The 121,896-nt window shown below is 39.2% G+C and overlaps 2 protein-coding genes, 1 long non-coding RNA gene and 47 other non-coding genes across 52 annotated transcripts in view; 46 read left to right on the top strand and 4 right to left on the bottom strand.

Annotated features, from left to right (window-relative positions):
* The first annotated feature begins 7,005 nt into the window (after positions 1-7,005).
* trnal-uaa lies at positions 7,006-7,088 on the top strand. Its single transcript has one exon. It is a non-coding gene; the product is annotated as a tRNA-Leu (tRNA).
* A 1,021-nt stretch (positions 7,089-8,109) lies between these two features.
* On the top strand, positions 8,110-8,192 carry trnal-uaa. Its single transcript has one exon. It is a non-coding gene; the product is annotated as a tRNA-Leu (tRNA).
* A 369-nt stretch (positions 8,193-8,561) lies between these two features.
* On the top strand, positions 8,562-8,644 carry trnal-uaa. Its single transcript has one exon. It is a non-coding gene; the product is annotated as a tRNA-Leu (tRNA).
* Positions 8,645-11,288: 2,644 nt separating this feature from the next.
* Positions 11,289-11,371, top strand: trnal-uaa. Its single transcript has one exon. It is a non-coding gene; the product is annotated as a tRNA-Leu (tRNA).
* Positions 11,372-11,740: 369 nt separating this feature from the next.
* Positions 11,741-11,822, top strand: trnal-uaa. Its single transcript has one exon. It is a non-coding gene; the product is annotated as a tRNA-Leu (tRNA).
* A 1,401-nt stretch (positions 11,823-13,223) lies between these two features.
* On the top strand, positions 13,224-13,306 carry trnal-uaa. The gene has a single exon. It is a non-coding gene; the product is annotated as a tRNA-Leu (tRNA).
* Positions 13,307-14,324: 1,018 nt separating this feature from the next.
* On the top strand, positions 14,325-14,407 carry trnal-uaa. Its single transcript has one exon. It is a non-coding gene; the product is annotated as a tRNA-Leu (tRNA).
* Positions 14,408-14,776: 369 nt separating this feature from the next.
* Positions 14,777-14,859, top strand: trnal-uaa. The gene has a single exon. It is a non-coding gene; the product is annotated as a tRNA-Leu (tRNA).
* A 1,018-nt stretch (positions 14,860-15,877) lies between these two features.
* trnal-uaa lies at positions 15,878-15,960 on the top strand. Its single transcript has one exon. It is a non-coding gene; the product is annotated as a tRNA-Leu (tRNA).
* A 284-nt stretch (positions 15,961-16,244) lies between these two features.
* Positions 16,245-16,327, top strand: trnal-uaa. The gene has a single exon. It is a non-coding gene; the product is annotated as a tRNA-Leu (tRNA).
* A 1,019-nt stretch (positions 16,328-17,346) lies between these two features.
* Positions 17,347-17,429, top strand: trnal-uaa. Its single transcript has one exon. It is a non-coding gene; the product is annotated as a tRNA-Leu (tRNA).
* Positions 17,430-17,790: 361 nt separating this feature from the next.
* On the top strand, positions 17,791-17,873 carry trnal-uaa. The gene has a single exon. It is a non-coding gene; the product is annotated as a tRNA-Leu (tRNA).
* Positions 17,874-18,892: 1,019 nt separating this feature from the next.
* trnal-uaa lies at positions 18,893-18,975 on the top strand. The gene has a single exon. It is a non-coding gene; the product is annotated as a tRNA-Leu (tRNA).
* Positions 18,976-19,344: 369 nt separating this feature from the next.
* On the top strand, positions 19,345-19,427 carry trnal-uaa. The gene has a single exon. It is a non-coding gene; the product is annotated as a tRNA-Leu (tRNA).
* A 1,018-nt stretch (positions 19,428-20,445) lies between these two features.
* Positions 20,446-20,528, top strand: trnal-uaa. The gene has a single exon. It is a non-coding gene; the product is annotated as a tRNA-Leu (tRNA).
* A 1,019-nt stretch (positions 20,529-21,547) lies between these two features.
* On the top strand, positions 21,548-21,630 carry trnal-uaa. Its single transcript has one exon. It is a non-coding gene; the product is annotated as a tRNA-Leu (tRNA).
* A 361-nt stretch (positions 21,631-21,991) lies between these two features.
* On the top strand, positions 21,992-22,074 carry trnal-uaa. The gene has a single exon. It is a non-coding gene; the product is annotated as a tRNA-Leu (tRNA).
* A 1,020-nt stretch (positions 22,075-23,094) lies between these two features.
* On the top strand, positions 23,095-23,177 carry trnal-uaa. Its single transcript has one exon. It is a non-coding gene; the product is annotated as a tRNA-Leu (tRNA).
* Positions 23,178-23,467: 290 nt separating this feature from the next.
* Positions 23,468-23,550, top strand: trnal-uaa. Its single transcript has one exon. It is a non-coding gene; the product is annotated as a tRNA-Leu (tRNA).
* A 290-nt stretch (positions 23,551-23,840) lies between these two features.
* On the top strand, positions 23,841-23,923 carry trnal-uaa. Its single transcript has one exon. It is a non-coding gene; the product is annotated as a tRNA-Leu (tRNA).
* A 1,017-nt stretch (positions 23,924-24,940) lies between these two features.
* Positions 24,941-25,023, top strand: trnal-uaa. Its single transcript has one exon. It is a non-coding gene; the product is annotated as a tRNA-Leu (tRNA).
* Positions 25,024-26,041: 1,018 nt separating this feature from the next.
* trnal-uaa lies at positions 26,042-26,124 on the top strand. The gene has a single exon. It is a non-coding gene; the product is annotated as a tRNA-Leu (tRNA).
* Positions 26,125-26,485: 361 nt separating this feature from the next.
* On the top strand, positions 26,486-26,568 carry trnal-uaa. Its single transcript has one exon. It is a non-coding gene; the product is annotated as a tRNA-Leu (tRNA).
* A 1,293-nt stretch (positions 26,569-27,861) lies between these two features.
* On the top strand, positions 27,862-27,944 carry trnal-uaa. Its single transcript has one exon. It is a non-coding gene; the product is annotated as a tRNA-Leu (tRNA).
* Positions 27,945-28,235: 291 nt separating this feature from the next.
* trnal-uaa lies at positions 28,236-28,318 on the top strand. The gene has a single exon. It is a non-coding gene; the product is annotated as a tRNA-Leu (tRNA).
* Positions 28,319-29,337: 1,019 nt separating this feature from the next.
* Positions 29,338-29,421, top strand: trnal-uaa. Its single transcript has one exon. It is a non-coding gene; the product is annotated as a tRNA-Leu (tRNA).
* A 367-nt stretch (positions 29,422-29,788) lies between these two features.
* trnal-uaa lies at positions 29,789-29,871 on the top strand. The gene has a single exon. It is a non-coding gene; the product is annotated as a tRNA-Leu (tRNA).
* Positions 29,872-30,888: 1,017 nt separating this feature from the next.
* trnal-uaa lies at positions 30,889-30,971 on the top strand. Its single transcript has one exon. It is a non-coding gene; the product is annotated as a tRNA-Leu (tRNA).
* A 1,018-nt stretch (positions 30,972-31,989) lies between these two features.
* Positions 31,990-32,072, top strand: trnal-uaa. The gene has a single exon. It is a non-coding gene; the product is annotated as a tRNA-Leu (tRNA).
* A 368-nt stretch (positions 32,073-32,440) lies between these two features.
* trnal-uaa lies at positions 32,441-32,523 on the top strand. Its single transcript has one exon. It is a non-coding gene; the product is annotated as a tRNA-Leu (tRNA).
* Positions 32,524-33,833: 1,310 nt separating this feature from the next.
* On the top strand, positions 33,834-33,916 carry trnal-uaa. Its single transcript has one exon. It is a non-coding gene; the product is annotated as a tRNA-Leu (tRNA).
* Positions 33,917-34,285: 369 nt separating this feature from the next.
* On the top strand, positions 34,286-34,368 carry trnal-uaa. Its single transcript has one exon. It is a non-coding gene; the product is annotated as a tRNA-Leu (tRNA).
* Positions 34,369-35,385: 1,017 nt separating this feature from the next.
* On the top strand, positions 35,386-35,468 carry trnal-uaa. The gene has a single exon. It is a non-coding gene; the product is annotated as a tRNA-Leu (tRNA).
* Positions 35,469-36,486: 1,018 nt separating this feature from the next.
* Positions 36,487-36,569, top strand: trnal-uaa. Its single transcript has one exon. It is a non-coding gene; the product is annotated as a tRNA-Leu (tRNA).
* A 371-nt stretch (positions 36,570-36,940) lies between these two features.
* Positions 36,941-37,023, top strand: trnal-uaa. Its single transcript has one exon. It is a non-coding gene; the product is annotated as a tRNA-Leu (tRNA).
* A 1,018-nt stretch (positions 37,024-38,041) lies between these two features.
* Positions 38,042-38,124, top strand: trnal-uaa. Its single transcript has one exon. It is a non-coding gene; the product is annotated as a tRNA-Leu (tRNA).
* Positions 38,125-39,147: 1,023 nt separating this feature from the next.
* On the top strand, positions 39,148-39,230 carry trnal-uaa. The gene has a single exon. It is a non-coding gene; the product is annotated as a tRNA-Leu (tRNA).
* A 1,024-nt stretch (positions 39,231-40,254) lies between these two features.
* On the top strand, positions 40,255-40,337 carry trnal-uaa. The gene has a single exon. It is a non-coding gene; the product is annotated as a tRNA-Leu (tRNA).
* A 9-nt stretch (positions 40,338-40,346) lies between these two features.
* On the bottom strand, positions 40,347-43,114 carry LOC121393528. The gene is made up of 2 exons (XR_005961137.1): positions 43,082-43,114; positions 40,347-40,434 (listed from the first exon to the last, which is right to left on the bottom strand). It is a non-coding gene; the product is annotated as an uncharacterized LOC121393528 (long non-coding RNA).
* trnal-uaa lies at positions 40,700-40,782 on the top strand. Its single transcript has one exon. It is a non-coding gene; the product is annotated as a tRNA-Leu (tRNA).
* On the top strand, positions 41,801-41,883 carry trnal-uaa. The gene has a single exon. It is a non-coding gene; the product is annotated as a tRNA-Leu (tRNA).
* trnal-uaa lies at positions 42,902-42,984 on the top strand. The gene has a single exon. It is a non-coding gene; the product is annotated as a tRNA-Leu (tRNA).
* Positions 43,115-44,001: 887 nt separating the features above from the next.
* On the top strand, positions 44,002-44,084 carry trnal-uaa. The gene has a single exon. It is a non-coding gene; the product is annotated as a tRNA-Leu (tRNA).
* A 369-nt stretch (positions 44,085-44,453) lies between these two features.
* Positions 44,454-44,536, top strand: trnal-uaa. The gene has a single exon. It is a non-coding gene; the product is annotated as a tRNA-Leu (tRNA).
* Positions 44,537-45,555: 1,019 nt separating this feature from the next.
* Positions 45,556-45,638, top strand: trnal-uaa. The gene has a single exon. It is a non-coding gene; the product is annotated as a tRNA-Leu (tRNA).
* A 1,021-nt stretch (positions 45,639-46,659) lies between these two features.
* Positions 46,660-46,742, top strand: trnal-uaa. The gene has a single exon. It is a non-coding gene; the product is annotated as a tRNA-Leu (tRNA).
* Positions 46,743-47,110: 368 nt separating this feature from the next.
* Positions 47,111-47,193, top strand: trnal-uaa. Its single transcript has one exon. It is a non-coding gene; the product is annotated as a tRNA-Leu (tRNA).
* Positions 47,194-51,016: 3,823 nt separating this feature from the next.
* Positions 51,017-51,099, bottom strand: trnal-uaa. The gene has a single exon. It is a non-coding gene; the product is annotated as a tRNA-Leu (tRNA).
* Positions 51,100-63,696: 12,597 nt separating this feature from the next.
* Positions 63,697-80,320, bottom strand: stx11.L (syntaxin 11 L homeolog). Of its 3 annotated transcripts, none has more exons than XM_018262998.2 (2): positions 80,076-80,320; positions 63,697-65,405 (listed from the first exon to the last, which is right to left on the bottom strand). In XM_018262998.2, the coding sequence occupies exon 2, from the start codon at positions 65,398-65,400 to the stop codon at positions 64,543-64,545; it is 858 nt and encodes a 285-aa protein (XP_018118487.1). In that variant the 5' UTR covers positions 65,401-65,405; positions 80,076-80,320; the 3' UTR covers positions 63,697-64,542. The 3 variants fall into 3 exon arrangements, with proteins under 3 accessions (XP_018118487.1, XP_018118488.1, XP_018118489.1); XM_018262999.2 differs by lacking the exon at positions 80,076-80,320 and adding an exon at positions 79,243-79,538; XM_018263000.2 differs by lacking the exon at positions 80,076-80,320 and adding an exon at positions 78,752-78,843.
* Positions 80,321-120,875: 40,555 nt separating this feature from the next.
* LOC108716675 (uncharacterized protein C1orf198) overlaps positions 120,876-121,896 on the bottom strand; it is a 17,476-nt gene continuing 16,455 nt past the window's right edge. The window contains exon 3 of the mRNA XM_018262995.2: positions 120,876-121,191. Within this exon, the coding sequence (XP_018118484.1) occupies positions 121,135-121,191 (57 nt within the window). The 3' untranslated portion in view covers positions 120,876-121,134. The remainder of the gene's footprint in view (positions 121,192-121,896) is intronic.

Here is a 121,896-nt window from a genome sequence, read left to right as displayed (position 1 = left end):
AGTTAGCATGTCCCCTGATTCTCAGTCGCATGCATGCTCATAATGTTAAAGCTAGGGCATTAGGAGTCTGTGTGTGCCCAAAATGGCTGCCTGCACTAAGACACTGAAACATAGTGGTGGCTTCACGTTTGGTCAAGCACACAAATAACGTTGTGTTAGATGAAAACTTAAAACATATGCCGACATGCCATCTTGTTTAATAATTGGACACAGACTAAAAGGTCACAACAAATAGATAATTACAGTGAATTACTTGGACCACTATCAGCAAACCAGCAAATGCTCTTCTCAAACTTTCAGCCCTGGAACATGGTATGCAGTAGCATGAACCTTCTAGGTAATAGTATTATGTCTTCAAGGAGGTTAATAGCTATTTAACTGCTGGATGTTTTTGTCAGAACCTGTAATCAGTTCACATTGCCCCTGAATCATTTGTACTTGACTGACTTAATGGCATTTTCTTTATGAACCCAAACCCCCCTCCGTCCTGGGCGTGAGCATGTACAGAGGAATCATCCCAAGCCCTAGGCATGCCCATTGTGTCTTGCATTTTTAAGACTATGCAATGGTGTGTGGGTCACATGACTAGTATGTATGTCACCTCTGGCCTTCAGTTGAGTTGCTTTTGTTTTTGTTAAGCCAATAGGGAAAAAAGTGTAATATTTTCGCTTGATTTCTAAGTGCTACTCACTTGATTTCCAACATATATCATTGTGGTCGACATTAGTGTTGCCATCATGTCTGGAAAAAAATAGTAGACTTTAAAAATTTTTATCTTTTTCCCTATTTATAACAATGGAATCAAGCATTATTTCTACTCTCTAGACCAGTAGCAACCCTAGTGGCCAGAAATGGTATGCCCATGTTTCTAAGGGAAGTGATGTTTGGCACAATCTTCTCATAAAAGAGTACAATTTGTTCAGTACTTCCTCAAATACAAGCACAATGAGAGTTTAAGTGTATATAGATTGCAGCAAACCTGGAGTGCTGCAATCTATATACACTTGAATTAGAGGTATGTGGAGGTGAACATAGGTTTGTTGCGTGCACCCTGATGAGTTAATGACTTGGAGTGTATTGAAGTGTGCTGGATAACGACTGTGAAAGTGCACAATGAGAGTTTCCAATTTCATTGTAAATTGTATATCAATGACAATAATAGCAATAATACAGTATCCAGCAGAAGGTTTGCTCAATAAAAATGTCTAACACCGTGGTTCTGTCTCAGGCTCTGACTCTCTCTGCTTGCCTTCAGGGCTTCTATGGAAAGAGCCATCACTTCACAACAGAACTGCTTTCAGATGGGCTATTCAGTGTAACTAAAGGACCCACGACTTGGACTTGGATTTCTAATATTGAGTGCTGTTCTCATACCCATCACTTGTAGTGCAGCAGTGACTGAAGTTTATCAGAGCACAAGTTACATAACTGAGGGCAACTGAGAAACTAAAAACATATCTAGCCTCATTTCAGATTTCAAACTTTAACATTAAAAAAAATCTGTTTCCTCTTTTGAAAAATAGATTTCAATGCATGATTTAGCTTTTTTGTAAGAAAAAACTTTTTTGTAAACAACAAGTTATCCTATGACAGAATCCCTTTAAGATCCAGTGAGCAAATGTCCACATGGCAACTGTATTAAATTCCTGCAGGTAATACTGTCAAATCAATAAAAACACAAGTAAATGTGAACAATTTCTCAAACAACTACCTTGCAACATGCTAGAATTACACACAGTGGCCCTTGAAATGTATTACACTGCATTGCCCCCTGTATCTCCTCTCTGTGTATAAATGCACCTATGACTTCCCTTCTGGTCAAGCACACAAAAAACTCTATTAAATGAAAACTTAAAACATCTGCCAAAATGCCATCTTTTTTTATAGTTGGACACAGAATAAAAGGTCACAACAAATAGACAATTACAGTTAAATACTTATTAAACCAGCAAATGCTCTCCTCAATCTGTCATTCCTAGAACATGGTATACAATAGCATGAACATTCTAGGTAATAGTATTATGTCTTCATAGGCAGGGGGCTTCAATGAGGAGTTAATAGCTGTGCTACTTACTCAATTTTCGACATATATTATTGTGGTAGTCACCCCCAATCTGGGTGCTCATATGTTGACTTAAAGGGATTCTGTCATGATTTTTATCATGTATTTTTTACACTTCAAATAATTCACTCTACAATATACAATTTAATTCCTTAATCAGCAAGTGTATTATTAGTTGTATTATTGGTGTGTGGGCAGCCATCTCAGATAATTTTGCCTGGTCATGTGCTTTCGGAAAGAGCCAGCACTTTTGGATAGAACTGCTTGGTAGGCTGTCGTTTCTCCTACTCAGTGTAATGCCTCAATGCCTGATGAGTGACTGGCAGTGTTAGAGGAGAGCCACCAGCTGGTGGGAAAGGATAGGGTGCCTTTGCCTTCCTGAGCCGCAACCCCTCCACCCCCCCCCACAGGACCAGGTCGGTCAGGCCAGTGTCCTGCTTGTCCAGTTCGACCCCAGCCTTGGCTATATATACCGATAGACTTTGCTTCATTGTTTCTGAATATATTATACATTTCCATTGTCCAAAGTTTATAAACCTTTTATTAGTATCACAGCAGACTGCATAGTCCACGAAGACTGCAAAGAAATAAAAAAAAAAAAGCCAGGATGGCCGAGTCGTTAAGGCGTTAAGGTGCAGGTTAACAGAGTCAACACATCCTATGTCACATATGTATGTATGTATGTATGTATTACTTTATTTGTAAAGTGCTGTTAAGGAGCCACAGCGCTGTTGCATGCTTGAAATGAAAAAGCTAGGGAGTTGCATATGTGTGTGACCATAAAATCAGGGTTTGCACCATAGAATCGTATCGCTGGAGTCAGTGGCTTAAATAGACCCCTAAGGGCCTTGGTACGTAAATTTACAACTGGGCCCCCCTATGCGACACCGTATACCCCCCGTGCATTGGACTGGAACACAGTCTCCCATAGACTCCATTATAATCAAATAATTCAACTTTCTAAAAATTATTTCCTTTTTCTGTGTAATAATAAAACAGTACTTTGTACTTGATCCCAACTAAGATACAATTAATCCTTATTGGAAGTAAATCCAGCCTATTGGATTTATTTAATGTTTATGTGATTTTCTAGTAGACTTAAGGTATGAAAATCTAAATTACGGAAAGATCCATTATCTGGAAACCCCCAGGTCCTGAGTATTCTGGATGACAGGTCCCATACCTGTACTCAAAGGATATAAGCACAGAAGTTTGATACATTTTTTACTGTGTTAATGACAAGGGTTAATCAGTGCAGATTCATAGCTAGTAAAAAAAACAGTCCAAGTCATTACCAGCACTTGGCTCTTCTGCTGCTCTGTTCCTAACCCCCCCCCCTTGCTCTCCCCAATGCAGCCTGGACATAGGAAGTTCAAAAAGCTCTGCGATCAGATCAGAGAGCTGCCAGAGAGGGGGGGGGGTAGGGCAGGGCCTGCCAAAACCAGGATGAAAATTGGTGCTGCAACCAGAGGAGTGCGCAGTGGAGAACCAGACGGCACAAGCCGCTGCACTCATGGTAGTTCCGCCACTGGGTGTATGGAAGGTTTGTGTCAGGCAGCTGGGAAATGAGAGAGCTGCTATGGGTGGTATACCTCCTGTGCCTCCTCATTTGTCTTCTTGTCCAGAAAATATGATTGGCAAAAGTACAAATGACTTACAACATAGTTTACTATTCAAAGTGCAGGGATGTCCAAACAACGTACCTGGCCAAAAAAAATGGTGTAATATAAGGGAACTGTGTTTAAGCAAACTCAATGTATTTAACTGTCCACTGTATTAGTTCCATTCACCTCTCCCCAACTTGACTTCCAGTCCTCTGCTCTCTGGTTAGCAATCACTGACCTGGTCCGGGGGCATACACGCTTATAAAATGTTCTTTGCTTCAGTCCAGGATTTAAAATTGCCACCACAAGCGCGCCCCGTTGTAGACGTTATGCGCAGCATGACGCCGATGACGTCAGGCGCCGCGCACCGCCACAGGAGCATTCTGTGGAGAACCCGGCAACACAACTTTATCTCTCTGTTGGGTTGCGGGCCCCATCGGGGGTGCAGGGGCACGCAACCCTGGTGCCGCTGCACCATTTGCACCCCTGGTAGTTCTGCCACTGACTGGAGTAAAGTGTGGAGATGCAACCAAACATGGTAAAAAACTTGAAAAACTTTATTAATCCATTTGAAAACACCAAAATATAAAGCAGGCAGGATGAGACCGGTTTAACGCGTTTCGTGACCTACAAGTCACTTCATCAGACCAAAATGACTGCCTGTTCTAAAAGCTCTTTCCTAATTCAGGGGATTAATAAAGGAAAAACTTTATTAATCCATTTGAAAGCACCAAAATACAAAGCAGGCAGGGTGAGACTGTCTTAACGGGTTTTGTGACCTACAAGTCACTTTATCAGACCAAAATGACTGCCTGCTCTAAAAGCTCTTTCCTGGTTCAGGGGTCATACCCCTAAGGAAGGGGGTCTTGAACTGATATAATATTGCTTTAACCAACCAGTGAGCGTTTCCTATGGGGAAAAGCATTTTAATGTGTGACTGGTTACATGGCAGTATTAGAGGAGAACCTCCAACTGGTGGGATTAGAAATTATATATGAAGGTAGTAGTGATGTGCGGGTCTGGCTATTCCCGACTCACCCATCAACCGCACTCCCACAACCCATGCCCACTCACGCCCGACTTCTGGGTTTCTTTTATAGACCTGTGCCTCCCTGCCAATAACATCACAAAAGCCAGCAAGATCCAATGGACAAATATCTTCGTGGGTTCGAACCCCACTTCTGGCAAGTGTTTTAAGCTTGCGCAAATAGCATTTGCAAAGCAATAAAAAAACATTAGAAAAAGTGAACAGTCCTCATAAAATGCAACATTTAAACATCTACCTAGTAACATGCTAGACTTTCACACTGTTACACCTTGGCTTCTGAAATGTATAACACAAATTATTCCTAACAGAGTGGCTCTGGCTATATGTAATGCTATGTATAGCATTTCTTGGCTTCACTGTTTCTAATATACTGTAAATTTCTGTTGAAATAATTTATGAAAAACTGATTCAATAGCATTCCAAACCTGACTTACAATGACAAGGTGTTGGACTTAAAGTCCATTGAACAAATGTTTGTGTGGGTTTAAACTTACATTGTTGGCATTGATTTGTCACTGGGTAGTATTATACAACCTTCTGTCAATCCACAATGCTATGGGGAGAGACTGGATACCTGATAACCAGGTATTATTCATTATTGGTAGAAACTTCCAGTAGCAACAGATTCATTGGGTAGCCATACTTGCTCAGACATATATATACTCCTTGTCTGGTATTTTAGAAAGGCTGCAAAAGGCTCAATCCTGGGGAGGTACAACTTTGGAGAACATTACAAGAAAAGCAGTTAAGTGAATTAAAAAATAGCCTGAAGTATAAATGATTAACATTTGGTTTTATTAAACCATGAATGCTTCTGTAGATATGGTTAACTTGTAAAAATAAAAATATTTTATTATTTAAGGTGGTCTCCATTATACACATTTTTTTGCCACAGCCTTACTATTCTTATGCCATACTGCCATATTTATAAATAAAGTAAGTATAAAGTCAAAGTAATTGCCTGTTCATGTGGGTACAGACCCCACTCCTGAAATGTGTTTTAAAATGTGTTTTCAAAAATAGCATTGCCAAATAAATCTTCATGAAGTGTAACATTAAAATATCTTGTTGGAAACATGCTTGAATATTGGCTTTTGAAATGTATTACACTATCTCTTGTCTGTGTATAAGGGCATGCTCATAATGAGAAATCTTGGGTATTATGCACTAGGAATTCTCTCCTGGTGCAAGTGAGAATACCACTTATAAGGGAGGGGTGTCTTGACCTGAAATACTATTGCTTCTGCCAACCAGTGAGGGTTGCCAGTGGAGGAATCCATTTCATTGTGATAGGTGCCATTTAACCCCAAGTTGGTTTTGAATGCCATGTGGCTTGATGAGTGACTGGTTAGTTGGCAATGTTAGAGGAGAGTCCCCAACTGGGTTGATAGGAAATGATATATGCAGGTGGCCCAAACTGAGAAAACTAATGACAATAACACAGTATCTAACAGAACATTAACCCAATAAATATTCCTAATACAGAGACTCTGCTTCAGGCATTGGCTCTCAGCTTGCCTTCTGGGCTTCTCTGGCAGGTACTCCACCTCCAAAACTAAACTGCGTGCTCCTATAATCCAATAGACAAATGAACGTGTGGGTTCAAGCCCCTCTTCTATTTAGTATCCACAAACAGCATGGTCAAATCAATTAAAACAACTATGAAACTATGCTAGAGTTGTGGCTCTTGAAATGTGTTGCACTTATCTCCTGTCTGTGTATAAAGGCACCTACTTCACTGCGAGAGGTGCATAGAGTCAACACATTCTGGGGGTTATATATCAACACTCAGCAAATTTGCCTGTGGGTAGTTACCCATGGCAACCAATCAAATTGTTGCACTGATTGTTCTTCCTAAAGCTGCCTGATAAAAACCAAGCACTGATTGCTTACTATGGGTATTCAGCAGGACTTTTACTCAATAAATATTCATAATACATTGGCTTTGCTTCTCTCTCTCTCTCTCTCTCTCTCTCTCTCTCTCTTTCTCTCTCTCTCTCTCTCTCTCCCTCCCAGTTACGAAAACAAATGTATACAACATAATTTTTTCCTCAATTTATATTCCGAACACAGTGGCTCTGCTATAGGCAGCAGCCCTCTCTCTGCTTTCCTATGGGGCTTTTCTGGCATAAACACCACCTACACAATCAATCTGGGTGCTCCTATTCTGCATTGCCTATATATATTAATATCCTTTGCTTCACTATTTCTACTATTTCATTTGTTTAAAATGTATGAACCTACTGTTAGTATCAAAGCTGAGGAAATAGCATTACACACCAGCAAAACCAGCCAGGATGGCCGCGTGTTTAAGGCGTTGGACTTAAGATCCAATGGACAAATGTCCGTGTGGGTTCGAACCCCACTTCTGGCAGGAGTTTTAAACTCCCACTAAAAGCATAGTCAAATCAATATAAAAAAGAAGTCAATTTAGAATTCAAGCATCTACCTTGCAACATTCAAACAACTACCTTTGCAAAGTGCCAAAAACTCCAAACGGTTAAATGACAGTGGCCTGGCCGGTAAAAATGCTGTTTGATCCCAATGTTATTAAAGGGATACTGTCGTCGTAAAACATTTGTTTTTTTCAAAACGCATCAGTTAATAGTGCTGCTCCAGCAGAATTCTGCACTGAAATCCATTTCTCAAAAGAGCAAACAGATTTGTTAATATTCAATTTTGAAATCTGACATGGGGCTAGATATTTTGTCAATTTCCCAGCTGCCCCTGGTCATGTGACTTGTGCCTGCACTTTAGGAGAGAAATGTTTTCTGGCAGGCTGCTGTTTTTCTTTCTCAATGTAACTGAATGTGTCTCAGTGAGACATGGGTTTTTATTATTGAGTGATGTTCTTAGATCTACCAGGCAGCTGTTATCTTGTGTTAGGGAGCTGTTATCTGGTTACCTTCCCATTGTTCTTTTCTTTGGCTGCTGGGAGGGGGGGAAAGGGAGGGGGTGATATCACTTCAACTTGCAGTACAGCAGTAAAGAGTGATTGAAGTTTATCAGAGCACAAGTCACATGACTTGGGGCAGCTGGGAAATTGACAATATGTCTAGCCCCAAGTCAGATTTCAAAATTGAATATAAAAAAATCTGTTTGCTCTTTTGAGAAATGGATTTTAGCACAGAATTCTGCTGGAGCAGCACTATTAACCGATTCATTTTGAAAAAAATGTTTTTTTTCAATGACAGTATCCCTTTAATAGGGAAAAAACATAAATATATAGGAAGGCCAGTATTTTCATCCAGAAAAGGTGGCAACCCTATCTGCCTTGCCTATATATAAATTCTTTTCCTTTGCTTCACTATTTCTACTATTTCATTTGTTTAAAATGTATGAACCTACTGTTAGTATCAAAGCTGAAGGAATAGCATTATATAACAGCAAAACAAGCCAGGATGGCCGAGTGGTTAAGGCGTTGGACTTAAGATCCAATGGACAAATGTCCGCCTGTGTTCGAACCCCACTTCTGGCAGGAGTTTTAAACTCCCACTAAAAGCATAGTCAAATCAATATAAAAAAGAAGTCAATTTAGAATTCAAGCATCTACCTTGCAACATTCAAACAACTACCTTTGCAAAGTGCCAAAAACTCCAAATGGTTAAATGACAGTGGCCTGGCCGGTAAAAATTGTGGTTAATCCGGATGTTATTAATAAGGAAAAAAACATAAATATATAGGAAGGCCGGTATTTTTTTCCAGAAAAGGTGGCAACCCTATCTGCCTTGCCTATATAAATTAATATCCTTTTCTTCACTATTTCTACTCTTTCATTTGTTTAAAATGTATGAACCTACTGTTAGTATCAAAGCTGAAGGAATAGCATTATATAACAGCAAAACAAGCCAGGATGGCTGAGTGGTTAAGGCGTTGGACTTAAGATCCAATGGACAAATGTCCGCGTGGGTTCGAACCCCACTTCTGGCAGGAGTTTTAAACTCCCACTAAAAGCATAGTCAAATCAATATAAAAAAGAAGTCAATTTAGAATTCAAGCATCTACCTTGCAACATTCAAACAACTACCTTTGCAAAGTGCCAAAAACTCCAAACGGTTAAATGACAGTGGCCTGGCTGGTAAAAATGCTGGTTGATCCCAATGTTATTAAAGGGATACTGTCATCGTAAAACATATTTTTTTCAAAACGCATCAGTTAATAGTGCTGCTCCAGCAGAATTCTGCACTGAAATCCATTTCTCAAAAGAGCAAACAGATTTGTTTATATTCAATTTTTTTTTTTTTAAACTTGTTTTTATTAAGATTTTTTAAAGTTAAAGAGAAGGAAAAATCCTTCCTTACATCAAGCGTCTGAGAATGAGCAGAAATATCTAGATTCAAGTAGACAGGTCAGGTTTATTTACCTTAAATATAACGTCAAAAAGGCAAACTTATCTCCTTTTAACTCAATAAATCTTACCTGGCTCAACAATAAAACGTTTTCTCCGGGCTTAAACAGCCTGGTTTTCAGAGCTTGGCAAACAGAGGGCTTACAGAATATTAAGGACGTGCTTACCCATTCCAAAACAGTCCTACCCATTTCGGCCCTGCTTCAAAAGTACCCATTTCTGCAGATGCATCAATACTCATTGCTCCAGCTCTTACATTTCGTCACACGACGATGGGCCGAACTAACGGACAAAGATAAGAACAACCCACTTGACTCATTATGGCCAAAACATGATACTCAGATCCACTGTTCATATTTACAAACAAATTAGAACGACTGTCGATCCGGATAATACCACTATGGCCTTTACGAAATGGAAACTTATCATCCCACAGGCTGAAAATGTGGATATTCTTCGGCATCACACACGAATGATGAAAATTTTGCCTGCTAGTACATACCAGGAAATGTCCCTGCAATTGCTACACCATGCTTACCTCACACCTCTAAAAAGATTTCATATAGGCACAACGCACTCAGATAGCTGCCTGAAGTGCGAAGCGCCCAGAGCCGATATGATACATTGTCTATGGTCATGCCCTCTTATACAACAGTTCTGGAAGGAAATCGCCAGTTATTGGGAAAACCTATCAGGGAAATCAATTACCGTTAGCGCCACATGGGCTATATTTAGCAAATTGCAATCCACCCCACACATCTCCAAGCCGGAGAAAGCCTTAGCGGAGAGGCTGGCGGCAGCAGCCAGGAAGGCAATCTTACATACCTGGCTATCCCGACTTCCTCCGCCTCTATCTTTGGTGCGCCAGAAACTGCATCACATATTCCATTTAGACTGGATTGAAACCCTAACGAATAAGGAGAAAAACACAGAATGGTTTTTTGACACTTGGTTGACTTACATTAACACCCTCACTCCACCTACAAAACTACTCACTATCCAAACTTTTCAAACTACCACATGGTATGAACGGGAGCTGCTGCTGGGGACCGATCTTGTCTGTGAGGCGAACCAACTGCTAAGACCCGTGGGACATCCGCAACAACCAGCTGTTTTGGGACCCCCCAGGAGTCATCATCTTAACCAACTATTTACTACCGCCCTATTTTGATCATAAACCTTAATGCTCTATCTTATCGTCTACAGGTAACAACACCGTGAGTAACTTTCAATATCTACAATTAGTGGTATACCTGTCCATTTCCCCCTTTCCTGATCACTTGACTAGATTTTAGATTATTATTGTCTATCTTGCTTTATTACATTCGACTCTGTACTTGACTGTTTACCTTATTTTATTTTCCTTTCTGTTCTTTTTTTTTTTTCTTATATGCATATTGAAAAACAAATAAAAACATTTGTGAAAAAAAAAAAATATATAACGTCAAAAGCCTATTAGTACGGTGACTCCTGGGGGGTGAAATTGTGGACAGTCTTTTATATTCAATTTTGAAATCTGACATTGGGCTAGACATTTTGTCAATTTCCCAGCTGCCCCTGGTCATGTGACTTGTGCCTGCACTTTAGGAGAGAAATGTTTTCTGGCGGGCTGCTGTTTTTCCTTCTCAATGTAACTGAATGTGTCTCAGTGAGACATGGGTTTTTACTATTGAGTGTTGTTCTTAGATCTACCAGGCAGCTGATATCTTGTGTTAGGGAGCTGTTATCTGGTTACCTTCCCATTGTTCTTTTCTTTGGCTGCTGGGAGGGGGGGAAAGGGAGGGGGTGATATCACTTCCACTTGCAGTACAGCAGTAAATAGTGATTGAAGTTTATCAGAGCACAAGTCACATGACTTGGGGCAGCTGGGAAATTGAAAATATATCTAGCCCCATGTCAGATTTCAAAATTGAATATAAAAAAATCTGTTTGCTCTTTTGAGAAATGGATTTCAGCACAGAATTCTGCTGGAGCAGCACTATTAACCGATTCATTTTGAAAAAAAATGTTTTTTCCAATGACAGTATCCCTTTAATAGGGAAAAAAACATAAATATATAGGAAGGCCAGTATTTTCATCCAGAAAAGGTGGCAACCCTATCTGCCTTGCCTATGTATAAATTATTTTCCTTTGCTTCACTATTTCTACTATTTCATTTGTTTAAAATGTATGAACCTACTGTTAGTATCAAAGCGGAAGGAATAGCATTACACACTAGCAAAAGCAGCCAGGATGGCCGAGTGGTTAAGGCGTTGGACTTAAGATCCAATGGACAAATGTCCGCGTGGGTTCGAACCCCACTTCTTGCAGGACTTTTAAACTCCCACTAAAAGCATAGTCAAATCAATATAAAAAAGAAGTAAATTTAGAATTCAAGCATCTACCTTGCAACATTCAAACAACTACCTTTGCAAAATGCCAAAAACTCCAAATGGTTAAATGACAGTGGCCTGGCCGGTAAAAATTCTGGTTAATCCGGATGTTATTAATAGGGAAAAAAACATAAATATATAGGAAGGCTGGTATTTTTTTCCAGAAAAGGTGGCAACCCTATCTGCCTTGCCTATATAAATTAATATCCTTTTCTTCACTATTTCTACACTTTCATTTGTTTAAAATGTATGAACCTACTGTTAGTATCAAAGCTGAAGGAATAGCATTATATAATAGCAAAACAAGCCAGGATGGCCGAGTGGTTAAGGAGTTGGACTTAAGATCCAATGGACAAATGTCTGCGTGGGTTCGACCCCACTTCTGGCAGGAGTTTTAAACTCCCACTAAAAGCATAGTCACCTCAATATAAAAAAGAATTCAATTTAGAATTCAAGCATCTACCTTGCAACATTCAAACAACTACTTTTGCAAAGTGTCAAAACTCCAAACGGTTAAATGACAGTGGCCTGGCTGGTAAAAATGCTGTTTGATCCCAATGTTATTAAAGGTATACTGTCATCGTAAAACATTTGTTTTTTTCAAAACGCATCAGTTAATAGTGCTGCTCCAGCAGAATTCTGCACTGAAATCCATTTCTCAAAAGAGCAAACAGATTTGTTAATATTCAATTTTGAAATCTGACATGGGGCTAGGCATTTTGTCAATTTCCCAGCTGCCCCTGGTCATGTGACTTGTGCCTGCACTTTAGGAGAGAAATGTTTTCTGGCAGGCTGCTGTTTTTCTTTCTCAATGTAACTGAATGTGTCTCAGTGAGACATGGGTTTTTATTATTGAGTGATGTTCTTAGATCTACCAGGCAGCTGTTATCTTGTGTTAAAAAAAATGAAAATACTGGCCTTCCTATATATTTATGTTTTTTCCCTATTAAAGTTATACTGTCATTGGAAAAAAAAATTTTTTTCAAAATGAATCGGTTAATAGTGCTGCTCCAGCAGAATTCTGCACTGAAATCCATTTCTCAAAAGAGCAAACAGATTTGTTAATATTCAATTTTGAAATCTGACATGGGGCTAGACATTTTGTCAATTTCCCAGCTGCCCCTGGTCATGTGACTTGTGCCTGCACTTTAGGAGAGAGATGTTTTCTGGCAGGCTGCTGTTTTTCTTTCTCAATGTAACTGAATGTGTCTCAGTGAGACATGGGTTTTTATTATTGAGTGATGTTCTTAGATCTACCAGGCAGCAGTTATCTTGTGTTAGGGAGCTGTTATCTGGTTACCTTCCCATTGTTCTTTTCTTTGGCTGCTGGGAGGGGGGAAAGGGAGGGGGTGATATCACTTCAACTTGCAGTACAGCAGTATAGAGTGATTGAAGTTTATCAGAGCACAAGTCACATGACTTGGGGCAGCTGGGAAATTGACAATATGTCTAGCCCCAAGTCAGATTTCAAAATTGAATATAAAAAAATCTGTTTGCTCTTTTGAGAAATGGATTTCAGCACAGAATTCTGCTGGAGCAGCACTATTAACCGATTCATTTTGAAAAAAATGTTTTTTTCCAATGACAGTATCCCTTTAATAGGGAAAAAACATAAATATATAGGAAGGCCAGTATTTTCATCCAGAAAAGGTGGCAACCCTATCTGCCTTGCCTATATATAAATTCTTTTCCTTTGCTTCACTATTTCTACTATTTCATTTGTTTAAAATGTATGAACCTACTGTTAGTATCAAAGCTGAAGGAATAGCATTATACACCAACAAAACCAGCCAGGATGGCCGAGTGGTTAAGGCGTTGGACTTAAGATCCAATGGACAAATGTCCGCGTGGGTTCAAACCCCACTTCTGGCAGGAGTTTTAAACTCCCACTAAAAGCATAGTCAAATCAATATAAAAAAGAAGTCAATTTAGAATTCAAGCATCTACCTTGCAACATTCAAACAACTACCTTTGCAAAGTGCCAAAAACTCCAAACGGTTAAATGACAGTGGCCTGGCTGGTAAAAATGCTGTTCGATCCCAATGTTATTAAAGGGATACTGTCATCGTAAAACATGTTTTTTTCAAAACGCATCAGTTAATAGTGCTGCTCCAGCAGAATTCTGCACTGAAATCCATTTCTCAAAAGAGCAAACAGATTTGTTAATATTCAATTTTGAAATCTGACATGGGGCTAGACATTTTGTCAATTTCCCAGCTGCCCCTGGTCATGTGACTTGTGCCTGCACTTTAGGAGAGAAATGTTTTCTGGCAGGCTGCTGTTTTTCTTTCTCAATGTAACTGAATGTGTCTCAGTGAGACATGGGTTTTTATTATTGAGTGATGTTCTTAGATCTACCAGGCAGCTGTTATCTTGTGTTAGGGAGCTGTTATCTGGTTACCTTCCCATTGTTCTTTTCTTTGGCTGCTGGGAGGGGGGGAATGGGAGGGGGTGATATCACTTCAACTTGCAGTACAGCAGTAAAGAGTGATTGAAGTTTATCAGAGCACAAGTCACATGACTTGGGGCAGCTGGGAAATTGACAATATGTCTAGCCCCAAGTCAGATTTCAAAATTGAATATAAAAAAATCTGTTTGCTCTTTTGAGAAATGGATTTCAGCACAGAATTCTGCTGGAGCAGCACTATTAACCGATTCATTTTGAAAAAAATGTTTTTTTCCAATGACAGTATCCCTTTAATAGGGAAAAACATAAATATATAGGAAGGCCAGTATTTTCATCCAGAAAAGGTGGCAACCCTATCTGCCTTGCCTATATATAAATTCTTTTCCTTTGCTTCACTATTTCTACTATTTCATTTGTTTAAAATGTATGAACCTACTGTTAGTATCAAAGCTGAAGGAATAGCATTATACACCAGCAAAACCAGCCAGGATGGCCAAGTGGTTAAGGCGTTGGACTTAAGATCCAATGGACAAATATCCGCGTGGGTTTGAACCCCACTTCTGGCAGGAGTTTTAAACTCCCACTAAAAGCATAGTCAAATCAATATAAAAAAGAAGTCAATTTAGAATTCAAGCATCTACCTTGCAACATTCAAACAACTACCTTTGCAAAGTGCCAAAAACTCCAAATGGTTTAATGACAGTGGCCTGGCCGGTAAAAATTGTGGTTAATCCGGATGTTATTAATAGGGAAAAAAACATAAATATATAGGAAGGCCGGTATTTGTTTCCAGAAAAGGTGGCAACCCTATCTGCCTTGCCTATATAAATTAATATCCTTTTCTTCACTATTTCTACTCTTTCATTTGTTTAAAATGTATGAACCTACTGTTAGTATCAAAGCTGAAGGAATAGCATTATATAACAACAAAACAAGCCAGGATGGCCGAGTGGTTAAGGCGTTGGACTTAAGATCCAATGGACAAATGTCCGCGTGGGTTCGAACCCCACTTCTGGCAGGAGTTTTAAACTCCCACTAAAAGCATAGTCAAATCAATATAAAAAAGAAGTCAATTTAGAATTCAAGCATCTACCTTGCAACATTCAAACAACTACCTTTGCAAAGTGCAAAAAACTCCAAACGGTTAAATGACAGTGGCCTGGCTGGTAAAAATGCTGTTTGATCCCAATGTTATTAAAGGGATACTGTCATCGTAAAACATGTTTTTTTCAAAACGCCTCAGTTAATAGTGCTGCTCCAGCAGAATTCTGCACTGAAATCCATTTCTCAAAAGAGCAAACAGATTTGTTAATATTCAATTTTGAAATCTGACATGGGGCTAGACATTTTGTCAATTTCCCAGCTGCCCCTGGTCATGTGACTTGTGCCTGCACTTTAGGAGAGAAATGTTTTCTGGCAGGCTGCTGTTTTTCTTTCTCAATGTAACTGAATGTGTCTCAGTGAGACATGGGTTTTTATTATTGAGTGATGTTCTTAGATCTACCAGGCAGCTGTTATCTTGTGTTAGGGAGCTGTTATCTGGTTACCTTCCCATTGTTCTTTTCTTTGGCTGCTGGGAGGGGGGAAAGGGAGGGGGTGATATCACTTCAACTTGCAGTACAGCAGTAAAGAGTGATTGAAGTTTATCAGAGCACAAGTCACATGACTTGGGGCAGCTGGGAAATTGACAATATGTCTAGCCCCAAGTCAGATTTCAAAATTGAATATAAAAAAATCTGTTTGCTCTTTTGAGAAATGGATTTCAGCACAGAATTCTGCTGGAGCAGCACTATTAACCGATTCATTTTGAAAAAAATGTTTTTTTCCAATGACAGTATCCCTTTAATAGGGAAAAAACATAAATATATAGGAAGGCCAGTATTTTCATCCAGAAAAGGTGGCAACCCTATCTGCCTTGCCTATATATAAATTCTTTTCCTTTGCTTCACTATTTCTACTATTTCATTTGTTTAAAATGTATGAACCTACTGTTAGTATCAAAGCTGAAGGAATAGCATTATACACCAGCAAAACCAGCCAGGATGGCCGAGTGGTTAAGGCGTTGGACTTAAGATCCAATGGACAAATGTCCGCGTGGGTTCGAACCCCACTTCTGGCAGGAAATGGATTTCAGCACAGAATTCTGCTGGAGCAGCACTATTAACCGATTCATTTTGAAAAAATTTTTTTTTCCAATGACAGTATCCCTTTAATAGGGAAAAAACATAAATATATAGGAAGGCCAGTATTTTCATCCAGAAAAGGTGGCAACCTTATCTGCCTTGCCTATATATAAATTATTTTCCTTTGCTTCACTATTTCTACTATTTCATTTGTTTAAAATGTATGAACCTACTGTTAGTATCAAAGCTGAAGGAATAGCATTATACACCAACAAAACCAGCCAGGATGGCCGAGTGGTTAAGGCGTTGGTCTTAAGATCCAATGGACAAATGTCCGCGTGGGTTCGAACCCCACTTCTGGCAGGAGATTTAAACTCCCACTAAAAGCATAGTCAAATCAATATAAAAAAGAAGTCAATTTAGAATTCAAGCATCTACCTTGCAACATTCAAACAACTACCTTTGCAAAGTGCCAAAAACTCCAAACGGTTAAATGACATTTGCCTGGCTGGTAAAAATGCTGTTTGATCCCAATGTTATTAAAGGGATACTGTCATCGTAAAACATGTTTTTTTCAAAACGCATCAGTTAATAGTGCTGCTCCAGCAGAATTCTGCACTGAAATCCATTTCTCAAAAGAGCAAACAGATTTGTTAATATTCAATTTTGAAATCTGACATGGGGCTAGACATTTTGTCAATTTCCCAGCTGCCCCTGGTCATGTGACTTCTGCCTGCACTTTAGGAGAGAAATGTTTTCTGGCAGGCTGCTGTTTTTCTTTCTCAATGTAACTGAATGTGTCTCAGTGAGACATGGGTTTTTATTATTGAGTGATGTTCTTAGATCTACCAGGCAGCTGTTATCTTGTGTTAGGGAGCTGTTATCTGGTTACCTTCCCATTGTTCTTTTCTTTGGCTGCTGGGAGGGGGGAAAGGGAGGGGGTGATATCACTTCAACTTGCAGTACAGCAGTAAAGAGTGATTGAAGTTTATCAGAGCACAAGTCACATGACTTGGGGCAGCTGGGAAATTGACAATATGTCTAGCCCCAAGTCAGATTTCAAAATTGAATATAAAAAAATCTGTTTGCTCTTTTGAGAAATGGATTTCAGCACAGAATTCTGCTGGAGCAGCACTATTAACCGATTCATTTTGAAAAAAAATGTTTTTTTCCAATGACAGTATCCCTTTAATAGGGAAAAAACATAAATATATAGGAAGGCCAGTATTTTCATCCAGAAAAGGTGGCAACCCTATCTGCCTTGCCTATATATAAATTATTTTCCTTTGCTTCACTATTTCTACTATTTCATTTGTTTAAAATGTATGAACCTACTGTTAGTATCAAAGCTGAAGGAATAGCATTATACACCAGCAAAACCAGCCAGGATGGCCGAGTGGTTAAGGCGTTGGACTTAAGATCCAATGGACAAATGTCCGCGTGGGTTCGATCCCCACTTCTGGCAGGAGTTTTAAACTCCCACTAAAAGCATAGTCAAATCAATATAAAAAAGAAGTCAATTTAGAATTCAAGCATCTACCTTGCAACATTCAAACAACTACCTTTGCAAAGTGCCAAAAACTCCAAATGGTTTAATGACAGTGGCCTGGCCGGTAAAAATTGTGGTTAATCCGGATGTTATTAATAGGGAAAAAAACATAAATATATAGGAAGGCCGGTATTTGTTTCCAGAAAAGGTGGCAACCCTATCTGCCTTGAATATATAAATTAATATCCTTTATTTCTACTCTTTCATTTGTTTAAAATGTATGAACCTACTGTTAGTATCAAAGCTGAAGGAATAGCATTATATAACAGCAAAACAAGCCAGGATGGCCGAGTGGTTAAGGCGTTGGACTTAAGATCCAATGGACAAATGTCCGCGTGGGTTCGAACCCCACTTCTGGCAGGAGTTTTAAACTCCCACTAAAAGCATAGTCAAATCAATATAAAAAAGAAGTCAATTTAGAATTCAAGCATCTACCTTGCAACATTCAAACAACTACCTTTGCAAAGTGCCAAAAACTCCAAACGGTTAAATGACAGTGGCCTGGCTGGTAAAAATGCTGTTTGATCCCAATGTTATTAAAGGGATACTGTCATCGTAAAACATGTTTTTTTCAAAACGCATCAGTTAATAGTGCTGCTCCAGCAGAATTCTGCACTGAAATCCATTTCTCAAAAGAGCAAACAGATTTGTTAATATTCAATTTTGAAATCTGACATGGGGCTAGACATTTTGTCAATTTCCCAGCTGCCCCTGGTCATGTGACTTGTGCCTGCACTTTAGGAGAGAAATGTTTTCTGGCAGGCTGCTGTTTTTCTTTCTCAATGTAACTGAATGTGTCTCAGTGAGACATGGGTTTTTATTATTGAGTGATGTTCTTAGATCTACCAGGCAGCTGTTATCTTGTGTTAGGGAGCTGTTATCTGGTTACCTTCCCATTGTTCTTTTCTTTGGCTGCTGGGAGGGGGGAAAGGGAGGGGGTGATATCACTTCAACTTGCAGTACAGCAGTAAAGAGTGATTGAAGTTTATCAGAGCACAAGTCACATGACTTGGGGCAGCTGGGAAATTGACAATATGTCTAGCCCCAAGTCAGATTTCAAAATTGAATATAAAAAAATCTGTTTGCTCTTTTGAGAAATGGATTTCAGCACAGAATTCTGCTGGAGCAGCACTATTAACCGATTCATTTTGAAAAAAAATGTTTTTTTCCAATGACAGTATCCCTTTAATAGGGAAAAAACATAAATATATAGGAAGGCCAGTATTTTCATCCAGAAAAGGTGGCAACCCTATCTGCCTTGCCTATATATAAATTCTTTTCCTTTGCTTCACTATTTCTACTATTTCATTTGTTTAAAATGTATGAACCTACTGTTAGTATCAAAGCTGAAGGAATAGCATTACACACCAGCAAAACCAGCCAGGATGGCCGAGTGGTTAAGGCATTGGACTTAAGATCCAATGGACAAATGTCCGCGTGGGTTCGAACCCCACTTCTGGCAGGAGTTTTAAACTCCCACTAAAAGCATAGTCAAATCAATATAAAAAAGAAGTCAATTTAGAATTCAAGCATCTACCTTGCAACATTCAAACAACTACCTTTGCAAAGTGCCAAAAACTCCAAATGGTTAAATGACAGTGGCCTGGCCGGTAAAAATTGTGGTTAATCCGGATGTTATTAATAGGGAAAAAAACATAAATATATAGGAAGGCCGGTATTTGTTTCCAGAAAAGGTGGCAACCCTATCTGCCTTGCCTATATAAATTAATATCCTTTTCTTCACTATTTCTACTCTTTCATTTGTTTAAAATGTATGAACCTACTGTTAGTATCAAAGCTGAAGGAATAGCATTATATAACAGCAAAATAAGCCAGGATGGCCGAGTGGTTAAGGTGTTGGACTTAAGATCCAATGGACAAATGTCCGCGTGGGTTCGAACCCCACTTCTGGCAGGAGTTTTAAACTCCCACTAAAAGCATAGTCAAATCAATATAAAAAAGAAGCCAATTTAGAATTCAAGCAACTACCTTGCAACATTCAAACAACTACCTTTGCAAAGTGCCAAAAACTCCAAACGGTTAAATGACAGTGGCCTGGCTGGTAAAAATGCTGTTTGATCCCAATGTTATTAAAGGGATACTGTCATCGTCAAACATGTTTTTTTCAAAACGCCTCAGTTAATAGTGCTGCTCCAGCAGAATTCTGCACTGAAATCCATTTCTCAAAAGAGCAAACAGATTTGTTAATATTCAATTTTGAAATCTGACATGGGGCTAGACATTTTGTCAATTTCCCAGCTGCCCCTGGTCATGTGACTTGTGCCTGCATTTTAGGAGAGAAATGTTTTCTGGCAGGCTGCTGTTTTTCTTTCTCAATGTAACTGAATGTGTCTCAGTGAGACATGGGTTTTTATTATTGAGTGATGTTCTTAGATCTACCAGGCAGCAGTTATCTTGTGTTAGGGAGCTGTTATCTGGTTACCTTCCCATTGTTCTTTTCTTTGGCTGCTGGGAGGGGGGAAAGGGAGGGGGTGATATCACTTCAACTTGCAGTACAGCAGTAAAGAGTGATTGAAGTTTATCAGAGCACAAGTCACATGACTTGGGGCAGCTGGGAAATTGACAATATGTCTAGCCCCAAGTCAGATTTCAAAATTGAATATAAAAAAATCTGTTTGCTCTTTTGAGAAATGGATTTCAGCACAGAATTCTGCTGGAGCAGCACTATTAACCGATTCATTTTGAAAAAAATTATTTTTTCCAATGACAGTATCCCTTTAATAGGGAAAAAACATAAATATATAGGAAGGCCAGTATTTTCATCCAGAAAAGGTGGCAACCCTATCTGCCTTGCCTATATATAAATTCTTTTCCTTTGCTTCACTATTTCTACTATTTCATTTGTTTAAAATGTATGAACCTACTGTTAGTATCAAAGCTGAAGGAATAGCATTATACACCAACAAAACCAGCCAGGATGGCCGAGTGGTTAAGGCGTTGGACTTAAGATCCAATGGACAAATGTCCGCGTGGGTTCGAACCCCACTTCTGGCAGGAGTTTTAAACTCCCACTAAAAGCATAGTCAAATCAATATAAAAAAGAAGTCAATTTAGAATTCAAGCATCTACCTTGCAACATTCAAACAACTACCTTTGCAAAGTGCCAAAAACTCCAAACGGTTAAATGACATTTGCCTGGCTGGTAAAAATGCTGTTTGATCCCAATGTTATTAAAGGGATACTGTCATCGTAAAACATGTTTTTTTCAAAACGCATCAGTTAATAGTGCTGCTCCAGCAGAATTCTGCACTGAAATCCATTTCTCAAAAGAGCAAACAGATTTGTTAATATTCAATTTTGAAATCTGACATGGGGCTAGACATTTTGTCAATTTCCCAGCTGCCCCTGGTCATGTGACTTCTGCCTGCACTTTAGGAGAGAAATGTTTTCTGGCAGGCTGCTGTTTTTCTTTCTCAATGTAACTGAATGTGTCTCAGTGAGACATGGGTTTTTATTATTGAGTGATGTTCTTAGATCTACCAGGCAGCTGTTATCTTGTGTTAGGGAGCTGTTATCTGGTTACCTTCCCATTGTTCTTTTCTTTGGCTGCTGGGAGGGGGGAAAGGGAGGGGGTGATATCACTTCAACTTGCAGTACAGCAGTAAAGAGTGATTGAAGTTTATCAGAGCACAAGTCACATGACTTGGGGCAGCTGGGAAATTGACAATATGTCTAGCCCCAAGTCAGATTTCAAAATTGAATATAAAAAAATCTGTTTGCTCTTTTGAGAAATGGATTTCAGCACAGAATTCTGCTGGAGCAGCACTATTAACCGATTCATTTTGAAAAAAAATGTTTTTTTCCAATGACAGTATCCCTTTAATAGGGAAAAAACATAAATATATAGGAAGGCCAGTATTTTCATCCAGAAAAGGTGGCAACCCTATCTGCCTTGCCTATATATAAATTATTTTCCTTTGCTTCACTATTTCTACTATTTCATTTGTTTAAAATGTATGAACCTACTGTTAGTATCAAAGCTGAAGGAATAGCATTATACACCAGCAAAACCAGCCAGGATGGCCGAGTGGTTAAGGCGTTGGACTTAAGATCCAATGGACAAATGTCCGCGTGGGTTCGATCCCCACTTCTGGCAGGAGTTTTAAACTCCCACTAAAAGCATAGTCAAATCAATATAAAAAAGAAGTCAATTTAGAATTCAAGCATCTACCTTGCAACATTCAAACAACTACCTTTGCAAAGTGCCAAAAACTCCAAATGGTTTAATGACAGTGGCCTGGCCGGTAAAAATTGTGGTTAATCCGGATGTTATTAATAGGGAAAAAAACATAAATATATAGGAAGGCCGGTATTTGTTTCCAGAAAAGGTGGCAACCCTATCTGCCTTGAATATATAAATTAATATCCTTTATTTCTACTCTTTCATTTGTTTAAAATGTATGAACCTACTGTTAGTATCAAAGCTGAAGGAATAGCATTATATAACAGCAAAACAAGCCAGGATGGCCGAGTGGTTAAGGCGTTGGACTTAAGATCCAATGGACAAATGTCCGCGTGGGTTCGAACCCCACTTCTGGCAGGAGTTTTAAACTCCCACTAAAAGCATAGTCAAATCAATATAAAAAAGAAGTCAATTTAGAATTCAAGCATCTACCTTGCAACATTCAAACAACTACCTTTGCAAAGTGCCAAAAACTCCAAACGGTTAAATGACAGTGGCCTGGCTGGTAAAAATGCTGTTTGATCCCAATGTTATTAAAGGGATACTGTCATCGTAAAACATGTTTTTTTCAAAACGCATCAGTTAATAGTGCTGCTCCAGCAGAATTCTGCACTGAAATCCATTTCTCAAAAGAGCAAACAGATTTGTTAATATTCAATTTTGAAATCTGACATGGGGCTAGACATTTTGTCAATTTCCCAGCTGCCCCTGGTCATGTGACTTGTGCCTGCACTTTAGGAGAGAAATGTTTTCTGGCAGGCTGCTGTTTTTCTTTCTCAATGTAACTGAATGTGTCTCAGTGAGACATGGGTTTTTATTATTGAGTGATGTTCTTAGATCTACCAGGCAGCTGTTATCTTGTGTTAGGGAGCTGTTATCTGGTTACCTTCCCATTGTTCTTTTCTTTGGCTGCTGGGAGGGGGGGAAAGGGAGGGGGTGATATCACTTCAACTTGCAGTACAGCAGTAAAGAGTGATTGAAGTTTATCAGAGCACAAGTCACATGACTTGGGGCAGCTGGGAAATTGACAATATGTCTAGCCCCAAGTCAGATTTCAAAATTGAATATAAAAAAATCTGTTTGCTCTTTTGAGAAATGGATTTCAGCACAGAATTCTGCTGGAGCAGCACTATTAACCGATTCATTTTGAAAAAAAATGTTTTTTTCCAATGACAGTATCCCTTTAATAGGGAAAAAACATAAATATATAGGAAGGCCAGTATTTTCATCCAGAAAAGGTGGCAACCCTATCTGCCTTGCCTATATATAAATTATTTTCCTTTGCTTCACTATTTCTACTATTTCATTTGTTTAAAATGTATGAACCTACTGTTAGTATCAAAGCTGAAGGAATAGCATTACACACCAGCAAAACCAGCCAGGATGGCCGAGTGGTTAAGGCATTGGACTTAAGATCCAATGGACAAATGTCCGCGTGGGTTCGAACCCCACTTCTGGCAGGAGTTTTAAACTCCCACTAAAAGCATAGTCAAATGGTTTAATGACAGTGGCCTGGCCGGTAAAAATTGTGGTTAATCCGGATGTTATTAATAGGGAAAAAAACATAAATATATAGGAAGGCCGGTATTTGTTTCCAGAAAAGGTGGCAACCCTATCTGCCTTGCCTATATAAATTAATATAAATTAATATCCTTTTCTTCACTATTTCTACTCTTTCATTTGTTTAAAATGTATGAACCTACTGTTAGTATCAAAGCTGAAGGAATAGCATTATATAATAGCAAAACAAGCCAGGATGGCCGAGTGGTTAAGGCGTTGGACTTAAGATCCAATGGACAAATGTCCGCGTGGGTTCGAACCCCACTTCTGGCAGGAGTTTTAAACTCCCACTAAAAGCATAGTCAAATGGTTTATTGACAGTGGCCTGGCCGGTAAAAATTGTGGTTAATCCGGATGTTATTAATAGGGAAAAAAACATAAATATATAGGAAGGCCGGTATTTGTTTCCAGAAAAGGTGGCAACCCTATCTGCCTTGCCTATATAAATTAATATAAATTAATATCCTTTTCTTCACTATTTCTACTCTTTCATTTGTTTAAAATGTATGAACCTACTGTTAGTATCAAAGCTGAAGGAATAGCATTATATAATAGCAAAACAAGCCAGGATGGCCGAGTGGTTAAGGCGTTGGACTTAAGATCCAATGGACAAATGTCCGCGTGGGTTCGAACCCCACTTCTGGCAGGGGTTTTAAACTCCCACTAAAAGCATAGTCAAATCAATATAAAAAAGAAGCCAATTTAGAATTCAAGCAACTACCTTGCAACATTCAAACAACTACCTTTGCAAAGTGCCAAAAACTCCAAACGGTTAAATGACAGTGGCCTGGCTGGTAAAAATGCTGTTTGATCCCAATGTTATTAAAGGGATACTGTCATCGTCAAACATGTTTTTTTCAAAACGCCTCAGTTAATAGTGCTGCTCCAGCAGAATTCTGCACTGAAATCCATTTCTCAAAAGAGCAAACAGATTTGTTAATATTCAATTTTGAAATCTGACATGGGGCTAGACATTTTGTCAATTTCCCAGCTGCCCCTGGTCATGTGACTTGTGCCTGCATTTTAGGAGAGAAATGTTTTCTGGCAGGCTGCTGTTTTTCTTTCTCAATGTAACTGAATGTGTCTCAGTGAGACATGGGTTTTTATTATTGAGTGATGTTCTTAGATCTACCAGGCAGCAGTTATCTTGTGTTAGGGAGCTGTTATCTGGTTACCTTCCCATTGTTCTTTTCTTTGGCTGCTGGGAGGGGGGAAAGGGAGGGGGTGATATCACTTCAACTTGCAGTACAGCAGTAAAGAGTGATTGAAGTTTATCAGAGCACAAGTCACATGACTTGGGGCAGCTGGGAAATTGACAATATGTCTAGCCCCAAGTCAGATTTCAAAATTGAATATAAAAAATCTGTTTGCTCTTTTGAGAAATGGATTTCAGCACAGAATTCTGCTGGAGCAGCACTATTAACCGATTCATTTTGAAAAAAATTATTTTTTCCAATGACAGTATCCCTTTAATAGGGAAAAAACATAAATATATAGGAAGGCCAGTATTTTCATCCAGAAAAGGTGGCAACCCTATCTGCCTTGCCTATATATAAATTCTTTTCCTTTGCTTCACTATTTCTACTATTTCATTTGTTTAAAATGTATGAACCTACTGTTAGTATCAAAGCTGAAGGAATAGCATTATACACCAACAAAACCAGCCAGGATGGCCGAGTGGTTAAGGCGTTGGACTTAAGATCCAATGGACAAATGTCCGCGTGGGTTCGAACCCCACTTCTGGCAGGAGTTTTAAACTCCCACTAAAAGCATAGTCAAATCAATATAAAAAAGAAGTCAATTTAGAATTCAAGCATCTACCTTGCAACATTCAAACAACTACCTTTGCAAAGTGCCAAAAACTCCAAACGGTTAAATGACATTTGCCTGGCTGGTAAAAATGCTGTTTGATCCCAATGTTATTAAAGGGATACTGTCATCGTAAAACATGTTTTTTTCAAAACGCATCAGTTAATAGTGCTGCTCCAGCAGAATTCTGCACTGAAATCCATTTCTCAAAAGAGCAAACAGATTTGTTAATATTCAATTTTGAAATCTGACATGGGGCTAGACATTTTGTCAATTTCCCAGCTGCCCCTGGTCATGTGACTTCTGCCTGCACTTTAGGAGAGAAATGTTTTCTGGCAGGCTGCTGTTTTTCTTTCTCAATGTAACTGAATGTGTCTCAGTGAGACATGGGTTTTTATTATTGAGTGATGTTCTTAGATCTACCAGGCAGCTGTTATCTTGTGTTAGGGAGCTGTTATCTGGTTACCTTCCCATTGTTCTTTTCTTTGGCTGCTGGGAGGGGGGAAAGGGAGGGGGTGATATCACTTCAACTTGCAGTACAGCAGTAAAGAGTGATTGAAGTTTATCAGAGCACAAGTCACATGACTTGGGGCAGCTGGGAAATTGACAATATGTCTAGCCCCAAGTCAGATTTCAAAATTGAATATAAAAAAATCTGTTTGCTCTTTTGAGAAATGGATTTCAGCACAGAATTCTGCTGGAGCAGCACTATTAACCGATTCATTTTGAAAAAAATGTTTTTTTCCAATGACAGTATCCCTTTAATAGGGAAAAAACATAAATATATAGGAAGGCCAGTATTTTCATCCAGAAAAGGTGGCAACCCTATCTGCCTTGCCTATATATAAATTATTTTCCTTTGCTTCACTATTTCTACTATTTCATTTGTTTAAAATGTATGAACCTACTGTTAGTATCAAAGCTGAAGGAATAGCATTATACACCAGCAAAACCAGCCAGGATGGCCGAGTGGTTAAGGCGTTGGACTTAAGATCCAATGGACAAATGTCCGCGTGGGTTCGATCCCCACTTCTGGCAGGAGTTTTAAACTCCCACTAAAAGCATAGTCAAATCAATATAAAAAAGAAGTCAATTTAGAATTCAAGCATCTACCTTGCAACATTCAAACAACTACCTTTGCAAAGTGCCAAAAACTCCAAATGGTTTAATGACAGTGGCCTGGCCGGTAAAAATTGTGGTTAATCCGGATGTTATTAATAGGGAAAAAAACATAAATATATAGGAAGGCCGGTATTTGTTTCCAGAAAAGGTGGCAACCCTATCTGCCTTGAATATATAAATTAATATCCTTTATTTCTACTCTTTCATTTGTTTAAAATGTATGAACCTACTGTTAGTATCAAAGCTGAAGGAATAGCATTATATAACAGCAAAACAAGCCAGGATGGCCGAGTGGTTAAGGCGTTGGACTTAAGATCCAATGGACAAATGTCCGCGTGGGTTCGAACCCCACTTCTGGCAGGAGTTTTAAACTCCCACTAAAAGCATAGTCAAATCAATATAAAAAAGAAGTCAATTTAGAATTCAAGCATCTACCTTGCAACATTCAAACAACTACCTTTGCAAAGTGCCAAAAACTCCAAACGGTTAAATGACAGTGGCCTGGCTGGTAAAAATGCTGTTTGATCCCAATGTTATTAAAGGGATACTGTCATCGTAAAACATGTTTTTTTCAAAACGCATCAGTTAATAGTGCTGCTCCAGCAGAATTCTGCACTGAAATCCATTTCTCAAAAGAGCAAACAGATTTGTTAATATTCAATTTTGAAATCTGACATGGGGCTAGACATTTTGTCAATTTCCCAGCTGCCCCTGGTCATGTGACTTGTGCCTGCACTTTAGGAGAGAAATGTTTTCTGGCAGGCTGCTGTTTTTCTTTCTCAATGTAACTGAATGTGTCTCAGTGAGACATGGGTTTTTATTATTGAGTGATGTTCTTAGATCTACCAGGCAGCTGTTATCTTGTGTTAGGGAGCTGTTATCTGGTTACCTTCCCATTGTTCTTTTCTTTGGCTGCTGGGAGGGGGGGAAAGGGAGGGGGTGATATCACTTCAACTTGCAGTACAGCAGTAAAGAGTGATTGAAGTTTATCAGAGCACAAGTCACATGACTTGGGGCAGCTGGGAATTTGACAATATGTCTAGCCCCAAGTCAGATTTCAAAATTGAATATAAAAAAATCTGTTTGCTCTTTTGAGAAATGGATTTCAGCACAGAATTCTGCTGGAGCAGTTATCTTGTGTTAGGGAGCTGTTATCTGGTTACCTTCCCATTGTTCTTTTCTTTGGCTGCTGGGAGGGGGGAAAGGGAGGGGGTGATATCACTTCAACTTGCAGTACAAGCAGTAAAGAGTGATTGAAGTTTATCAGAGCACAAGTCACATGACTTGGGGCAGCTGGGAAATTTGACAATATGTCTAGCCCCAAGTCAGATTTCAAAATTGAATATAAAAAAATCTGTTTGCTCTTTTGAGAAATGGATTTCAGCACAGAATTCTGCTGGATGCAGCACTATTAACCGATTCATTTTGAAAAAAATGTTTTTTCCAATGACAGTATCCCTTTAATAGGGAAAAACATAAATATATAGGAAGGCCAGTATTTTCATCCAGAAAAGGTGGCAACCCTATCTGCCTTGCCTATATATAAATTCTTTTCCTTTGCTTCACTATTTCTACTATTTCATTTGTTTAAAATGTATGAACCTACTGTTAGTATCAAAGCTGAAGGAATAGCATTACACACCAGCAAAACCAGCCAGGATGGCCGAGTGGTTAAGGCATTGGACTTAAGATCCAATGGACAAATGTCCGCGTGGGTTCGAACCCCACTTCTGGCAGGAGTTTTAAACTCCCACTAAAAGCATAGTCAAATGGTTTAATGACAGTGGCCCTGGCCGGTAAAAATTGTGGTTAATTCCGGATGTTATTAATAGGGAAAAAAACATAAATATATAGGAAGGCCGGTATTTGTTTCCAGAAAAGGTGGCAACCCTATCTGCCTTGCCTATATAAATTAATATAAATTAATATCCTTTTCTTCACTATTTCTACTCTTTCATTTGTTTAAAATGTATGAACCTACTGTTAGTATCAAGCTGAAGGAATAGCATTATATAATAGCAAAACAAGCCAGGATGGCCGAGTGGTTAAGGCGTTGGACTTAAGATCCAATGGACAAATGTCCGCGTGGGTTCGAACCCCACTTCTGGCAGGAGTTTTAAACTCCCACTAAAAGCATAGTCAAATCAATATAAAAAAGAAGTCAATTTAGAATTCAAGCATCTACCTTGCAACATTCAAACAACTACCTTTGCAAAGTGCCAAAAACTCCAAACGGTTAAATGACAGTGGCCTGGCTGGTAAAAATGCTGTTTGATCCCAATGTTATTAAAGGGATACTGTCATCGTAAAACATGTTTTTTTCAAAACGCATCAGTTAATAGTGCTGCTCCAGCAGAATTCTGCACTGAAATCCATTTCTCAAAAGAGCAAACAGATTTGTTAATATTCAATTTTGAAATCTGACATGGGGCTAGACATTTTGTCAATTTCCCAGCTGCCCCTGGTCATGTGACTTGTGCCTGCACTTTAGGAGAGAAATGTTTTCTGGCAGGCTGCTGTTTTTCTTTCTCAATGTAACTGAATGTGTCTCAGTGAGACATGGGTTTTTATTATTGAGTGATGTTCTTAGATCTACCAGGCAGCTGTTATCTTGTGTTAGGGAGCTGTTATCTGGTTACCTTCCCATTGTTCTTTTCTTTGGCTGCTGGGAGGGGGGAAAGGGAGGGGGTGATATCACTTCAACTTGCAGTACAGCAGTAAAGAGTGATTGAAGTTTATCAGAGCACAAGTCACATGACTTGGGGCAGCTGGGAAATTGACAATATGTCTAGCCCCAAGTCAGATTTCAAAATTGAATATAAAAAAATCTGTTTGCTCTTTTGAGAAATGGATTTCAGCACAGAATTCTGCTGGAGCAGCACTATTAACCGATTCATTTTGAAAAAAATGTTTTTTTCCAATGACAGTATCCCTTTAATAGGGAAAAAACATAAATATATAGGAAGGCCAGTATTTTCATCCAGAAAAGGTGGCAACCCTATCTGCCTTGCCTATATATAAATTCTTTTCCTTTGCTTCACTATTTCTACTATTTCATTTGTTTAAAATGTATGAACCCTACTGTTAGTATCAAAGCTGAAGGAATAGCATTACACACCAGCAAAACCAGCCAGGATGGCCGAGTGGTTAAGGCGTTGGACTTAAGATCCAATGGACAAATGTCCGCGTGGGTTCGAAACCCCACTTCTGGCAGGAGTTTTAAACTCCCACTAAAGCATAGTCAAATCAATATAAAAAAGAAGTCAATTTAGAATTCAAGCATCTACCTTGCAACATTCAAACAACTACCTTTGCAAAGTGCCAAAAACTCCAAATGGTTAAATGACAGTGGCCTGGCCGGTAAAATTGTGGTTAATCCGGATGTTATTAATAGGGAAAAAAACATAAATATATAGGAAGGCCGGTATTTGTTTCCAGAAAAGGTGGCAACCCTATCTGCCTTGCCTATATAAATTAATATCCTTTTCTTCACTATTTCTACTCTTTCATTTGTTTAAAATGTATGAACCTACTGTTAGTATCAAAGCTGAAGGAATAGCATTATATAACAGCAAAACAAGCCAGGATGGCCGAGTGGTTAAGGCGTTGGACTTAAGATCCAATGGACAAATGTCCGCGTGGGTTCGAACCCCACTTCTGGCAGGAGTTTTAAACTCCCACTAAAAGCATAGTCAAATCAATATAAAAAAGAAGTCAATTTAGAATTCAAGCATCTACCTTGCAACATTCAAACAACTACCTTTGCAAAGTGCCAAAAACTCCAAACGGTTAAATGACAGTGGCCTGGCTGGTAAAAATGCTGTTTGATCCCAATGTTATTAAAGGGATACTGTCATCGTAAAACATGTTTTTTTCAAAACGCATCAGTTAATAGTGCTGCTCCAGCAGAATTCTGCACTGAAATCCATTTCTCAAAAGAGCAAACAGATTTGTTAATATTCAATTTTGAAATCTGACATGGGGCTAGACATTTTGTCAATTTCCCAGCTGCCCCTGGTCATGTGACTTGTGCCTGCACTTTAGGAGAGAAATGTTTTCTGGCAGGCTGCTGTTTTTCTTTCTCAATGTAACTGAATGTGTCTCAGTGAGACATGGGTTTTTATTATTGAGTGATGTTCTTAGATCTACCAGGCAGCTGTTATCTTGTGTTAGGGAGCTGTTATCTGGTTACCTTCCCATTGTTCTTTTCTTTGGCTGCTGGGAGGGGGGAAAGGGAGGGGGTGATATCACTTCAACTTGCAGTACAGCAGTAAAGAGTGATTGAAGTTTATCAGAGCACAAGTCACATGACTTGGGGCAGCTGGGAAATTGACAATATGTCTAGCCCCAAGTCAGATTTCAAAATTGAATATAAAAAAATCTGTTTGCTCTTTTGAGAAATGGATTTCAGCACAGAATTCTGCTGGAGCAGCACTATTAACCGATTCATTTTGAAAAAAATGTTTTTTTCCAATGACAGTATCCCTTTAATAGGGAAAAAACATAAATATATAGGAAGGCCAGTATTTTCATCCAGAAAAGGTGGCAACCCTATCTGCCTTGCCTATATATAAATTCTTTTCCTTTGCTTCACTATTTCTACTATTTCATTTGTTTAAAATGTATGAACCTACTGTTAGTATCAAAGCTGAAGGAATAGCATTATACACAACAAAACCAGCCAGGATGGCCGAGTGGTTAAGGCGTTGGACTTAAGATCCAATGGACAAATGTCCGCGTGGGTTCGAACCCCACTTCTGGCAGGAGTTTTAAACTCCCACTAAAAGCATAGTCAAATCAATATAAAAAGAAGTCAATTTAGAATTCAAGCATCTACCTTGCAACATTCAAACAACTACCTTTGCAAAGTGCCAAAAACTCCAAACGGTTAAATGACAGTGGCCTGGCTAGTAAAAATGCTGTTTGATCCCAATGTTATTAAAGGGATACTGTCATCGTAAAACATGTTTTTTTCAAAACGCATCAGTTAATAGTGCTGCTCCAGCAGAATTCTGCACTGAAATCCATTTCTCAAAAGAGCAAACAGATTTGTTAATATTCAATTTTGAAATCTGACATGGGGCTAGACATTTTGTCAATTTCCCAGCTGCCCCTGGTCATGTGACTTGTGCCTGCACTTTAGGAGAGAAATGTTTTCTGGCAGGCTGCTGTTTTTCTTTCTCAATGTAACTGAATGTGTCTCAGTGAGACATGGGTTTTTATTATTGAGTGATGTTCTTAGATCTACCAGGCAGCTGTTATCTTGTGTTAGGGAGCTGTTATCTGGTTACCTTCCCATTGTTCTTTTCTTTGGCTGCTGGGAGGGGGGGAAAGGGAGGGGGTGATATCACTTCAACTTGCAGTACAGCAGTAAAGAGTGATTGAAGTTTATCAGAGCACAAGTCACATGACTTGGGGCAGCTGGGAAATTGACAATATGTCTAGCCCCAAGTCAGATTTCAAAATTGAATATAAAAAAATCTGTTTGCTCTTTTGAGAAATGGATTTCAGCACAGAATTCTGCTGGAGCAGCACTATTAACCGATTCATTTTGAAAAAAATGTTTTTTTCCAATGACAGTATCCCTTTAATAGGGAAAAAACATAAATATATAGGAAGGCCAGTATTTTCATCCAGAAAAGGTGGCAACCCTATCTGCCTTGCCTATATATAAATTCTATTCCTTTGCTTCACTATTTCTACTATTTCATTTGTTTAAAATGTATGAACCTACTGTTAGTATCAAAGCTGAAGGAATAGCATTACACACCAGCAAGACCAGCCAGGATGGCCGAGTGGTTAAGGCGTTGGACTTAAGATCCAATGGACAAATGTCCGCGTGGGTTCGAACCCCACTTCTGGCAGGAGTTTTAAACTCCCACTAAAAGCATAGTCAAATCAATATAAAAAAGAAGTCAATTTAGAATTCAAGCATCTACCTTGCAACATTCAAACAACTACCTTTGCAAAGTGCCAAAAACTCCAAATGGTTAAATGACAGTGGCCTGGCCGGTAAAAATTGTGGTTAATCCGGATGTTATTAATAGGGAAAAAAACATAAATATATAGGAAGGCCGGTATTTGTTTCCAGAAAAGGTGGCAACCCTATCTGCCTTGCCTATATAAATTAATATCCTTTTCTTCACTATTTCTACTCTTTCATTTGTTTAAAATGTATGAACCTACTGTTAGTATCAAAGCTGAAGGAATAGCATTATATACAGCAAAACAAGCCAGGATGGCCGAGTGGTTAAGGCGTTGGACTTAAGATCCAATGGACAAATGTCCGCGTGGGTTCGAACCCCACTTCTGGCAGGAGTTTTAAACTCCCACTAAAAGCATAGTCAAATCAATATAAAAAAGAAGTCAATTTAGAATTCAAGCATCTACCTTGCAACATTCAAACAACTACCTTTGCAAAGTGCCAAAAACTCCAAACGGTTAAATGACAGTGGCCTGGCTGGTAAAAATGCTGTTTGATCCCAATGTTATTAAAGGGATACTGTCATCGTAAAACATGTTTTTTTCAAAACGCATCAGTTAATAGTGCTGCTCCAGCAGAATTCTGCACTGAAATCCATTTCTCAAAAGAGCAAACAGATTTGTTAATATTCAATTTTGAAATCTGACATGGGGCTAGACATTTTGTCAATTTCCCAGCTGCCCCTGGTCATGTGACTTGTGCCTGCACTTTAGGAGAGAAATGTTTTCTGGCAGGCTGCTGTTTTTCTTTCTCAATGTAACTGAATGTGTCTCAGTGAGACATGGGTTTTTATTATTGAGTGATGTTCTTAGATCTACCAGGCAGCTGTTATCTTGTGTTAGGGAGCTGTTATCTGGTTACCTTCCCATTGTTCTTTTCTTTGGCTGCTGGGAGGGGGGGAAAGGGAGGGGGTGATATCACTTCAACTTGCAGTACAGCAGTAAAGAGTGATTGAAGTTTATCAGAGCACAAGTCACATGACTTGGGGCAGCTGGAAATTGACAATATGTCGAAATGTTTTCTGGCAGGCTGCTGTTTTTCTTTCTCAATGTAACTGAATGTGTCTTCAGTGAGACATGGGTTTATTATTGAGTGATGTCTTAGATCTACCAGGCAGCTGTTATTCTTGTGTTAGGGAGCTGTTATCTGGTTACCTTCCCATTGTTCTTTTCTTTGGCTGCTGGGAGGGGGGAAAGGGAGGGGTGATATCACTTCAACTTGCAGTACAGTAGTAAAGAGTGATTGAAGTTTATCAGAGCACAAGTCACATGACTTGGGGCAGCTGGGAAATTGACAATATGTCTAGCCCCAAGTCAGATTTCAAAATTGAATATAAAAAAATCTGTTTGCTCTTTTGAGAAATGGATTTCAGCACAGAATTCTGCTGGAGCAGCACTATTAACCGATTCATTTTGAAAAAAATGTTTTTTTCCAATGACAGTATCCCTTTAATAGGGAAAAAACATAAATATATAGGAAGGCCAGTATTTTCATCCAGAAAAGGTGGCAACCCTATCTGCCTTGCCTATATATAAATTCTTTTCCTTTGCTTCACTATTTCTACTATTTCATTTGTTTAAAATGTATGAACCTACTGTTAGTATCAAAGCTGAAGGAATAGCATTACACACCAGCAAGACCAGCCAGGATGGCCGAGTGGTTAAGGCGTTGGACTTAAGATCCAATGGACAAATGTCCGCCTGGGTTCAAACCCCACTTCTGGCAGGAGTTTTAAACTCCCACTAAAAGCATAGTCAAATCAATATAAAAAAGAAGTCAATTTAGAATTCAAGCATCTACCTTGCAACATTCAAACAACTACCTTTGCAAAGTGCCAAAAACTCCAAATGGTTAAATGACAGTGGCCTGGCCGGTAAAAATTGTGGTTAATCCGGATGTTATTAATAGGGAAAAAAACATAAATATATAGGAAGGCCGGTATTTGTTTCCAGAAAAGGTGGCAACCCTATCTGCCTTGCCTATATAAATTAATATCCTTTTCTTCACTATTTCTACTCTTTCATTTGTTTAAAATGTATGAACCTACTGTTAGTATCAAAGCTGAAGGAATAGCATTATATAACAGCAAAACAAGCCAGGATGGCCGAGTGGTTAAGGTGTTGGACTTAAGATCCAATGGACAAATGTCCGCGTGGGTTCGAACCCCACTTCTGGCAGGAGTTTTAAACTCCCACTAAAAGCATAGTCAAATCAATATAAAAAAGAAGTCAATTTAGAATTCAAGCATCTACCTTGCAACATTCAAACAACTACCTTTGCAAAGTGCCAAAAACTCCAAACGGTTAAATGACAGTGGCCTGGCTGGTAAAAATGCTGTTTGATCCCAATGTTATTAAAGGGATACTGTCATCGTAAAACATGTTTTTTTCAAAACGCATCAGTTAATAGTGCTGCTCCAGCAGAATTCTGCACTGAAATCCATTTCTCAAAAGAGCAAACAGATTTGTTAATATTCAATTTTGAAATCTGACATGGGGCTAGACATTTTGTCAATTTCCCAGCTGCCCCTGGTCATGTGACTTGTGCCTGCACTTTAGGAGAGAAATGTTTTCTGGCAGGCTGCTGTTTTTCTTTCTCAATGTAACTGAATGTGTCTCAGTGAGACATGGGTTTTTATTATTGAGTGATGTTCTTAGATCTACCAGGCAGCTGTTATCTTGTGTTAGGGAGCTGTTATCTGGTTACCTTCCCATTGTTCTTTTCTTTGGCTGCTGGGAGGGGGAAAAGGGAGGGGGTGATATCACTTCAACTTGCAGTACAGCAGTAAAGAGTGATTGAAGTTTATCAGAGCACAAGTCACATGACTTGGGGCAGCTGGGAAATTGACAATATGTCTAGCCCCAAGTCAGATTTCAAAATTGAATATAAAAAATCTGTTTGCTCTTTTGAGAAATGGATTTCAGCACAGAATTCTGCTGGAGCAGCACTATTAACCGATTCATTTTGAAAAAAATGTTTTTTTCCAATGACAGTATCCCTTTAATAGGGAAAAAACATAAATATATAGGAAGGCCAGTATTTTCATCCAGAAAAGGTGGCAACCCTATCTGCCTTGCCTATATATAAATTCTTTTCCTTTGCTTCACTATTTCTACTATTTCATTTGTTTAAAATGTATGAACCTACTGTTAGTATCAAAGCTGAAGGAATAGCATTATACCACAACAAAACCAGCCAGGATGGCCGAGTGGTTAAGGCGTTGGACTTAAGATCCAATGGACAAATGTCCGCGTGGGTTCGAACCCCACTGCTGGCAGGAGTTTTAAACTCCCACTAAAAGCATAGTCAAATCAATATAAAAAAGAAGTCAATTTAGAATTCAAGCATCTACCTTGCAACATTCAAACAACTACCTTTGCAAAGTGCCAAAAACTCCAAACGGTTAAATGACAGTGGCCTGGCTAGTAAAAATGCTGTTTGATCCCAATGTTATTAAAGGGATACTGTCATCGTAAAACATGTTTTTTTCAAAACGCATCAGTTAATAGTGCTGCTCCAGCAGAATTCTGCACTGCAATCCATTTCTCAAAAGAGCAAACAGATTTGTTAATATTCAATTTTGAAATCTGACATGGGGCTAGACATTTTGTCAATTTCCCAGCTGCCCCTGGTCATGTGACTTGTGCCTGCACTTTAGGAGAGAAATGTTTTCTGGCAGGCTGCTGTTTTTCTTTCTCAATGTAACTGAATGTGTCTCAGTGAGACATGGGTTTTTATTATTGAGTGATGTTCTTAGATCTACCAGGCAGCTGTTATCTTGTGTTAGGGAGCTGTTATCTGGTTACCTTCCCATTGTTCTTTTCTTTGGCTGCTGGGAGGGGGGAAAGGGAGGGGGTGATATCACTTCAACTTGCAGTACAGCAGTAAAGAGTGATTGAAGTTTATCAGAGCACAAGTCACATGACTTGGGGCAGCTGGGAAATTGACAATATGTCTAGCCCCAAGTCAGATTTCAAAATTGAATATAAAAAAATCTGTTTGCTCTTTTGAGAAATGGATTTCAGCACAGAATTCTGCTGGAGCAGCACTATTAACCGATTCATTTTGAAAAAAATGGTTTTTTCCAATGACAGTATCCCTTTAATAGGGAAAAAACATAAATATATAGGAAGGCCAGTATTTTCATCCAGAAAAGGTGGCAACCCTATCTGCCTTGCCTATATATAAATTCTTTTCCTTTGCTTCACTATTTCTACTATTTCATTTGTTTAAAATGTATGAACCTACTGTTAGTATCAAAGCTGAAGGAATAGCATTGCACACCAACAAAACCAGCCAGGATGGCCGAGTGGTTAAGGCGTCGGACTTAAGATCCAATGGACAAGTGTCCGCGTGGGTTCGAACCCCACTTCTGGCAGGAGTTTTAAACTCCCACTAAAAGCATAGTCAAATCAATATAAAAAAGAAGTCAATTTAGAATTCAAGCATCTACCTTGCAACATTCAAACAACTACCTTTGCAAAGTGCCAAAAACTCCAAATGGTTAAATGACAGTGGCCTGGCCGGTAAAAATTGTGGTTAATCCGGATGTTATTAATAGGGAAAAAAACATAAATATATAGGAAGGCCGGTATTTGTTTCCAGAAAAGGTGGCAACCCTATCTGCCTTGCCTATATATAAATTAATATCCTTTTCTTCACTATTTCTACTCTTTCATTTGTTTAAAATGTATGAACCTACTGTTAGTATCAAAGCTGAAGGAATAGCATTATATAACAGCAAAACAAGCCAGGATGGCCGAGTGGTTAAGGCGTTGGACTTAAGATCCAATGGACAAATGTCCGCGTGGGTTCGAACCCCACTGCTGGCAGGAGTTTTAAACTCCCACTAAAAGCATAGTCAAATCAATATAAAAAAGAAGTCAATTTAGAATTCAAGCATCTACCTTGCAACATTCAAACAACTACCTTTGCAAAGTGCCAAAAACTCCAAACGGTTAAATGACAGTGGCCTGGCTGGTAAAAATGCTGTTTGATCCCAATGTTATTAAAGGGATACTGTCATCGTAAAACATGTTTTTTTCAAAACGCATCAGTTAATAGTGCTGCTCCAGCAGAATTCTGCACTGAAATCCATTTCTCAAAAGAGCAAACAGATTTGTTAATATTTAATTTTGAAATCTGACATGGGGCTAGACATTTTGTCAATTTCCCAGCTGCCCCTGGTCATGTGACTTGTGCCTGCACTTTAGGAGAGAAATGTTTTCTGACAGGCTGCTGTTTTTCTTTCTCAATGTAACTGAATGTGTCTCAGTGAGACATGGGTTTTTATTATTGAGTGATGTTCTTAGATCTACCAGGCAGCTGTTATCTTGTGTTAGGGAGCTGTTATCTGGTTACCTTCCCATTGTTCTTTTCTTTGGCTGCTGGGAGGGGGAAAAGGGAGGGGGTGATATCACTTCAACTTGCAGTACAGCAGTAAAGAGTGATTGAAGTTTATCAGAGCACAAGTCACATGACTTGGGGCAGCTGGGAAATTGACAATATGTCTAGCCCCAAGTCAGATTTCAAAATTGAATATAAAAAAATCTGTTTGCTCTTTTGAGAAATGGATTTGAGCACAGAATTCTGCTGGAGCAGCACTATTAACCGATTCATTTTGAAAAAAATGTTTTTTTCCAATGACAGTATCCCTTTAATAGGGAAAAAACATAAATATATAGGAAGGCCAGTATTTTCATCCAGAAAAGGTGGCAACCCTATCTGCCTTGCCTATATATAAATTCTTTTCCTTTGCTTCACTATTTCTACTATTTCATTTGTTTAAAATGTATGAACCTACTGTTAGTATCAAAGCTGAAGGAATAGCATTATACCCCAACAAAACCAGCCAGGATGGCCGAGTGGTTAAGGCGTTGGACTTAAGATCCAATGGACAAATGTCTGCGTGGGTTCGAACCCCACTTCTGGCAGGAGTTTTAAACTCCCACTAAAAGCATAGTCAAATCAATATAAAAAAGAAGTCAATTTTGAATTCAAGCATCTACAGTACCTTGCAACATTCAAACAACTACCTTTGCAAAGTGCCAAAAACTCCAAACGGTTAAATGACATTGGCCTGGCTGGTAAAAATGCTGTTTGATCCCAATGTTATTAAAGGGATACTGTCATCGTAAAACATGTTTTTTTCAAAACGCATCAGTTAATAGTGCTGCTCCAGCAGAATTCTGCACTGAAATCCATTTCTCAAAAGAGCAAACAGATTTGTTAATATTCAATTTTGAAATCTGACATGGGGCTAGACATTTTGTCAATTTCCCAGCTGCCCCTGGTCATGTGACTTCTGCCAGCACTTTAGGAGAGAAATGTTTTCTGGCAGGCTGCTGTTTTTCTTTCTCAATGTAACTGAATGTGTCTCAGTGAGACATGGGTTTTTATTATTGAGTGATGTTCTTAGATCTACCAGGCAGCTGTTATCTTGTGTTAGGGAGCTGTTATCTGGTTACCTTCCCATTGTTCTTTTCTTTGGCTGCTGGGAGGGGGGGAAAGGGAGGGGGTGATATCACTTCAACTTGCAGTACAGCAGTAAAGAGTGATTGAAGTTTATCAGAGCACAAGTCACATGACTTGGGGCAGCTGGGAAATTGACAATATGTCTAGCCCCAAGTCAGATTTCAAAATTGAATATAAAAAAATCTGTTTGCTCTTTTGAGAAATGGATTTCAGCACAGAATTCTGCTGGAGCAGCACTATTAACCGATTCATTTTGAAAAAAATGTTTTTTTCCAATGACAGTATCCCTTTAATAGGGAAAAAACATAAATATATAGGAAGGCCAGTATTTTCATCCAGAAAAGGTGGCAACCCTATCTGCCTTGCCTATATATAAATTCTTTCCTTTGCTTCACTATTTCTACTATTTCATTTGTTTAAAATGTATGAACCTACTGTTAGTATCAAAGCTGAAGGAATAGCATTATACCCCAACAAAACCAGCCAGGATGGCCGAGTGGTTAAGGCGTTGGACTTAAGATCCAATGGACAAATGTCTGCGTGGGTTCGAACCCCACTTCTGGCAGGAGTTTTAAACTCCCACTAAAAGCATAGTCAAATCAATATAAAAAAGAAGTCAATTTTGAATTCAAGCATCTACAGTACCTTGCAACATTCAAACAACTACCTTTGCAAAGTGCCAAAAACTCCAAACGGTTAAATGACATTGGCCTGGCTGGTAAAAATGCTGTTTGATCCCAATGTTATTAAAGGGATACTGTCATCGTAAAACATGTTTTTTTCAAAACGCATCAGTTAATAGTGCTGCTCCAGCAGAATTCTGCACTGAAATCCATTTCTCAAAAGAGCAAACAGATTTGTTAATATTCAATTTTGAAATCTGACATGGGGCTAGACATTTTGTCAATTTCCCAGCTGCCCCTGGTCATGTGACTTCTGCCAGCACTTTAGGAGAGAAATGTTTTCTGGCAGGCTGCTGTTTTTCTTTCTCAATGTAACTGAATGTGTCTCAGTGAGACATGGGTTTTTATTATTGAGTGATGTTCTTAGATCTACCAGGCAGCTGTTATCTTGTGTTAGGGAGCTGTTATCTGGTTACCTTCCCATTGTTCTTTTCTTTGGCTGCTGGGAGGGGGGGAAAGGGAGGGGGTGATATCACTTCAACTTGCAGTACAGCAGTAAAGAGTGATTGAAGTTTATCAGAGCACAAGTCACATGACTTGGGGCAGCTGGGAAATTGACAATATGTCTAGCCCCAAGTCAGATTTCAAAATTGAATATAAAAAAATCTGTTTGCTCTTTTGAGAAATGGATTTCAGCACAGAATTCTGCTGGAGCAGCACTATTAACCGATTCATTTTGAAAAAAATGTTTTTTTCCAATGACAGTATCCCTTTAATAGGGAAAAAACATAAATATATAGGAAGGCCAGTATTTTCATCCAGAAAAGGTGGCAACCCTATCTGCCTTGCCTATATATAAATTCTTTTCCTTTGCTTCACTATTTCTACTATTTCATTTGTTTAAAATGTATGAACCTACTGTTAGTATCAAAGCTGAAGGAATAGCATTACACATCAGCAAAACCAGCCAGGATGGCCGAGTGGTTAAGGCGTCGGACTTAAGATCCAATGGGCAAGTGTCCGCGTGGGTTCGAACCCCACTTCTGGCAGGAGTTCTAAACTCCCACTAAAAGCATAGTCAAATCAATATAAAAAAGAAGTCAATTTAGAATTCAAGCATCTACCTTGCAACATTCAAACAACTACCTTTGCCAAAAACTCCAAATGGTTAAATGACAGTGGCCTGGCCGGTAAAAATTGTGGTTAATCCGGATGTTATTAATAGGGAAAAAAACATAAATATATAGGAAGGCCGGTATTTGTTTCCAGAAAAGGTGGCAACCCTATCGGCCTTGCCTATATAAATTAATATCCTTTTCTTCACTATTTCTACTCTTTCATTTGTTTAAAATGTATGAACCTACTGTTAGTATCAAAGCTGAAGGAATAGCATTATATAACAGCAAAACAAGCCAGGATGGCCGAGTGGTTAAGGCGTTGGACTTAAGATCCAATGGACAAATGTCCGCGTGGGTTCGAACCCCACTTCTGGCAGGAGTTTTAAACTCCCACTAAAAGCATAGTCAAATCAATATAAAAAAGAAGTCAATTTAGAATTCAAGCATCTACCTTGCAACATTCAAACAACTACATTTGCAAAGTGCCAAAAACTCCAAACGGTTAAATGACATTGGCCTGGCTGGTAAAAATGCTGTTTGATCCCAATGTTATTAAAGGGATACTGTCATCGTAAAACATGTTTTTTTCAAAACGCATCAGTTAATAGTGCTGCTCCAGCAGAATTCTGCACTGAAATCCATTTCTCAAAAGAGCAAACAGATTTGTTAATATTCAATTTTGAAATCTGACATGGGGCTAGACATTTTGTCAATTTCCCAGCTGCCCCTGGTCATGTGACTTCTGCCTGCACTTTAGGAGAGAAATGTTTTCTGGCAGGCTGCTGTTTTTCTTTCTCAATGTAACTGAATGTGTCTCAGTGAGACATGGGTTTTTATTATTGAGTGATGTTCTTAGATCTACCAAGCAGCTGTTATCTTGTGTTAGGGAGCTGTTATCTGGTTACCTTCCCATTGTTCTTTTCTTTGGCTGCTGGGAGGGGGGAAAGGGAGGGGGTGATATCACTTCAACTTGCAGTACAGCAATAAAGAGTGATTGAAGTTTATCAGAGCACAAGTCACATGACTTGGGGCAGCTGGGAAATTGACAATATGTCTAGCCCCAAGTCAGATTTCAAAATTGAATATAAAAAAATCTGTTTGCTCTTTTGAGAAATGGATTTCAGCACAGAATTCTGCTGGAGCAGCACTATTAACCGATTCATTTTGAAAAAAATGTTTTTTTCCAATGACAGTATCCCTTTAATAGGGAAAAAACATAAATATATAGGAAGGCCAGTATTTTCATCCAGAAAAGGTGGCAACCCTATCTGCCTTGCCTATATATAAATTCTTTTCCTTTGCTTCACTATTTCTACTATTTCATTTGTTTAAAATGTATGAACCTACTGTTAGTATCAAAGCTGAAGGAATAGCATTATACCCCAACAAAACCAGCCAGGATAGCCGAGTGGTTAAGGCGTTGGACTTAAGATCCAACGGACAAATGTCCGCGTGGGTTCGAACCCCACTTCTGGCAGGAGTTTTAAACTCCCACTAAAAGCATAGTCAAATCAATATAAAAAAGAAGTCAATTTAGAATTCAAGCATCTACCTTGCAACATTCAAACAACTACATTTGCAAAGTGCCAAAAACTCCAAACGGTTAAATGACATTGGCCTGGCTGGTAAAAATGCTGTTTGATCCCAATGTTATTAAAGGGATACTGTCATCATAAAACATGTTTTTTTCAAAACGCATCAGTTAATAGTGCTGCTCCAGCAGAATTCTGCACTGAAATCCATTTCTCAAAAGAGCAAACAGATTTGTTAATATTCAATTTTGAAATCTGACATGGGGCTAGACATTTTGTCAATTTCCCAGCTGCCCCTGGTCATGTGACTTCTGCCTGCACTTTAGGAGAGAAATGTTTTCTGGCAGGCTGCTGTTTTTCTTTCTCAATGTAACTGAATGTGTCTCAGTGAGACATGGGTTTTTATTATTGAGTGATGTTCTTAGATCTACCAAGCAGCTGTTATCTTGTGTTAGGGAGCTGTTATCTGGTTACCTTCCCATTGTTCTTTTCTTTGGCTGCTGGGAGGGGGGAAAGGGAGGGGGTGATATCACTTCAACTTGCAGTACAGCAGTAAAGAGTGATTGAAGTTTATCAGAGCACAAGTCACATGACTTGGGGCAGCTGGGAAATTGACAATATGTCTAGCCCCAAGTCAGATTTCAAAATTGAATATAAAAAAATCTGTTTGCTCTTTTGAGAAATGGATTTCAGCACAGAATTCTGCTGGAGCAGCACTATTAACCGATTCATTTTGAAAAAAATGGTTTTTTCCAATGACAGTATCCCTTTAATAGGGAAAAAACATAAATATATAGGAAGGCCAGTATTTTCATCCAGAAAAGGTGGCAAACCTATCTGCCTTGCCTATATATAAATTCTTTTCCTTTGCTTCACTATTTCTACTATTTCATTTGTTTAAAATGTATGAACCTACTATTAGTATCAAAGCTGAAGGAATAGCATTATACCCCAACAAAACCAGCCAGGATGGCCGAGTGGTTAAGGCGTTGGACTTAAGATCCAATGGACAAATGTCTGCGTTGGTTCGAACCCCACTGCTGGCAGGAGTTTTAAACTCCCACTAAAAGCATAGTCAAATCAATATAAAAAAGAAGTCAATTTAGAATTCAAGCATCTACCTTGCAACATTCAAACAACTACCTTTGCAAAGTGCCAAAAACTCCAAACGGTTAAATGACAGTGGCCTGGCTGGTAAAAATGCTGTTTGATCCTAATGTTATTAAAGGGATACTGTCATCGTAAAACATGTTTTTTTCAAAATGCATCAGTTAATAGTGCTGCTCCAGCAGAATTCTGCACTGAAATCCATTTCTCAAAAGAGCAAACAGATTTGTTAATATTCAATTTTGAAATCTGACATGGGGCTAGACATTTTGTCAATTTCCCAGCTGCCCCTGGTCATGTGACTTGTGCCTGCACTTTAGGAGAGAAATGTTTTCTGACAGGGTGCTGTTTTTCTTTCTCAATGTAACTGAATGTGTCTCAGTGAGACATGGGTTTTTATTATTGAGTGATGTTCTTATATCTACCAGGCAGCTGTTATCTTGTGTTAGGGAGCTGTTATCTGGTTACCTTCCCATTGTTCTTTTCTTTGGCTGCTGGGAGGGGGGAAAGGGAGGGGGTGATATCACTTCAACTTGCAGTACAGCAGTAAAGAGTGATTGAAGTTTATCAGAGCACAAGTCACATGACTTGGGGCTGCTGGGAAATTGACAATATGTCTAGCCCCAAGTCAGATTTCAAAATTGAATATAAAAAAATCTGTTTGCTCTTTTGAGAAATGGATTTCAGCACAGAATTCTGCTGGAGCAGCACTATTAACCGATTCATTTTGAAAAAAATGTTTTTTTCCAATGACAGTATCCCTTTAATAGGGAAAAACATAAATATATAGGAAGGCCAGTATTTTCATCCAGAAAAGGTGGCAACCCTATCTGCCTTGCCTATATATAAATTCTTTTCCTTTGCTTCACTATTTCTACTATTTCATTTGTTTAAAATGTATGAACCTACTGTTAGTATCAAAGCTGAAGGAATAGCATTACACAACAGCAAAACCAGCCAGGATGGCCGAGTGGTTATGGCGTCGGACTTAAGATCCAATGGACAAGTGTCCGCGTGGGTTCGAACCCCACTTCTGGCAGGAGTTTTAAACTCCCACTAAAAGCATAGTCAAATCAATATAAAAAAGAAGTCAATTTAGAATTCAAGCATCTACCTTGCAACATTCAAACAACTACCTTTGCAAAGTGCCAAAAACTCCAAATGGTTAAATGACAGTGGCCTGGCCGGTAAAAATTGTGGTTAATCTGGATGTTATTAATAGGGAAAAAAACATAAATATATAGGAAGGCCGGTATTTGTTTCCAGAAAAGGTGGCAACCCTATCTGCCTTGCCTATATAAATTAATATCCTTTTCTTCACTATTTCTACTCTTTCATTTGTTTAAAATGTATGAACCTACTGTTAGTATCAAAGCTGAAGGAATAGCATTATATAACAGCAAAACAAGCCAGGATGGCCGAGTGGTTAAGGCGTTGGACTTAAGATCCAATGGACAAATGTCCGCGTGGGTTCGAACCCCACTTCTGGCAGGAGTTTTAAACTCCCACTAAAAGCATAGTCAAATCAATATTAAAAAGAAGTCAATTTTGAATTCAAGCATCTACCTTGCAACATTCAAACAACTACCTTTGCAAAGTGCCAAAAACTCCAAACGGTTAAATGACAGTGGCCTGGCTGGTAAAAATGCTGTTTGAGCCCAATGTTATTAAAGGGATACTGTCATCGTAAAACATGTTTTTTTCAAAACGCATCAGTTAATAGTGCTGCTCCAGCAGAATTCTGCACTGAAATCCATTTCTCAAAAGAGCAAACAGATTTGTTAATATTCAATTTTGAAATCTGACATGGGGCTAGACATTTTGTCAATTTCCCAGCTGCCCCTGGTCATGTGACTTCTGCCTGCACTTTAGGAGAGAAATGTTTTCTGGCAGGCTGCTGTTTTTCCTTCTCAATGTAACTGAATGTGTCTCAGTGAGACATGGGTTTTTACTATTGAGTGTTGTTCTTAGATCTACCAGGCAGCTGTTATCTTGTGTTAGGGAGCTGTTATCTGGTTACCTTCCCATTGTTCTTTTCTTTGGCTGCCTGGGGGGGGAAGGGAGGGAAGTGATATCACTTCAACTTGCAGTACAGCAGTAAAGAGTGATTGAAGTTTATCAGAGCACAAGTCACATGACTTGGGGCAGCTGGGAAATTGACAATATGTCTAGCCCCATGTCAGATTTCAAAATTGAATATAAAAAAATCTGCTTGCTCTTTTGAGAAATGGATTTCAGCACAGAATTCTGCTGGAGCAGCACTATTAACCGATTCATTTTGAAAAAAACATGTTTTTTCCCATGACAGTATCCCTTTAATAGGGAAAAAAACATAAATATATAGGAAGGCCAGTATTTTCATCCAGAAAAGGTGGCAACCCTATCTGCCTTTCCTATATATAAATTCTTTTCCTTTGCTTCACTATTTTTACTATTTCATTTGTTTAAAATGTATGAACCTACTGTTAGAATCAAAGCTGAATGAATAGCATTATACACCAGCAAAAGCAGCCAGGATGACCGAGTGGTTAAGGCGTTGGACTTAAGATCCAATGGACAAATGTCCGCGTGGGTTCGAACCCCACTTCTGGCAGGAGTTTTAAACTCCCACTAAAAGCATAGTCAAATCAATATAAAAAAGAATTCAATTTAGAATTCAAGCATCTACCTTGCAACATTCAAACAACTACCTTTGCAAAGTGCCAAAAACTCCAAACGGTTAAATGACAGTGGCCTGGCTGGTAAAAATGCTGGTTGATCCCAATGTTATTAAAGGCATACTGTCATCGTAAAACATTTGTTTTTTTCAAAACGCATCAGTTAATAGTGCTGCTCCAGCAGAATTCTGCACTGAAATCCATTTCTCAAAAGAGCAAACAGATTTGTTAATATTCAATTTTGAAATCTGACATGGGGCTAGACATTTTGTCAATTTCCCAGCTGCCCCTGGTCATGTGACTTGTGCCTGCACTTTAGGAGAGAAATGTTTTCTGGCAGGCTGCTGTTTTTCCTTCTCAATGTAACTGAATGTGTCTCAGTGAGACATGGGTTTTTACTATTGAGTGTTGTTCTTAGATCTACCAGGCAGCTGTTATCTTGTGTTAGGGAGCTGTTATCTGGTTACCTTCCCATTGTTCTTTTCTTTGGCTGCTGGGAGGGGGGGAAAGGGAGGGGGTGATATCACTTCAACTTGCAGTACAGCAGTAAAGTGTGATTGAAGTTTATCAGAGCACAAGTCACATGACTTGGGGCAGCTGGGAAATTGACAATATGTCTAGCCCCATGTCAGATTTCAAAATTGAATATACAAAAATCTGTTTGCTCTTTTGAGAAATGGATTTCAGCACAGAATTCTGCTGGAGCAGCACCATTAACCGATTCATTTTGAAAAAAATGTTTTTTTCCAATGACAGTATCCCTTTAATAGGGAAAAAACATAAATATATAGGAAGGCCAGTATTTTCATCCAGAAAAGGTGGCAACCCTATCTGCCTTGCCTATATATAAATTCTTTTCCTTTGCTTCACTATTTCTACTATTTCATTTGTTTAAAATGTATGAACCTACTGTTAGTATCAAAGCTGAAGGAATAGCATTACACAGAAGCAAAACCAGCCAGGATGGCCGAGTGGTTAAGGCGTTGGACTTAAGATCCAATGGACAAATGTCCGCGTGGGTTCGAACCCCACTTCTGGCAGGAGTTTTAAACTCCCACTATAAGCATAGTCAAATCAATATAAAAATTAGTCAATTTAGAATTCGAGCATCTACCTTGCAATATTCAAACAACTACCTTTGCAAACTGCCAAAAACTTCAAATGGTTAAATGACAGTGGCCTGGCCGGTAAACATTCTGGTTAATCCGGATGTTATTAATAGGGAAAAAAACATAAATATATAGGAAGGCTGGTATTTTTTTCCAGAAAAGGTGGCAACCCTATCTGCCTTGCCTATATAAATTAATATCCTTTTCTTCACTATTTCTTTTCTTTCATTTGTTTAAAATGTATGAACCTACTGTTAGTATCAAAGCTGAAGGAATAGCATTATATAACAGCAAAACAAGCCAGGATGGCCGAGTGGTTAAGGCGTTGGACATAAGATCCAATGGACAAATGTCTGCGTGGGTTCGAACCCCACTTCTGGCAGGAGTTTTAAACTCCCACTAAAAGCATAGTCAAATCAATATAAAAAAGAAGTAACTACCTTTGCAAAGTGCCAAAAACTCCAAACGGTTAAATGACAGTGGCCTGGCTGGTAAAAATGCTGGTTGATCCCAATGTTATTAAAGGTATACTGTCATCGTAAAACATTTGTTTTTTTCAAAACGCATCAGTTAATAGTGCTGCTCCAGCAGAATTCTGCACTGAAATCCATTTCTCAAAAGAGCAAACATATTTGTTAATATTCAATTTTGAAATCTGACATGGGGCTAGACATTTTGTCAATTTCCCAGCTGCTCCTGGTCATGTGACTTGTGCCTGCACTTTAGGAGAGAAATGTTTTCTGACAGGCTGCTGTTTTTCCTTCTCAATGTAACTGAATGTGTCTCAGTGAGTCATGGGTTTTTACTATTGAGTGTTATTCTTAGATCTACCAGGCAGCTGTTATCTTGTGTTAGGGAGCTGTTATCTGGTTATCTTCCCATTGTTCTTTTCTTTGGCTGCTGGGGGGGAAAGGGAGGGGGGTGATATCACTTCAACTTGCAGTACAGCAGTAAAGAGTGATTGAAGTTTATCAGAGCACAAGTCACATGACTTGGGGCAGCTGGGAAATTGACAATATGTCTAGCCCCATGTCAGATTTCAAAATTGAATATAAAAAAATCTGCTCTTTTGAGAAATGGATTTCAGCACAGAATTCTGCTGGAGCAGCACTATTAACCGATTCATTTTGAAAAAACATGTTTTTTCCCATGACAGTATCCCTTTAATAGGGAAAAAAACATAAATATATAGGAAGGCCAGTATTTTCATCCAGAAAAGGTGGCAACCCTATCTGCCTTGCCTATATAAATTAATATCATTTTCTTCACTATTTCTACTCTTTCATTTGTTTAAAATGTATGAACCTACTGTTAGTATCAAAGCTGAAGGAATAGCATTAAATAACAGCAAAACAAGCCAGGATGGCCGAGTGGTTAAGGCGTTGGAATTAAGAACCAATGGACAAATGTCTGCGTTGGTACAAACCCCATTTCTTCCAGGGGTTACAAATTTCCACTAAAAGCATTGTCAAATCAATACAAAGAGGGAAAAGAAATAAGTATTCAAACATCTACCTTTGGAGCATGGCAAATAATCCAGAATGGGCAGCTGTTTAAAGAGTTGGTGTTAAGACCCAATTGACAAGTGTCTGCATGGGATCAAACCCAGCTTCTGTTGAGTGTTTTAAACTCACACAAATATCAATTGGAGATCAATAAAAAAAAACACCAGAAAAATTGAACAATAATTGTGAAGTGTAGTTAGTAAATGACAATGATACAGTATTTAACAGAACTTTTACTCAATCAATATTCCTAATACATTGGCTTTGCTTCAGTCTCTTTCTCTCTCTCTATCTATATATTAATATCCTTTGCTTCACTATTTCTACTATTTCATTTGTTTAAAATGTATGAACCTACTGTTAGTATCAAAGCTGAATGAATAGGATTATAAACCATCAAAACCAGGCAGGATGGCTGTGTTGTTAAGGCTTTGGACTTAAGATCCAATGTCCGCATGCGTTCAAACCCCACTTCTGGCAAGTGTTTTAAGCTTGCGCAAATAGCAATGTCAAATCAATAAAAAAACATAAGAAAAACTGAACAGTCCTCATAAAATGCAACATTTAAACATCTACCTGGTAGCATGCTAGACTTTCACACTGTAGCACCATGGCTCTTGAAATGTATAACACTAAATATTCCTAATATAACACTAAATATTCCTAAATATAACACTAAATATTATACACAGTGGCTCTGGTTATACATAATGCTATAAATAGCATTTTTCTTGACTTCACTGTTTCGAAAAATTGTGAATTTCTGTTGAAAAAATGTATGAATAACTGATTCAATAGCATATTAAACCTGACAACAATACCAAGGTGTTGGACTTGAAATCCAAAGAACAAATGTTTGTGTGGGTTTAAACTTTACCACTTGCATTGATTTGTCACTGGTTAGTATTATACAACCTTCTGTCCATCCACAATGCTATGGGGAGAGACTGGATTCCTGATAACCTCAGAGTGACATTGATTATTGGTATAAAGTCCCAGTAGCAACAGATAGGCAATACATTAGGGTAGCCATACTTGCTCAGACTTATATATACTCCTTGTCTGATATTTTAGAAAGGCTGCAAAAGGCTCATTATTTGGAAAAAATTACAGCAAAAGCAGTTAAGCGAATTACAAAATAGCCTTAAATATAAATTATTAACACTTGCTTTTATTAAACCATTAAAGCTTCTGTAGATATGATTAACTTTTAAAATAAAAATATTTTATTATTTAAAGTGGTCTCCATTATACACAGTTTTGTGGCCGCAGCCTTACCATTTTTCTGCCATACTGCCATATTTATAAAGGTGCTTTTTACTTTTTGTTTTTCTACTTTAGTCCTGGCATAACCCACTGGCATCAAGAAGAAAAATGTAGGCAAGAATGAATTTCTAATATGAAAGGTATCACCCATGCACAGGGTTGCCATGGGTGGGGGGGACATGCCAGGGGTTCCTTGTTAATTGCCATATATACAGAAGCTCTGAAATGCAGGTCACTGATCAGTGGAGTTTGTGCCTAGAATGGTGGGGTTTGCATGTGTTTTGTTGCATATGGATATGACCAGTAGATTGGGGGTTAGATGGCATAGAAATAGCATGTGTGGGCTTCAAGGTGGTGCTCCCAGGCCTCTTCCTTCATAAGCATTTACAATAGTTAAAAGTACAATTAAAAGTTGGAGAAAGTACATAAAATGTCTACTAGTGGAGCTGACCTTTGTCGACACCCCCCAACAACACTGCCCTGCTCCCCATCTTCATAAACCCGACCCCTTTCCCAGGTTTAACCACTGGCAAAGATCGCAGCCCTTTTATCACATCAAGAAACTCATATGCCTGGGGGTGCATTTGCCCTTGTCCATATTTCAAGGTGACAGTTGAATTGTCTCCTGACTACAGTGTGCAAATGTCATAAATAAAGATAAAGCAGGGACTAATGTGAATTATGAACACTCTGCAAAGCCACCAAATACGTATAATAATAAAGAAAATAATATATATATATATAAAAATGTGAATATCATTCCTAATTTAAATCTCTCTTGTATGCTCTAGGGCTAGGCGTTGCCAGGGGTATGAATAGGGGGTACTCTTTAATTCCAGCCCTGTACAGTCACTTTATGTATCTTAAAGGAACAGTAACACCAAAAAAATGTAAGTGTTTTAAAGTAATGAAAATATCATGTAGTGTTGCCCTGCACTGGTAAAACTGATCTGTTTGCTTCAGGAACACTGCAATAGTTCATATAAACAAGCTGCTATGGAGCAATGGTGCAAATTGAAAAACAGCTATATGGCACAGGTTAACTAATGGATAACAGATAACACCATTAGACAGACAGAGCTTATTTGCTATATGCTGTGTAACCTGAGCCTTTTCTCCTTTGAATGGCTGCCCCCGTTGCTACACAGCAGCTTATTTATTTAAACAATAGTAGTGTTTCTGAAGCAAGCACAAGTTTTACCAGTGCAGGGCAACAATGCATTATATTTTTAATTCCTGTAAAACACTTTTATTTTTTGACGTTACTGTTCCTTTAAGTCCTTGTTTCCTACTCATCAATGTATATACAACCCTTTCTGAGATTATGCTGCACAATAACATAGTTTTGTGACACTTTTACCATAATTTCTTATTATTACGTAAGCAATAAAAACACTGAAATGATTTTAAATTATTTAGGAGAAAAAAAAATTCTACCAGGAGTGGGGTTCGAACCCACGCGGACATATGTCCATTGGATCTTAAGTCCAACGCCTTAACCACTCGGCCATCCTGGTGAATATGCTCAAGCATGTGAAATTATTCTTATAAGGGAATATACTTCACACTCTTTTCTGTTTATTTTGCAGCATTTCAGTGATATTTTGCTTGCCGCTTTGTGACTGAAAGGTCCCTGACAATTATTTTACAAATAAAGAACTGCCGTGACCCATAAACCGTGCCATTTTTTTCACTACTATTACAAATTCCATTTGCCCAATAACATTTATAACAAACCGCATCAGCTGTGTATGAAAAAATACACTCATTTATCTAATTACTTAACAAAACAGGCATTTTCAGAATAGAAAGGGGCGTGTCTATTAACAGAACTCGTCATCGCAAGGTTCATTTAGGCCCGCCCACGTTCGATGGCTTCACTCTATCAGTTTCGTCGTTTCTGCGCTCAACAAGGAAGTCCTCGTTCTTACTGACGTCACAGACAGAGTTCCACTTGACTGCATCGGGGGAGGGGTGGGGCGAAGTTTGTCTTGGGAAAAGTGAGTCAGCAGCGCGTTCGTTTTTAAAGTGTGTGGGGAGGGAGTATTTTGCAACACCGTTCTTGAGGATTATTATTGTATTTTCAGCTTGTCCTCACAGACGGAATTCTGATTGGCTGCATGGGGTAGGCGGGGCGTATGGTTTTGTTATCGTTCCTTAATAAACAAAGTGCAGGGTTGCCACGTTGGCAGTTTTCAGACAAATCGGGCTACTAATTTAAAGCCCAGGTGGAGTTTGAAAGTACAAACTTGCCAACATAAGGATGTGGGCTACTTTTTGAGCTTAGTTTTTCTTTGCCCTAATGTGCCGTTTCTGTGTCTCCCGATGCATGTTGGGTTATGTGGTTTTTGTTTAACAATTTACTGACTGCCAAGTTTAATGGAAGACTACAATACCCAGCATTCATTTGGACTGACTTGTGTCGGAGTCGGGAGTTACCAGATTCTAGGCTCTGTACCCGTCACTCCTAAACGTTCTCGTATTTTTCAGTGACTTTACTCAATTTTAGACCATTTTGGGGCAAAAATCTAATGTCTACAAAAATGTCTAGAGGTTGACCTGTTTTACCAATATTTATTGAAATTGTAAATGTATTAGGGCTTTATGAGCCCCTATACCTCCTGGGCCCCCCTCTGTAGTTATGCTCCTGGTGATGGGAGAATCTCTGCCATTTTGCTTCATGGCGTATTTTCATATATATTCTTTATTTTTTAGATTTTTTTTTCACTGCACATATTTTGCTATTTTTGGGCTACTTTTCAAGTGCCTCTTGGCTAGTTTTGGGCTGGTTTTCTAGCTGACCTTGGCTGGTTTTGAAAATTGGACCTGGCAACCCCGCAAAGTGTCGTAATAAATTCAGCGATACACCAGGGGTTCCCAAGTAAATCCCGCATCTATCAGGCCAATATGGGATCCGCTCACCATTCCCGTTTCATGGCCCGGGTGCTTTCCGCCCCAGACCTATTCAGTGTCGGACTGGCCCGGCGGGAAACCGGGAAAAAACCCGGTGGGCCCCGACCCTCATGGGCCCCCGCCGGGCCAGAACCCTTCTCTAGATATTTCCAATCGCGGAAAAAAAATGTTTTTCCGGCGATGCGCAGCACTGCCAGCGCATGCACGCCGAACGGCGCTGTTGCGCATGCGTGCCGAACGGCGCTATTGCGCATACGCGCCAAGCGGCGGTGTTGCTGGGCCGACACATTTTAGTAGGGGTGCAGGGGGCCGGAGGGGGGCCCCTGGACAGCAGTCCCGGTGGGCCCCTGGACAGCAGTCCCGGTGGGCCCCGGGCCCCCCAGTCCGACCCTGGACCTATTGCTTATACTCTGGAGCAGTTAAATCTCCCCAAAACTGCAGAGTGCATAAATCATCTGTTAAGAATCTTACCCAGTTGAGTAAGACGCCCTGAGTCCATCACTAAGTAGACTCAGGAGGTCTCTGAGCAAGTGCAGTGACACGAAACTCATCAGACCTCGTACGCTGCTTTTACCGGTGTATCAAGATGAATCAATAAAGTAACTTTTTTTACTTATGATTTGGAATAAGCGATTCTTTTGAGAAGACCCTGGAGTGTGCCGCTGTAATGATCGGCATGAACCCCACAAAGTGTGTTTAAATATGAAAATAAAACCTATATTATCACCGGTAGTGGTTCCCGAGGAGTGCAGTTGGGGTGATGCTGCTGAAGTGGATGTAGCATGGGGACCTGTAAATGGCGGTCTTGTATCTGTATGTGCAGGTTATGTCATGTTTGTTCGCTGTTGCTGCCTGTAAACATCTGCATGTTCAATCTGGTGCTTGTGTAGCGGGTGGGCCACGTGGTCTGTCTATGATCACTGTCTGCTTTATGGTGCAGTTTTTCTCTTGGATATTAAAAGTGTTGTTCACTTTTTCTAGTATGATGTAGAGAGTGATATTCTGAGACAATTTGCAATTGGTTTTCGTTGTTTATTATTTGTGGTTTTTGAGTTTATCTTTTTATTCAGCAGCTCTTCAGTTTCAATTCTTCAGTGTAATTTCAGCAATCTGGTTGCTAGGGTCCACGTAACCCTTGCAACCATGCACTGATTTGAATATGAGACTTGAATATGAATAGGAGAGGGCCTGAATATAAACATAAGTAATAAAAAGTAGCAATAAAAATACATTTGTAGCCTCACAGAGCATTTGTTTTTTTAAATGGGGTCAGTGACCCCCATTTGAAAGCTGGAAAAAGTCAGAAGAAAAAGGCAAATCATTAAAAAAAAAAAAACTATAAAAAAAAAAATTAGACCAACGGAATTAGAATTAGCAGTTCTATAACATATCAAAAGTTAGATAATAGTAAGCAGTTTGGCCTAGTCTGCCACTCTGTGCTGGGGTTGAATGGCCACCCTAAATATGTGTTCATAAATTAGCTAGGTATGAACATACAAAGACTAAGAAGACTACAGGGCTTTGTGGAGAGGGGCCTGAGTAAGTCAATACCTTTGTGCCTCTTCAATAATTCAAAATGGAGTCCACATACACCTTTATTTAACCCGTCCGAAAAGTATATTGCCTCCTGTCTTGACAATTGGAAGGAGCATTCCTTCACGTTCCAATAGCCGAGCAACAGCAGCATTTTCTGCTCTTTGGAACAGGCATTTCTAGTTTCAAGCTCTTTTCTGTGACCATTTTAAAGGACCAGTAATGTCTAAATGTGAAAAAAGTGTATCTTGGCATCAAATTTATATTTTTAAGAGCTTTTTAAACTGTAGTTTTGTAGAGCGCTATGAATTACATTTGACCCCTGTTTATCTTCCAGTGTAAGAACTAATCCCATTGCTTTCTACACCACATGTACTAAATTTAGGCTAATGCCACATGGTGCTTGTTCTCAGCCTGTGTATAACTGCAGACCAAGAATCTACTGATACGCTGGCCTCTGCTTGCTCCTGTGGCTATATTGGCCTTGATACAGACAAAGGGGTATATTTATCAGAGTAAAGGTAGAGTTCACCAGTCCATTGCAGTGAAATTCCACCACTCCATTCTTTTCTTTGTTTTTTTTTTTAAAAGAGTATTTATCAATGGGTGAAAGTAAAAGTTCATCCTTTGATAAATACGCCTTTCAAAACCCATAGAAATGAATGGAGCGTGGCAGAATTTCACTCTAGTGGACTGTGGTGATCTCTAACTTCACTCTTTGATAAATATACCCCAAAGAGCGGATTGTGGCGAGGAAACAAGAAGTTGCATTTTGTGCCAAAATCAACTCCGTGTACTGATGTAGTGCTTCTGAGTGCAGACACTAGACCAAGTAGAGGCCAGTTGATCTGCAGCTGAGAATCAGCCCTCCTTGTAGCAGTGGCCTTTGAAATCAACCTCACATTTTTTTACCAATAGGACACTCTACCAGCCTCCGTAAATATATGAAGGATTTTGTTTTTACTACAGCAAGGCAATGACATAAAATAGGGGGCAGTACAGTACTCCACAAATAAACTGCCAAACACCATTTAAAAATGGCATCCAAATGATACAATCCCTGCCCTGAAAGCACCATCCACATCTTGCTTCTCATTTGCACTCAGTTTGATGTATCACCCATTGCAGCAGATACAACTCTCAAGTACTCGTCTCCAGTGATGCTGCTATTGGGGGGTAAGATTCTCCATATGGGTAGAATACTTGGTAATTTGTGTCTGAAATTTCTCTTTGTGGTTGTTAAAGGGGTTGTTCACCTTGCAGACGCTTTTTTTTTTTTTTTCAGTTGTTTGTCGATTTCTCACATGGAATTGCTTTCCTTTTTTTTTTCTTTTTACAAAGTTGGAAGTTTAAAGTGTAGTGTTACTGTCTCTTGTGTTTCAGGCAGCTCAGTAATTCAGGTGCAGATTCTGAACTATTACAATTTGTTACATTAGCTGATACATTTCTCGGCAGCATCTGTGGGATATTAGCAATTATTAGTGATGGACAAATTTGTCCCGTTACGCTTCACCATGAACTTCGCAAATTTCCTGAGAAACTGTCGAAAAATTAGTGAAACAACGATTTTGACGCACAATTTTGCTGGCATCAAAATGGGCACCGGCATCGAAACGGGGGCGTCAATTGTTCACAAATTCACGCCTGGCGAATAAATTCGCCCATCACTAGCAAATATTGTATCAATTCTAACAGCTGCATTTAATGGATCAACTATAATATTGAACTGTTGCTTTAGAAACACACAAGAAGGTAAAAAATTAAGCTTTAGACTTCAATAGTAGAAAGTACCGGTAATTCAATAATTGAAAAGTAATTCAATAATGGAAAGTAATTGAAAAAAGTCTTTATTTCTGGTTAACAAGTAAACTGAAATGTGTTGGAAAGTGAACAACCCCTTTGATGATTAGTGGTTCAAGTAGGGTTAAAACCAATTTAAAACACCATTTTTTCTGTATATTATCTTGAATTACCATTTGAATAGTCAAACCTCATTTTATGGATGTTTTTTTACAGTCCATCATGTTCTAATGCATTTCAGTGTGAGATTTTCCCAGATTTTACATTTATTTTGTTTAATTACAATGTGCTAAGTACACAATCCCTTCTGGCTTCATGTCTGTATGTGTAACCCTTTCTTGGCACACTCCCTAAGGGTAAGTGCACAAGGGGAGATTAGTCGCCCCAGTGACAAATCGCCTCTTCTTGGGGGCGACAATCTCCCCAAACTGCCTTCTCCTACCTTCCCGCTGGCTATAATGAAAAATCGCCAGCGGTATGGCGACTTCGGAAAACGAAGTGCCGCGAGTGCCATACCATATGCTGGTGATTTTTCATCATAGCTGACGGGAAAGTAGGGGAAGGCAGTTTGGGGAGATTGTCGCCCCGAAGAAGAGGCGATTTGTCACTGGGAGACTAGTCTCCACATGTGCCCTTATCCTAACAATAGTATCCCCCTCACTAAGGGCAAATGGCACACCAGGAGATTAATTGCTAACGATGAATCTCTGCTTCTGAGGGCGACTAATCTCCTGTAATCTCCAGGAAAAGCTTTCCCATAGGCAATAATGTGAATTGCTGGTGGTAAAACCCATGTGTCGCTTCAGTCTCCCAAAATGTTGCTACAAGAGAAAACTTAAAGCGATTTTGGGAGACTGAAGCGACAAATGGGTTTTACCACCAGCGATTCACATTATTGCCTATGAGAAAGCTTTAACTGGAGATTAGTCCGCTGCAGAAGCAGAGATTTAGCGCTAACGATGCCATTGCCCTAAAGCTTAGTGCGCTTACAGCCAGAAATCTGACAAACCTTGAACATGTGCTAAATTTAAAGGGATACTGTCATGGGGAAAAAATGTTTTTTTCAAAATGCATCAATTAATAGTGTTTCTTCACCAGACTTCTGCACTGAAATCCATTTTCAAAAGAGTAAACTGAATTTTCTTTATATTTAATATTAAAATCTGATATGGGGCTAGATATATTGCCAGTTTCTCAGCTGCCCCCGTCATGTGACATGTGCTCTGATAAACTTCAGTCACTCTTTACTTCTGTACTGCATGTTGGAGTGATATCACCCCTCCCCCCAAAAGCAGCCTGACAGAACAATGGGAAGGTAACCAGATAGCAGCTCCCTAACACAAGATAACAGCTGCCTGGTAGATCTAAGAACAGCCCTCAATAGTAAAATCCAGGTCCCACTGCAACACATTCAGTTACATTGAGTAGGAGTAGCCAGAAAGCAGTTCCATCCTAAAGTGCTGGCTCTTTCTGAAAGCACATGACCAGACAAAATGACCTGAGATGGCACCTACACACCAATATTACAACTAAAAAAATGCACTTGCTGGTTAAAGGAATTGTTCAGTATAAAAATAAAAACTGGGTAAATAGATAGGCTGTGCAAAATAAAAAATGTTTCTAATATAGTTAGTTAGCCAAAAATGTAATGTATAAAGACTGGAGTGATTTGATATATAACAAGTCAGTCACAACTCTACTTCCTGCTTTTCAGCTCTCTTGGTTTACACTGACTGGTTACCCTAGCTACCAGGCAGTAACCAATCAGAGACTTGAGGGGGGGCCACATGGGTCATATCTGTTGCTTTTGAATCTGAGCTGAACGCTGAGGGTCAATTACAAACTCACTGAACAGAAATGTACCATGTGGCCCCCCTTCAAGTCGCTGACTTACTCAGAGTTATAGAGCTGAAAAGCAGGACGTTGGATTCTGGCTGTTTTATTAGACATCCAGTCACTCCAGCCTTTATACATAACATTTTTGGCTAACTAAGTATATTAGAAACATTTTTTATTTTGCGCAGCCTATCTATTTACCCAGTTTTTATTTTCACACTGAACTATTCCTTTAAGGAATGGAATTTTATATTGAAGAATGAATTATTTGCAGTGTAAACAGTGTAATTTAGAAAAAAAAATGACAGAATCCCTTTAAAGGAACACTATACCCCTCAAACAATGTAGGTCTCTATAAATAGATATTGCATAAAACAGCTCATATGTAAAATCCTGCTTCATGTAAATAAACCATTTTCATAATAATATACTTTTTTAGTACTATGTGCCATTGGGTAATCATAAATAGAAAATTGCCATTGTAAAAAAGGAGGGCCACCCCCTGGGATCGAAGGATTCATGGTGCACACAAACAAACCATACATGTTAGGTCACATGAGCCAATTAACAGACAGAGTTCTTTCTTTTGCTTCCACACTTTTTCCAGTATTTCTGGTCAGGTGATCTCTGAGGCAGCACACAGACCAACGCAAAGTGGTGGCTCAAGGCAAGAGATATAAAAGGGCAATATTTACTTAAATATATATTCCAGTTTGAAAAGATTCTTTAATATGCCACTTAATTTGATAGTTTATCTGTTGCTCAAGTATTTATTTTAGGGGTGTAGTTTTCCTTTAAGAGACTGGGAAACTGAAGGATCTGGAGGTCCCACTGGGCAATAAAATACACAGATTTGCAGCAAAAATAATCTTTATATTTAGAGAAAAAAATGCAAATGGCTTCTAATATAAATAGCACTCCTACAATGGGGGCACGTGGGGCTGTATCTGACACACTAGAAGATAAAATTCATAAAGGCCGATCCTGTAGTTTTAGCCTTCAAACCAGGCTTTTCTTTCTCCCCTTATTCCCAGATGGACCCTCAGGTTCTCAGCAGTCTTCAGACGGTAGTCCCTGCCTGTAACAAGCAGAGGAAGCTAAGGCACAGTTGCTGGTTGACCTGAAATGAATGAAGACAGGACAGGAGGAAGATTTTCCAGATCCTACATAGTCCTGTAGGCGTTCACTCTATTATACACAATAAGAAACATGCCTAGTGCAATCATATGGGTAACATACAAGAACAATAAAGAGATGAACTCTGGCACTTCATAGTGCAATGAAAAATTCAACATTTAAACACTCTTCAACAGGGAGGAAAAAAAGACCACTTGGTCCCTCTAGTGCGCCTAGTCATTTTTATTTGTGTGTGTATTTTTGTCTGAAACTATAAATCTGTGCTATTTATATACCATCTGTTCTATGGAAATATAAGGCTTCTGTACTAGAAAGAAACTATGCAAATGCAGAAACAGAAGAAAATAGAATAGATATATGACACAAAAACACTTTCAACTGCCTTTTATATGAGTGGGTTCTCCAGATTCTTTGCATACTCTAAAAACATGCATTACGTTTAATTGGATTTTGAAATTTGCCCATTTTGTGTGTGTGTGTGCATATGTCATATGGGTCTTAGATTGTAAGTTCTACTGGGGCAAGACTAATGTGAACAATGTACAATCTCTGTAAAGCACTGCACTTTATAAATAATAATAGGTGCTTTGGTGATTGGAGCTATTGCACATCAATAACGTTCTAATTTATGCATATTTATATATTTTTTTATGTAGAGGTAAAGTCCGTGTACTCAAATATGCTTTAAAGATACCCAAAACTGTCACTAAATGGGATAATAGAGAATAAAATGATGAAGAAAAAGGCCTCGTGCTGTTTCTTGTATAACTGGTTTGGTTTTAACAGCTTTGTAACAGTGTTGCACCTGCAACAAGTTAGCACAGGAAGCCAGAACAGAAAAGAAGCTATCTTCAACAGAAGTTTTTTATAAGAAAAAGGAAGATGCATAAAAAAATATAAAGATAACATTAAAAGTACATGAAAGAATGAAACACCTACCACCTCTCTCTAAAGCCTACAAACCTTCTGCAAGCTCTCCATTAGGTGCTGAATTAAAACTCCCAGTATCCATCAGCAGAAACTGAGGAGCAGGCATATACATTAATATTTGCTTACTAAATTGTAAAGAAAACAGCAAAATAGATGCACACTTGAAAACATACAAAAGCCAGAAGGTTTCCAGAATTTTATTTGGACACACAAAACATACAAAATATAATAAATAGTACAGTAAGTACAATCCACTGCCTGACCCTGTAATGGAAAGCGTTGATGTGTATTGATTTGCATGTTCGCAAATAAGGGTTAACGTTATTAATCATTTAGGGAAATTTACCACCTCCGTGTGTGAAGCACAGTTTGTTCTCTTAAATTCTCACAATGCGTGTTTTGAAAGGATGGGTCAGACTCATTGGATACATATATAATAAAAGTAAAAATAAAACGTCATAGAAAAGATGAAAGAACACAAAAAAAAATGGTTGCTGGGTCACAATGGCTTTGCATAAGGCACAGTGTCTGACGGGCCCAGATGTCAGTGGGCCCTCTAGCTTCTAACCATTTAGCATATATCTTGGTCATTACCTATTTCTTTATGAGGATTTATAATGGAGGAATATAGAAAATAGATATAAGATAGATAGAATATAAGAAGACTATAAGTAGATATAAGAAGACTATAAGTAGATATAAGAAGACTATAAGTAGATATAAGAAGACTATAGTAAGTAGATATAAAAGACTAGGAGAATAAAGAGGTTAAGGAGAGGAGGAATAATAGTTTGGAAAGTGGGCCCCATAGTGTTCTGTAGTAGTTGTTTTCTGGTGGGCCACTGGCATCCCAGTCCAACACTGATAAGGCAGTTATATTAATGGCAACTTAAGCAAGCCTATATTTGTCCATAATAGCGCAGTACGAATTCCCAAGCCTATGCCATAAAAGCACTGATTCCCAGCCAGTGGCTTTGAGCAACATGTTGCTCACCAACCACACTGGATGTTGCTCCCAGTGGCCTCAAAGCAGTTGCTTATTTTTGAATTCCAGACTTTGGGCTGCCAGTCTACATAGGGGCTACCAAATAACGAATTGCAGTACTTAGTTTGAACCACACAGGAACCTTTCTCATGATATTGTTGCTCCCCAACTCTTTTTACATCTGAATGTACAGTAGGTAAAAAAAAAAGTTGGAGACCCCATGCCATGAAAGATCTAGCAATCCATCTCTCCAGCACATACATTTTTTGACTGTTGTGTCTGACCATTCCCTCCTCTTACTCTCATCATGTGCATTTTCAGTTAAGCTAATGGCACAAATTTGGGGGTATTTATGGCCTGCCACGCGTTTTCTGGGATTAAAATGAGCTGCCATATCTTCTCAGATCTTGGGTAAAAATTGATTGACTGCATTTGCATGCAATTTGACAGCAATATGTGGGGGAGATTTAGGGCCTTTTGATGCTGTGATTCTAGGTCCATACTTATAAGAGTGTGCAAACCTCTTAAGGTGTAGAATATGGCTATAGATACATGATTGCACAATAGATTTATGGGATATGTTATTGTCAAACAATTCTGGCTTTGGCTGGCCTTCGTAGATAAATTAGAAGAATACCCTAGTAGTATAATAATGTAGTATATTTAGAATAGTTAGATTAACCAGGGACATGGACTCTTTCCCTTGGGAATTTTGGAGATTACAAATTATACATGTTGAAACCTTCTTAGTTGGTAATAGTATGAAAATTGTGAATGTGGAACAGCTAGTATTCATGGCACAGCCACAGCATGGCGTCTTCCTGTAGGCAAAATTAACTGTTCAAGAAAACAAGTCTGACCTATATGTCCATGCTTTGAATTTTTCAACGTACAAATGGAAAATGAGACTGGCTGAATTTAGACCTGCAATGTAAATAAAAGTGTGTGTGTGTGTATTAGTGGAATGTAGGCAGCATGCCTGTATTTATATATCACAAAAGGATTGCCTGTGCACCTCTGTTAAATAAACTCTACAGCAACTTCTCTAAATAAACTTTGCTTATACACATGGTCATTCCTTACTTGTTGATGCATGCAGTGTGGCATTTTATGCTTAGGAACGTATGATTGCAAACATTAAGGGGTTATTTGTTAAAGGTCGAGTTGTGTTTTCTTGAAGTCTTTCAAGGGTAGTTGCACTAAAAAATTCAAATTTTTTGAGATTTATTATGCCCCAAAGCTGCTTAAGACCCGAATCCAAAAATACTCCAGCTAAAAGCAGTCGAGGTCATGTAGAAGTCAGTGGCAGAGGTCCCGTTAATCATTTGAAGATGTTTTTTGCCTTCATGATTTCATGTGTTTTACTGATTTCAATAAATTAGAGGTATTCAATTCTTTTTTAGCCTATAAACTCGATAAATTTGAGGTATTTAATTTTTTTCCCTGATTGCATTCAATTGAGTTCTTTCTTTTTGGGGTTTTTTTTTTATAAATAAACTAACATTCGAGGTAGAAAAAACCTCACAAACGCAACCTTTGATAAATAACCCCCTAAGTAGCACAAGTAATATAAAAAACAAATAAAGGCCCAAAGCCACACATGAGGGGACAGCTGACTGCAAGAAGTAATATGGTGTTATGGACGGATCCACTTAACTACTGTATGTGAGCTACATACCTTCCCTTGTTTAACTCCATATAAACATTTATTCACTTTTGATGAAGAATCTCTTAAAATGTTTTGCTCTTTTCAGTAGGCAGCTGGGATATAGTGATAAAGTGCTAGAGCATCTGCTTTACTTTCTTTTAACAATGACAAAAAAATAGTGACTACCAATAAATCTGGCTAGGAAAAAAAAAATAGTGAGGACACTGGTGAGGATGCTTGAATACAGAAGGGGCAAAACGCTGGTGCATTCAGCAAACCCAACATATACATCAAGTGGCTCCATTGTCCCCAAAGTAGATCAAATATGCTTTAACCTCACAGCAACATATTGGAAACATCTGATTGGATTAATTTATATATAAGATTCTCAGCTGACATTCTCCCATGCGCCTCTTCAGTAGTGACAAAATCATACAAGTGCTAATCTGATCTGATAATATGATTTGGGTAGTTTGAAGTACATATTTACATATTTACTTAGTCACTAACCCAAAAATGTCTACTATTTTACCTATAACAGTTTCAGTATAGGTGTGGGATCTGTTATCCGGGAACCCGTTATCCATAAATCTCAGAATTACGGGAAGTCTGTTTCTCATAGATGCCATTTTATCCAAATTATTTCCTTTCCTCTATAATAATAAAGCAATACCTTGTACTTGGTCCAAACAAAGATATAACTGATCCTTTTTGGAAGCAAAACCAGCTTATTGGGTTTATATAATGTTTACATGATTTTCTAGTAGACTTAAGGTTTGAAGATCCAAATTATGGAAATATCTGTTATCCGGAAAACCGCAGGTCTTGAGCATTCTGGATAACAGGTCCCATACCTGCATAAGGTTTCGTTCCAAACACATTTTATTAAGTTAATGGTAAAATTTCTTATCATACAAAGGAGAAAGATTTCTGTAGGAGAGAAGAAATAGTAGAGGGTACAGTGGGGGTGCAAATTGAAAAATTTTTGGAACAATTTTGCCTCAATACTTCTGTGAATGGACAACTGTATTCGTATTTATACCGAAGTTTAATGCATGAAATAGAAATATTGTTATAAATTTGGAAGATGCCTCACACAGAAGAACTGTGAAATTTCAAAAAACGGTCCGCACACACCAATGTTGCAGTCGGGGATTGTGCCCCTTTTATTAATGCCACCAACAATCAACGTTTCGGGGGGAACACAGCCTCCCTTCTTCAGGAGGCTGTGTTCCCCCCGAAACGTTGATTGTTGGTGGCATTAATAAAAGGGGCACAATCCCCGACTGCAACATTGGTGTGTGCGGACCGTTTTTTGAAATTGCACAGCTGTAAGGAGACCGGGCTTGGTCAACGGAGGACCAGCACCACCACGCAGAAAAGTGGAAGGAGGTGTGCGGTAATACAACATTTCATCACACAGAAGAACTACATTTGACAAAATAAAATATACACAGTGTAATATTAAGTGATACACTAAAGACTGCCTATCTAAAACGATCATTAAATTTGGGTTGGGGGGACTCAGTTTCCCTTACAGTAAGTACTTGCTTAGGCTTTCTGCAATTCAAAAGCAAACTGAAATATAATAAAGCAATTTTACCCAATGACATCTTGTACATCTTGTATCTGATGTCTAAGGCTCTGACTTATCACCACAGTATTATATATTTATATAAGCATTATTCTTGAGCATACTATCATAAACAATAATACTGACTAAACAAAAAAAAAAAAAAAGTGCTCTGGTTGTATGAGTTGTCTCGACCCATAAATTACATAGACAGCAGTAGCTCTGCATGTGGTTTACAAAGTGGCGACTCTTCAGAAAACTCAAGAGGATTTACTGCAATAATTAATTTTATAATAGTCAAGGTCCAAGGCAAGAGGATTTTACACAGATAAATTATATTTATGAGCTGGTTTCATCGAATTATTATTGTGTTTCTTAATTAGTTAAAATAATTGGATGCATTTGATAATAATACTTAATGTTTCTTTCTGACAAGCTCCTTCTCTTTTATAAGGGTATGACTCTCAGTGCCGTGGGAGACCTTAAAAACCGAGACTGAAAAAAAAACATGCCCGGTGGTCCCTGTTTGTTAATCTAATTTCATAACAACAACTTTTTTTTCTCAAAAGGAGAAGTCTACTAAAACATATTTACTTGACAAAGAATCAGTTGCAGCAAGGAAAGCAGCAACAAAACATCTTACGGCAAGGGTGCTTTCTCTTATATTCAACAGCTTGTTTAACTTGAACTTTCGCTTCTCCCACGTAATCTTTCACTTTTTCCATGTTAAGCTCGACAACGTTTAAGGTCTCTGCTTGTTCTTCCACCAACAGCGCCATCTGCAAAAAAAGGTCGTGAACCTCCCTAATACGAGTTTCTAGCTTCAGGAGCTCCTTATGGCGTGTTTCGATCTCATTCAAGGCTGAACGGGCAACTTTAACATCAGATAGCAGGTTTTCAGAGAAGACGTCCCATTTTCCTTGCTCAATCATTTCATCTATCTGATTTCCAGACACATCTTTGCCCATTATCTCTAGCTGACGCTGGATGCGGATCTTGCAGTTATCCCTCTGGACCATCTCAGCCTCATTGTACTCAACCATGGCTTTCTGAAACTCACGTGTTAGGGTCATGTACTGAGATTGTGATACACGTGCCATGACTGAACTTTCCCCATATTTGCTTTCTGCGTCCTCGCTGAAATTTTTGAGGCTTTGGAGTTTTCTGTGTATGCCTTCAGCTCTTGTCTTAATGTCTTTAGCAATGCTGTTGGAATCTCTTTTGATGCTGCTGAGGCGACGCATGGAAGTGAGAAAGCGAGTGGTTTGCTTTCCCAAGCGTTTTATATCAACTTTCATTAAGTGGTTTTCAGTCCGGATGAGTTGTATATCTTGGTACAGGCTTTCCAATGCATGGTCAGTCTCAAATACACCAAAGCCTTGCAATTCATTCTCTTCTTCACTCTGGACATACTGGGTGTGGAGCTTTGAGTATTCCAGCAGTTCATTAAGGCGGTCCTTCATGGTTGCTATAAAAATAGACAAACAAAAGTCAGACGAGGAAAAAATAAAATCTGTTTTCACATTTGCTGATTAATGACCACACCTGAAAAATAAATAAAACAGAAAGCATTGAGAAGCCCAAGTCTATTTGATGGTTAGTCCAAGATGAAGTTGAGCTAAACCTCAGGTGGACTGAATATTTAGAAATATCAGAGCAAGGCTATGCTGTTATGTGAGGGATATTTTTATTTTCTGCATTCAAAATAAACACCATCTATGGAATAAACCATTTTATTTGAGATCTGCTTCCAAATAGAATACAATATGGGACCTCACAGTAAAACTCTCTCTCCATACTGCCTCAACTGAATTTGCATCTGTACTGTATTGTTGGTGTAAGAGAGAATAATTTAGTCCTACTTTTGGGTAGCTTTATAAAAAAATAAACGCATATTCTTGATGTCATCAGTTACAGTTCATATTTGTTTTAAGCCAGGGATCCCCAACCTTTTTTTACCCGTGAGCCACATTCAAATGTCAAAAATATGGGGAGCAACACAAGCATAAAGAAAGTTTCTGGGGGTGCCAGTTATGGGATGTGATGGACTATTTTTAGCCTCTATGTGGACTGGAAGTGTACAGGATGCTCTGTTTGGCAGTACACCTGGATTTTATGCAACCAAAACTTGCCCCAAACCAGGAATTGAAAAATATGCACCTGCTTTGAGGCCACTAGAAGCAACATCAATTGGGTTGGTGAGCAACATCTTGCTCATGACCTGGGGTGACTGTTTAAGCTATCATAAATGCCCAGCACAGCACCATAGCGCTATGAAGAATAAAAAGACACAAACTATTGCTTCTTTAATAATACTTTTGTGAAGGAAAAAGCACTGCGGAACTACAGCCCACGTTTTACAAGAGATACCTGGGATTGATATTGAGATACACGATTAGGCTTCCTCTTGATATGCCATTGACTATATATGTGCATTTCTAAGCACCTGTTTTGGCACTTCATATAAATATTTATGAAAGCAGCTACATGAATTGTAGCCTGTGTGTGGTTGTGGTTTCCCAACCGGGACCACTCTCTATGCAGGTCCTCCTAGGATTTTGCGGTCGCTGCAGTTGGGCCACTGAATAGAGGGAAATGGACTATGGTTTTGAGTTAAGCTGTATACATTGAAAAGTAGATTATAATGTATCCACTCACCTTTGCATTATGTGACCTGTGGGTTTTAATGGTCACATGACTCCTTGGTTACTTCTAAAAGCTTTAGAAATTACAGTGGGGGGTTCATTACCCACTACACATTACAATACAAAGTCATTCGTAGGGCTAGTTTATACAGGTAACATTGTTACAATGCTATAGCACGCCTCTGTTGTGATATCTGCATGGGTGGCTGAGTCAGTGCAATAGGCCTGTAGGGACTGGTTTGTATGCCATTAACAGCTCTTTAGCAAAAAGAGAAGAAAATATGTTGCTCTAAACCTCTTTATCCAGATTATCCCATGTGGTACTGCTGAGCAAGTACTTATCACTCTACTTGATTATCATGTGCAATGCCAAGTTTCAGGAAATCTCCTGAGATGTGTGCGAGCTAAAATATTTTTATGAGCATTAGTAGCCCGTGAGTGTAATTGAGCATGCTCATGAAAAATTCTCCCAGCTTCACTCTGCCGTAGTCTGGTGCAACGTAAAGTAATAGTCACAAGTTCCTTCCTCATTCTTCTGAATACAAGCACTAAATACTAAAATCTTAAAATGAAAATAGTTATACTTGGAAAAATGCAAATTTTACTTACCAAGTTCAAGGTACTGATTTTTTATTTTAGAGGATAAAAATGTGAGTTAGTTGATTAAAATAGACCTTATGAGAGATTGCCTTCCTGTAGTTCAGCGGTATTTGGTAGTGATGTATGGGTCAGGATTTCACCGACCCACATCTGCCCTCCCTCAGCCCCGAGCCTGACTTCCGGGTTTCTTTTATAGACCCCCGCTGAACCACCCCGCGGATGACGTCACAATCAGGCCCAGATTTGTGGTGAGGCCACATAGGCCCGGGCCTAGAGCGGCACATTTTTTTGGGCGGCATGCCGTCTAGCCGCTCTATGGGGAGCACTGGGGACGCGCTGCTAGTGACAGGGAAATCTATAGTGACATAGTACAAGAAACTGTTACAGGTCACTTCTCATTATAGAATAGAATTGTTTACAGAATTACACATGGCCTAATTATCACCCAATATTACCTTATTAATACTTGTACATTTCCCATTAAGCCAAGTAATTAAAATGTTTGAGTGGAGTATACATAGAATATATTTATGGATATTTTCTAGATGAAAGCTACTTTAAATCTGTTTTCTGTAAAACATTGTTATAAACAAAATTTTATTATAAACAATAATAATAATTACATGTCACAGCCAAAATGAATTGGTAGTAGCAAATGCACCTATTTACTTTCAGCTTAGTGTGTTGCAATGGTATGTCAAGTACAGACATGAAGAAGGGCGTGCCATAATTATGAAGGAGCATTCTAGATATTCTAGATATACTCTTGTGTGTACTTGAGACTGGTTTTTGTTTTTAGGTGAAACAAATTGTAATGCAATTGCTTTTTTGTCAAGGCGCAGTTACAACTAAGAGCTTGCTGCAGTTACAAGATCATAAAAGAGTTTAATTAATGGAAGAATTCTTCCCATCTATGAAAACACTGAAGTAATAAGGGACAGAACAATGCAACCCTGCAGGCAGAGAATTAAGCGAACATTGCTACAGTACTTTCATTTCTTTAAAAAGCCTTAAAATTACTAAGAATTTTAAAGAAATTTTTATCTTACGAAACACATCTGATATTTACTTTAAATAAAATCGTTGTTCCACTTTTCCCACCCATCTGGTTTCTCAAAAGCTCACCAGAAATTCCCTTTAGAAACAATCTAACTGCTTGTGTTTCTGGTCAATGCAATACTTCTGTGCTGTACACAATCTTTTTGGTTGTTCCACGACTTCCCCTTATACAGAAGATGTATTAGTTACAGATTGACTGTATAGCCATAGAGTATTAGGAGTACATGATATCCTGAATGCTTGGGATGCTTATTATCCTAAATGCTTGGGATCTAAGATTTTCCAGAAAGGGTCAGACCAAGCTGACCGGGTGCCCTAGGCAACCTGGTTGCCTAACCCCGCCCCCTGCGCCTGTGCACCACAGCATAGGGGTGGGCAACGAAGGGGAAACGTAAGGGCAGGGGAGGGAGGGACCAAGGGGCGAGTGACAGGGGGTAGGTGTGAGCTGCAGCGGGGAGCGAATCCAGATTAGGGGAAGCAGAAGAATCTTGACCAGGCACCTGCCCAGCACCCCCACAGCGTTGCACCCTAGGCTGGTGCCTCTTCTGCCTACCCTTAGTTCTGGCCCTGTTTCCAGATAAGTGATCCTTCTGTAATTTGGATGACCATACATTATGGGGGTTATTTATCAAGCTCCGAATAGCCGAACCTCAAATAATTTGTAGTTTTCGGAGCAAAAAAAAAAAAAACGTGCGATTTTTTCGAGATTTATTAAAGTCCGATGGTCTAAAAACTAAGAATCTGAAACCCCTGCATCTAAAAGCTCTCGAGGTCCTGTATAAGTCAATGGGGAAGGTTCCAGTGTCTGTGCTGATGTCCGTACCGATTTCGTGGTTTCTGCGAAAAAAACATTTTTCTTTTGCAGAAAACTACGAACAATTCAGAGTTTTCGGGGAAAGCTCAGAAGTTTGCCTGACCCTATTTTTTCGGGCTTTTTTCTTCATAAATAAGGTTGATTCAGGAATTCGGAGTTGCTCGAAGTTTGAAATTAGAAATATTGAGATAAATTCGGACCTTGATACATAACCCCTTATGTGTGCTAATAAATCATTTAAACATAAATCCAAAAGGATTGTCTTGCCACCATGGATTAATGGTCTCCTTTTATTACAGAGAATAATTTTGAACATTTGAATTAATTCCTTTTAGCAGATCTTCCCATAATTTGGTGCTTTCTGGATATTGAGCTGCCTAATAAAATTTGTCATATAAAAATATACTTCCGAATGAAATGTGTCATTTTTGTGGATAGCTATAAAATCTCATCCTCCATGCTTCAATGCAATTAGTCAGATATCCTTTTATTGTGTGTGTACAAATGACATTCAATGAGAAAGTAGCAAAACAAAAAAAACTTAGAAATATTCCTGAATTGGCACACATTTATTATTAAAAAGGAATTATGATGTGCCATTACATGCTACAACTCTGCATAATCAAATATTAAATGTTATCGGATCAGTTAGGACTTCTGCTCGAATGTAATTGGCAGGATAAAGAAACGTTGAAACAATGTGGCTTGATAACTTATCTTAACATTTACCCCAACTTTTCCTGTTAAACAAAATGTAACATGTGAACCTCTAAGATAAGAGTCAAGTGCTTCAGAATTTAGTGTATACATCAGATATAAATTCAGTCATTCCAGCAACTATTTGGGTGATGCCTGTTATATTAAATAATGGACTACATCCTGGTGGATGTTTACTCATAATAACTATCCCCCGAGTTATTGTTTATATGAACTATAGTAGTGTTTCTGAAGCAAACACATCAGTTTTACCAGTGCAGGGCAACACTACATGATATTTACTTTCAAACACTTTCAGTTTTTGGTGTTATTGTTCCTTTAAGATAAGATGGCTAGTTTCCACAAAGTTATACATGATAGGAACAGGTGCAGAATTAATTTTATCACTCTAAAACAGTGATCCCCAACCTCTTGAACCCGTGAGCAACATTCAGAAGTAAAAGGAGTTTGGGAGCAACACTAGCATGAAAAATGTTCTTGGGGTGCCAAATAAGGGCTGTGATTGGCCATTTAGTAGCCCCTATGTGGATTGTCAACTTACATCGAGACTCTGTTTGGCAGTACAGCTGGTTTTTATACAACCAAAACTTGTCTACAAGCCTGGAATTCAAAAATAATCACCTGCTTTGAGGCCACTGGGAGCAACATCCAAGGGGTTGGAGAGCAACATGTTGCTCACGAGCTACTGGTTGGGGTTCACTGCTCTAAAATCATCATTCAGTGAATTGGGGTACCAATATGAACACAAATCTGCAACAATGAACTGTGATGGAACCCTTTGGATGTTGCTCCCAGTGGCCTCAAAGCAGGTGCTTATTTTTTGAATTCCTTGCTTGGAGGCAAATTTTGGTTTGATAAAAAACAGATGTACTGCCAAACAGAGCCTCCTATATGCTGCCAGTGCACATAGGGGCTACCAAATAATCAATCACAGTCCTTATTTGGCACCCATAGGAAATGTTTGCATGAAATGTGGCCCTTGAGCCACATTTAAATGTAAAGAGAGTTGGGGAGCAAGGGTAAAATGGAGCATTTCTTCACTGGTACAACTACAGCTCCACCCTAAAAATGTTTTCACATGCAGGGTGAGCTATAGTTGCTACATGTGACATAACCACAGGTAGAAGTGAATCCCTGTGATATGATGATGATTTGATTCAGGCATCTCTCAGACCTTATTTCACGTTACTATTTAATGTGAAGATGCTAATCCTGATCTGGATTGTTATCACCCTAATGACATGGTGTTTATAGCCAGGTGCGTAACTACAGAGCAAGCAGACCCTGTGGCTGCAGAGGAGCCCAGGAGGTAAAGGGGCCCCATGAGGCCCTAATTCATATACAATTTAAATAAATATTGGCCATTATGGGGGCCTGAAAATAATTTGCTGTAGGACCCAGTAATATCTAGTTACACCACTGTTCACAGCCCAAACAGAGGAGGAGTGATTTGGATTGAATACAACCAAGTCTAGTCACCAATCAAATCTTTATTTCACAGCAAAAACTGCTGCCTGCTGTTTACGGAGAGTTACTAGATACGGAGCAACGTTTTTGCCTTTTATAACATAATCAACATATGGGGGAATGTAATAAAAGTCGCAAAGAGCAAAACAATTCGCACCAATAAGAATAAAATTCCACATCTCGCAATGTAATATTGTTCCTTAAACTGTCTTTACATTGCAAATTTTAATTGCGCACTCTTAAAAAGTGCTTGAAGGTTTATTACATTTACTGCACATTGGCGCAAACTATAAAATTCGCAAATGGTCTTCCACTGTCGGAAGTGGTTGCTAAACAGTTTCCAGGTTCACAAAAGCTGAATTAAATTCGTGCAAAGGCATAACTTTTTTTGCATTGTGAATATTTTTTCCGTTACTGACTTTTATTACATTCCCCTGATAGTTTCCTTTTTATATCTGCACTCGGAATTAATATTTCAGAACCACTGATCACATTACTCTTGGTCAAAGAAAGCTCTTTCAGTCATAAATGCATTAAACAGGTATGGGACCTGTTATCCAGATTGCTCGGACCAGGGGTTTTTGGATAAGAGATCTTTCAGTAATTTGGATTTCCATACCTTAAGTCTACTAAAATTGTAGTATGAATTAAACCCAATAAGGATTAATTATATCTTAGTTTGGATCAAGTACAAGGTACTGTCTAAGTATTAAATAGGAAACAGGAAATCCTTTTTAAAAATGTGAATTATTTGATTAAAATAGAGTCTATGGGAAATGGACATCTCATAATTTGGAGCTTTCTGAATGAATGATAGATCCCATTCCTGTATTAAAGAATACCATTTGTTTTAGGTAAACAGACCTGGAGAACCTCTTACCCATTTCATCATCTTGTTACCTGTGTCTATACAACTTCACTTAACAAGCAGCAATTCTTGGGAGCTGCCAGTTTAGGGCTTTTTAAGCTCTTTTTGAACAGATTAATTTCCACTGTACTTGGGCATTCCCAAGCGTTTTACCCACATCAAATTTGTACACAATTACATTTATTAAAGCTATGTGAATTTGTGGTTTGAGGCAACCAATGCATTTGCATCTGTTTCTGTAAATGCCCAGCTGTTTGGGATGTAAAGAGCAAAATGAGGAACTTAATAGTTTCTTTCTGACAAAACAAGCAATAGAAAGAGGTGGTGGACCGAGGCACAGGGGCAGTGAAAAATATGAGAAAGCTGTGAAGATTCCACAACAATGGGTGTAAGCAGAAATTGCACATATAGAAGAAATTGCCAAACACACAGTGGCAAGTGTATCGGGGCAAACCCCTGCGTGTTTAATTCACGTCAATGATGTAACATTTTGGGGGCTGACCACGTCACCAGATATCATGTCTGATGAAGGGGTCCGCCCCTGAAACGTTACATCATTGCCGTGAATTAAACACGCAGGGGTTCGCCCTGCTACACTTGCCACTGTGTGGTAATTTCTTCTATATGTGCATATTGGAGAGGCACCAACCTCTTTTCCAAACACCGGGCATAAATCTTGGAGACGCTGAGGAAAATAGAAATCGTTTCTGCATGTAAGCAAAAATTGAACAGAAGTTCTTGAACTTGTCACATACCCAAAAACAAGAACAGTATAATGTTCTTATTTCACAGCATGGGGTTTCAAAGACACCTTACAAGATGAATATGGTTTCTACTTTTGTTTGGACAAGTGGTCAAGTCTAAAACACACTGCAAGCTATAGTGGTCATTTGCAAATGCAAAGCAGTAGGGGGAAAAATGCATGTTTTTTATCTGCAATGCAGCGTTTCCCCAGAAACTTAGATTTACTTAGTGCAAGTCATTTGTGCGGGTTAGTGCAACACACAATAGGGAACCTGGAAGTAACCCCATACACAAGGCAGATGCTAATTACAAATCACCCTTGCATCTGTGTCTGCCATATGTCCAGTCACAGATAACTGGAGAGCTATGCGGTTTATTTAAATATAAAAGCACTGGAGGGGTAGGTTGGCATTGTAAACAGGGTCGGACTGGTGCATTGGGGCCCACCAGGTTCCAAACTTCGGGGCCCCCATGCGCATGAACGAAAGCCGGTTCGACATGCCGCACCATATTTTTCTTTTAGGCCCAGCTGATCGGGTGCTTGGTCTGGGCCGGGTGGGGGCCCACTGGGTTTTTTCCGGGGTCCTGCCAGTCCAGTCCGACACGGATTGTAAATGCAATTCTCTAAATCGAGTGCATAAAATACATGATGAACAAGACATATTGGATATTTTTGTAATCCACAGTGCGGGTATTTTTAGTAAAAAAAACACTGAAACAGAAAAGTGAAGGCAGCTAATGTGCACACTTATGTCCCCCAAAGCTTTCAATCCTTGGTACCGACATACTGTGCAGGACTGGTCTCCTCAGGTCTGGACTGGGGTTCAAAGTAGCATTTTAAATACACAGTGGTCCAGACAGCCCCCTTCATGGTCTCAAAATATAAAGACTATATATATTTATCTTCTCCTTACTTCCATATAACAGCATCTTGTCAAAGCCTACATTATTATTTGTACCTGCATTGTGTTATTGTAAGAAGCGTGACGTGTTACATAGCTTGTACTGCTATATAAATGTATACATATGAAGGCCCTGTCCCATTTCATGGTTATCAAACGCATGGTTAATTTACTGCCATGAAATGGTTGAATTGTGGATCAGAATTGGCGCTCAATAATAGCACAAAGAATGTTTTTAGGTATGGGATTAAACTAGACACCTTCACACCAATAACATATTTAGACATTGTTCACAACTATATTGCTGGCCTCCTCTAACTGAAGGGCTTAAAACTGCTGTAGAAACCTGAAAAGCTTCAGCTGTAAACTGAGGAGACAAACTAAAACAAAAAGGATGAAAATGAACAGTATAATTAAATGCAACTGGAATGTGCTTGGTTCATATGTCATTTCACATTCAAAACCCAACACAGTTAACCTCCTCAAAAAAGGCTTATATCAGCATATAAAGAGGATTTCTGAGAACAAATAGGCAGATAAAAGGAAAAGGCGAACAAGCGCACAATGAGATTTTTGCATGCAAACAACATAATAAAGTGGAAAATAACTTGCCTTGAAAGGGCTGATCCTTTCTGGTACAGCCAGTTTTTTCTCCAGGTGCACAGCAGAAGGGATACTGTTGTCCAGATTTATATTAGATTTAAGGTGACCACACACTAGCCAATCCTGTACAGAATCTGCACTGTATTTAAATTGTACATTCACAGGAGCTGAACAGCCAGATACCCTACCTTTTTTCTATTAATATAGCAAGTAGTCCAGTCCAGCTTCCCTGTGGATAGCAATGTAACTCATATGTAAGCACTGCGTATCTTGACAGCGCTGTATAAATAAATGATGATGATGAAATCATGATATGTAACCATGTTATTTGCTACTAGGGACCAACAAAATTCCAAAAAGGGAGACTTGAACTCAAAAAGCCTGGGCCCTTCATATGAAACATGCCCACTCTGTTCTGTAAATCTGCACATGGTTTTGAGGGATGTAATATGGACTTGACTGTGAATGGCAGCCTATATCTGATGTGTTCAAAGACATCAGCCATTTGTACTGATATAGATATTATATATATTGACCCTCCTGAAGATGGCCTCAGTTGGAGCGCCGAAACGTTGAGCAAGAATAAACTTTCACTTGGCTTTTGAGACACAAAGTCCTTGGAGTGCGGTTCGTTTTATATATATATATATATATATATATATATATATATATATATATATATATATATATATATATATATATATATATATATATATATATATATATATATATATATATATATATATATATATATATATATATATATAGTCAAATACAAGAGTCCTCTGCACTCAACCCATTATCAATATATTCAAGACAGCGACATTTTGTGCATACTGCTACTGAAAAATGCCTTACCCTTTATATTGCAATATATTTAAGCTGGCCAACTACGTCAAAGTCATCCCATATCTGGCCAGTCCTATGCTCAATTTTATCTGATTCATTAAGAATTCTATTGCTTCATTATACATCTTACAAAGGGACTAGGTTTTACCTGCAACTTACTTGCTGCTTTCAAAGTAAACCTCCCAAACTTGGCTGCCCTTTTATTAGACACCAGTGGGATCACCTGACTATAACCTCCTGAAGACGGCCTCAGTTGGAGCGCCGAAACGTTGAGCACGAATAAACTTTCACTTGGCTTTTGAGACACAAAGTCCTTGGAGTGCGGTTTGTTTGTTTTATATATATATATATACACACGTATATATATATATATATATATATATATATATATATATATATATATATATATATATATATATATATATATATATATATATATATATATATATAAATATATATATATATATATATATATATATATATATATATATATATATATATATATATATATATATAGTTCTCTTAACTCAGCATTCATATTACTCGGAAAGCGATTAGTTCTTCCTAACGCTAGATCTGTGTGTTTTTTTAGATGCTAACCTTGGTCCAGGGACACAATTTTATTAATTCTTATGGGCCTGATTCATTTTCCCCTACAATTTGTGCTCACAATAAGAGTAGGACAGAACAGAGCTATCCTTATATTTAAGACACTGTTTATCTATACAGTCAACGTTTTATGTTTCTCAGTCTCAAATGCCCTGCTGACTCCAAGAAGACCACGTGCACTGACACACCCAGTGACAGCGAAATACTTCCCTCCTCATGCTGTGAAAGTAAATTAGTGCTACAATGTGCTCCTCATAAAACCATGTATTAAATTGATAAAATTAGCTCCTCGTGTTTTAATGAAATTCCTTTCCTCATATAAGTTACATAGTTAATTTGGGTTGAAAAAAAAAACGAAAGTCCATTACGTTCAGCTCCTCCAAATGACTCCCAGTGCACGTCACACACAAACAGACCGATCTATGCACTTATATACTAATATCTATCCTAAACTAACTGTAGATTTTAATATCACTATAGCCTTGACTATTATTCTTGTTCAAGAAATCATCCAAGCCCCTCTTAAAGGCATTAACAGAATCAGCCATCACAACATCACCCGACAGTGCATTCCACAACCTCACTGCCCTCACCATGAACAACCACCTCCACTGCTTCAAATGAAAATTCAGTCCCTCTAGTCTAAAGGATGGGGGATGGCTCTTGTTCATTGATTTTTTCTCTATGGGAAAAAATATCCTCCCATCTATAATGTCCTCTAATTTATTTGTAGAGAGTAATTTTGTGCCCTTGCAAGCTCCTTTTCTCCAGAAAAAAACAATCCCAACCTTGACAGTCTTTCCTCATATATGAATGCTTTCATATTAGTTACCGGTTTAGTTGCACATCTCTGCACTCTCTACAGCTCATTTCTATACTTTTTAAGAACTGGAGTCCAAAACTGTACTGCATGGACCTATAAAGAGGCAAAATTATGTTTTTATCCCTCAACTTAATGCCCTTTTATGCAAGACAGTACTTTATTTGCTTTATTCACTAACACTGCCTAGAGTTATACAGCTTGTTATCCACAACAACCCCAAATCCTAAAACCCAATAAAGGAGGCCCCAACATAGTACTATTTAGTGTATAACTCACAGTTATATTATTTCTACCTAAGGCATCACCTTGCATTTATCCACAAGGAACATCATTTTCCAGTTTGCTGCCCAGTTTTCCAATTTAGGTAAATCACTCTGCAAAGTGGCAGCATAGAACTTAGTTCTACATTATCGTTTTAGTGCCATCATAAAAATTAGAGACAGTGCTAACAGTTCCCACATCCAGGTCATTGATAAACATTTTAAGAAGAAAGGACCCAAGACAGACCCTTGCGGTACTCCATTGATAACACTGGTCCAATTAGAAAATGCTCCATCAACCATCACTCTTTGTAATCCATCCTTCAACCAGTTCTCTGTTCCAGTCCAATGTTCCAGTCCAATATTCCTTATTTTAACCAGTAACCTTCTGTGTGGTACTGTATCAAATACTTTAGCAAAATCTAAGTAGATCACATCAACTGCCATCTTAGAGTGTAGGAGTCTGCTCTCCTCCTCATACAAGGCAATTGGATTAGTCTGGCAAAATCTGTTGTGCAGAAAACTACGCCGGCACAAACTCACAGTATTGTAATTTTCAGTGGATTTACATTATTATACTATCCAAAAGCTTTCCTAACGCTGATGCCAAACTAACAAGCCTGTGCACCTTAAATAACATCAGTTGTAAATGTAATTCTTATTGCTCCAGGGCCACCCTTAATCAGCTCAAATGGCCCTTTTTTTGTATAACCGGGCCCTGTATTGTTCTGTTAGTTCCTGGGTTAAGATCAGTCTTCTTATTTCAAATACATATGCAATCTCAACTTCCTCTAACCTTTTGTCTCTAAAGAAAATGTTGGAATCTTATCGTCCTTAATGCCCATGGGGTCAAAAAATATTATGAAAGCACTCAACCTGCAGACAGAAATGCCTTGGAGCACATATACATTACTTTATTTATATATATGCAATATAGCTTTGGGTTTTTTTTTTTATCTACCAAACAAAGGAACACAAAACGCAAAAAATGTTTTGGTTTACCTGAATATAGTACAGAGAGGTGCAGCCTAAGTGCAGTTATTATTTACTCTCTGAGCAGGTAGATTTCCCATTGAATGTTGGGCTGGGTATTATAGTTCAGTGTGGTTGAAAAAAGACCAACCTATCCCTCAGATGTGGGCTCCTATACAGGTTAAAATTAGAGAGAAAATTGTAATGGAGAAAATAATGGCACTTGTGAATAACTAGGTGAACAAGTTTAGGCGGATTTGGGAACCTTATATATCTGGATATCCAATTAATTCTGGTATAGATTAAGACCTATGGTGACAAATAAATAAAATAAAATGTGAAATATATTCCAGATGGAATGATACCCCTATAATTGTCAATATCTCCACATTACAACAATTTACTTATGCTTTACTTAAAGCGCAGCGTCTGCATCCGACAGTCGTGCTGCATCGGCACTGCGACACCATCCGACATTTGTATATCTTACCTTACTTCCGTCGCAACTGACTAGATGCCTGCATTTTTGCACAGCGCGTCGGATCGCACAGAAAATTCCTGTGTAGTCCTACCATTATACTTCTCTTTAGACATTGACCTTAAACCTTAGTCCACAAGTTGGCAGCCAATATTTTCCCATGTACAACCTTTTAAATGCCAGGTAAACACAGTTTACTTCACCAAACTATGCAGCATCAACATTATATCAATGCTGGGAAGCTGTAATCCACCAATATCAGGGTTAGTATGCAATTTCACAATAAATTCTCCCAAGCTCTCCAAGGCCAGTGCCCCAGTTTTTCCCAATAAAGGAAAAGGAAAGGAAATTTCCACTTGGGGGTGCCAAATGTTAGACACCCCCAAGTGATTGTATTTACATACCTGAAACCCTGGGTCCGGCTCGGGGTTATTCCGGGGATCCTCTTCCGGCTTCTCCACTCTTCAAATTTCCCGGGGCAGAAACATGCCTAGTAGCCGGCTTTTTAGTTAAAGTTTGGCTTGTCTTGCAGCCGCAAGAAGAAAGAAGAAGCCCGAAGATAAATATAACCCCGGGCCGGTGCCGTTTTCTGCTGATAGGAGCACCGGCCCGGGGTTTCAACACAATCACTTTGGGTGCCTAACATTTGGCACCCCCAAGTGGAAAATGACTTTCCTTCTCCTATAAGAATCGCCTAGATGGAAGCTTTTACCAATCTGTGGCAGAACAACTAAACAGAGTTTACCTACTCTGTGATATCATGAAGTAAAAAACAACACAACAAAATGACATTATGCTGGTACGTACCAATCTCATTGGTGAATTCATATACACCTGTAATTAAGTTTTTGATTGGCCACACATTAAATCATCTCTTACAAGAGCTTGAACTTACCCACTCTAATATATGCATGTGGACTTGCTGCACCTACAAATGACAGACATTGAACTACAACACCCACAGTGCCCAAACTACTAAAGGCTGCAATCCCCTGACTGGCTTCTATAGTTCTACAGCTGAAGAGAGTGGCGATCAGGGAGTAGCTGAGTTCTTTAGTTATTTGCTGAAGAAAATACAAGGGGTCTTATTGCCAGTAAGGATGCAGGACTTCCACAGTGATGGTACAGTGTGGAATTATAGTACAAAGATGCACTCACCTCTCGTACTCAAAAAAAAAAAGCACAATGTTTCTCCAATCATAATAACGACACAGGGTAATTGGCCCATCTCCAGCAGTCTGCTCCTGCTCAGCAACACCTTATTTTCACAATCAGGTTCAGCTGCTAACAACCCCAGAGTTACAAAATAAACTGGGAATCCAACTGACCCAATACAGGCTGAATGTTTCTGTATTATTGTTCAGCACTTAATTATTACAGCATCTCTTATACAGCATTCAGGGGTGTAGCTATAGAGAAAGCAAATCCTGTGACTGCCAGGGGACCCAGGAGGTATATGGGCTCGCGGGGGCACAGACTGATAAACAAAGTATGTGTTATTGCCAATATTTGGGGGGCCTTAACTGACTTTGCTGTGGGGCACAGTAACCTAAAGTCTCACCACTGACCATGCTACGAATCTTTATTTCACTCTGTCACATGCTTTATTATTCACTATATCAGCCGTGCTATATCGGGGCAAACTCCCCTGTACAAATTGCCTATCAGCTAACCAGTCACTGGCTCCCCAAAAGAAAAAGCTTCTAAAGCAACAATGCAGGCACTTACCTTTAAACTACTACTGTGTATATGTGAACTCTTGCTTTGTAGCTCCTTGATTCTGTATTACAGAGCTGGCAAACTTTTCAAGATGATCGCCTTCAAGCCTCAACCATCCCCATGCTTTGGCACACACACAGGGCGCTTCCTCTTTACTCACAGCGAGCAGATAGACAGACGGCTGTTGTGTTGCTCAGTGGGAGGTGAAGTGTCAGAAGAGGAAGCAGGGTGAGCACATGCACCGTGTGAGTAAGCAGGAGGTGTTCCCATCCAAATGACAGGCACACAATACGTTTATACCTTTATTGGAAAATAAATGATTTTACAGAAAGAAACCTCTGTGGGCAGAAAAATATATAGTTTTTTTGCAGCCCTGGCCCTCAAACATCTCATATCTGCCAGTTGAGTCTAGTCTATATCCTGTAGCATTTTTTTTATAGTTTTTAGTGAAAAATAGTCAAATATACATACACGTATATGATTATTTTTTACATTAAAGGGTTCAGTCACCTTTTCATTAATGTTTATTATGATGTAGATCAGATCATTTGCAATTGGTCTTCATGTCTTATTTTCTGTGGTTTATCAACTTTCCATTTTGGAATTTCAGAAACTATTCGGTTGCTAGGATAATATTGACCCTAGCAACCGGGCAGTGGTGTGGATAAGAGTCTACATAATGAACATGCGCGCGTGCGGGGGAGGCTGGGTTAAAGAAAAGCAATAAAAAATAAGATAAAAACAAATAATTTAAAAAAAAATGAGACCAATAGCAAACTTGCTAGAAATAGGAAATGCTTTAACATACTAAAAGTTAACTTAAAGTTGAGCCAACCTTTCCCTCAAAGATATTTGTACACAGTGTAATGTACACTCGTTTGGAATTCCATTTCATTATATTCATCATTATATTATTGTTATTATTATAGTAATGTGCAATAAATGGGTGTATGTATGATTTTTATACAAACCTGCTTACATACAAAGCAACCAATGTCCTATACAAGCGAGCCCTGTACAGAAGAGCTTACAATCTAAAAGGACATAATGGATTGAGACATAATTCCTTAGGGGTGCCCATGTGTTATCGCAACCTGTACAAAGCAGGCTATCCCCTGAGGCCTAAAACTCTCAAAAGTACCGTAGCTGCAAGCAGCATTGGACAGAGACAGGAACACAATTGGGGGTATGGCCAAAATAGGCCCTAGCATTTCAACTAGCCACAGCCCCCCACAAACCCAACAAATAGTGACTGCCTATGACATCTTAAAGTACACTGGAAGCAAGATTATACCTTATAAATGCTATATGGCATTTTATAAGGTGTTCACATTATATCATATGTTTTTATAGGGTGCGATTTACTTCAAATTATTGACTTGTGGGTCGAGAAAAATACGACCCGCACCGCCTCCTCCCCACTTTATATAGACTAGTGCAACCCACCCTGCTGTTGATGTCACAAAAGGGGTGGAGCAAGTGTGAGAGTATAAAAAAGGATGCCGAAAGCGGGAAGCAAGCAGTGCAAGGTTGCCGGGTTTAGCACAAAATTGGGCTACTTTAAAAAAGTAGTGGCCAAACGTACGGATTTGGGCTAGTATTGGAAGTTGCTGCGGGTTTGGACTTTCAAAACCCACCCAATTTTTTTAATGCCCCATAAGTAAGCAGGCAGTGAATAGATTAAAGGCTAGTCAGGGAGGAAATGTCTATGTAAGACTACAGCACTTCTGTATCTTGGATTCTAGCGGGCAACTCGGTTTCCCCACTAACTGAAGTAGTATGGATTTTAAACAGGTTTATATTGAAAGTTGGTGCTGTCAATTCATGCGTTTATTAAGATTTTTCAGTGTGCAAATTTGGCTACTTTGGGCTACTTTTAAAATGGCTTTTGGCTCCTTTTGGCTGGTTTTGTAAACCTGGCAACTCTGAAGCAGTGTAAGGTCACTGGCGGGGAGTGCAGGAAGAAGAGCTCAACCCAAAATGGGTGTGCTGAACCTGTCCAACCCGCACATCACTACCGCAAAATGTCTCACATTCATACTACGTATATAGTACTGACATGTCCAATGGGAGCAGTTTCCTTACTGGACTATTTGTGAGAATATTCACAAAGTGACTGTCTGACTGAACTCTGACTAACAATTACACTAATACCCTCTTGGTTACAGACTTATATAGTTTTGTAATAAGATTTAGTGACAGTACTGTCAGCTGGTAACATTTATTGGTCACCTGTTTAAAGCAAACATGTGTATGGGTTATACACACTTATACACATATATTATAAATATGACCAATATAACGAAGTACTGAGAGAAAGCAATCAGGGCAGAGCTTGCTGCAATCAAGCTCTGCCCTGATTGCTTTCTCTCAGTACTTCGTTATATTGGATATAGTTTAGCACCTGGAGCGGGGGTGCTCAACTGAGATTGAGAGCAGCAAACTACCATTCCCCAGTCGCATACTCTTTTCTCTGGACATTATAAATATGACATTTTATACCTGACTGTAAAAGGAAAGGACCATCAGTTTATATCTATTGCATAGCTACATACTGTAGTAGTTGTGGTGGAAAACTGTAGACTAGACTGTCAGTTTGAACCTTTGTGAAAATGTAGTGCACTGTGATGGTCAAAAGTCATTAGTGATTAACAAAGCCTGTCACAGGAACTATCATTAAGCAAACCGTATGCAAATGACATTTTACCACTATGTACCACTTTACCTTACACAGCCTAAGGGTGAAGGAGGGAGATTTGTCACCCGCAATAAAAATGTCCAACTGTGTGTGACAAATCTCCTCAAAATGCTTCTGCACTGGCATTAATTGAAATCGCCGGTGGTATAACCTACAGTATGCATTGCTTTAGTCGCCCAAAGTTGCCTCACGATGACTACAATATGCATAGGTTATACGACTGGTGACAAAACATCTTTGGGAGATTTGTTGCCCCCACTGGCGCATTTTCATCGACAAATCTCCACGTCTGCCATTACCCTAACATATTGGAACCCCTCAGAGAATGGGACTTTTCTTGTCCTTTAAATGAAAAAAATCAAACATCTAAAACTTCTGGTCTCGTCACAGTCTCCTGTGAACTAATATATCCCCCCCCTCATATGAAATCACGTGTTGCAGGATTATCGTTGTTATAATGAGAAATATGTGGGTTTCCACTTTTGTAAATACAAAGCCCTGAGTGATTTCTTGTCATTCCACCATGGGGGCTATATTTAGTAATGCGACGCTGCAACCTGAAGTGATTCATTTATCGTATGTCACTCCCCCCTCCCACTAGCAGCTCTTCTGACAGGACAGTGGGTTGTGGGGACTGTACCGCCTCCCAGGTGGAATCCCCCTTTCAGTTCATGGGAGGATGCAATAGGTTTTTGATGCAGTGTTAAAAAAAAGTCACTTGATGGAAAGAAAATAAAATCCCGTGTTCAAGGAAGTGACCCTGAATATAATATTCTGAGAGACCTTGCGAGTTCTTTTACTCATATTTGCCCCTGGGCAGTAACTGACTGCGGCCAATAACATTTTTTGGGCTGCTGGGACACTAGGAAAAAACCCAGGTTCACTCTCTGTGGTACGGTGCCTTTGGAATTCCGAAGTGATACGTATGCCATCCTGCCGGCGATTCATATTCTTACCAGTGGGAAGGCATTTGGGGAGATTAGTCACCTGCAGTAGAGAGGATTTGTAGCTGGGTGATTAATCTCCCCGTCTGCCACCACTCTAAGGGACAAATTTACTAAAGGGCGAAGTCACTAACTCTAGCGAAAATTCGCCAGTGTGACGTCATTTTGCCACTTCGCCAATTTACTAACAGGTGCTGCCGTAAATTTTCTAGCGAAGTAGACATACTCTAGCGCTACTTCGCACCCTAACACCAGGCGAAGGGACGTAACTATGCTAATTCACTAAATTGCGGATTTTACTGAACGTTACCTCTTGCACCAGACTTGGCTCCACCAGTTCAGACCAGGCGAAGTGCAATAGATAATTTTTCTAAGTCCCAAAAAACGCTTTTAACTGTACCTAAACTGTACCTAAACTTTACAGTGGGCACATGTGTAGGGCAATATAAGAACTCTACTTAATTTTATTAAAGTTCCCTGGCCTTGTGTAGTGTAATGTATTTGCTACAGCATACATGTCCATTGTACTTTAACTGCACACCGTATGCTAATTAGGCATCGCTAGCGTAACTTCGGACTGCTTATCGTATTATCGCAAGCGCAACTTCACAACCGTATGGTAACCTGTGCGCAACTTCAGATCTTCATGGATTTGCACAGCCCTGGCGAAACTACGGCGAAGCCGCCGCTAGCGCATTTTCGACGCTTAGTGAATTTGCCCCTAAGAGGTAACTTGGAGTGGAATCACTCTGTCCCTGTAGGGAGCAGCAATGTTTAATAATAACATACATTTCTTTTGTTGAAAAAATGTTTAGGGAATTTCCTTATAGCTGGTAGTGTATGGGTAAAAGCAGATGAGGAGATCTGTTGCCTGCAAGAAATCGGCACCACCTGCTGAAAATTCCTTAGCAAAGGTACTAGCGTGAATCACCAGAGGTAAAAATTATGAACTGTGTAACTGGCGATTATGCAATTCACATGTTTTACCAATATACTTCAAACTGACACCAATGTTAGGGCTCTTACTCACGTGCGTTTTTACCTGCACTCCCCTGCGTTCCGTTTTTCGGCGTTCAGCCGCAGGGGAGCGCAGGAATAGACGCATTTCATTATTTCAAATGGGGCTGTACTCACACAGGTGCATGTAGGCGTCGAACGCAGGTTGAGACGCAACATGCTGCATTTTTCCTGCGTTCGGCGCCTACACGTGCCTGTGTGAGTACAGCCCCATTTGAAATAATGAAATGGGTCTATTCCTGCGCTCCCCTGCGGTTGAACGCCGAAAAACGGAACGCAGGTAAAAACGCACGTGAGTAAGAGCCCTTAAGGTATTTTCAGTAGATTTGTTGCTTGCAGGTATTGCAGATTTCCTCTGCGTAATAAATCTTTCCATGCAGCGTCCAACTGGCCAGCCAGGAAACCAGGAGAAATCCCAGTGGGCAACCAGTCCTGTTGGGCCCCAGGTACATGAGCAGGCAATTTGGTTCAATGGAGGAGCACGGGAGGCCAGAATGCGGCAAGCTATATTCGGAGCTGAAAACCCATCAGTACTGGAGGGTAGGTGGGGTTGGGTGCTTGGTGTGCTGGAGGGGGCCTCGCCCTTATCTGGGGGGGGCTTATCTTGGGATTTCTAGTTGACATTGCCTCGCCCAGTCCAACATTGTTCCCATGTGCCATCACCCTTAAGTTGGTTTACATTAGTTATACACTGATTTTTGAAAATCACCCCACCCCTTTTTGGACACTTTGTAATATTTAATAATAATAAGTAATAAGGTAGCAAAAAAAGTAGTAGACCTTTATACAAAAGATAGCAGCAAGGTTGCAATGGAAGCAGTCTCTACTGTGGGGTAAATGAATGCATCTGTTTTTTACCACTGAATAAACTGAGGAAACTAAATTCAAAGGGTCATATGCACCAACAGGAGCTAAAAGTATCTTCTCCACACTCCCAGACTAAGGGCTGCCAATTGGGTCAGTGGCGGAACAACCGAGGGTGCGGCTGCACCAGGGCCTGCACCTAGGGTTGCCACCTGGCCTGTATTTTACCGGCCTGGCCGGTAAAAATTATGGTTGATCCCAATGTTATTAATAGGGAAAAATGATAAATGTATAGGAAGGCCGATATTTTTTTCCGGAAAAGGTGGTAACCCTACCTGCACCTAGGGTTTCTACCTTTTTTGGAAAAAAATACCGGCCTTCCTGTATATTTCGATTTTTCCCTATTAATAACATTGGGGTCAAGCATTGCCAGGTGGCAACCCTACCTGCACCCCCTCGGGGCCTGCCAGCAGTTCACGCACGAGCGAATCCACTGTGAGCCTGACTGCACAGCCTGTACCCGGGACCGACAGGGGGTAGTTACATTACTGAATTGGGTCAATTCCTTACCTAATTTTGCATTTCTCTGGAAACCCCATTGCTTTCATGGCAGTCTAGGACCCCTGCATGAACTGTGCTTGATAGTCTCATGTCTGTCCCCTATAGTGGCCCTGTTTAAATAATGGAGTGTATTCTGTCTGTCCACACAGCTTTCTGCTCCCAGCTATGCCCCAAATACCAAAAATTCTCCACTGTTTTTTTGATAAGCTCTGGATGTTTTTGCCGCCTATTATGACTAGCCTATGAAAACAAGTGTAGTTGGGAGGTGTATGTGTGAATAGAGAAGGTGATATTTAAACAATAATTGATGGTTTTGCCCCATGACTCTCCTGAGCTGTGTAATTCACATGCTAGCAATATTCTAATTCTTCTCTATCCTGCTCTGTTATTTTTTAAAGGGGTTGTTTACTTTTGACTAGTGCAATTGGTTTTAATTTTTTATTATTTGTGGTTTTTGAGTTATTTAGATTTTGACACCCCAGCGTGCAATTTCAGCAATCTGGTTGCTGGGATTCAAATGATTCTAGCAACCATGCATTGATTTGAATAAGGGCCTGAACAGATATACAAGTAATACAAAGTAGCAATAACAATACATTTGTAGCCTTACAGAGCATTTGTTTTTTTTAGATGGGGCCCCATTTTAAAGCTAGAAAGAGTCAGAAGAAAAAGCCAAATAAATAAAACAACTATAAAGAAAATAAATGAAGGAAGACCAATTGAAAAGTTGCTTAGAACTGACAAATCGAAGTTAACCAACCTTTTAAAGCTTATTTTACCTTTCTCATGCTACACAGCTGCATCAGGCCCATATCTTAAATATTTTACTATTGTTTTTGCATTCTTGTGAGCAAGAAACATGCTCTCACTTTTGTCCTCTAAACTCCTAGCTCTCATATTACTCTTTTCTTGTACAAATGTTTAATTTCACTTTTGTGTTGTGCCTTAAACTAAGAAGGAGAAAAACATCAAGGTTGTAAAAAAAAAAAAAAATTAGTGTTTTTTGGGTTACTGATTTTCTTTTATACCAACACTAAACAAGTAACTATGTATTTGCTAGGCAAGCAGTGGACTTGTGGAGCACTGGCTATTGTTTCTCCCCTTCCCATTGCATTTAACCACGACCTAGGTTGTGGTGCTATTTTCATGTCTGCCACTAGGTGGGACCTTGGCTTTGATCCCAACTAGATATAATTAGTCCTTAATGGAGTCTAAACAATCCTATTGGGTTTATTTTTTATGTTTAAATTATTTTCAGGTAGATTTACGGTATGGAGATCCAAATTATGGAAAGATCCCTTATCTGGAAAACCCCAGGTCTGGAGCATTCTGGATCACAGGCCCTATACTTGTAAAACATTTTGTAGTTTTTATATTTTGTACCAGTCAGCAATTTGTTACACTCTACAGTGGACTCGCACAAACACTGTTTAAAGGAGAACTAAACCTAAAAATTAATATGGCTAAAAATGCCATATTCAGGCCCGGACTGACCATCCATGTAGGCCTACCCTAATACTGTGCCATTTATATTCTATGTGTACTGTATATTGTGAGTGGGTCCCTAAGCTCAGTAAGTGACAGCAGTACAGAGCATGTACAGTGAATCAGAGAAAAGAAGACGGGGAGCTACTGGGGCATCTTTGGAGACACACATCTTTACTGATAAAGGGCTGTGGTTGCCTTGGGCTGGTATAGAAGCCCAAAATATAATGTACAACATTCCTAGCCTACAAGCTTTAGTTCTACTTTAAACATATGAAAAGAGATACTGAAATCTAAATTAAAGGGGAAATATCTCGGAAATGAAAATGTAATATAAGCTTCATCATAATGAAACAAGAAACTTTCTAAATACAATCAATTAAAGATTCTGTACCGTTTCTGAAATAATCAAGTTTATCTTGCCTATTCCTCTCTTGGCATCTGTTTCTCTTCATTCTGTCTTCATGCAGGAGTTGGGTGTCAGATATTCATTGACAGTTAGATCCAATATATCTTATAGGGGCTTCCTTTCCTAGTAGATGTATTAGAGCTCACTCAAATAATTGATTCCAGTACAAACAACATTTAACTAAATAACTGCATTTTGCACAAATCCTGCATGTAGAGAGACATATGATGTCTGGTGATTTTAATAGAGTGAGTTCTGATACATCTTCTAGGCAAAAGGAGCCCCCCTACAAGATGTATTGGATCGAACTGTCAATGAATATCTGACACCCAACTCCTGAATGATGACAGAATGAAGAGAAACAGATGCTGAGAGGGGGATAGTGAAGATGAACTTGATTATTTCAGAAACGGTACAGAATTTTTAACTGATTGTATTTAGACAATTTCTTATTTCCATATGATGAAGCGTATATTAAATTTTCATTTTCACGATAGTTCCCCTTTAAGTAATCTAAGCGATATGTAGAAACAGCACCAACTCCTTCCTGGCAATTAACATGTGTGTGACCTTTAATATACATATGAAAGCTGTACGAAGAAACAACTGCCTTATCAGTAACTCAGTGTACGGTTAAAGCATATTTCCTTCCTCGTTTCAAAACTGCCTGTTATGTTGCTCAAGATTATTAACTATGATTGTGTGCTGAAAGAACAATATTCTTCTGAAGTTTAAAGGCAAATATGCCTAATTTTTTCATTTGGATTTGCATTCCTGTTTAGTTTCAATAACAATAAACATTGTTCTGCTCCCTTGAGCTCATTATGCTTTTGTTATTACATACAATGTAAGGCACAGAGCATAGCCCTGCATTTAACCTCCGTCTCAAACTCATAGTTTATCTTTAAGTTAAAGGGGAACTATCGCTGAAATGTAAATTTAGAAATATCCTATATCCTAGTTGGGTGTCGGATATTAATTGACAGTTAGTTCCAATATATAGGGGGGCTTCCTTTCCTAGCAGATGAATGAGATCTCGCTCAAATAACTGATTCCAGTACAAACAAAATCTAACAAAATAACTGCCTTTTGCACAAATTCTGCATGTAGAGAGACACGATGTCTTGTGATTTTAATAGAGTGAGCTCTAATATCTTTTAGGCAAAAGGAGTCCCCCTATAAAATATATTGGATCTAACTGTCAATGATTATCTGACACCCAACTCCTTCATTTAACTTTTAGTATGTTGCAAACGGAGCAATTCTAAGCAACTTTTCAGTTGGCCTTCATTTGTTATTAGTTATCGATTTCTTCTCTTTCCAGCTTTCAAATATGGGCAGAAAAAAACTATTGCCCTGTGAGGTTGCTTGGTTGCTAAGGGAAATTGGACCTTAGCAACCAGATAGCTGCTGAAATTTCAGACTGGAGAGACACTGAACAAAAGGCTTAATAACTCAAAAACCACGCATAATAAAACATGTTGTAAATTGTCTCAGAATATCAGTCTTTACATCATATTAAAAGTTAACTTAAGGAGAACAACCCTTTCACATAAGTAAAAAGTACAGCGCTTAATATGCACAGATGATTTGGGCAGCGCTAAAGCAACTAGCGAAAGCGCTACTGACTGGGAGGGGGATTTCCCCTTAAAACAATGGCGCTGAATTTAGCCCAGCGTGGACGCGCCTGGCGTCTTTGCACAGGCGCAAGAACGGGGTGACGTCATTGCGCAGCGCGCATGCGCACAGGAACGGTCTTATAAGGCAGCACCTCCCACTGAGCTTCCTCTTGGCGCCCATAGCAACTACAGGCACAACCTCTGAGATGGAGGACGCACACCTACAGCAGATCCAGGCTAGGATGGCACAAGAGGGTACAGATTGGTTGCAGAACCTCCTCTACACTGAAAAAGATAAGGCAGCAGGAAGATCAGGGAAAGAAGGGGTAAGAGGCACAAGGGCTCGCCCTGTTCGCCGTTCCCGCCCACTAGATTAAGCCCCAGTCCCCCTACAGCTCATAAGAGAGCTCAGCCAGCCATAGTACTGGTTGTAACATCTACACCGGCAGTAACAGCCCCACAGTTACAGGTGACTGCACAAGTTCATGCATCTGCAGAACCAACCTTAGCTGGGTTGCAGTCACGTTTACACTCCCCTGGTCATGTTAGTTGTGGGCAGGGGCTTTTGCAAAGTCGTTCCCCATTGCCTTCCATAATTCCCCCCTCCCCCGGCCATGTGGCGGCATACCAACTGGAGTACGCGCAGTGATGGGGGGCTCAGCAGCTAATTTTTTAAAATTTCTTTATTTTCAGTTTTCTAACAGGGATACAAAACAACAAAAGGGGAAGAAATTAAGGGGGAAAAAAAAAAAAAAAAAAGGAATAAAGGGTGATGTGGTTACCCTTACATGTATCTACACATATACTTTATACATTGCATATTTCTAAACATATTATTCATGTAGTGCATAATCAATATCTTACACCTATAAATTGTCGTTTATTCTTTCCTTAGCATAAAAAGAAATCCTTCAAGTAATTGTGCCAGGGTGACCATATTTTCCAGTATTTTTTACTATTGTTCTGCGATATATGTGTTAGCTCCTCTAATAAACTTGTTTCTCTTACAGCTCTCATCCATTCCTCATGCGTCGGAGGGAGTTCAGACTTCCAATTCCTCGGGATTAGTGATTTTGCCGTCTGGATTAAGTGGAAAGTAAGAGGGTCTTCTAGCATTGTTTGCTTTTCTTTATTTATGTATAACAAAATCAACATACTGTCTTCCCTCTGGATTCTTATCCCTGTAATGCTATAAATAGTTTCTAATATTTGATTCCAGAAAGCATCCAGTAGGAGGCACGTAACCCAAATATGTATATGATTCCCAACCGATTTTTTGCATCTCCAACATAAATCCGATGATTGTGGGAACATTTTATTAATTTTGCTAGGGGTATAGTGCCACTTAGTTATCAACTTGTATATTGCTTCTTGTGTTTTTGAGACCTTTGTCATCTTATTGTTATATTTGAGTATCTTGTCCCACTCTAATTCTGTAACTATAACTCCTAATTCCTTCTCCCATTCTCGACCAAGTAAAGAAAGATTATGATTTTCTCGGGTTATTAATAAATTATAAATTTTTGCTAGGGGTTTTCCAACCTCCCTATCCATCTGCAAGAGCTGTTCCCATTGGGTAAGGGATCTATCCCAATTATACTTATCTAGCTTATTGATATAGTGTACTAGTTGGTTATATCTCCACTGGTCTCCCAAATGAAAACCCCACCGTTCTTGTATTTCAGGAAGTGAGATCGCTTTTCCGGACCTTATAAATTCACCCATTCTAGTCAAATTTGCATCTTTTCTCCCCCATCTCTCAAAAGCTCCCTTTTCCAAACTCGGTGGGAAAGTCCGATTACCTATTAATGGCTGCAGAATGTATGGTGTCTCTGTCAGCTTCAGGCCCTGCTTATTTTTGTGCCATATTTTAAGGGTCGCGGTAATTAATGTATGCGGATCCTGTGTCAGCTTAATCTTTCCTCCCCAGTCTTCCCATAATGCGCAATCTAGTGGGAAATTTTCCCAACTTTGTTCTAATACACACCAATCCTTTTTTTCCCCACTCTTCCTTGTCCATCCTAATATCCTTACCAAATGGATAGCCACATAATACATATATGGGTCCGGTACTTTCAATCCCCCCTTTTCCTTAGGGGCAGTTAGTAAGTTATATTTTAACCTCGGTTTCCTGCCATTCCAAATAAATCTGGAAAACATAGATTTGATTGATGAAAAAAAGGAGTTAGGTATTTCTACCGGAAGTACTTGAAGTAGATACAGTGCTTTTGGCATTAATACCATTTTTAAAGCTTGGATTCTGCCAAACCAGGATATTTTGATATTTTTCCAATTGTCTATTGTGTGTTGCAAGGTGTCTAATAGAGGAATAAAGTTATCTACATAAGCTCTATCTAACTCTCCTCTCCACAGTGATGGGGGGCTCAGCAGCTAATTTAGTTGAGGAGCATCATGATTCCATGGCATACAGCTCTGAGGATAGAGAGCTGCCCAATTTTGATCCGGTACCACCACAGGCCATTAGGCCTCAACCTGTACACACACCTGTGAGTTGTCAATCTCCTCAACCCCTATTCAACCCTCTTCCCTTATACCATCCCGGCTCCCGGCTTCTGGCCTCACTCCCTGCACATAGTGTTTCAAGCCAATACAGACTAGACAGGCGGGGCTCACATGTGATGGGAGGGTCGTTATCGGTTAGGGATCTTGCATCACAAGGTTCTGACGGGTGTAAACGTCATTGTAGCGCTATTAGGTCCCCAGATAGGTTTTTAGACAATAGGGGAGCCTCCAGGCATAGGCGCTATGGTCAGGGGTACAGTGACCACAGCTCATCCGCCTCCCGCGCATGAGACACCCCCTCATCAGAGAGAGACTCAGCTCGTCTTAAAAGGAAGTTAGCTACTATAGTTCCTGCACAACCAACAGCGACAGTTTCTCTACCGGTTCCCACCCCACTGTTACAGGCTGGAAGTGATGGCAATTTGCCGAGCAGCGTACAACAGCATACAGGTGAGCATGCTTTTTTGGGTGCTTGGGATCAACTGAGAGGTAACTCAGAAGTAATTACTGCTTTACGGTCTATTATGGGTAAGTTACTGGGAACTGCTTCAGAAGCGTCTCAACCCTCTTTAGTTTGTCCTTTAAAAGACTCCTACTTTTGTGGTGTTACACCATTAGGGTGCCATATCTCCAACGATACCAGGGAAAAAAATTGGCGCAACGAATTTATTGACATATGGTCTTTAATTTCACCGGATCAGCCCACAGTTGACCAGGAGAGGTGTTTTGAAAAGCCTGAAGACAAAAAAGAAAAAGTAGCAAAGACTTTGGGGAATTGGCTACAAGCCTTTTTGGTGCTGGCCTGTGTAGTGGGCCAGACATTTCCCATTAAATGTTCTGAACTTTTCGTGTACTTGGATTTAATCTATGGGGCCTACAAGACACATGGGGGCGCCGCATGGTGGAGATATGACGAGGAGTTCAGGAGGCGGTTAGCACTTAAACCGGACCTGGGTTGGGATAGCAAGGCGACTGATGTTTGGCTTTGGTTAATGACCTCACAGAGGTCACAACCCTGTATGGCACTCTTTCCTAGGCATCTACAACGGCCATACTTGCTTATTGGGTGAGGAGGTCCAAAACAATGAAGTGTCCTTATATACAGATGTGGCTGGTTTAACTGGTTTTGGAGCCGTACTTCCTGGTGTGCGGGTCCTTGGCCAGCTACCTGGCACGAGCTTGGTCTTTGCAGGAACCTCACTTTATTGGAACTATTCCCCATCGTAGTTGCCCTTGAACTCTGGGCTCCAGGCCTAGCCAATCGAAAGATTTGTTTCTGGACGGACAATATGAGTGTGGTACATTGCATTAACGGGTTATCTTCCTCTTCACTTCCAGTTTTAGCGTTGCTGAGACATTTGGTGTATTTGTGCTTAGCTCATAACATTTGGTTTCGTGCTAGGCCGGGGAAGGTCAATTCCATTGCTGATGCTCTTTCTCGCTTTCAGTGGTCAACGTTTCGACTGCTGGCTCCCGAGGCTGAAGAGGAGGGAACGGAATGCCCAGCTTTCCTGTGGCCCCTGGTGGAGACTAATTTATGAGTATGATACAGGCATCGGTTACGCCAGCGACATGGAAAGGTTACGGTAATGCTTGGTCGGAGTGGGTACAGCTGGGGCATGAACAGCTGCAACTCCCGATAGATTATCTGTTACAAGTGAGGGCGAAACTCTATTCTGCCACAGTGGCTCGGAGACGTCTGTCTGGACTTGCATTCATGACGTGACAAAACATTTTGTAATTTCGCAAGCACTTAAAGGGTGGAAGAAAAAAGTAGTTAAAAAAGAGAGCCGCAGACCCATCTCTTTTGCGTTGCTGCGGCAGTTAATTTTGGGTCTGCAGCGGACAGTTAGTTCACCTTATGAGATTTCCCTGTTTCAAACTACTTTTAGCTTGGCATTTTTTGGTGCTCTTCGCATCAGCGAACTGGTCCCCATGAGTAAGGTCAAAACAGGTGGCCTCCAGGCGGAAGACGTTAATCTTGGTAACTCCTTCATACGCTTCCGAATCAGGAAATCTAAAATGGACATCTATGGGCAGGGCACTTGGGTGACTCTTTCAGCAATTGATGACGTAGCTTGCCCAGCAAGACTTGCGCCCGCATTTGCGGCAGTTCGGAAGCAGGGTGTGTGTTTTTTGTCTCATGAGGATGGTTCCCCACTGACTAGATACCAATTTGACACTATTTTTAAGAAATGCTTGACTGCGTTGGGGCTCAACTCCAAGGAGTTTGGGACTCATTCTTTTAGGATAGGGGCAGCCACGGAGGCAAGTGTCCAAGGCATGAGTGAGGATCAGTTGAAGGGCAAAGGCAGATGGAAATCAAAATGTTATGCCAGTTAAATTCGTCTGCAGCTTTTTACTAATTGATTTTTCTTTACAGACGGATCATCTCCTGTTGTACTTCTGGTGGGGCACTCATATATTTGTTGGGCGGCACAGCATGCGGAGACTCGTCCAGGTGGAAAAAACCTTGGTTTTTCCGGCACACGTGTGATTTGGCGAGGCATCAGTGGAATGCGGTGGCTGCAAGTACTCCCTGAGGTGGTTCGCTTTAGCCGAGCTTTTGATGGCCCGTTGGTACTGGTAATACACAAAGGGGGTAATGATTTATGGCAAGTTCGGGTAGCTGAGCTCATTTCTCTCAAAAAATCCGATATTGCTTGTTTCCCCCCATTTTTTATGGATTTGATTATAGTTTGGTCAGAGTTGGTTCCAGGGTAGCGTGGAGGGGTGCCCGCAATGTTGCTGCAGTTGATAGATCCCGCTCCCTGCTGAATCAGAGAACCGGCAACTGGAAACGGATACTCCCTTGTTAGCTGACAGGGTTCACCTTAATGATGTCGGTTTAGATATATTTTTGTCGGGTTTGCGAGATGGTGTAGGGAGGGCCATTTCTCTTATGGGTGGAGGTCGGAGTTCTGTGTAGGATTACACGAACTCCTAGTGGCGGTTATTGATCCTTTGCCTGTATTCGGCCTAGTATAAAAGGCGACACCACATGCACGCTGCACACAGTGGCCGGCATTCGGGGGAAGATATAAATAAGGTCATATACTTGACAGTTAACGAGATATGTTTTTGAAATGGCAAGGATCGGGAATAAATAAATATATATAAATAAAGCTGTCTCCGACCTTCACCCACTATTCTGTTTCAGTGTGTTTTATTCATAAACATAGCATTCAAAGGGGTATCCCCATCTGGGCAAAAACGTTAGGTTCCATAGTCTTAAACATCTTCACAGTCTTGCTTGCGCCTGAGGAACAACGTGCAAATAAGGGGAATGCCTGGTGTTGCCCATCCACATTCCCCTTCCTGAAATGTGCAAGTTGTGCCCACTGGCCTGCTATAGACAGGTGCTCAACCTCTTTTTTCTCACTTAGCACAATGTGCTTTTTTTGTAAGTGAATCCTAGTAGTTGAGGATGAAAAAGAACACAATAAATACTCCCTACAGTTTTTTTGATGGAGAGGAAGTAAACCTTCCCCCCATCTAATATTGTCTACAATTTGGTTGTGGTGGCCAACCTTTCTGGTTTGCTCCCATACACCAAACAGTGGGCTACTAACTGGACCTCAGTTAATATCAGCCCATGTATGGGCATCTTAACCCATTCTTCTTAGGTACTACTACATCAGGGGCATAACCATTGTACAACAGACCTGTAACCAGCTGGGGGAGATGGGGTCCAGATGGTCACAAGGTCTGCTGTATGGATCTCCGCTGCCCCTGGCCATACACTACAAAAGAGAAGGCGCACAAGGGGGAAGAGAACGTTCATGCAGTTGAGGACATTCATTTAGGTACAAGGCTGAATGGTGGGGTCTATTTTTTTGTTGGGAAGCCCTGCCATATATTGGTCAGCTATTGACCATCTCATTCTCTGTCAAGGATTTAACTATCTTTATCTCATTAATGAAGAACAAAAGATGTAGGCTAGAAATGTTGTACATCATGTTTTGGGCTTCTTTACCAGCCCAAGGCAACCACAGCCCTTTAGCAGTAAAGATTTGTGCCTCCAAAGATGCCCCTGTAGCTCCCCATCTACTTTTCTGCTCATTCACTGCACATTCTTTGTGCTACTGTGAACTTAGGGACCGACACACAATATACTGAATATATATAATATAAATGTCATATATATATATATATATATATATATATAAGGCTGATTAGGAAATAATTCAGATTTTTGGTACATTGCAGCTCAGAAACCAACACAATTAGCATCAGAATTTAATACTCAGCCCTGTAGCGTCAGCTTCTATGACAAATCTTATTTTCTGCTCAATGATCTGCAACGACCCCTAAGCTTAGCTTCTCAACAGCTCAACAGCTGCTCAAAGCCCACTGAGCATGTGCGTGTCACAGACACTCCTAACAATATCCAAGATGGGAAACTCCTGTGGAAACTTTGGAAGCTTGGATCAGTAATACTATAGAGATGCTGAACCTTTAGGCTGGTTCAATTAGTTCTTTATATAAAATATAGCAGTTTTAGCCATATTCATTTTTAAGGTTTAGTTCTCCTTTAAGGTTATAAATCCATATATAAATGTACATTTATCTATATTAAATATCACGTCACACTAAGATCTCCCTACAAAGATGACATACAAAGAATGGATTCAGTTATTCTGCATAGACTGCAATCATCCGTAAACATGGTTCCCTCTTCACTCATTAATCATTAACAAACAGGTAATGTAGAATAAATGTGCTCCCAATACAGAACCCTGTGGCACACCACTGAGCAATCGTCCAATTAGTGAATGTTCCCTTGATTAACTACTCTCTGTACATTCACCCTCAGCCATTTCATTCCTTCAGCAAAATCAGGTAACCAGGTCTGGTGCAATATCGATGTCTAACTGTGTAATTATTACATTGTATATCCAGCACATTTGTTTGCCTTTTATAAAACCATACAGATTAGTATATATTTAAAATTCCATTCTCCAGGATATATTTTTAAATCTGGCCTTTCTATTGCAAATATCAAATTTACAGGCCTATAACGTTTAGGCTGAGATTGTTAACCCTATTTAAAGGCATCCTGTCATCGGAAAACATGTTTTTTTCCCATGACAGTATCCCTTTAAATATTACATTAGCTTTCCTCAAATACATTGGTACCATACCAAATGAGAGAGAGTCTGAGAAAATCAGAAATAATGTCCTGGCTAAAACTGAAGTAAACTTTTTAAGTGCAATTAGTATAACCCCTGAGCTTTGACCACATCCACTTTCCTTAAAATGTTAAATATTATGTCCTCAGTCAGTCACTGGCTGATCAAAACCTTCTGCATCCTCTACTGTATATAGTGAGGAAAATAAATAATTAAAGCATATTTACTTTTTAGTTGCCTATTTTAAATTGCTAGGACTGGCTTTTGCAAATAAAGCAATCAATTCCTTGTTTATTTTCAACTCCTAGATTGCTGATTAATAATATTTGCTGTAATATTTATAGATCCAGTGCAGGGCCGGCCCAGATCCACTCCCAGACAGCTGGCAGAGACAATTCCCTCCTGGCCTCCCTCCACTCGACCACAGCACGAATCAGTGTACGAAGAAGGTACTCGTGGGGGATTTGCCCCAGGGCGGGGGGCCTTGGGGGGGTTGAAGGCCCCTAATGTGGCAGCCCTGGTGGGCCACACCCCTCCAGTCTGTTGCTGGTTCAGTGGCAGCGGATGTGGCTATAAAAGTGGTGACTCTGGGAAGAACAGAAAAAATCACCAGGTACACATAGGGGAAAATCTATCAAACTGTGAAAATAGAACTTTATTTAAATACCTACACTGTACCATACAGATAGAATTTGTAATATGTATTTTAGAGTTAAGAAGCTTTTTTGTCTGGGACATATTTATATAAAGAATATCTGAAATCCCCTACCACCCTACCCTACATCGACCCCCTCCCTGCTCCCTCCCAGCCTAGGTGTTACCCCCGATAAATGCCACTAACTCTGGCATTTACCATCTCAGATTCAGCGCATCGGAGTTCACAGACGCCATCTTCTTCTAAGATGGCGCCCGTGAACTCCGATGCTCTGAATCTGCAACGAGGGGTAAGTAAAGAGTTAGGGTCATTTACCGAGGGTAACACCTAGGCTGGGGGGAAGCAGGGAGGGGGTCTATGTAGGGTAGGGGATTTTAATATAAAGGGTTTGGCTCTCCTATAAGGCTTCCTAATTGATAGTGGACTGAACTAGAAGCTAAATATACATTTATAGTTCTCAGCCCACCTTCTTTACCATTGTAGAACTAAATGTACATGTAAACTGGATAATCTCTTTATCCTCAAACAGCTTTAGTTTACCATATTTCATTGTTCCTTATAGAATTTGCCTTCTTTAGGCAATCTACTATTTTTTGCTGTATTACATTTTTGGGACATTCCTTGATGTTGTTTCATAGTTTTTAGTACAGTCATAAGAGCAAACATATATACTGGATCTATATTATATTAAAGGCTGCTTTCTTCACATATCCTTAGTGACACTGAATTCAGATTAGAGCAAAAGGTATAATCCGCAATGAACATTTATGTTATTTATATCCTTTATACTATGTACCTAATCCCAGTGTAGGCATAAAGGAGAATTTGACCTTGAAATTAACTTTTAGACAGAGGCAGTTTGTGTTTGCTCTTTCATTTGTATTTATTGTGGTTTTTAAATTATTGAACTTTAGTGTTTTGAAGCTCTCCAATGTGAAATTTAGAATAAAAGGCAAATAGTTTAAACATTTTTTCCCAGCTGGAGTAAGAATAACTGAATGCTCTTTAGAATTTAGAGCTACTGTTCTTTCTGTATTACAAGCTTTGTATCTCAACCACATTGCAATAGTCACAGAAACGCAATACACAACTCAGTACACAATATTAGTATATATTTTTTGTTTTTGTTCTCCTGTTAATTCACATTGTGGATTAAGCCTTTTCCCCTTGTATTGTGAACCTGTGAGCTAAATAAAGCTATGAGTGGACCTGTAAGAATAAATGTGTATACTGTATTTGTGTTGTGTCTTATTATTTCTAGCTATGGCTACACCCACTGCACAGACAATTGTTGCTTTCTTGCATTTCAGCTTGTTATTATACATCCCAGCTTAGCCTGTTTGAGCAATGGAATGTGATGGGCGAGGTCTTTCTTACCCAGCAAACAAATACCAAAGCAATAAAAGCTCAAAAGGAAGACAAATTATGTGGCACAAAAATAGGAAGCTTAAATGTATCTATATGCCAGTGAAATACATTGCCAGTTCAATATCAGGATTGTAATCATTTAAAGGCCGAATCATTAGTGCACTGTTTAAAGTGATACTAACATGTTCCTGGTTTCTATATGAATGTATCAGGACACTTTTCTAATTCTTTTGAAAGCTAAACCTTTGACAACCTCCAGTCCCCTGTTATGCAATTGTCTTTACATTTTCCTTTTACTTCTGAAGCTGTGAGACCTTGATTGAGGGCTGAGTAGCATCAGACTGGGGGGGATCTGGGGTGCACCAGGGCTGCCAACTCAAGGGCCTGCACACCCCCTTTCTCCCCTGCCCAAGCCACAACTCCCCTTCTCCCCCATACACCTTATTTTATCTTGTTGCAACATGATCAGGAAAGCAATGGTGCAGAACCAAGGACGGGGTGGGGGTTTGGGTCAGCAGGGCCCACAAGGGCCGTGGTCATCGGGTCTATTTCCCAGTGTCCCACTAGCCCAGTCTGGGGTGGAAATGTTAGAAACATTGTTCTGTTCACATTGATGGTTTAGCCTATTAGTTCTTTAACCTACATTTAAGCCCAACATCAGCAACAGCAAGGAAGACATGCTGAAGCCCCCACAGGAATATAATATGATGCTAGAAGGGTTCAAGAGTTTCATTTTGGAATTAATATATAACACTAGAAAGGAATATCACTAATAATGAGAATATGGTATAATGACATTATACACTTCAGAGAGACCTCCGATAATTTTTTCTAATCTTAGAGTTAAACTTTAAATAATGTAGGTCTCTATAAAAAATATATTGCATAAGAGCCCATATGTAAAACCCTGCTTCATGTAAATAAACCATTTTAATAATAACATACTTCTTTAGTAGTGATTGGCGAATTGGTGGAGTTTTGCTTCGCAAAAAAATTAGCGAATTTCCCGCAAAGTGATGAAAAATTTGCGAAACAGCGTCTCGTTTTTGAGGCCGCAAATTCGCGCCTGCCGAATAAATTCGCCCATCACTATTCTTTAGTAGTATGTGCCATTGGGTAATCATAAATAGAAAACTACCATTTTAAAAAATAAGGGCAGCCCCCTGGGATCATATGATTCACAGTGCACACAAACAAACCAAACAAACCATACTTGATAGGTCACATGAGCCAATTAAAATAAACAGACACTTCTTCCTGTTACAGTTAGAGTTGCAGTATTTCTGGTCAGGTGATCTCTGAGGCAGCACAGAGACCATCACGAAATAGTGGTTCAAGGCAAGAGATGTAAAGGGGAAAATTTACTTAAATATATATTCCAGTTGGATTCTTTAATATGCCACTTTCTTTGATCTGTTGCTCAAGGATTCATTTTGGGGGTATAGTTTTCCTTTTAAAAAGCAAAATCTACTTACAGACTTTACTACTAGGTTACCCAACAGATCATTGATCTTTTAAGCTGCTAGGAACTCTCTTTGCTTAATTGAAACGTAAATTTAAAAATGTTCTCCTTTTTCATGGTAATGATATTCTTCAGCACACGTATAAAGCTGATGTGGCCACAATGACACAAATGCAAATAAAAAATTATATTGCTTCCTCTTCTTAGTAAATTAGACTCAAACTGATCGTAAATGGTTATAAGGAGAACATTGTTCTTTTTGTTCCAGTGGGACAACTGCTATTTCTTTGAGTAATGATTAATGAGGGAACCTTCTTCTTACTTTTGTTTAGAAAACTGAACACATTGGCTCATATATATATATACTAGTTCTACATATAAAACCAATGACCAAATATTTAAATGTAGCAATAAGAAATTCAGGGTTCTTCTTCTATGTGCCCTGTTTGTATACAAGGCCACATTCAGGAGTAAACATACAAGAGTCCTGTCAGGGGCTTGGTCCCAACTGAGGGGCAGAAGTATTATTAAAGGGATACTGTCATGGGAAATTTTTTTTTCAAAATGAATCAGTTAATAGTGCTGCTTCAGCAGAATTCTGCACTGAAATCCATTTCTCAAAAGAGCAAACAGATTTTTTTATATTCAATTTTGAAATCTGACATGGGGCTAGACATACTGTCAATTTCCCAGCTGCCCCAAGTCAATTTTCTTTACTGCTGTACTGCAAGTTGGAGTGATATCACCCCCTCCCTTTTCCCCCAGCAGCCAAACAAAAGAACAATGGGAAGGTAACCAGATATCAGCTCCCTAACACAAGATAACAGCTGCCTGGTAGATCTAAGAACAGCACTCAATAGTAAAACCCATGTCTCACTGAGACACATTCAGTTACATTGAGAAGGAAAAACAGCAGCCTGCCAGAAAGCATTTCTCTCCTAAAGTGCAGGCACAAGTCACATGACCAGGGGCAGCTGGGAAATTGACAAAATGTCTAGCCCCATGTCAGATTTCAAAATTGAATATAAAAAACTCTGTTTGCTCTTTTGAGAAATGGATTTCAGTGCAGAATTCTGCTGGAGTAGCACTATAACTGATGCGTTTTGAAAAAAACATGTTTTCAGATGACAGGATCCCTTTAAATGAGTGGGACTTCCCACTAAATGGGCAGGTTTGTGTTTGTGTTTTCTGACAATTCTTTAAGAGGTGAGACATCTCACCCTAGGTCACTTGCCCTGTCCTGTTCATTCAAATATTACTATTGTTCCCTTTGCAGTAAATGATGGTAAAATATTAACAATATTAAAAGTTAAATAGCACAACAATATTTGTACCTTCAGTTCTACAAAAGTAGCTGCATAGTTCCATGACACTATGGGACATATTTATCAAAACAAAACAAGGAAGTAAAAAATGTTTTCCACACCCCTAATTTGCATATGCTAATTAGAATTCGTTCATATTCGGCCAAATCTTTCTCAAAGGAATCGGGGGTTTGGCCCGAATCCAAAATAGTGGATTCAGTGCATCCCTAACAAATAGCATCCATTCGTCAGGTCATTAAAAAAAACATAAATGATATATAAAATGATGTTTCACACTGAATTTCATTCATGGAGGCACTCAATCCACAATGATTGGATGTGGCCAAGTACCTATTCCACCATACTAGACTCCTGCAAAAACTGTTTGGATTATGGATTTGCCGCATCCCTAATTTGCATTGAGCTTCAAGAAATGGCAGTCATATTTGCTGAAAGCTGGTGAGAGTTGGTGGGATTGATCACCCAATCTTATATGTTTATTTTATACATATGGAAGCCAGGGATTGGGTCCTTGGATCAACACACTGGCACCATAAAGAGGGGCACCAGGATAGATTGCTGTACAGTGGCATGAATTGTAAATCTTGCTGTGGTGTCACATGGGGAGGAAAAAGAGCATAATAATTGCACCAGGAACAGGAAAATGATGTTCCCTCTAAACTTTGATTATAATGACACCAGCTCACACTACAAACTGGAATACATACACATTTTATAAAGAAATAAACATTGTCAATTAAGAATCAGATGAGCTGAGATACATTACGCAACGTTTTATAAACATTCATATACAGCTTACAGCAAATAACAGGGAACAGTGAGGAGAAAAGGTGTCTTGGTTATTTTAAAACCGGATACCAGGTGGGGCCTTGCCTATAGCAAACATGTTAAGCCCTGCATTACAGAGATTCTTCTTCGTTCATATCAGTCTCTGCCCCAGTATGGTCAATAACTAATGGACATGCCTTTAGATTTTTGGACTACAGAAAGAAAACCATGCACACACAAGAACATTACAAAATTCCAGGTAGATATTGCCTTGGCTACAATCAAAGGTATGATAAGACTACTTAGAATAATTGTCATAATAATAGTAAAGTGCATGGCAAATCCCTTCATATATATTTTCATTAATCTTTTAAGTCAAAAACAATCATAAAAAATATTTTGGGTTCCAACCTGTGGTTAAGGCTAAATTTCAGGCTAAAAAAATAAATACTTGAAGAAATGTATGTATTATAGCCTTTTGAGAACTGTATCTCTTTTAAAGGGTTTTATTAGTTGCTATTTACCAAGTTTGCCTAATGCATATAGTCAGGTATACTGCTACTCACATGTGGAGTTTGTCAAGTTTTTATGATTCCATACATTAGAACCTTCAGACATTTATGTAGATTCCTTGAATTGGTTTATTAAAATCTGGATCAAATCCTATAAAAACATCTGTGACTTGGCCAAATACAAGACTGAGGGGCACATTTAGGGTCGAATTAACCCTCGATATTCGGCCATCGAAGTAAAATCGAAGTAAAATCCTTCGACTTCGAATATCGAAGTCGAAGGATTTTGCGCTATTCCTACGATTGAACGATCGAAGGAATAATCGTTCGATCGAACAATTAAATCTTTCGAATCGAACGATTCGAAGGATTTTAATCCATCGATCGAAGGATATTCCTTTGATCAGGAAATTGTTAGGAAGCCTATGGGGACCTTCCCCATAGGCTTACATTGGCCTCGGTAGGTTTTAGGTGGCGAACTAGGGGGTAGAAGAATTTTTTAAAGAGACAGTACTTCGACTATCGAATAGTCGAACGATTTTTAGTTCGAATCGTTCGATTCGAAGTCGAAGGTCGTAGTCGAAGGTCAAAGTAGCCCATTCGATGGTCGAAGTAGCCATATTCGACCACTCGAAATTTGAACTTTTTTTCCTCTATTCCTTCACTCGAACTATGTAAATGGGCCCCTGAATGTTCTTCATCTGCCAAGAATCACAATGTACCTAATGCATAATTTTTTGGATTTTGATAAATACTACATCCTTTGCAAAAGGGATTCATTTAGGGCAAGAACAAAGCATTTTATTGAATAGAATCTTGTAAAGAAATCTAGGACTTGTTACATTTTGAAACTGAATTTACAGTTACACAAGCATGAAAAAATTGCATAACTTTCAAAATTGGACAGTGCCAGGTTGGAAAATGTTTGGCCACACCACAATACACCTTATCTCTTTTCAATTTCACATTACCTCCATTACAAGCCTTGTATATTTAAAATGACATTGGAGCAGTATTAATTTGTATTAATTTACCTTAACTTTCAGCACTGGTGACTTTTCAGCATATTATGGAAAGAAGTTGGACTTTGTATAGTACAGGTATGGGACCTGTTATCCAGAATGCTCAGGACCTGGGGTTTTACAGATAACGGATCTTTCTGTAATTTGGTTCTTTATATCTTAAGTTCTCTAGATCATGTAAACATTAAAGGGATCCTGTCATCGGAAAAAATGTTTTTTTTCAAAACGCATCAGTTAATAGTGCTACTCCAGCAGAATTCTGCACTGAAATCCATTTCTCAAAAGAGCAAACAGATTTTTTTATATTCAATTTTGAAATCTGACATGGGGCTAGACATTTTGTCAATTTCCCAGCTGCCCCTGGTCATGTGACTTGTGCCTGCCCTTTAGGAGAGAAATGCTTTCTGGCAGGCTGCTGGTTTTCCTTCTCAAAGTAACTGAATGTGTCTCAGTGGGACATGGGTTTTTACTATTGAGTGCTGTTCTTAGATCTACCAGGCAGCTGTTATCTAGTGTTAGGGAGCTGCTATCTGGTTACCTTCCCATTGTTCTTTTCTTTGGCTGCTGGGGGGAAAAAGGGAGGGGGGTGATATCACTCCAACCTGCGGTACAGCAGTAAAGAGTGATTGAAGTTGATCAGAGCACAAGTCACATGACTTGGGGCAGCTGGGAAATTGACAATATGTCTAGCACCATGTGGGGAGGAGAATAGAGTCAGGCCTAAGCAGATTGTGGTTGTAGGGGACTCAATTATTAGGAAAGTGGATAGGGTAATTTGTCGTCCGGATAGCTACAACCGAACAGTTTGCTGTCTACCTGGTGCCAGGGTTCGGCATGTGGTTGATCGGATAGACAAATTATTGGGTGGGGCTGGGCACGACCCAGCTGTCTTAGTGCATATCGGTACTAATGACAAAATAAATGGTAGATGGAAGACCTTAAAGAATGATTTCAGGGATCTAGGCTCTAAGATCAAGGAAAGGTCTTCCAATGTAATCTTTTCTGAAATTTTGCCTGTGCCACGTGCAAGTTTAGGAAAACAGCGGGAGTTTAGGGAGCTTAATGCGTGGCTCAAGTCTTGGTGCAGGAAGGAAGGGTTTGGGTTCCTAGAGCACTGGGCTGACTTTTCGTTGGGGTACAACCTATACAGCCGTGACGGTTTGCACCTCAATGGAAGTGGGTCCGCGGTGCTAGGGGAAAGAATGGCTAAGAGGTTGGAGGAGTGTTTAAACTAGGCAAGGGGGGGGTGGGTGAGATAAAGGATTATGGGGAAGCTAGTGTAGACGGGGCAGTGGGGTTAGTAAGGGGTCATGGGGGAGGAGTGAGGGGGGCATACAGTTTACCAGCTAAGGAGGTCCCTCTGTTACAAGGAAAACAGAATAATACTAACTTAACGAATAATTCTTCACTAATAAATGCACATTTCAAAAGTAAAAGTAGTAACCTCCGCTGTATGCTGGCAAATGCACGGAGTTTGTCAGGTAAAATGGGAGACCTAGAATTAATTGCATGCTCTAAAAATTATGATATAATTGGTATCACTGAGACCTGGTGGGATGAAACATGTGACTGGATTGTGAATTTAAATGGTTACACCCTTTTTAGGAGGGACAGAGGTATTAAAAAGGGTGGAGGAGTGTGTTTGTATGTAAAGCCTGAATTAAAGCCATGCGCTAAAGAAATAAAAATAGCTGGCACTGGTGAGGGTGTAGAATCACTCTGGGTAGAGATTTCGACTGGGCAAAAGGTATCAAAAAGAATTATCATTGGTGTATGCTATAAACCACCTCATATAAGTGTCGAGTATGAAGCCCAGCTACTCTTGCAGATACAAGCGGCTTCACAGCTGGGTCAAGTTGTTGCTATGGGTGACTTCAATTATCCAGACATTGACTGGGGTAATGGGGTTGCTAAGACAGAAAAAGCTAGTAGGTTTGTAAATATGCTGAATGACAACTTTTTATTCCAGCTCGTTCAAGAACCTACTAGGAATAACTCTCTTTTGGACCTTGTAATAACTAACAATACTGAACTCATCTCTAACATTTGTGTGGGTGAGCATTTAGGGAATAGTGATCATAACATGGTCTCCTTTGAGATTCTGTTGCAGAAGCAATTCTATAAGGGAGTAACTAAAACACTAAATTTCAGACGTGCAAACTTTGACAGTATAAGGGCATCTCTGCAACATATTAAGTGGGAAATGCTTTTCACAGGGTTAAACACAGAACAAAAATGGGAAGTCTTTAAAATGCTGCTTAATAAATATACTTGTCAGTATATTCCACTTGTAAGCAAGGAACGTCGTTGCAAAGCAAAACCTTTTTGGTTCAATAGAAGCGTTGGTGTTGAGGTGGGTAAGAAAAGACGTGCTTTTAAGGCTTTCAAGTTAGCTGGTACAGCCGAAACATTTATAAGGTACAAGGAGGCCAATAAATCATGCAAAGAAGCTATAAGGCAAGCTAAAATTGCTATAGAAAAGGATATTGCAGCAAGCAGTAAAAAAAATCCAAAATTATTTTTTAAATATGTCAATAGTAAAAAAATGAAGCAGGAAGGGGTGGAACCCTTACTATCAGAGGGGGGTCAGCTGGTTGATGAAAACAAAATAAAAGCGCAGATTCTGAACTCGTATTTTTCATCTGTCTACACAAATGAAGAACCAGTAAGTGAAGGTTTCCTTCTTAACACTCCCAATTCTAGTAATACAACTAATGATGCATGGTTCACACATGATGAAATTCAAAAGAGACTTGAACATGTTAAGATTAACAAAGGTCCAGGGCCAGATGGTATTCATCCCAGGGTAATTAGCGAGCTTAGCTCTGTGATTGCCAAACCTCTTTACTTAATTTTTCAGGATTCATTGAGATCTGGCATAGTGCCGAGAGACTGGCGAATTGCTAATGTGGTGCCTCTATTCAAAAAAGGATCCCGTTCTCAGCCTCAAAACTATAGGCCAGTTAGTCTGACGTCAGTATTAGGAAAGCTTTTCGAAGGGTTAATAAAGGATAAGATACTGGACTTCATAGCAAATCATAATACTATGAGTTTGTGCCAGCATGGTTTTATGCGTAATAGATCTTGCCAGACTAACTTAATTTCTTTTTACGAGAATGTAAGTAGAGACCTCGATTCTGGGATGGCAGTGGATGTGATTTACTTAGACTTTGCTAAAGCATTTGATACAGTGCCACACAAAAGGTTACTGGTTAAATTAAGGAATGTTGGCCTGGAACATAGTATTTGTACCTGGATAGAGAACTGGCTAAAAGATAGACTACAAAGAGTGGTGGTAAATGGAACATTTTCTAATTGGACCAGTGTTGTTAGTGGAGTACCGCAGGGCTCTGTACTAGGTCCCTTGCTTTTCAACTTGTTTATTAATGACCTGGAGGTGGGCATTGAAAGTACTGTTTCTATTTTTGCAGATGATACTAAATTGTGCAGAACTATAAGTTCCATGCAGGATGCTGCCACTTTGCAAAGTGATCTGTCTAAACTGGAAAACTGGGCAGCAAACTGGAAAATGAGGTTCAACGTTGATAAATGCAAGGTTATGCACTTTGGCAAAAATAATATAAATGCAAGTTATACACTAAATGGCAATGTGTTGGGAGTTTCCTTAAATGAAAAGGATCTAGGGGTCTTTGTAGATAACACGTTGTCTAATTCTGGGCAGTGTCATTCTGTGACTACTAAAGCAAATAAAGTTCTGTCTTGCATAAAAAAGGGCATTAACAAGGGATGAAAACATAATTATGCCTCTTTATAGGTCCCTGGTAAGGCCTCATCTGGAGTATGCAGTTCAGTTTTGGACTCCAGTCCTTAAGAGGGATATAAATGAGCTGGAGAGAGTGCAGAGACGTGCAACTAAATTGGTTAGAGGGACGGAAGACTTAAATTATGAGGGTAGACTGTCAAGGTTGGGGTTGTTTTCTCTGGAAAAAAGGCGCTTGCGAGGGGACATGATTACACTTTACAAGTACATTAGAGGACATTATAGACAAATGGCAGGGGACCTTTTTACCCATAAAGTGGATCACCGTACCAGAGGCCACCCCTTTAGACTAGAAGAAAAGAACTTTCATTTGAAGCAACGTAGCGGGTTCTTCACAGTCAGGACAGTGAGGTTGTGGAATGCACTGCCGGGTGATGTTGTGATGGCTGATTCAGTTAATGCCTTTAAGAATGGCTTGGATGATTTTTTGGACAGACATAATATCAAAGGCTGTTGTGATACTAAACTCTATAGTTAGTATAGGTATGGGTATATAGAATTTTAATTAAAAGTAGGGAGGGGTGTGTGTATGGATGCTGGGTTTTCATTTGGAGGGGTTGAACTTGATGGACTTTGTCTTTTTTCAACCCAATTTAACTATGTAACTATGTAACTATGTAACTATGTCAGATTTCAAAATTGAATATAAAAAAATCTGTTTGCTCTTTTGAGAAATGGATTTCAGTGCAGAATTCTGCTGGAGTAGCACTATTAACCAATTCAGTTTGGAATTTTTTTTTTCCCATGACAGTATCCCTTTAAATAAACCCAATAGGCGGGTTTTGCTTCCAAAAAGGATTAATTATATTTTAGTTAGGATCAAGTACCAGGTACTGTTTTATTATTACAGAGAAAAAAAGGATTTTAATTATTTGGATAAAATGGAATCTATGGGAGATGGCTTTTAAGTAATTTGGAGCTCCCATACCTGTATCTAAGATTGTGAACTTCTTTTATGAAAGACTTTAGCTTTTAGTTTTCTAGAATTGCCCCAATCGGGGTGTTATACGGGAGGCTTTACCCACTCCATGGTGTGGCCAGGTACAAAGATTATCATGAGACCAAACGAGTACTGCCATCTTGTGGCCTGCTCCCTATTTGCACCTTCTTGTAACCAGTAAATTTGTATGGTATGTTAGCTTCTATACAATTGGAATCTTGTGCAATATACACAGGGTTTGTAGCCTGTTGAGAATCATTGATAAACATGATTGAAAGGACAAGTCTACAGTTATTTGATATCTAAATTCCTGTTTAATTTTGCAGAGATGTAATTTATCTTTAGCGATATCATATTTAACACTTCTTTCATTAAAGAAGTGTTCAATACAATATCATTAAAGCTCACAGATGCGCAATTGATACCTTAAAAACAAATAAGGATATTATAATTAAAAATAAATAAGGAGGCTAATGTGTCTGAGGCATTAACACAACTACAAAAAAAAACACAACTACATTATACATTTTTACAAACAAATCCTACTTGGAACATAAAGAAAAAAATTAATTTCTGTGTGAGTTCCGCTTTTGAATCTGGCATATTTGTATCCTTGAATCATGAAGTATGGAAGATTTTCTCCTAAACAGTTCAACTTTATTACGGTGACTTGCAGCACAGCTCTTTCTCCACACCTTTCCCTGACACCGACTGCCGTCCCTAGCTCTACCACTGACAAACTGGCCACACATTTCCTGGTCCTGTTTTCTTCATCCACTTTTCAACAATCTCACACTTCACAGTTTAACTTATGACTCAATGCCACCTAGTGGCCAAACTAATTATACATTAATCATTACTTCACAATTCACATTCACCCCTTTTCATATTTACAAAAAAGAATGCTGAATTTTTAACACAGAGAATTCGAGTTCTGTACTTTTTGCAGATAGTACACAAGGGTTGGAAACACCCACCAGGCAGAACTATTGTTTCTGGGGTTGGTTTTATCTTACAGCCACTATGACAGTTTGTGGATATATGCTAACAGGAGATTGTTAAACAAATCCCTCAATGTCTGAGAGACACTTTTGACTTTTTTTGCAGACTGCAGGATATAGGACATATATCCCCAGATTGTCTGTTTTGCAGTATAGCTGTACCATCATTATACACATCAATTCCACATGAAGCGATGCACTATATTGAAGAAGCTTTGCTATGGACTAACACCCCACACCCATAGTCTTTTTCCTTATGGAACTGCTCCCTCTGTCTTAAAACAAAATTATTTCTGTTTTGGTAAAGAATTCAATATCCTAGTAAAGGGTACGTCAATGGGAAGTAACCTAGCACCCAGTTACGCAAATATTTTTATGGACACCCTAGAATGTAAAATGATACTTAAAAATTCACTATTCAGACACCTCATCTACTGTTATTTCAGGTATGTGGATGATATCTTTATCACCTAGAAATCAGATGAATCAGAACAGATATGGTTTATAGAATACATTACCCCCAGCACAACTCACCGTGGAATATGATAAAGTGAGTATCCACTATTTGGATGTACAGGTCTGTAATGTAAATGGACACATAGCCACCGACCTGTTCTGAAAACCCACTGAAAGGAATAATATAAGACTAGATAGTTATCATGTCCTAAACACAATCAAAGGCACACACATTTGTGGAAAAGGGTTATGAGCTTAAAGAATAACTAAAGCCTAACTAAAGTAGTTATAAATGTTGTACATTATGTTTTGTTCTTCTGTACCACCCTAAGGCAACCACAGCCCTTTAGCAGTAAAGATCTGTGTCTCCAAAGATGCCCCAGTAGCTTCCCATCTTCTTTTCTGCTGATTCACTGCACATGCTCTGTACTGCTGTCACTTACTGAGCTTAGGGACCCACTCACAATATACAGTACACATAGAATAGAAATGTCACAATATAAGGCTGATTAAGTAATTAATACAGATAATACACGGTAGCACAGAAACCAGTGCAACTAGCATCAGAATTTAACAATCAGCCCTGTAGCATCATCTTATATTACAGAACAGTCTTATTTTCTGCTTGATAATTTGCAATGACCCCTAAGCTTAGCTTCTCAACAGCTGCTCAGAGCCCACTGAGCATGTGAGTGTCGCAGACACTTTCCAAGATGGTTACCCCCTGTGACAAGTTTGAAGTCCTGGATCATTGCTGCTATTGACAAGCTGAAACTTTAGGCTGGTGAAATAAGTTCTGTATATAAAATATGGCATTTTTAGCCACATTCATTTTTAGGGTTTAGTTCTCCTCTAAAACCTTGTGTGATGTAATGGATGAGATGCTTAGAAAGTACAGGAACAGTCTACTTGCAGGTAAAATTGCTAAAAAGCAGGTAGAACAAAGGATCCCACTTCTTAATCAATATGGTTAATTAAGTAAATAATTGGAAAAATTGGTCAATATTAGTTTATTCCCCTAATGGGGAAGCACTGCAAATCATGACCACTCTTCTCCTATAAATGGTCAAAAAATTGTCAGACAGAAAGCAGATATACGTGGGGTGGATGCAGAAACAAGATTCCAGGGTCCCCCTAAACTTGGAATCCTTCCCTGTCTTGGTTGTGGAAATTGTAACTCCATTATCAGGGGAGATACAATAACACACCCTTTGAAAGGGCATAGGATCTCAATTAAGGGGTACTACACGTGTAATTTTGAATTAATGATGTATGCACTAAAATGCTCCTGTGGGAAGATGTAATAGGACAGAAAATTCCAGACTGAAAAATAAAATTAGAATAAGATAATACTCAATTACCACCTACGATCCCGAAATAAAGAAAACATATGCACCGTTTGTGAAACATTTTTATTTGCAAAAACACAGCCCAGCCACATTATGATGTCTGGTATTGGAGGAAGTGTCGGTTCCACAAAGAGTTGGCCATAGAAAGCACCTTCTCTTGCAATTTGAGACAAGGTGGATACACAAAATAGATACATTAAGGATGAATGAAGCATAGAGCTTTAAATGTTTCTTATAATGCCTTTTCTTTACACATATCCTTTAATTGAAAACTGACAGAATTGTTTTCCATTTAAGGACTGAATAATGGTCTTGTCACTTAGATAACTCCGGGAAGGAGACTACTACCATATACACTGAGACATTACTTAAATGATATGTACCATACAAATTTACTAGTTACAAGAAGGTGCAATTCAGGAATAGGCCACAAGATGGCAGTACTGCTTTGGTCTCATCATAATCTATGTACCTGGCCACATCCTGGAACTGGTAAAACTCATTGGGGTGAAGGGTTTCAATGCTTGTTAGCTGTGTCACTTAATTTATTCACCCAAGAAGGGCTAATGGGCTGAAACATGTAGTGCATGACATTCCTGCAATAAATACACTGTGATGCTATGAAATGTGTTTCATTCTACTGGTCACTGGCTCACCGGTATAACCCCAGGCCAGTGCAGTTTTCTGCTGATAGGAGCACCGGCCCGGGGGTTTCAGGTAAGTCAATACAATCACTTAGGGGTGCCTAACATTTGGCAATCCTAAGTGCACCAAGCCTTTCCTTCTCCTTTAAAGCCAGATTTGAAACCTATCACACTATAGCATTTAAGTTTTCATTAAACATGCTTTATTTTTTGACCATGTTTCTCCCAGTTAACAATCATTGAACCACTTACCGGGAGCGAGGTTTAAACCCACATGGCCATTCATCATTGGATATTAAGTCCATCACCATAGCAATTCAGTCATCCTGGTGGGGTAGGCAAAGAGCATGACTGAATATCGAATCCTAATTTTCATGTTTTCAGCAAACTGCCCCCAAAAAGGCATCATTTAAAAATATTGATGGCCCTCAGAAATCCAACAAAGGCATGATTCTTTTTGGGTTGGTAGATCTAAAGTTCTGCTGGACCAATGGGGATGTATGATTTGAATTGGTTTACCTTCATTTTTAGTCCTAATATATTACATAATATAGTTTGGCTTTTTACCGTATGTAGCATTGATAACTTCTCGTAAGAAAGGATGTTCTTTAAAATCTAACACCCTGTAATAGAATTGCCCCAGTTGGAAGTCATTAAAGCTCTTACCAAGAGTTGAGTTTGAACCCATATGGTTACTCATTCATTGGATCTTAAGTCCAACACCATAACCACTTGGCCATCCTGGTGGCGTGTGGTTAAAGCTTCATTGGATATCGAAACCTAGTTTGCACATTCGTTTTCTGCACAATATCCCCCAAAAGGCATCATCTAAAAATATTGATTGCCAGCAATCCAACAAGACATGATTCTTTTTGGATTTGTAGATCTAAAGTTGCGCTGGACCATTGGGTATGTATAAATTTGTATTGGTTTACCTTTATTTTCAGTAAGAACACATGAGTTTATTACAGAAAGGGATAGTTGTGATTTGAACAGTATGTAGCATTGTTATCATTGGGGTTGTATTGGTTTACCATATGCTTTGGCACTAACTTATGAGCTGTTTGCAGCGTATTATAGAATGCAGTTTGGGTTTGTACATAATGTAGCATTGCAAACTTCTTTTATGAAAGGTTGTTCTTTAAATTAGATTCGAAAGCTATTGCCCTTTAGCAAATCAGAATGCTGAAGTTTTTTTTTTTGAATTGCCCCAGTTGGGAGTCAGTGAAACTTATACCAGGAATGGGGTTCAAACCAACGCGGATATGCATTCTTTGGATTTTAAGTCCATTGCTTTAAAGGAACAGTAACATTAAATTTTTTTTAAAAAAAATTCATTAGTAAATAAAAAAACCACCAAGACAAATGAAACTTTAAAATCGCAAAGCCTTTATTCAGAAATAACTTACCGGAACTCCGGTTCCACTCCTCTTCATAAAAAACGACAGGGCGACGATCCATTGTGCGGCGCTGGATTTCTACTCGCTGGCTATCTCACATATTCTACTGACAGCATGTGAAGGAGCGTGGTCCTTGGTAAGTCGGATGCGCTGGTGGGCTCGCAGGCAGTTGTAGCACAAGTTCTCCTGGCAGTCCATACAGTGCGAGCTGACCCCATTGCCCTCATCACAAGAGGAACACCGTGGCTGTAACTTGCAGGGGGGTGCCCTGTGGAGGAGGCTGGAGGAAGAACACGAAGCCACAGAGGAAGGCGATGTCGGCGGGCTCCTCAGCATCAGTAGTGCCAGCAGATGAGTTAGCAACACTGGTTTGTCCTCTGCTACCCTCACAGGCTGAATGTTCTCCAGTGTCTGCCGCCTTCTGTCGACAGTGTCAATGGCTTCATTCCCGGAGTCCGACACTGGCGTGCATGAGAATGCTACCTGTATGCGCTGTACCACCATCCCTCCCACTCCCCCACATCCTCCTTGGCCTGCACTCAGGCCGACCCCCATGTGGCCTCCTCCAGCTGTGTGCTGCAGCCCCCCAGCTAGACAGTACTTGTTCTTCTTCAGCAGGGTCTTGGTTTTGTGCCTCGGCCTGTACTTATAACCCGGGTGTTCCTTCATGTGCAGGGCCTCTGGACCATACCATAAAGGCGTCCTGGCCGGCTTTATTGCCCCCGCCTTACCCTGTATTGCTAGGGGGCTGCACCACGGGGGAGTGTAAGTCTGTCTCCATCATCATGCTGTACATTTACACAAGCTAACACACAGTAGAGCGTACAGCCTGCGGGGGGAGCCAAGGACGAACTGGTGCCGCTACCTCACCTGCCGGTGCTACTGCTGCTGGGGAGCCCGCTGACATTGCCTTCCTCTGTGGCTTCGTGTTCTTCCTCCGGCCTCCTCCGCAGGGCGCCCCCCTGCAAGTTCGAACCACAGTGTTCCCCGGTTCCACGTTTTTTTTAAAAAAAAAATTGATGTGACTGGTCCATTTCATGATGGTCTGTGTGCTGCCTCAGAGATCACCTGACCAGAAATACTACAACTCTTAACTGTAACAGGAAAAAGTGTGGAAGCAAAAGACAGAACTCTGTCTGTTAATTGGCTCACGTGACTTAACAAGTATAGTTTGTTTGGTATGTTTATGTGCATCGTGAATCATACGATCCCAGGGGGCGGCCCTTATTTTTTAAAATGGCTGTTTTCTATTTATGATTACCCAATGGCACATACTAATAAAAAAAGTTTATTATTATGAAAATGGTTTATTTACATGAAGCAGGGTTTTACATATGAGCTGTTTAATGCAATATATTTTTATAGAGACCTACATTGTTTGAAGGTATAGTTTTCCTTTATGGGCACAAAAGCAGTGTGCAAATTGCTGGACACAAATTTTTTTTATCCACAATGCAGCTTTTTCCCCATAATTCCAGCATAACTGCAGCTGGGCTTTGCATGGAGTCTGCCACATTTGTAGCTAATGCTTCGAAACAGTGTGCAAGTTGTTGTGCTTAGAATAGGGACTGTGACTCTACCATGATAAAGGCAGATTTATCAAAGTTCGAATAGTAAATTCAAATTCTAATTTTCAAATAATTTTTTTGGTCAAAACTCACAAATTTGAATTGGGAATAATCCAAACTCGATTCGAATTTGCAATTCGAGATTTATCAAACCTTTACCCTGTGAATAATTCAAATTCGACTATTTGCCACCTAAAACCTGCCAAGTTCATGTATAAGTCAATGGGAGAGGAACAGTGACCCATTCAAAGATATTAATAGCCTTCCAGACATTACAGTTTTTTTCAGAGAAAAAACTCGATTCGAGTTTAGACAAATTCGAATCGAATTTGATTTGAGTTTTCAAGTTGGTAATATTAATTTGAGTTTTATACATTCGAATTTTTTCCTAAATAACGTTCCAATCGAATTTTGAGTATATTTGAATTTATTAGAGTAAAAAAAATTCACATGAATTCGATATTCAACCTTTGATGAATGGGCCTTCCCGTTCATTCAATTTACTGGACGGAAGACTGGCGAACCTATTGAAGCAGTCAGCACTGGGAACCCAAGAGATACTACTACTATGTCAATAGACACATTATTCATCAGAAGAGGCAGGATAGAAGTGTTGGCAACAATATGGAATTGCACATTTAGGATCAAGCACCTTAAAGGGATTCTGTCATGATTTTGATAATGTGGTTTTTATTTCTAAATTATACTGTTTACACTGCAAATAATTAACTCTACAATATAACATTTCATTCCTGAACCAGCAAGTGCATTTTTTTAGTTGTAATATTGGTGTGTAGGCGCCATCTTAGGTCATTTTGCCTGGTCATGTGCTTTCAGAAAGAGCCAGCACTTTAGGATGGAACAGCTTTCTGGCAGGAGGTTGTTTCTCCTACTCAATGTAACTGAATGTGTTGCATTGGGACCTGGATTCTACAATGGAGTGCTGTTCTTAGGACTACCAGGGAGCTGTTATCTTGTGTTAGGGAGTTGTTATCTGGTTACCTTCCCATTGTTCTGTTGTTAGGCTACTAGAAGGGAAAGGGAGATATCACTCCAACTTGCAGTACAGCAGTAAAGAGATTGAATTTTATCAGAGCACAAGTCACATCACTAGGGATACCTGGGAAAGTGACAATATGTCTAGTCCAATGTCAGATTTCAAAATTAAATATTAAAAAATCAATTTACTCTTTTGAGAAACGGATTTCAGTGCAGAATTCTGCTGAAGCAGCACTATTAACTAATGCATCTTGAAAAAAAAATATATTTTTCCCATGACAGTATCCCTTTAATGAATTGCACTTTCCATTGCATCCTTTTTAGAGCACCCACACTTGCTGGTAAGATTGTAGATTATCCCAATATATTGCACTCAGTACACCAACTTTCTGCCATACTTGTGCCCTAACAGGGAAACAATCCAAACCATTTACATTATACTCTATATGAACCATGGGCAAAATAAGGAGTCACACGAGTTACATACAAAGTATATACAGTATGAGCAATGTTGTAGCCAGGCCATTGTTTAACAACAACAGTGGAAGTCACTAATATAAAGGAGCATATTTGTAACATTTATAGCTATACATACATTCAATGAGCATTAGGGACATGAACAATATATGTAGATGGAATTGCATTAAGGAGTGGCAAGGAAGGGAAATCAGGAAGAACAAACCAAGTCAGATGAGTGTTAGGAACAAGAAAAAATAAAATGAAAAAATATGCACAAATCAGAGGAAAATGTAGTGTTAGCAATGACTGAACACACCACAGGGGGTTATGCAGTTAATGGAAGAGAAGTGAAGAGTCAGGACAAAAAAGACAGCAAAGGGGAGTGGAGCTGTGGGGTACAGGACAATAATGTAAGAGGTATTCAGTATATTTAAAATGTCAGAACAGTGCCACAATAATGCCTTGGTCCACAGTGTAGCAGTTTGCATATTTATAAAGCTAATATAAAGTAATTATTTTATGCTTATGTGTAGCAGAGAGTAATATTCTATTGGAAAAAGTGGTCACAAAATCTGTGTGAACACAACACTGAACCTCATATTTGTCTCTGCCTGAACTTTCCCTATTGATCTTAAAAGAGCAGTAACATAAAAAGATTTTTTTTAAAAATTTGTTTGTGCTTAACGAAAAAAAAAACACCAAGACACTTTTAACTTTAAATTCGCAGTCTTTTTGCGGCGCTCAATTGCTCTTCCCTGCCTTCTATAGGAGATCGAGAAATCGAGAGCCACACAATGGATCGTCGCCCTGTCGCCATTTCTGAAGAGGAGAATCGGTAAATTATGTCTTAATAAAGACATTGCGAATTTAAAGTTAAAAGTGTCTTGGTGTTTTTTTTTTCTCGTTAAGTACAAATGTTACTGGTCCTTTAATAGTTTATGCAAAGACAGAGGAGCTGTAAAATACTGGAGTAATGTGAAGTTTTGGTCAGGCACAAAATACAGAGCTTTATAAATTCAATCAGCCTATTAGTGAACACGGTTATCTGCTTTGTGTGCTTGCTAACAGGCCAACCCCATGTCCCTCAGTGAATACAGGTAAAAGGTGCAAAAGTCTTTTCTCTACTGGTCTATATAAACCATTGGAGTAAACAACCTGTCTGACATTGGCCTCACCACAGGCTGGGTAACAACACTTAGGGGGTATTTACTAAAATCCGAATTTATCTAATTTTTTTTATTAAACATAGCTCAACCAAATTCCCATCCACGATTTTGCCAAATTTATCATTAAAGTAGCTTGAATAAATCGGATCAGGAAAAAACTCGATAAAATCTGAATCAAAAACCTGGATTTTTTTCTCCCAAATTTAGGGGCTTATTAACTGAAATCCAAATTTAAACATCAACCACACTCCCATGCCTGATTTTAGCTTATTTATTAATACAATTTGAAAAAAATCAAGAGAAAACCCGAATTGCTCACGTTTTTCAGGCTTTTTTCCTGAATTGCTCAAATTTTTCAGCTTTTGCCCTAAAACCCCCAAAAAATCAGATTTTTGGGCTAAACCCAGGGCAGACATGAAAACTTCAAATTGAGATAGCCTCTCCCACTGACTTATACAGGACCTCAACAGGTCTGAGATGGCAGATTTTGTAGTGAAAAAAAACTCAAGTTTTTGGAGATGTTAACATTCGGATTTTAATAAATAACCCACTATGTGTAGATCTGATACTGACTCTACAGGACAGTGGGCTGTGCCTGCTAATCACTCACTTATAGGATGGCTATATTAGCCTATACTGGGCTCAACATATTAAATGGGAAAATTTAAAAAACTTCTGAAAAAAAAAAATTTAACTGAAATTCACTGATTTAAAGGGGTGGTTCGCCTTTATGGTAATTTTTATTATGCTATAGAATGGGCAATTCTAAGCAACTTTTCAGTTGGTTTTCATTATTTATTTTTTGTCGTTTTATAGTTATTTGCCTTTTTCTTCTAACTCTTTGGAGCTTTCAAATGGGCGTCACTTACTCCCTTCTATTAAAAGTTATCTCAAAGGTGAACAACCCCTTTAAAAATACACTTTTTGAAAGCAGTAATGGATCATTGTTGTGTTTGCACACTTACTACATTCCTGTAAGCAGCAGAGTTAATTTAAATGGAGATGCAGATAACCAGAACACTATTACGCATGGGTTATATCTGTGCACTAGTAATCTGATAAATTACCCTGAAAGAATCATAAAGTTGGACACTGGAATTAGTTTCAATATCTCAATGAAAAACATTGATTTTTTTTTTTAAATTAAAACAATAGGCAAAAAAAATGTTCAGCACCAGTCCTATTCATTGAACTCATGTTGAGCAAGGGGGTAGGCTACCACTGCAGATGGTCACATGCAACATATCCTCCCTCGTAATTAACCAAAAGAGTTTAGCAAGATTTTTAAAAATATGTTTAAAATGTGTTTTAACAGTGTAAAAAAGCAGACCTTAAAAAAAAGAAAAGAATCCCTGACCTCATGAAGTTACAGGTATGGGAACCGTTATCTGGAAACCCGTTATCCAGTAAGCTCCGAATTATGGAAAGGACATCTCCCATAGACACCATTTTATTCAAATAATCCACATTTTTACAAATGATTAGCTTTTCTCTGTAATAATAAAACAGTACCTTGTACTTGATCCAAACTAAGATATAATTAATCCTTATTGAAAGAAAAACCAGCTTATTGGGCTTATTTAATGTTTAAATGATTTTCTAGTAGACTTAAAGGAACAGTAACACCAAAAAATTAAAGTGTTTTGAAGTAATGAAGATATCATGTTCTGTTGCTCTGCACTGGTACAACTGATGTGTTTGCTTCAGAAACACTACTATAGTTCATATAAACAAGCTGCTGTGTAGAAATGGCGGAAATTGAAAAAAGGCTATATGGCACAGGTTAAATAGTGAATAACAGATAACATTATGTTCTACAGAGCTTATCTGTTATTATATAGTGATAGGCTGTCACAGACCAGACCACACTCCATAAATTGATGCAGTTAAAAAAGATTATTTTAGCAAAAGAACATCTTATCAAAGCCTTACACGTTTCGTACCTTGCGGGCACTTGTCATATGCTGACAATTGAACATACCATCATATTTAAATGAAAAAGGACCAATCAGAACCATGTTCCAGACAACCAATTCATGGTTCTGATGGGTCCTTTTTCATTTAAATATGACTGTATGTTCAAATGTCTGTCAGTCAAAGACTAAGTGCCTACAAGGCATGAAACGCATAAGGCTTTGCTGAGATGTTCTTAAATACTCTTTTTTAACTGCATCAACTTATGGAGTGTGGTCCGGTCTGTGTCAGCCTATCACTATATACTAACATATTGTTTGCCTCCCAGAGCTAAAAGTCTGGGGCTCGAGCACCTGGACCACCCATCATCCTTGGTAAGTTAACCCTCTTTCTTACCACACTCAACACTGAATGTCCATTTATATATAATACACAAAAGCCATGAATATTATTATATCCTTATAAACGGTGACTAGTGATGTCATCAGTTATAAACGGTGAGTAGTGATGTCATTTTTGTCACATGACTCACTAAAAGTTGTCTATTATTATAAATAAAGTACCCCTTGTTAGAAAATATGAGGATATTAGAAGTAACCTCGGAGTTCCATGACCTGTATAAAAGCACTTGGCCGTTCTGTCACGTGCTTTTATATGGTCATGGAACTCCTCAGTGACTTATCATATCCTTATATTTTACAATAGAGGGTACTTTATTCACTATATATTTTTTATATAAACAGTAGTAGTGTTTCTGAAGAAAACACAGCAATTTTACCAGTGTAGGACAACACTGCATTATATTTTTATTACTTTAAAACACATTTTTTGATGTTACTGCTGATTTAAGATATGAAGATCTGAATTACAGAAAGATCCATTATCTGGAAAACCCCAGGTCCCAAGCATTCTGGATAACAGGTCCCATACCTGTACCACATTCAGTCTAATATGAACAGCCACTCTGAATTTCAATGGAAGAAGAATTGGTCTTAGCAGTGTTAGGCTGCGAGAGGTCAGACGCTGTGAGGAAACAGCTGGGCAGAATACACAATAAGCCTCCACTGTCCCACGGGTCAAGTGCCTGTTACCAGTTGTCCAGAAAATCAAAGCCCGTCTTCAAGATAACATTGCTAGTGCTGATCTGTAAAAAGAGATGACAAAAAAAAGTTAGAAGTTGCAACAGCAATAGGTCTTTTTGTGGTTTCACTATTCAGTAATCAGGGAATCTTGACCTATAAGAAAACAGAAGATATGCATTATAGGCACATATAATCAGTTTGACTCTTAGGGGCAAATTTACTAAAGTGCGAAGTGGCTAACGCTTTGGGGTTGTGGCCTAGCTATAAGTCTCCTCTAGGAGAACTAGCCCTACAGTCTGGAAACTACTGCTATAAACTTGGGAGCAGCTGCCATTGCTTCAGGACTTCATGTGCAGAACCCCTAATTGAACATGTTGGACAACTGCAAACTAGCAAACATTTTAGCAGCTTTTTAGCAACACCTTATTGTAGTCAGATAGCAAATCTAGTATCTAAAAGAAGTAAACCTTTAGGGTAGGACTACACAGATGTTTTTGGCACGATCCGACGCAATGCAACAAAACGCCGCCGTCAAATCGCATGCGATGGAAATAAGGTAAGAGATAGAAATGACGGATCAACGCTGCGACGTCATCCGAAAATGCATTCATTTACCATATTTCCGTTGCATGCGATTTGACGCAGACGTATTGTCGCATCGCGTCGGATCACGCCGAAAACTTGCGTGTAGTCCTACCCTTAGGGTTAAGATGGTGCTTTGTGTCTATTTTTTTCTGCTAGGAAACAGCCTATTTGTTCTTACACAC

The sequence above is a fragment of the Xenopus laevis genome, chromosome 5L, assembly GCF_017654675.1.
Source record: "Xenopus laevis strain J_2021 chromosome 5L, Xenopus_laevis_v10.1, whole genome shotgun sequence".
Classification (NCBI taxonomy): domain Eukaryota; kingdom Metazoa; phylum Chordata; class Amphibia; order Anura; family Pipidae; genus Xenopus; species Xenopus laevis.
This window is presented reverse-complemented; position numbering and strand designations above follow the sequence as displayed.

Coding starts and splice junctions, on each gene's coding strand:
- stx11.L (XM_018262998.2), bottom strand. CDS start 65,400: ATGAAGGACCGCCTTAATGAACTGCTGGAATACTCAAAGCTCCACACC.